Raw genomic sequence first — 104,150 nt, 5'->3', positions numbered from 1 at the left:
GGGAAGTACCTGCTCTAACAGGAGCTGACAAAAGCACATTTCTGAGAGGGGAGTGATAAAACCACATCCCCCAAGGGCAAATGGGCTGATTCCATCACAGAATCCAGGAGTGACTCTCAGATTTGCACCCAGCCTGGAGTTCCTCTGCTCTAATTGCTCTGCTGTTGAACATTCAACCAGAGCTTAAAGCCATTTCCAGAGCCAGCTCTATTTGCATGCCACACATCCCCCTGAAATCTGCACATGGAGCTTTCCAGGCAAAATACTGTGAACCTCAAATTATAAATAGGCAAGAGGGGAAAAAAAAATATGGAAGAGAAGAGGGCTATGCACTCAAGGTACAGCAGCGAGATCCTGGCAGCCCCAAGGCATCCATCCAGTGCTGCTGGGTAAAACTGTAATTTTCAGGGTAATACAAAAGGAAATCTACATTTTTGTTTGTAACTGGTGCCTGGGAAAAGCTTTGCAACATCTGACAATTACAAGAGATAAATTATATCCATTAATTAAACTTTCTCCAGTGTTTCCAGCATTATAAAGGATTAGAAAAAGCAGCCTCTAGGCATTGTATATGTTCTTAATGTATCTATGCTTCTAAACTATCTTTAATTAATGAAAGAACCCAAAATTACTTATTAATAAGGTTCTGTGGGCTTTGTAAACCTCAGACATTTTGCATGAATTAAAGAACAATATAATGAAGTTTTAATGAATACAAAGTCACAGTTAATGTAAAATTTATATATAGCAAGGCAGAAGGGGAAGGAATTTAAAAGTACTTTTAATCATAGGTTATTGGCAGCTTGGATAGCTCCTTTTTAAACTTTTCTAATGGGTGCTTGGTATTTTTATTATCACTCCAGCATGGCCTGACTCGGTACAGTAGGGAAAGTACCAGCACAGAAAGTTTTGGACTTGGATTAAACCCATTAAAATCAGAAAAACTAAGCTAAAAATTATTTCATAACAACCAGTCAAAAGGAAAATAAAGACAGCAAGAGATGAGATAGGTAATATATAATTATTATATATAAAGAATTGATTCATTTTAATTAACTCTTTATCAATGTTGAATGCATTCAACACAATTGTAAGTACAATAATATTTCACCCACAAAATTCAAATAGTGCAGGAGACACCGAATGCCAGAGGGTTGGTACAACTACTGCAACTGTATTTTATGAAAAACAAAACACTTGAGTGCTTCCATTTCACTGTTTCAGTAAGCTCAGTTTTTAATTACAGTATTTTTCCCTTTGTAAACTGGAGGGTTACAGACCTAGAAAAGGGGTCTCTTACTTCCAACATGACATTTAGTAAAAAAAGGTACAAAACCCATCAGCTTTTCATAAAGAAACACCCTGGAATTCCTCAGCCAAGCTTTGAGCCAATAAAGGACTTCAACCAAGGAAGCAAAATGTCTTCTTCAAATGTCATTCTGTTAATCCACAGTAATGTCAGCAAATTCCTTGGAAATAGCCTGGAATACCCCAGGAATGAGGAGGAAGGAATGCTCCCTTCACATTCTGAGCCCCCAGAAGTCTCTCAGCCAACAGCTTAACACAATGAGAAGGCTACAGCACAAACTGAAGCAGCAATTACCCTCCAAGGTACCGTCAGGTATCTCAAGAAATGATTCTGAGTCCAATGGGTTTAGTGCATTATGATTTGGCTTTATAAAAACACCTCAATGCACACTACACTGAGAACACTTGCATGGTTCAGGGGCAAGGGGTTAAAACCACTGTGAACTTCCTTACACAGTTTGACAAGCACAGGGATTGAAAAGTGTGGCTAAAAATCCAGTTAAAAAAAAAAAAGCAAACATTTTATGAAAGAAATATTCTACCTGCAACTATTGGTGCTCCCATTTGATGGGCTGCTGATGTAAATCTAACCAGAAAAGATGCACTCATATATATAAAAATCAAAACAGGCAGGTTCCTCCTTCCAGGCTGGAAAAAACTCCAAAATATATGGCATATTTCACCAATAAAAGGGAGCTAAGCTTTACCCAAGCCTTTCATAATGCACTTCATGAAATATTTTTTTCCTTTTAAAAGAACCACTGGTATTAAATAGAGCTTTTTCTTTACATACAGTATTGGTATATACAAAACAAATACAGAACAGACAGACACACAAAAAAAAAAAAAAACAAACCCAAAAAAGTGACTTTAATAGTCTTGAAGCTCAGGAATATTTTGGTAGAGGTCCAAAGCCTCTGGGTTTGAGAAAGCTCCCCGCTGCTCAACTTCTTTCCCTGCAATTATTTGCTTCACAGCTACTTCCACTTTCTTCCCATTTACTGTATACTGAAAAACAAAACCAGCAAAGATAAAATTACTTTTTTTTTCATGTAGTGGTTTTATGAAAATATTCATGAAACCCCCCACCAATTCCAGAACTCTATCAAAACTTAACAGAATGCCTTCTCTTTTGTTCCACTTGAAGCACTTTCTTCTGAAACATCACTTGAAGAGTAGGTAGAATTCAAAGAGTTTGTGTCAGTTTATTACTCCTACTGGCAATTCTGTGAGAACATGATCAAGCTCCAATATAAAACAACAAAAACCACGGTAAAAACACTAAAAATATTTAGTTTTTATGTTCTGACACATCCAATGTTCAAAGAGTTTTCAATTTTTTAAGGGTGGACTCAAAAAACAAAGCCCAACTGCACTGCAAGAAGAAAACCAGGATTTTCTTATCTGAACTGGACAGTTTTTCTAAAAGGGTGAAGTGAAACTGAGCTTAAATGGTCCTCTACAGTGAAACACTTCCAAACAAACCATAACAAATAAAATAAACTGGAACCAACAGAGGCTTCACCTCCACTGGTGAATCACATGAATTCTATTATTGTGTGACTCAAAGGAAGGACTCTGTAGAATAAAACCCAAATTCTTCTCTCAGGATCAGAGCACTGTAATTTCTGACCCAGAAGGAGGATGTGCTGCAGGGTGAGCAGGGGAAGCCCAGGCCTGGCTTGGGTGATCTCTGGTTTTAGAGGCACCAAGGCTTGCTGAGCTCCTTCCTGGTGCCACTGAGATTTTGGGGGTGGCAGCTCTGAAAAGCTGACACACAAATCCCTCCTCAATGCTCCTGGGAACAGGACCCACCTGCTCAATCTGCTGGGGGAGGAACCCAGGCTGCTCCTGGCTCCAAAGCCACTGAACCTCCTGAGTGAGCTCCAGGCACCCCCACTGATCCCTGGAGATCACTCAGAACAGGTGGAATAATCCTCAGCACACCCTTACAATATTGTCTGGGTACAAAAACATCCAACTTTTCCTTATTAGATCTGCTCAAGTCTTGTGTAACCCTACCCCCCCATCCTGAGCCACCTTCACCTCTCTCCTCAACAATCAGCAAGCTAATTTTCACACATGCCCAGTAACCACAACAGCTCAGTGGCCTGCAAGGGAACTGCCTCCTTTAAAAAAAGTTAAGGCTGTTCCAAGTAAATTAATTTACTTTAATCAGTAAATCCTGGGCCTGATGACGAGAATGTTTATCTGCGCAGGACAGAAGCAGGCAGACTCACACTATGTTTTAAATACTAAATATCCTACTAAAAGCATGTTTTGTGCTGCTAAATCACCTCAGCACAGCTGTACTGTTTCTACCAGAACACAGTGTCAGGATCAGACTGTTTTCAGATGAGGAGTCAAGTACATTTCCAAAAGCAGCAGAAAATAGGCAGCTTCCCTTCCTTTCAAGCAAAACTTTTAAAGAAAGATGAGAGACAGCTTTGATCACTTCACCACTGGCAGATTTACCTGAAAGGTAATTAAAATTCACTCAATTCAGAAAATGTGTGAGCTAATTAATGATCTAGGCAGGCTCTCCTGAGGGCCAGCCCATCCCAAGCACCTCCCTGCTGTACATTCAGGTGATCCACACAGTTCACAAGTTCAACACTCCACACAGCAGCTGAGCTGCAGCCCAGAAAATGGCAACTTCAGGGAATTTTACACTCAAAGACATTTTGAGCCAAGGACTCAAAATCTGCCAACAGCATCCTGAAACAAAATTCACCCAAGAGATCAGGACCAGATTCCTCTGTGGACCACACAGGGCTGCTGAGCCCTACAGCACTCCCACATGGAAACAGTGGCAGGAAAGGGGTACCAGGTTCAAATGATGGCTCTCAAGTCCTTTGTCTGGACACACTCAAGTCTGTGTGCAAATGGAATGGGGAAAACCACCCTGCACCCCCACAATGCTGCCCAGAGACATCAGAGAGGGCTGTAAAACAGATATTCCAACTAAGGAGTTCACACAAGGAGCTCCAGCAGAACAGCTTCAACAGACTGAGCACGAAGAACCTTCAGCTGCACAAATTCCTTCTGAACAAGAACAACAATTTCATTTTAATTACTGTTACAGTTAAGAGAGTGATAGAGCTCCATTTAAGTGGCTAAACAGGTGTAAAAGTGAAATGGTTTACAAGATGATCTTCTGAATTTGCTGAGGGCTCTCAGCTCTCCTAAGAAAGTCACTCGTAACAAGAAAACAAAAATATGCTTATGGATAGCCAGAAAAGATAAAGGGAAATGACCTTCTTAATATTTTCTCTCAAGAGGTTTAAGAACACGCTATTGAGAAAAAGCAACCCATTTAAAAAACAAAAACCACGCTTAGCTGAAGAGGAGATGAAAAGATGTTGCTAGGCAACATAGACAAACTATTTATAAAGCTCGAATACACTTTTGAGATGCTAAAATTTCCACGTGTGTGGGTTTGAAGAGCAGTGACAACTGCTCCTTAATTACTATTCAAGGTGACAAAGAAAACAGCAGGCAGCCTTTTCCCTGACATACCGGGATGCCTTTGGTTTCCAGGATGAGGCTGGGGACGTGCCTGGCGGAGAGCGCCACGCGGATGGCGTCCTGGATGCGCTTCACCAGGCTGCGGCTGAAGGCGTGGCTGGAGGCCATCTTCAGGAACAGGATCACCCTCTCCTCGCCGTCCTTGTTGTACTGGGGGACACACAGGCTGTCAGACACCTCCTCGAAGGCTTCCACTGCAAAAGGAGTCTTTGTTAGAGCCGGGGTCTGGATCTGCGGGGTGCCCCCATGGAGTCAGAGTCATCATTCCTTCCTTCATGTTCTCAGAAGGCTGATTTATTATTTTAAGATATTATATTGTATTAAAGAATACTAAACTAAACAATATAGAAAAGATACTTACAGAAGGCTAAAAAGACAATAATGAAAACTTGCGACTCTTTCCGGAGCCTCGACACAGCTTGACCTTGACTGGCCAATGAGTCAAAACAATTCAAATGAAACCAATGGAGCAATCACCTGTTGGTAAACAATCTCCAACCACATTCCACATGTGAGCACAGCACAGGAGAGGCAAATGAGATAAGAATTTGTTTTCCTTTTTCTCTGAGGTTTCTCAGGAGAAAATCCTGGGGGAAGGGATTTTTCCAGAAAATGTGACAGCCCCAGCTGGGCTTTGCAGAACGTTCTGGACCCTCAAAGGAAAACATCACCTCCCCTGCGTGGGCAAAGGGAAACTGGCACCCTCTGCCTGGGTTAAGCTTCACCTCTGCCTGCTCTGGAGTTTCAGCTCTTATGTGAAAATCCAGGTTCAAGGACCATTGAGGTCCATAACAAAGTTTACTGCTACTTTTGGGGTAGATAAGGTTTTGCACAAAGCCCTTTGCTCTGGCTTTCCCCACTGCAGCACACACAGGAGACAAAGTCCTGCTGACACAAGAACAAGGAGACAGCAGCTCCTTGAGTCTCAGCTTAGCACCTCTGCAGGGACAGTTCCCCCCTGTCACAACACAGTCTTTGGAATACAAAGCACAAGCTCAAGAACTAGCTCTAATTATTGGGAAAGGTACAATAAAAACAGTGTCAAGAGCTTGCCTTGAGGGAAAGAAGAAAAGCCTGACAGGGTAGGGGAAAAAAAGAAAAAAATCTGCTCCATAAAACGTTGGTTTTGTATATCCCAATGAGTCACCTCCCACCCTACAGATACTTCAGGAAAGCAACCAGTTTCAAGTTTACAAAAATCAAATTTTACTGATACTAACATACACTGTACTGTCTTATTTGAAAAGCAGCAAGGTTTTTCTTACTTAATCCTTCTAAACAGCTTTGTAATGCTTACATTTCAGATTTAAGGCAACAATGTCATAGCTGGAAGAGGTGGAAAGTTGATTTCATACCTATGTTATAGATTTCAGAACTTCCAAATCTTACTCCATTTGGATTTAATGTACCATCACTGAAAAACCACAAAGAAAATAAAGAAACATTAAAGTGTAATTACAGCTTGATCAAGAGGAAAAACTGATGCAATTAAGCAAGTCTCTCTAGTGAAAGCAAAACCATATCAGAAACAGAATTTTAAGAGAATTTGAGTCAAAAAGGCATTTTACTCATTAGAATGAATCTGTACAGAGAACAGCAACATTAATTCACTCAACTTTGTTTCAAACATGAAACATTTTGTTGAAATGCAACAGTAAATTCATCATCAGTTGTGATCCTGAATGTCTGTGATCGCTGACACAGGCACAAGTTAATACCTGACCTTCTGGAAGGAAGTTTTGCTGTAAAACAAGGTGGTGGCAAAGCCAAGACCACAAAAGTTCCCCAATCCACCACCTTGAATGTGCTGCACTCTCAATCCAAACTCCTGGCACCATTATGAACCATGGAACACAAAACCAAGTCCAGTAGTCTTGTGTTCATAAACACAAAAGTGAACCTTGAAATGGGCTCCCTTCCCTCAAATCCAGCTGCTCTGATTAATTTAAGGGTTGAAACCCATAACATGAGATTCAATAAAATTAATATAAAGCTAACAAGGGTGGCAGAAGCATGTGCATTTTACTCCAAGGTGAAGAGAGCAAATTGTAACACTTGTTTCCTCCCAGCACTCCCACCAGAACACTGTACCTGCGACCCAGCATGACAATTCCTCCAGTCTTGGGGTTAATTTTGCAGTAATCACCATGGGCCCAGACACCTGGTGGGGAATGGCAAAGGTTAAGCAGGATTTCCTGATCCAGTCACTCAGCTGGCATTAACTGAGTGAAATACACAGAAATACAGCTGATATTCTCCCCCCAGGCAGGGTAACAGCACTGAGCTACACCAACAATCCACACCAGAGTTATGGAAGAACCAGCACACCCAGGGGCAGCTCAGAAATCAGGATCACAGCCCAGGTGTGATCTGATAACTGTCTGCAGGAGTACACAGCCTTCCTGATAAAACCAGCTGCTCTGAATACCTCATTTTGAATTACTGGAAGCATCTTCCACAGAAGTAACAACATTCCCACCTCCATTCATTGTCTTTCTTGATCCATTTTTTATTATGCACAATTCTTTAAGAATTCTGTAAGAAGCTTTCTGGGCTTGTGTAATAGGTATCAACAATTCCCTAGAGAGCTTTTGTGCTTACTGTTCTTTGTCTTAATGCAAAATCAGGTTTGACTTTTCAGTATTATTTAAGATTGATACTGCCACAGCAGCCTGCCAAAACCAGAAGTACAACCCAATTCAAGTTTTTCTGAGGAAAAACACCAACCTCAGTAATTTGCACGTAAGATCATTTTCCAACTTAATTGTTACCCTCTCAAGCCCATTTACAAGGCAAGACAGAAAAGGGGTCCAGACAGAACCTCAGTGATTTCAGTCTTAAAATTGTGACACTGATGGTTCTCTTTTCTATTTACTGCTGTCAGGCTTACATGCAGACTGCAACTTCCACATTTCCTGGGTGATTGTCTCCTGCTGCACATCCTGACTTTTCTTGTGAACCCACTCTGTACTGCTGCTATTTATTAAAAAAAAAGTTTTCACATGCAAATACAGCAGCTGGCGACCCTGCTCTTAAAAAATCCCTGCCCCAGAGGCACCAGGGGTTTTGGCATTGCTGTGCCACAGCAGGAAGAGCCCTGGATGAGCAGAGTCCTCCCTAATTACTAAGAAAAGCCTCTGGTCCACTTTACCCTGTAGAAGGCTAAGGCTGCATGTCTGAGGCAGCATATATTTAATATATATTTAATCCTCATGCTAACGAGGCAGCAGGTCAGCACCCTTCCCTTGGGACTGACTCCTCCAGGCAGGCAGGAGCAGGCTGGCAGAGGTGCAGCAGCACTCACTAATTGCTGATTGCTCCCTGCCCTGTGCAGCCCTTCCAACTCACACCTGTGCCAAGCAGCCTGGGACAGGCAGAGCTGCCCAAGGAGAGCAGCAGCCAAACTGGACTGGAGCTTTGCAGAGATCCTTGCTGCTTTTATTTGGGTCTCTAGTCACAACAAAGCACGAGAAAACAGAGTGAGGTGTTATGAAATGTAATAGCTCACCCTGGAAACTGGGACTCAAAGCTGCCCCTGTGGCTGTCACTGGGCAGCAGCAAATAAACCTGTGCCCTCCCTTGCACCCTCCATGACATACCTGGGAATTTGGAAAAATAAGCTTTTCTGTATTTGCTGCCATTCTCATCGTTCCAGAAGTGTGTGGGCTGGCAGGGAATGGGCTTGGTGCAAACCAGCTCTCCACTTTCACCCCAAACTGGCTTTCCTGTCGATAAAAAAAGAGCTGTTTTCCACCTTTCCTTTCTGTAAATGACATAGTAACAAAGCAAAGAGCAGCTACACTTACTACTTGTTGTTAAAGTTAAGATCACCTCGCTACTGTATTTTCAAAGCCTGCACAGCATTCTGGATCATGGTTACCTTCATCATTCCATGCTTCCACAGCCATTCCAAGATTTCTGCCCTGAATTTCTCCTTTGTAAACAGGAACTGTAACATTGTGACCCATGAAACATGAAATTATATCTGTTCCACCTACAATAAAAGAAATCCGTTTAGAATTTACAATATTTTTTGGGAAAAGCCAACCTGAGAACTACATAGGACACTGGAACTGCCAACCTTTGCCAAAGGCTTCTGATCCACACTAAGAGGATAGAACAAACAGCATTATCTAGCATGTTGTGACTTTTATTAAAAGGCTTTCTTCCTTACTTTATATATCTTGTTATATGTGTATGCCTTTCATGCAGAGCTATCCCTTAAGGCATAACTTTTCTTCTTCCAACAGTCTCTTTAATCTCATTCAAGGAAATTTCCATTTATAGGAGAGAGAAAACAAACAGGGCCTGATTTACTGACTTCAGATATTTACAGAATTACTTAGAAATGTTTTCTTGTTTGTTTTCATTAGTTTAAAGTAACCAGTCAAGCTACATTTACTTAGCTTTTATACCTAATCAGCATGGGAGGAGGGGAGCCAGGCCTTCAAGATGAACAGTTATCTTAAGAAAAATAGATACTGTCAAAGTGCTTACTTAACTGGAATATTTATAGTCTTTCTAGGACTTTGTGGAAGAGAATTAAGACACAAATCAATCATGTTATCTTTTCTCAAAAATAGGCTTCTGCATTTCAGTCTATTAATGTCTGTAGTAGCAAGTTCTAGATTCAGCACTACTCTTACTGAGCCCAGAGTCTGAGATAACTTCAGTAGCAGAATAGTCACATTTTTAAAAATCAAACTGAGTTAAAAAGCTCTTTGAAAAAGTCAGGCCTTGTTACAAAGCAGAATGAGGAGTGCTGTGGTGGACCTTACATGAGCAGAAGTTGCCTCAGCCAGCACTGCTCACAACAAACTGCACAGCATGGGGGCTTGATACTTCTCTAATTATATAATCCACAAAAAAAATCCATCTGCAGTGCCAATTACTTGGCACAAAAGAACTGAAATGGGAACTCTCCAAGAGGTATTTTCTGCTAAAGTCAGCTATATGCAGAACAGTATGTTCTGTAGGTTAATAGACTCTTTGCTTGATCTCACCCTGCCACCCCTAAGGACAGCCAGTCAAAATAAATGATCATACTTAAAATCCAAAACATCCACCAAAACACTTTGGAGTGCCTGAGTTTCATTATGGCACAGTGAATTATGCAGAAAACCTCAGCACTAAAGAGACAGCTCATTCCACTTTAACTATAACCAATCCCAAATGATCCAAAGCTTCCCAAACAAGCAGGAGGGAGCTGCACAGGCAATCAGAGAATTCCTGAGATGCTGAAGCATAAAAGCCTCACCTGAAATGGATCCCAGGAGGACACTGCTTTTTATGTGTTTGTAGACATACTCATAGCTTTGAGATTTGAGAGGTGATCCTGTAGACAGGATAGTGTGGAGTGTCTGGAGATTGTGTGTTTCGCCTTAAAAAGGAGAAAAGCAAAACACAGGTTAAGGCAGAATTCTCCAAGTGTTTGGAACTGTTTCTCACTACAATCCAGAATAATTACATAAAGGGCTGTGACAAGACAGAGAGCCAGAACCAGGAGAGGAAAGGTAGGAGGGAGGACAGAAGGGATTCACCAGATTTTTGAAGCTTACATGGTTTTAAATTCTTCTCTTCTAGCACAGCCAGCCACTTTGCACCCGTTCCAAGGATGGTGATCCTAGAGGGAAACGAAGTTTACATGTTTTGCATATTTAAATATGCTAAGATTCTAAAGACCTGCAATTCCCACTGCAGTGAGCAGAGGCTGTTACACACTCTGTATGTGGATTAGACAAACAATGCAGCCTCTCAGAGCTTTCCAAGTGCAAGGCACCTCCTTTTGAACTATCAAAATCAGTCAGATCAAATGTCATCTCTGCAGCTTTGAAACTTTTAACTCTATCTTTAAATATTAAGCAAAGCTTTCCCATCTCTCAGAGACAGTTACTTACATTTACAGGAATTTGTAACTGCAGAACACTCCAAAGACATCACAAAATGTTATCATGTTTACTTTATTGATGGGCCAGAATTTTCCCAGAGTGCTTTGGTACAGGGAAACTTTGCCATTTCAGGGCACAGACTGACAAAAAATTACTCTGGGACAGCAATCAGTGATCTTCTGGTGATACCAGTTCAGTTTCCAGCGGTGAAAGCCTGAGCTGCCCATGCCTCAATGAACAGGAAACGTGGCCCAGCTGAACAATTCCATCCTGCCCTTGCAAAGGGCATTCAGAGCTCCTCAATACAATGGAATTAAAACCTGGTTTCTGCTGATTCCTTTTACATGACAGGATAAACTCACTCAAGAAAAGGCAGAGCTAGATGAGGATAAGGGACACAGCACAGAGCAGGGCAATACCAACACCAGCAGAGCTTAAATGAGATCCTGCTAGGCTGGGTTTTCCTCCAAAGGCAGGATGGGAGGTAGGACACTGTTCCAGGCAAGGAGAAGGGAATATTTCAACACTGCCAAAAGGGGATGTCTCCCTTTGCCACGCTGGTGGAAGACTCCCCTCAGGCAGGGACAGGCTCCTTGCACCAACACATCAGTGCACAGAGCAATTTACCAGGCACAAGGGAAGGGCACACAGAATGGCTTAGACTGGAAGGGACCTCAGAGATCATCTAGCTCCAACCCCTGCCATGGGCAGGTTCCAGCATGAGACCCCCAGCCCAGTGCTCCTCAGCTCCCCTGTGTGCCAATCCTATGAACTATTTTTACTCTTGTGTAACATCTCACTTTCCTTCCATGCCTCGAACCAGTGCTTATTTTACATTAGAATACAAAATGCTTCTCTATTTTAAGCTCTTTGACACTTCCTCTACAGCACATGTAGAGCCAAATCTCCCTTTATTTCCTTCCAAATGCTACATAACTGCATTTAGTCACCATCCCCCAATTCCCAGATCACTAATGGCTGTCCACTTGAGTCATTCCTGCCACGCAGGATGAGATATCCTGATGATCCCCTGAGAATATGCTCTCTGAAGGAAAGTGTGGTGCATCTTCAGAGAAGAAGGTAATCTTCACATGTTGGAGCCTTTTTTTTTTAACATATTTAACATATGAGTGAGCTGGGAACAGACTGCATGATGAAGTAGCACCCAGATGGCCACCGCTTTTAGCGCCAGATTACAAAAGTGAGACATGCAGACACATTTATCTTCACTTGCTTTTGGCATGTGGAGACAATGCTTAAAAATAAGCTGGGTTGTTTCTCAATTCTCATTTTTTTTGCCCGTTGTTCCACCAGGGTTTCTTTGGGGGTGAAGCATGGCTGAAGTTTGTGGGTTTCTTTTGTACTTTTTATTGGAAGCATTTTGACTTGGCATTAAGCTTCAGTTATAATAGCCAGAGACAAAATGTCAGTCTTTAAATATTACATGTCACAAAAGAGTGAAGTTTAAATTATTAATGATGCAGAGTCAGAAAGTGAATCTTTTGTCATCCACTTTCCACCACAAACAAGTTTAATTATCAATTTAAAATGACACTCGTCTTACTGGTAATAAAATTCAAATTTACATGCAGCTAGCAAAATAGGAAACAAAATAAATTTAAAAAAAAAAATCAAAGTTTAACAAAGTGTACAAAGCTAAATGCAATCACAGGGTTTTAGAAGTGTTTATCTGCTACCTGCCATTTCTCTAAGCTCCAAGAAAGGGTGCTGTGAGCATTTTCAGGCACAAAAAATGGCATAAAACAATTACCAAACAGCTTATCAGTATGAATTAGGCATTATAGGTTAAAAAGCAAAATATGAAAATATAAGCAGCCCTGCTGAGCCTTTCCAGTCAATTTATGTCTTTAAGTCAAAGTTCTATATTAAAATCTTAGGTTGAGCTGCTTGAAAAAAAGAGTTCTTATTTACTAAGTTCTGAGTGTGCTGAGAAATTACTCTTCAGATTGCTCCCAATTACTGCCTTTTGAAAAGGCTGCTCTTGAAAACTATTGAACCAAAAGTCTTTGTTTGCCTGGAATTCTAATACCTGACTCCAATTTGAAACAATCAGCTCTTTGTCTCTCCTCCTCTCTCAGAAAATGTTTCAGTACAAATTTTTAAAAGCAGTTCCACCCAGGGCTGAGCCAAAAGATAAACTGTGTCATGCTGTGCATGAGCTCCTGCCCAAGGGAACAGCACCTCCAGGGAGGCTGCTTGGGGCAGCGTGACAGTGTGACAATGCCACCAGCCTGTATTTAGCCCTAGATACGTACCCTAGTCTGTCAGTCAGGTCCCAGAGCACATTTGGGGAAGGAACTAGAGGAGATCCATCATACAGGACCACTGAAGCTCCTGTAGCAAGTGCAGACACCAGCCAATTCCACATCATCCAGCCAGTCTGCAGGAGAGAGGAAACCTCCATGAGTCGGTCCCTGCCTGCAGCCCCAGCACAGCAGCGCAGTCAGCTCAGAGCTCCAGCAGCTCTATGAGGATGCAGATCTCAGCAGAAGCTGCACCCAAGCATGATCTCTGCCCTGATGCAAGAGGAGCCACCTTCCCCTCCACTCCCCCTGCCTGAATTTCTCCTGCTGTTAAACCCACAGCAGGGATTTTGTCAGCTCATATCATATCGGGCTGAAGCCCTGCTCATCCTCTCACCTGTCCCAGGCTGCCTCAGCTGCATGTTCCTGATGGATGTTGATCTAAGTGAAGCCTCCCCACACCTAATGAGCTGGGGATCCCATGCTCCCTGCACACACAGCCTCACAGCAGGAGCCAGGACAAGGCAGAGACAAGGCAATTACCATGATCCCTCCACGGAGACACTGCGAGCTGACTAGTCATGTTAAAGTTCACAAGGGAACTCATGAGGAAAGACATCAGCCTTCTCCAAGTGCTACAGCCACTGAAGGCTTAGCAATCATTTTTCTTGATCACAGCATTAAAAAGAACCCCCCACCACATAACTGAACTCCACAGAGATGAGGTTTACCCCCTTTGCTTTATCAAGCTTGGAGCTGGGCAGCTTCCTTCCTCACAAACAAAACAGAGACATAAATTCTCATCTTGAGTATGACCTAGCCCTGCAGGAAGGTGGAATCTGATTTGTAGGTGATATTGATGAGCCAGCTTGATCAATAAACCTAAGAGACTAAAAATCAATCCATTTTCCTCAGCAGTTAGGTCAGAAACATTTAACATGGGTTAGACCTTTCATCAGAAAAGTCCCTGCTGCATTTTATCATTCCACCTGATTTTTTTTTAATAAACTTAGATGGGACAATCCCTTGCAGTAAAAAAATTTAACACACAAAGAACTGTACTTGTGGATTTGTATGACAAGTTGTCCCATCTTTACAGGAAAAAGATGTTACAGTGTCTCTAAAAATGCCTTAAGCCCCACTTGCCGTGGTGTAGTACATAATCACGTCACTGCTGCTCATGTTGCCATGAAGAATGTGCTCCTTCAGGTGCTGGATGAGGGTACCCTGCAAAAAGAAAGGAAAATATGAGAATCAATGAAAAAGCAAAACTCTGACAGCACATTAAGACTTAAAAAACACCAACAGTCAATAGCTTGCAGGATGTAGTCCAGGATTAAAGCAAGTATTCCCTTCAACTGCAACTGAAGCAAATCCCAGGGCCTATCTAACAGCAGCAGCAATTGCATTCTCCATTTTCTCACATAACTTTTCAGCCTCTCTCATTAGACCTCAGCAATTCCCACTGCACATCACTTTTAATCCATGGAATAAACAACTCCCTTCCCTTCCAACTCCACACAGCCATCAGTTGCAGAGTGCTCCATGCAGACCCTAATTTTAACAGCAGGCTTTCAGCAGCCAGGCTTTCCAAGAGAAGCCCTTTGACAGTTTCATTTTCAGTGAATTTGGGCAATGGGAGGAGTGAAGGACTGAGAGCTGCCATAAACTGCAGCAGCTGCTGAACATTAGCACCATGTGTCCAAATTATCTTATCTATTAACATCTAGGAGACAAAAGACCTGACAGCACAGATCTCTTGTAAACACTGGAGTGACTAGAAATGTGAAATGTCTCACTGCTCAGAGCATCAATATTAATAATCTCCTGAAATGTATTATTTCCTTTTGTTGGAAATGCTGCTAAACCACCGTCCTGATCATCATTAAAGCACAACTTGCTAGGATAAATAAATTTACAGACTACTTCATTAAGTCACTTCACTGCAGTGACAAATTAATGTAGCCAATGTTAAAATAAAAAATGGTTTTTGCATTTATGCAAGGAGTCATAGTGAAACTATTAAGAGCCTCATAAGCATGAAACAAGATTTACACTGCAAGAAAACAGATTACAGATAAACATTCAAAATGAAAAAGGAGAGTCATAAAACTGGCACATGCTTCAGGAGAAAAAGCAGAAAACATTAAATAAAAATAAAGGAGTAAATCTTATTTTCACTTCACTGCTCAAAGGAGCCAGGTCTGAATTCACCTACTGCTGTTTGAACACCCTCAGCTGTCACAACGCTGCCATCTAGCTACAGCTGCCATCTCCTACAGCTGAAAACCACCCAAAAATCGGGATTTAGAAACACAGGGTCGAACTGAATTGGTAAGGTTGCCAAGAGAATTGCAGGTGTTTACATAATTACTGCATTTATAAAGGAAAGCCCATTGTTCCTGCAGGAGATTCTGAAAGAGCCACACAAAATAGCAAAATTAAAAGTTATATTCAATTCAGATAAATACTGGTTTTCTTTTTCCTTCATTTCATTTTTGCTACTTCAGTTTTGGAACCAAAAGGGGATTTTTGAGAATGGTTTTAGGTATAGGCTATGAACAATCTCCCTGCAAAACCTGGTACCTCTCAGGATGGAAACAAAAGGACTGTGGGAGAAGGCAGAGCTGTTCTAAACTCACAGCCCCAAACGCTCTCCTGAGTTAATTTATAGGATTCATTTATTTACAGGACTTTTACAACCCCGAGCATTTATCACTTCACACCAGATCTGGCAGCTGATAAAACTCCCTGGTCTGCTGCTCCTCCTGGGGACCAGGCCAGGCTGGGGAAGTGCTGAACATCTGGAGTGTGAGCACAGCTGTGCAGAGCCCCAGCAGGACAGGGGAGCAGGGCTGGGCACAGCCACACCCCAGGGCCAGGGCAGCTCCTGGGGCTGGGCTCCAGGCAGCAAAGAGCCCCTGAGGGATCTGCCTGCAGCTGCACCAGGGACCTGCAGCACTGCAGAGGTTTATTAAACACGAGCCTTGCAAGTCCTTGAGATGGACAGATGTGAATTGAAGAGGATTTTAGCTCAAAATTCTCTCCTTAGACAGCTGGGAGCAGGGAAGAACTGCAAAGGGGCCTGAGATGAGTGAGGCAAGGAGAACCACCAATGCTTTTAGGACTAAAGAACAATTACTAATGCTGATCTGCAGCACACCCAACTGGTCAAAACCATACAGCCATTTTTTATATCATCTCCCATGCCCTGGCTTCATTTTCTTTATTTATGTATGTCATTTCACCATGTAGCAAAAAAACAGACCAGAAAATTACTGCAGAATTAGATAAACTGGGTGGTGAATTTAAAGTAAGCTGCCTGTTGGCATCTAAAATCAGTACAGTAACAAACCAGCATTGGAGCATACTATAAATAAGCAATAATTGAAATGTCTTCACCAAAATGTCATCTCTTCTTGCTGTTTTCACTACCAGAAACACATTTGGTTTAAACTAAAGCTGGAAAATAAAACAAAGACAGTAGGCTAATTCTGCTTTTTTAAAAATCAAATCAATGCAAATCATCCTATTAATTCCAGTGGAAACAAGATTAAGCCTAGAACAAACAGACAAACCCAATCAAGTGTGTAAAAGACATCTAAGAATTTATTTGCATGAACTTTGTGTAGGCCCTATTCAAACACTGAGGTCCCTCATTCAACAATTTGCTTTTCAGACAGAGGTGCTAGCAACAGAAAAAAAAAATAAAACCACAACTACAGAGCTACTCAGTGGAAACAGAATCATCACAAACAATAGATCTTACTCATCCATCCACCCAGCAAGGATGAGTAGTCTGGACCTAAACTCTAAGGTAGCTCTGCACATGAGTCAGCTGGAGAGCAGAGTCATGATTCAGGGCAAGCTAACAGGTAACATGGGAAAAGAAAGAACTTTGCAAGAGAAAACTCCTGTTTTCTGATCTACAGCTATTTTTCATCTCCACTGTTTATCACCCATCACTGAACAAAACACCTGTCCTGTTTTTGCTAATCCACCTCTGCAAGTATTTACCCAGTCTAAAGCCAGCACAGCTTCAAAACAGCTGTCAAACTTCAAAACCCACCTCCTTTCTTCTTCCCAAACACTGGATTTGTGTCCCAAAGGGACCATTTGGTACTGCCTGCTATGATCTCCTACTGATTGATAACACAAAGTAGAGTGTTTACAGGCAGCAGGGGATTTGTCTGGGGGCAAATCCTCCAGTCCCTGCCATCAAAGAGAGGCAAGAACACACACACTGGGGGCACAGCATCAAAGGATCCTGCCCTCAGGCCACCCAGCCCTGCAGGATGCTCACCCTGGTTGCAGAGCAAGCAGCAGAAATGGGGGGCTGGCTAAAAGCTGGGCAGTTCCATTTACACACAGTGCTACAAATGCTCTGCACAACACATCCTGCCTGCCTTAAGTGGGGAAAAAACCTGCCTTCTATTAAAGATTATAGCAGAATTAAAGTTTCAACACTGCTGCAGTCACTTCCTCTCTTTTAAGAGCTTTGGAACATCACCAGCAAGTGGAAAGCAAGTGAGCAAGGGTCATTCTGGCACCAACATCAGATATTAGCCACAACAAGACACTGCCTCAAGCAGTTTCCATGCAATGCAAAACCTACACTCAAGGGGATTCCAACTCTCTGCCTTCCTTCCTTAAAGGACTGATGAGGATGACATACTCTAAACTGATAAACATGAAGCAATGTTCAAGGTAAAAAATTATCCAGATAATAAAAACTGCAAGCTCCCTATGGGCCTCAAGCTAACCATGTCCAAAAATCAGTTGCAAACACCCAATTCAAGTTGACTTTTCTTCTTCAAATATCAGTCAGGCCACTTCTACTGGTGCTTTTGTGAATGGCACTTGCTCCCAGGAAACACCTGGAACCTGAAAGGTCTCCACACTGATTTCTAAACCAAAGTATTTACTATCCCTACCAATCCACACTTGCTTTCAAATAGCCACTAACAAATAAAAAGGTTCACTGTCAAGTTACTGAAAAACCATCAGCAATCAATTCTTCCTTAAAATACATCAGAGTGATGCTGTTAAAGGAAAAATGTAAGCCAAGCAGCAAAGCACAGCCAGTGCAGCCCCAGGAGGGAGGACATACCCCTGCTGAGTGAACCATGCATTTTGGTGCCCCTGTGGTGCCTGAGGAATACATGATAAAGAGAGGATGGCTGAAAGGCAGCTGCTCAAACTCCAGCTGGGGAGCCTGGTCTCCTTTCCCAGTGGCAAGGAAGTCTTCTAAAAAGACACTGCATAAGAAGGAGGGGAAAAAAAGGAACATTTCAAAACTTTCTGAAAGCATTACCCCAGCCCACGTGTAAGATCACCTCTGTACCCAGCAGTGCTCCCATTACCTGTTTGGAATCTTAGAAATATCTATGGTTTCTCTTGAGGATACATATGGAATCACCACCACTTTCTTTAGGTCTGGAAGCCCTGGAAGAAGGAAGAAAATTATTTTCTACACTCAGTTACATAAGCAAAGGTCTGTTCTGCCTGATTGAATCATACAGTGTAATGCACCAAGTAACAGAAATAATTCTGATGCTCTGAGTATTGAAACCCCAGAGGACTGAATTGTTACCCAAGATGTAATTTCCTCAGTGCTGCCAGCCTTTTATGTGTAAATCTGCAAGCCTTAGTGCTGTAATACCTCCCCATTTGTCTTCAGCAGCACTTTGAGCTTAAAAACACCATCATCAGCCCCTGCTCCCACTGTTGGCTAATTTCTGATCATCTATTAAAGTCAAGCAAGCAGAAGACTGTCAAAATTACAGAAAAGACCATCCAGCTTTTACCCAAATCTGTTCTGAAAGCCTCAGTGGCCACTGTGACACTATAAAGAAGGAAGGACAGGAACAAGTGGCAGGGCAGGCTCTGAGTGCCCACAGGACCACATAGCAGATGGGATGCAGTAAAATACCTTTTACCACCCTCAGCAGCTTTTCCAAGTGGTTGTGCTCTTTGCCATTGTATATAACAGCTTCAACAGAGAAGATGAGCTTAGGCTGAATTTGGGAAAATCTGTCCAGTACACCCTAGGGATAAAGAGAAAAATGTGTTCAAAAAATGAAATTAACTGCTACAGTAGGAAACTTCAGTGGGAGCTAAATGCAAACTTCAAAACAAGCAAGGAATAAGGACAAGAATTAACAGGAGAGTTGTTAAAAGGCTGCCTGCTTGTGTTTCACTCACACAAGATCTCTGAAGCACAACAGGTTTGTAAAAATCTATTTCATGACCCCCTCCAGACCGACCAATGATAAAACCCCCATGGATCACTTAGGGAAGGGCCAAGCTCCCAAAGCCCTAAACAGCTAAAAAATCACCCTGAAGGTGAGATTAGACTCCTGTAAAGAGGAGAAGGAGCTGTGATGTGAGCAGAATTGGGCACCTGATACCCAAGAAGGAGCACAGGACTCCTGCTGCACCTGCAGGAGGAGCTCCACGTGCCCCCAGCTGCTCTACAAACACCATCCTGGGGAAGATGCACTGATGGGGTGAGGGGCACCCCACATGAACTGGCAGATTTGTTCTGTCCCCACTAACAAAGGAAACTTCACCACTGTTTTTTTAGCAAAATTAATTGATGTTGAACACACACAGACTACCAACAAAAGATACCACAGCTCCTTTGGTACCGCTGCAGCAAAACACATTCAAATGCTAAGTTTTCAGGTGTCTCCTCCAGCTTTCACAGTGTTCAGTAATTTACCACAGCTATCATCCTATTTGAGATTAAAACCCTTCTGGCATTTACTGTTTTCCATGTACACTGCATGCAGCAGCCTACCAGAAATGGATCTTTTTGTATTCAACAGCAAGAAGCAAATCCTTTCAATAAAAGCTCTCAGCACACTGATGTGCAAACCCCTCTAGCTCCATTACTTGAAGCATTAAGAAGTACAAGATTACACAATACTGTAAAATTGTCAGCTAAGTGTTCAAGAACAATCTCCTAAATCATGTTGCAGAAATCAGACTTGAGTCATCTGCTTATTCTTCCAAGCATTCTTTATTTTTCTGTTTTCTATTTGCCCTCTACATTGCAGCCAAAATGAGAAACCAATTATTACCAAATCTGAGGATGAAAGCAAAAACATCACGATCAACTCATCTCTGTTAAACTCCTTTCCAAGCTGGGCTGCTCAGCACTGCAAAAAATCTGCTGCAAAAGGACAGGAGTTCTGTCCTGACAATTCCTCCATGCTACAGGAAAGCACAGGTAAGGGATACGGCTAAATATAAATGTATTAGCTGAGAATGTCACTGAAACAGCTTTCCCTCCTATCAAACATGTATTTCCTTTTCCTTGCTCACATTATAAGAAAATACAGTGACAATGCACTGACATTCAAATTTCTCAATTACTTTAAAACAAAAATCACCAGAATCTGTTCTGGTGACAGAAGAAGTTTTCAAGAAGCCCCTGGTGTGTTACCTAACAAACTCAGACATGGAGATTTATAATTAATACATTACAGTTACTCTCTAAGGGAGTATGAAGGCAGATTTCCTGCTTCTTTGGTAAATTCTCTACCTCCTCCTTTGCTCCCTTTCCCAGGAACAGACCAAGCAGCCACACTCGTGCTGTGTGCAATTGTACATGTGTGCATACCCTCATGCTGAGTGCAGGGCACACACATCCCATTTCCATCATGCCTGATGTTTAACAATTCAGACCAATGAGCACTGAGGGTACTCTAAAGAGAAGAATCAAATCTGAAGAGAAGTGTGAATCAGAAGCAGAGATGGCTGCAGCTCTCAGGGTCCTACCAAGCCTGCTAACACACCCGGTCAGATTCATTAGCACTGGCAGCACCACATCCCACAGGGCAGCCTGCTATGACACAAAGGCAATGCAAACAGATGGAACACCTAATTGCTACACTGCAACTTCAATCCAACCAGATGGCTCAGCAAGGAATTCCTTCCACAAAAAGCTCAGGTGTAGCAGATATGGCTCACTCTATTCTACTTCAGTCCAAAAAATTGTGCAGGGCCCCCAAATGGAGCTGCACTGAGCTCACCAAAGGCTCCTCAGCCAGCTCTGGGAGCAGAGCTTCGTCATGAACTTACAAACCCAACCATTTCTCGTGCCCAGGCCAGCACTTTGCCGTGAATTTATGGGAATGGATAACGGGGAGCAGAGAGATGCAGCAGCAGCTGCCAAGAGTGGCGTGGTGCGTGGGAGGCAGCTCAGTGGTGCTCTGACAGCAGACTTCCTCAAGCCTTGAAGCCTTTGGAGGGATGGCATTCAGAGCCTGCAGTGTGTAGGCAGCTCCGAGGAGTGACATTTCTGAGCTTCACAAAACACATACACACAATTGGACTTCAGATGTTGAAAATGCTACGCTATTCCTCCAAGCACAAAAATCTTGGTGCATATTAACAGGACTAAAGCAGCTTCACAAAAGGAGGAATAGCTTTTGCTCAGGGTGGAAGCCAATGTCTCTGAGGGCCTCTGCTGATCCCCCTCATGATTTTAGGATTTGAATTCATGCCAACACACGCTGCCAAAGGAAAATATATGATATTGATGGCACTGCAGCTCCAAGGCCAAGTTCCATTAAAAAGCTATCACAAAAAACTAAAAGCTGGGCACTGAAAACAACAGCACACCAACACGGACAGAAAATATACCAGTCCTTTGTAATGCAAGTAAAGTGAGCAATCTTCCCCCAGATAAGAGATCGAATCACATTGCACAAAATACTCCATACCATCATTTTCTGAGCAAGCAGAAAATATTTGTAGAACAGATTGATCATTACATGCTGTAATGATTTTTTTAATCATTTTTTTTCCAAATGATACACTCTCAAGTGTAAGAACATGGAATGCTGCTGCCCTCTAGTGCTAATCCAGGAATGATTAATCCAGACATTTCCCAGACACTGGGGTTAAACACTGAAATTAAGGGGTTTATCTAAAAACATTGTTCTCTGCACTGTGCAATTCAAAACAACTACATTTTTCATATGTAAATTTTTAGATAGAAGACAGGTTTAATATCCCCCCCCCCCACCTTAGAAGTTTAGATCCACTGCTGATGTGTGCTAAAAACTTCCCAAACCAAGCAGAATACATCCCCAAAATTTCCAGGGCACATCCATTTGGATGTCATAATTTCACACACAGCATTTATTTCTACACTAAGAAGAGTTAATCAGGTTAGTGATATTAGTATGAAATTCCTCACTGGTGGCAAATAAAGCCTCATGGAACAGACCAACCAGGGTGGTGCTGAGTTCACTCTGACAGGAGGCAAAGGATGGGACTACTTGGGCAAAGAAATTGGAGTGTGGCTGAGCCTGGGGCAGGATCTGGGAAGAAGAGCCAAGCTCAGACTGCACTGCTGCTCGTTTGCACATTTGATATGATAAAAGCTCACCAAGACCACGGGGGGCATGTGAAGATATCCCAACAGTGAGCAGCTAAAGCCACTCAAATCACCCAGCAGAGCAGCAGTGACACTGACAGCAAGCGGGAACAGCTCCGGAGCGCTGGGCTGTGCCAGGAGGTGGCAGCAAGGCTGGAGGGACAGAAGCCATCTGCCACCTGAACTCATCACCCTCTCTGCCTCTGGGACTCAGCAAGGGCTGCTCTGCTCAGGCACTGGGCTACTCACGTTAATGCCAAAGTCTGGGGAGGTGGAACTCCAGATGGCACCAATGCTTGCAGCTGCCAGCATTGCTTCCACTGCGTGGATGCTGTTGGGCAAGTAACCTAGGGCAGAGTGGAATGGTTAGAGATGGAGCAACACTAAAAAAAGATATAATATATACAGTGAACAGGTCCTAAAAATGCAAAATCCTAGACTGAAGCACCCTTTGAAGTTTTCCACACAATCAATGTCGTACCTTGAAGCTAAATCAGTTACACAAGGAATTAGTAATACATTCATTTATAAAAATATCTGTATCTGGGTTTTTATCTCAATATTACTCCAAATTTACAAGTGTTCCTGCTTAATTAATAAGCCTTTCAGGATAAGAGGGCAGCACAGGGAAAAGAGTAACTGGGAGAGAAAATTAGTGGATTGATTAGGGTATACAGAGACTAAGAGTACAGCAGCATGCAGGGCAAAGAACAAGACTGCAGGAACAGCCATCAGAGAAAAAAACAGTATCTGCAATGAAAGATTATAAATAGCTCAAAAGCAGAGATTTAGCTTCACAAAGCTAAATCTTGGCTGGTAGACGCTGCCAGAATCTTAAACACAAACAAGCAAAACCAGTGTCTCAGCTGATAAGGGAGTAACAGAGTGGGACAAGCCCTGGAACATTCCCTCACACATGTGGCTCTTCAGGTTTCTCTCATTAGCTTGCAGCAAGATTTCAAGCTTTAAATTCAATTGATCATGGCATACAGAATAATTTAATGTCAAGAAAGTCAGATTTTAATTTCAGTGAGCTCAAGTTGAGCAACTCTCCAGAAGGGGCTGGGTGCCTGAGTCTGACTCTGCACTGCTCAGAATCCAGCCCACAAACGGAAAAGTGCAAGTGGAATTCCCAAACTACACTGAGATGGATCAAAGACCTGGAGTTTCACATCACCTTTCTTAAGCAACCAAAAAGATGTCCAAGTACTTTTAAAAAAGCATAGGATGGGCCTAATTGCAGTACTCTGACATCTAATTAGAATTCTACATTTGAAAGCAGAAGTTAAATGGCAATAAAAATGCTTTCCAACCTGTTCAACAGCAGGGGTGGGCACTGAGATCTTGGACTGCAGGTGCATCACAAGGATCTACAGACAGCAAACACTCAGCAGTGCAAACTTCTCAAAGAATGATATTTGTGGATGCACATTTCAGGACAGGAACTCAGATCTTAACAGCAATTTCTGCCATTTTAATATTACAGTTAGGAGGGTACCAAGCTGGATTTTTGTGAGGTTTTTCTACATTGCTTGAAGAAAAATCTATCCTTTTTCAATTTTGTAAAAAGTGAAGTTAAGTCCTAAACTGAGATTCTTCCTCACTGAAAAATCAGTGAAATCAGTTTCTTAAACCACCAGTGCCACTGCAGTTACTGAAAGCTGCTGTGGTTTTGGGAGTAGGAACCCTTAAAACAGCATTATGACTTAAGCCCAACAATTTCTGGAAAACACACAAGTGTGAATAAAAGCTTCATGCCATGCTAAGATATAAACTGCTCCCTAGAACTGCCTACAGCTTATAGTGGTTTGTTCAGTGAAGTCCTTAAGCACATAAAATGCAGCAAAAATTGATGCCCATAAAAGCATTATTTATTTTGCTATTTTCCCCTTGGGGTCAAGGTTTATACAAGACACAGTATCCCAAAAATCTCAGTGATTTTTCTTGTAAGACAAATATTCCTCCCTAAATAATTTGAAATATACAAACCGGAACAGACCAAAATGTCATTTGGTGTGACAAAAGCAGTTCTCTAATTGATGCCAAATATTTCCATTGAGCATTTCTTGGATGGTATCATCAGGGGGCCAGAGTGCAAGGAAAACAGAAATCTCTCCCTGTGCTTTGGAGCAGTTATTTTGCCACAAGCTTCAGTTCTGTTCCAAGCAATTCTCCTTCTCACCTCTCCCCACAAAAGCCCTCAAGGCAAGATCACAGGTCTCTGCTGATTATTGTGAGCCAGACAATTAAATCATTGCTTTCATCTGTCAGCCGGCTTTCAGGTGGTGGTTCAGTTTTGGAGGATGCCAGCCAAAAATGCCCAAAGGTACAAACCATGCTCAGGAACTGACTCTGCATTTCTGTGCCTTCACCTGATCCCAGGAGCCTTGCTGCTCTCAGGGCTCTCACATTTGTCCCAACTCCACCACAGATAAAAACATGAGTCTGTTCTGGCTGGAGATGCTCTAAACACAGCAGAGGAAGAACTCATTTTCTCTCAACAGCTAAATGACACCAACTACTTCTCCTGCCAGTCTTTCAGATTAACACTGGATTCTCATTTAGAAGTAAAGTTAATTTTTTCTTCCTTCCACATCTGAGATTCTCCAGCTGATCACAACAACTCCATGCATGGAAAGCTCCCTGCATTTCTCTGTGCCCCTGGAGATACCAGCACACCCCTCAGGGCACTCAGCGGGCTGACACAGCTCCCCAGGGTCTAAAATTGTAGAGAGAGCAATGTTGTAGACAGAGGATGAAAAAGGCAACTTCTTCAGCTGGATTAGCATCAGAGCAGTGACCACTGGGCAAAAGCTCTCTTATTATAGAGGAATAATGGTACTGCTGATTTAAATATTTATCATGTTTGCTCATATATTTAACTAGGGCCTCCATGTTCCTTGATAGAATATTTCAGCTAAGGATCAAAAGTAGGATTTGTCAGCATGGAGAAGGCTACACAAAGGATTTCTCTAGCTCTAAATCTTCCCTTACCCCTTTCTTGAAGGTGGCAAGAAAGGTGGAAACTACCTTCTGTTACCAAAAAGGAGAGGATCTTCCTCCTTTGGGTGAACTAGAAAGCAACTGAGAAAGGGCTCAAAACTCAGGAGCTGGGAACCTGAGCAGGGATATCAGAGTATGATACACAAGGGTCCCAGCAGCACTCCTCCTGACAGAAAAACACATACAGTCTCCAGGAAAACAGAGAAATGAAAGCTTTACCTGACATAAAACCACTGAAATCTCTAAGCAGGACAAGTGGCATTTTAAAAACACTGTCTGGATTTTTTTTAAGAGGCACTTACAGCCTGATCTGCTCAAGACTAAGTGCCTCAGCATTTTCTGTCAGTTGCTATTTGCTTAATCTAGCACACACCAAGATTACACTTACATGTGCTCATTTACACTGCAGCACTTTACCAACAGAATAGGCAAAAACTGTAGTCCAAAAACTGGATATAATTATACTGAAAACTATGGCAAAAGTCTGATTTCTCAGAGTGCTGAGAACACATTCCATGCAAGCACCTAAAGCCTACATGAAGTTTAATAAAGGCTTCCTCTTCGAAAAACAGGCACCCAAACATTCAGTTTTGTGCGTGGAGGGGAAAAAAAAAATCCATCAATTGAACTGGGACCCTGCAGCAAAGGTTTTGTCTGAGCCTTGAAAAAAATACATCAGGAAGAAGGAAAACAGGGAGCAGCAACTAAAATATTTTCTCATTGTCTTCTATTACTGAGCTACACCAGCTCCCAAACTGAACAGAATTCAGAGACAGACTCCTATTTTCCCTTTTCAGCATTTCCTACTCCTGCAGGACTTGCAAGTGGCCACCCTGCCCAACATTACTGTGGCCTGAAACTATTAGCACCCCTCTAATCTCCTTACAAAGCTAGCTTTAAAACCCACGTAAGCAGCAGGGCTAATGCAGTTGCTATAGATAAAATAGCAGCTTTAGACAATGTAATTCATTGATATTTTTTGAGGATGGTTTTGGGTGAAGGCATGGGGAAGATCAGATTGTTTCTAACAGCTGACTTGTAAGAGAGCAAAGCTGGCTACAAGGATAGAGTAGAAGGAAACCAGAGAGGAGAAACATCCTCCCAATAGTGTTTTGTTCTTATTTTAGTCATTGTCATTTGCCAGATGGCCACTGGGAGACCAGGAGCACCTCACATGTGGATCTGGGCAGCTTGCAGTAGGTATTGCATGCCTCTTCCAACTGTTCAAGCATCACTGACAGTACTGCAAGACATCTTCAGGGGAAGAAATAGGTTTCACAACACATCTGCTTCAATTATGTTCACTGTTAAGTGCTCTCAGTGAAGGAAAGGGAAGACTGGAATGAAATCAAGCTGAAAAAAAGTGCTGACACCAGTGCCTGTCCACCCACACTCACCCACCTCCAGCTCCAACATACTATTACTGTCATGATGCAACCATAAATTGTACTGAACAAACCAGGGGGGATGTTAAGTGTAATGAGAAGTTAAAGCAGCCTTGTCTTAGAAGCAGCAAAGCGTGGAGATGAAACTCACAGGAAAACAACAGTAAGAGTCATGTGTAATTCTAACAGCTCAGATTTTAAGAGAAAGTGTCAACAAAGGGTGTCAGAACCTGACAGGCTGACTACATGTTAGGCAGCTGTAATGAAGTTCATAGAGTATCTCCTTTCCATTTAAAACCTGATTTCTCAGAAGCAGCAGAAGCATGCCCTGTGTTACTACTATGAAACAGCAAGAACTGCCTTTCCCTCTGCCATCTGCTCCAAGTTTTGGGACAAATTACATCCCCGTGGATTCTGGCAAGTTCTGGAGAGCCTGATTTTTGATAGCACAAGTGGTGTAGGACTCCAGCTTCCCCACCCAACACCTAATGTCTCTTGCCCAACTCAGTTTGGGAAGCTTCAGCCTCTGACTGAAATGTCACACTTGAGCTCTTCCAGTGACTGCCAATATCCTCTGGCACAGGAAAGAAATTCAGACCCCCCCATAGAAGTATCTAAAGGGACTTTATTAATATTTTTCAATTGAAAAGCATAGTTGATACTTTTTTAAATGAGAGGTAAGCCAGCCACCAAAACAAAAATTCAAAAATCAGCCAGCCTGCAGTGCTAAACACAACAGTCATTAACTAAAAGGAGCTGTTAGTAAAATTATAATAGCATTATTAGCAGCACAGGCTACAGCTACATTTCAAGGCCACGTTTTCTCCAGCAGCAGAGTACATTTTCCCTTCTGCTGAAGAAGTGGTCAGAAATGAACAGATATGACAGCATTAAAGTTGAAAATGGAGATAAAATTCAAGCATCTCCATTCAGACAAACCTCCTCAACTTCACTGTATGGTTCAAACCTAATTAAGGATTTAATTCTAATTCCGTGTTAAAAACCAAGCCACCAGCTGTGATCATGTCATGTTTCCAGTTCCAGAGCATACTCATACCATATGTAAGAAATGAGCTCTACTGAGCAGATTTACATTTCTAGGTCATAGTTTTGGGTTTAAAATTTAGTTTTCAAGACATATGTTCAAGTTTGCAGCATGCAGAAAACAAATCAAGAGTTTCATCACTGTGGGTTTGCATCATGTTAGAATTTACACACACTTCTTCAGGATAATGGCCAAGTGTTGCTGAAAGAACATGGGATTCCAGCAGTACAATGACACAAACACCAGAACTGCCAGGTAGGAGCCAAGGAGCTTCAAGGATATTGCAGTTCTGATTCACACTACACTGACAAGTTAACAGAGCACACAAAAGAGGTGAAGCAGCTCAGCTGGGAGATCAAACCCAGCAATTTAGAAATCAATGTAACTCCTTTTCCAAGGATTGCACACTGGACAAGCTGTTCACAGGACAAAAACCTGTTTATGCAGAAAACACACATGACAGTCTCTTGACAGGAAATATTGGTGCAGAGGATGTGGAGAGCTGCTGAAAGGATCAGAGGGTTCTAACTCATCTCTGCACTGGTGACTTGAGGAGTTATTGCCCAGCAGCTGCTCCCTGTCACCCCTCTGGTGGCAGGACAAGGTCACCAGAGCTGCAGCTCCCAGAGCACTGGGTCACCTGGGGCCACAGGGTCAGGAACTGCCAGTGGCACCAGGACAACCAACCTTGGACCAGCATTTCCCTGACTGGCCTCACATGAATCTGCCAGACCTTGTGACTCAAGGCTCAGCTAGAGGCACAGCTCCCATCTCCCCTGCTTCCATAGAGTGCTTCTGAGGCAGACCTTGGTGAATGAAGCATTTTCCTTCCCCCTCCAGTGCTAGAGAACCCACAGGCTAATCCAGGTTCCTTCCCTCTAGAAATGCATTGCCTACAAATGTAAATACAGCAGCACAAGAGCCTTTTCTTTACAATGTTTATTGAAATTTTCTGTGAAAACTATTTCACAGGCATGTTTCTGTAACTCTCACTACTCATTTGCACATTTCAAAAAGAATTCCACCTCCTGTCCCTTAAAAAAAATTACTCACCCACAACTCTGTCTCCTACTTTTACTCCCATCTTCCTCATGGCTGCAGCATACAAAGCTACAGCTTGTCTCAATTCTTCAAAAGTAACTTTGAGGATTTCTTCTTTGCCTTCCCCTGAGGAAGAAAATTAAAGCAATCAGTCAGAAATCAGGCATTGCAACATGAGTCTAGTACAAACAACCAATCCTAGTAGAAAGCAATTCTAGGAGAAGAGCATCCACTAATATTTATATTTTTGCTTATGAAGTTGCTCTTATGCTGCACCAAAACCTCTTCTTTTTAATGGGAGTCAAGTATTAATCAGTGGTATTTGTTCAGTAGGTATGAGGGCATTTGTAAAGATAAACACATCTGCAGAAACACAAACTACTCATGGAGAAAGGTGTGCTCTCAAGGAGGATTCATGGTAAATAGACTGCACTCACCAAGGCTAATTTGCAACATGGTGGAACCTCATTTTCCCTTTTTGCTCAGTTTTGTCATCTGGTCTAGGAAGCAGCACAAGCTCAAGTTGAGGTTTTATTACAGCAAGTCTGTGACTAGAAAATCATGCAAATCCAGGCCTGACTTTTGATGTGCTTTTGGAACATCTGCCTTTGCCAATGTAGCACAAAGCAAACAAACTAAACTGGACTCAGCTCCCCTCTGAAAGGATCTGCAGGGTGTTTTCCCTATTGTACTGAATGTCAGGTGTTACATAAGCCCTTAATAAATCACTCGTGAAACAAAACAAACAAACCTAAATGTTATGAAAGCAGAAATCCGTCACCTTGAAGTCCCTTCCTGCACCTCCTCAGTGTGACTGCTGTCCTATTTCCACCACCCAGCACTTCCCATGAAGACACACACACACCCCAAGGATGCCACAGGAAAGGTGAGCTGCACACCCTGCTCCTTTCACAACAGCTGCCTTCAGCTCATTGCCTAAAGCAAGGAATGGCATTTTTCACTCTTTTGCCTTCTCAGACCTTCACAGCAGTAAATCTGTTCTTGCACAGAGCAAGGGAGCAGGTCATGATGCAGAGCAGCCCAAGTCCCTGTTCCATGTGGTTCATAAACTGAGCAGGGACTGCCAACAGAGCCTGGGTTCCCACAGAGCAGCAGGAAATGAGACACTGATCTTGCTCCATGATTAAAGCCCCAGGAGAAGGGAATCACAAGAAACACTCACCATGGGAGCCAGGGACAAGTGAAATTGTTTAGCAAAGTTACATTTACACTCCTATGCCCTGTGACAGCCACAGAGCTGCCACAGAACCATCCCCAGTGAACACAAACCTGAGCCAGGCCCCCCAACCACCGCTGACCCAGCAGCAGGGAGTTACCAAGAGCTACTCTGACTTAAGAGGTCTTAAGAAGATTAAACACAGCAGAAGGTCACAAAAGAGATGCAGGTGGAAGTCTGCTCACCACAGAGGAGCCAACTGCTCATTCCAGCATTCCTGCAATGATAACTAGGAAACAGTTTTGCTCCTTTTGCTACCACCACCTGTGATTATGTGACAAAGCAGTTTCTGATACACCTCACGACTTCCTAACGAAAAGATCTACAGGACAATAATCATATGTCAAACCAAGCAATTATGACAAATGTGAAATAATACCTCAAATATTGAGTGATGTTAAACACAGCATGACCTCCACTACCTTCATGCAGCTGAGCACATTCTAATAAAACATCATTTAGCTTGCAAAGGATTTTCCAGAACTATATTCCCAGAGCATGTTTTGCTGGGGTTTTTTGCAGAGCTGATCAGACAGTGCAGTGTCACTGACTTTATCACCCTTTTTTCTCTCCTCATCCAAACCAGTTTACTTCCATGTTTCGATCAGGCCTAGCCCTCTGAGCAGCACAGAAATACAAGGCATTAATATTCCTTACTTGCTGCATACAGTGCAATCTTGTCATTGTCCTTGTGCTTCAGGAGATTCTCTGCATAGTTGAGGCGGCTGCCCTTGAACCACTCGGGGATATCTGAGATGCTTTTGGATGTATCCACCACCTGAAAGAAACACACCATCACTCCTGGGCAGCTCAAACAGAACTGCTTTTTCACAGCACTGTACAAAAGTCAGCCCAGCAGTTCCAAGCTCTGTGCAGACCCTGTTAGGCAAGAATCACTTCTCCCAGCTTACAGATGGCAAACAGATCCTGTAATTAGAGGCCTGGAAAGTTTAATTATTTGTCAACTGTCACATGCAAACACGTCATTACAACAAAATCAGGGAAAGTTCCCTGCTGACAGTTCTACCTTTGGACCAGCCTTTAGCACACAAGTAAAACAAACCATTGTGACTACACCCAGAGCAGGAGATGCACACAGACCTCAGGGACACTGGTGGTTTGCCCCTGGGAACAGCTCAAACAGGGACTGAGCTACAGCACATCTGAACTCTGTGCCAGCCCAGCTCCCTCTTTGGGGGGTGTGAGCATCCACCCTTCCCCACCACGAGTCCCAAGGCACAGAGACCAACAGCAGGAGCTCACACAATGGTAATTCAAAATAATTAATTAAATAGTCAAATGTAACTGAAGAGTTTCAGCTTTCTATTCAAGTTCTCAATTTTTGAGAATTAACAGGATCCAACAACCTAATAAACCTATATTAAGTAACTCACCACTTAGGACTAAGGCATGCAAGGAAGTGAAAAATGCAGTGAAAAATAATAAAAAATACAGTCAGCTGAAACAACTTCCCCCATCCTGAACTCAAATTATTAAACCTCAAAGTATTAAACTACCCCTTCATAAGTCACGAGTAAGACTAACTTTAATAACACTGATAAGTAAAGAGCCCCTAGCATTAGCCCCAGGTCTAAAGTCTTTCCAAAATGTCCCTCTGCTTAGTGATTCAGCTGCTCTGCAGCACATTTCTTTGGAAATCTTTAAATAGAAACTTTATTTTACAGCTGTGTTTTTGAAAGCTTCAGTTTATACCCTCAGGTTCTCTCTTATGGATTGCCCATACATTACAGAAACAGCATTCCTCCAGCCCAAGTGAAAGGCTCTTCTGAAAGCCAAGCAAGCCCCAAAATACAACCCATTCTACAAAACCCAAAGGTTTTGTGCTTTGAGAGCAGTGTATGTATTACTGGAGGCAATCTTAAAAGTTAATTTTAAGTTAAAACTCATGTTGAAGTGCACTACTGCATTATTTTATTTCAAATGTATTTTCTAAAAATGGCAACTCAGATTTCTTTGCTCCTAACAATTGGCAAGAAGTGAGTTATAACACCTATATCAACTCAGACTGCACAAATGATTTTTATACTAACATACTACTGCAGCAATTAGAAGCTGCTCTTAAAACTGACTCATTTCTGACTTCCTCAGCTTGAAGAAAAGTGAGCAGAATGTTTTCAACATTTTCCAGGACAAGATCCAAAATAACTGTTTTTTCTGAAGTGGAAACAATCCTTCACAGAGTTTCTAAGAGCTCCACTAGCACAAGGAGCTGGAGTCACACCCCAGTATTTCCTCCCCAGGTAACACCTGTGACTCCCAGTTAAGCCCAGTCCCTGGCAGTGGTGCTTTGTTAGATGAACAACCTGATCCTTCCCTCAGAGCCCCCTCCACAGCACCAACAGCTGTCAGGGCTCCTCATTCAGACATGTCCTTCATTCAAAAGCAGCTGCCTGTAAGTGACATTCCAGTGCTGCCCTGCCAGCACAGCTCTGCACACTGAATTCCTCTGTTCATGTCACAGGTGACACAGATGTCAACTGCTACAGAGCAACATCAGCACACCTACATCCCACACTTAGAACCTTTACCAGGATTAAACAAAATCCTGGCTGCTTTTATTCTGTGTACACAAGGTTTTATTGTTTTTCTTCCTGTGGAAGCAGAAGCTGTTTCACTGCTTGGGAAGAAAAGAGTCAACTCTGTTTCATTAAAAATTTTATTTACTTCAAAGCATAACGCTTACTTCCAGCAAACAGCCAGGATCAAGCTGTAAGACTTCAGATCAAACTTTTCAGCCCTCTAGCTGCCACAGCCCAGCTCACTCACTCAGTTCCCAGAGTTTGAGCTAAACTTTACATTTTCTGTAGAAGCTAAGTGTTGACAGGGCTCAGACTGCACACATCAAAGCAGGCTAGCTCTTACACTTGCTGCATTCACTCTTCCAAAGGGTGGGTCACTTTAAGTAAGGCACCTGAGCACACAGTCCCATGGCAGGAAGAACCTTATCTATCCTATCAGTACAGAAATCAGTAAAACAGGAAAAGTCAAAAGAAACCTACCAGTCCCCTCTGCAGGACTGCCAGTACTCTGAGGGTTCTGGAACAGATGGACTCCAGGCATTAAGACAAGTCCAGTCCTCCCTACTAAATCCCAGGAAGGTTCCACTGCATCAAACTGTTCTAGTGATTAGCCCAACATCTCCCTCAGATGGAAAAGCACAGGGTGATGCTGATATCCCACACCAGGACTACACAAGGGCTCTACTAGCAAGATCTGCAGAGTCACCTTTCCTCCACAGGAACTCTGTGGCACTGTCTGGTGTTCTGCCCGTGTCTGTGTTCAGCCACCACCATTCCCTCAGAGCTATTTCAAGCCTGCACCTGACTGCAGAGCTTCCACAACCAGTTCTACAAAGCCAGAGTGTAACACCTGTGCTTATCAGGTAAGCTGACTCAGGGAAGGCAAACATGGACTTGACAGAATGCCAGCATTCACAAAACCAGGATGATATTCCACCAGCACAACCCTAAGGCAGAAGGCAGTGCACTGGCAGACTCCCCACGAGCAGCCAGGAATGACAAGGCATGCAAGAGCACAAGGACACCACAGCAGAACTGCTTAGGACAACAAAACTCGAGGGCTTCAGTGTCCTAAATTGTACCAGCAACAGAACAGCCCCATCCACCACACCAGGAAATCCAGAACTAGGCCAATTCCTTGTATCACTTCCCAGAGTTCTAAGAAGAGGTCAAAAGGTTGATTGTAACATCAGTTTATTTCCCCTTGGTGTTGCACTTGCTGTAGATAAGCACCGAACTTACCTCATCGTAGAGGCGAGAGCAGATGATGTTACTGTACTTCCAGAATTCTGCCCAGAAGTCTGAGTAGGACTCCACTGACCACTGGTATAAATCATCATAGTTGGCTGGAAGCAACAGATATGTGTCAGCATTATGAGAGAATCACAGGGATCTACACAAACTACAATTAGAGAAATCCCAGATAAAGGAAATTTGTGGCTAAAACAATTAGGAAGATAAATCTGACACCAGAGTGGATCACTTCTGCTCAAAGCAAGCGACTACAGAACCAAGAGAGTCTGCCTGGACACCTGAACAGATGGCAGCACCTCACCTGACTGCTAGGAGCCATTTGCCACCACAGAGAGAGTGACCTTTTCTAATGACTCCCTGCAATACCTACACACTCCCCTCCCATCAGTGCAACTGAAGATTAAACAAGCCCTGCTTGTTGACACTTCCTATCTATCAACAGGACACTTTCACACAGCAAGAGATAAACAAGGCTTCCTGACAAGGGACGTTTGCTGTAAGGTCCCAGTCTGGGGCCAAAGGCCTCTGATAGCTCAGGGACACAGAGATTAGAGGCACTCTATCCAACTGTGGCATCAACCCCACTGTCACAGGAAGCACTGCTGATTTTCCGTGAATATGAGGTCTGATAGGCTGCAACTTTCACCTTTTCATGCTGAAACAGCATGAATGAAGTCAAACAAGATGTTTACTAGCTAGATAGTAACACCATGCCTGTCATTAAAAACATGCAAATAAGCAGCTGAAGTCTTACCTGACTGTGAGACACATGAAATAACCTGAAGCATGCATAGCAAACCTCACAATTCAAACTGAATGCTGAAAATTAGTGTAAAACAGTTCTAGGTATGAATAACTGAAGCCAATTCTCACTGCAAGCTTGGAAGTGACATTTCCTCATCATGTCCACAATTTCTGAAGCTATGCCAGCAAGCAATTAAATGTTTCTGCCATCAGTGACAGTAAGTTTCCTGCTCTGCCAACTGTTCCCTATTTGATGCTTTTGGCTAAACCACTCAAAGGCATTTTCACCAATTATCTCTTTTTTCAGCCTGTTAACCAGCCAATTGCTGCAAAAGTCATCTTTGCTCCTTCTAGAAAAGGGATTGCAATCTTCCAGCTTTTTAAAAGAAAAACATTCAAAACCATCTCTGCACGGTTCCTCACACTTAGCCACTGCTTAACTGTTTCCCACAGCCCGTCCTTTCCACATCTTATTCCCACATCAATCAATCCTTTCCATCAAAGTGAGATTATCCCCACGGTATTACTGATAGACAAGGCAAAGGTTCTTCTATGTAATGCAGATTTTAGCCACACATTGCCCAAATCCCAGCCTCTACACACCCTTTTTACATGCCAAAGTTAGTCATCACTATCCTCTACTCCACACTTCAGCTGCACAGAGATAAGACTTGACACAAGAATTCAAGTTTCCATCTCCTCCTTCAAAACCCAATTGTACCACCTGCTCCAAATCATTTGATACATGCAAGAAGCTAGAGGTCACTACTAATTTGGTTTCTTACAGCACAAACAGTTTGTTCTGGTTTGTCTATACAGTTTGTTCCAAATAAGCTTCAGCATGCAAGTCCTTCAGGGCACAGGCCTGTTACTCAGCAATGGAACTGATTTTTGTTACTGCATTTTGTTACTGCATTTCCAGGGCCCAGCAGAGCCACTGATCTAAGGGACTATATTGCCCTCAGCTCCCCTCAGAGTCCACATCTTAATGCTGGAGAGCATCCATTCTTTGTTGTGAATAGCACTCATGCCAATGAGCACCAGTGCAAGCCTAATGGAAGCTGACAAAGGTTTCTAAATATACACAGGAATCCACCTTCCAATAGAGAAAGCCACTTCTAAGTGGGATGAAAAAAACTCTGGTTGCTTCAGCCATAAACACAGCAGCCCATCTGAAACTGCATTTGCTGTTGATTGTCCGTGCACGAGTTACATCATTCCACTCAGGAGTTACCTAAAACCCTGGACTAACTTGCTTCCCATCCAGCAGGAGGGTTAAGACACTAGACACCTGGATTCCAACGGGAAAGCACCAGCAATCAAAATAATGACCTGGCTTCCCACACAGTAATGAAGGTAAGGAAATGTTTCCTAGGCATGAACTGCCAGAATCACTATTGACACTGCTACCACTCCAGAACGTGCCTGCTCACACCACTGACACTATACTAGACTGACAAACTTCCAAGCCACTTGCCAAAACTGCTCCTTTCACCCTCCATCAGACACATGATTACAGGAAAGCTACACAAGCAACTTACATAGGCCCCAAATACTTAGTGAGAATTATATAAAACTAACTAGTCAGAACTGGAGGGTTTGACTTCCACATGCATTGAAGTTGACCCAGCCCATGATGTAGCTGAGTCTCCAAAGCCAGCACCACTGACTCCTGAGAGCCCAGAGACATGGAAACCTACAGCCAGCAGTTATGGAAAAAACAACACTGAGTTGGAAACACCTCTGGACATCAAACCCCTGTTCAAAGCAGGCCTCACTTCAGAAGCAACAGGTTGTTTCTAAGTCGAAGAACCACACACCTCTTCACAGCCACATAGGTATTTCTGAACAAGCACAAAGCAGGGATGGCAGTTCAAGAGCCATGGAAAATGCATAGCAACTTCCACCACTGAACAAGCTTAAGCATCACCACTCACCTCCCAGTATACCTGACTATTATAAGATACATACTCTTCATATTGAAATGACCATAACTCCACTCTCACAAGCCTCTGCTGCTGAAGGATCACGCTAAGGCTCACACTCACCTCAGCCACGGCGACAGTGATTCCTCCTTCCCTTTAAAACACTAAGTCACTCCGGTGCCGCTGCTGGCCCGAGACCTGCCCGCAGAGCGGGAGGCTCCGCAGGTAGCGCTGCCCGGGCCGCCATCCAGCCACAGCGGCAGGCGCAGATAAGGCTGTTTGCCTTTCCCATCTGTACATACCTCCACTCCAGCGGATGCTGCCCCGGAGGCCTCTGGCTGCGGCTCAAGCGGAGCATCCCTCCCGCAGCTCCGTGCCCAACTGCCCGGGGGGTGCCCGGGCACCCTCGGGGACCGAGACCGGAGCGGCACACGGATGGGCCTCACGGTGAGGCCATCCCGGGGAGGCAGCGCCTGCCGGCCCCCACAGCCCGAGCACGGCCCCGGGAAGCGCCCGCCTGCCCCCGCCCAGCGCTCACCCAGGCGGAGCCCACAGCTGCTAGCCACGGCGGCGCGGAACCGGTCCATGTGGGTGTTGCGCTTCGTGTCAGGCTCCCACATCACCTGCGACTCCATGATCTCGGGCTCCCGGGACATGGCGGCGGCAGCGGAGCGAGGCGAGCACCGTCCGTCCCGCAGGCACCTTCTCGGCCCGAACAACACCGCTCCCACCGCACCCCGGCGCTGACTGCGGCCCCTCCTCCGTGCGCACGCTTTAAAGGGCGCCGCCGATCGCATCACTCCGTAACCTTCCGCCGCGGAGAAAAGTGCGGGGCGGTGCTCCCCGCCCCGCCCGCCGACGGGGCGGTGGGGACAGCGGGGACGGCGGGACCGCGGGATGGGCATGGAGGGGCGGCGGGGACGGCCCGGGCAGCGCGGGGTCACCCCGGAGGCGCGGGCGGTGCGGGATGAATGGGGAGCGGCCGCCCGGACAGCCGAGAGCCGCCGCGCGGTCCCTGTCACCTCTAAAGGTCACCGGACGGCCCGGGAAGAAGCATCGCTTCACCGCACCGCCGCTCTGATTATTTATTTTTTCCCCAAGGAGGCCTGAAGAAGTACCAACAAGTGTGTTTGAGCCAAAATTGAGGCAAGAAACGCGTTTCTCCGTGGCCTCGCCATCCCGCATGAGCTTGTGTAACGCTCCCAGCCTGCACAGCTTGCGCCTTGGATTAAAACTTAATATTGCTGCTCTGCTTTCTGAATGTGCGCTTTGCGAGTGAGCATCGAGATTGTGCAGCAACCGATTTCAGCCGGGAATTGGTGGTAATAAAGCACTTAATGTGCAATTCACTGCTAGTCCGTGATCTTTAAGGGTCTTTTAGACCCCAAAGGACTCCACGATTCACAGTGTACCCGTGCTGCTTATGTAACTTATTTTCAAGGTCATGGTTTGGCTTCTAATTCATGGAAACCGCAAAAATGAGAATTTGATGGGAAATTATGCGGGTGTACTGCATATTAAAGTAAAATAAGTGTAGTAGATTCTATATTTGCTCTATGTGTCATTTAGAATTTTGTGCTACCGGAATACAACTCCTTTATTAAATCTGAAGGCCATGGAAATGTGATTTAAACAATCCACAATTTTTATTTGCCGTGAGACAGACCTTAAATCTGGTGTATTTTTAAATAACTCTCCCCAGAGGCTAAGGGGCTCAGGGAGGTGGAATGGGAACACGTTATCTGCCCGACTTGCCTGCCTCACCTTGGCAGCGCCCAGAGGTCAGTGGAAGTGTGAAATCCATGGCCGGACACCTGCCAAGCACAGAGATAAGGGAGAAGGCAGGATGGGAGCTGCAGTGTCCAGGTCCCAGAGGGTTCAATGGCCTGGGGATCCGCAGCCCGTGGTGGGGAAACTGCCTGGAGAATCCATCTTCCTACAATCTGGAAGAGATAACTTATATTGGTCACCCGCATGCCGTGTAGCAGTGGATGCACCCACACGGGTTAACTAACGCTCTGTTAGCGTCACAAACACTTCACAACCCAAAAGGGGCTGGAGGGTTTTGTCTCAGACCCGCGGGCAGCCCCTCAGCACCATTCACCCCGGTGATGAATGTTATAACAACGAACAAACAGCCTGCCCTGCTCTGGCGTGAGCTTAGGGCCGGGTGTGGGACAGGTGGAGAATGACACCTGAGCAAACACCTGCTGGATGCCATCTGTGCGTGTGGCACTCCTTGCCGGGACTGGAAACAGAGCTGTAATTTGTCATTTTTACTGAGGGGGTCCCAGCTCAGCAGGGTGGGGTCGCCTACTGACCCCTGTGCTCTGGTGAGGCCGCACACGAGTCCTGGGCCCGGGTCTGGGCCTCTCTGGTCAGGGAGGACATTGAGGGGCTGGAGGGAATCCAGGGAAGGGAACAGAGCCCCAGGAGGGGCTGAGGGAGCTGGGAAGGGCTCAGCCTGGAGAAAAGGAGGCTCAGGGGGGCCCTTGGGGCTCTGCACAACTCCTGCCAGGAGGGGACAGCCAGGGGATTGGGCTCTGCTCCCAGGGAACAAGTGATAGCACAGAGCCTTAAGCTACGCCAGGAGAGAGGTTTAAGTTGGACGTTAAGAATTTCTTCCCACAAAGAATACTTAGATACTGTAGGACTGTACTTCCCAGGCAGGTGGTGGAATCACGGTGCTTAAGGACACGTCTGACACGGCACTGAGGGCTCTGGTTTGGATGACAAGGCGGTGTTGGCTGGCCCCGACGCTCGCAGCAGCGTTTCCCATCCCGCCACGCCGCGACTCCGCGCCCCGCCCGCCCCCGCCGCCGCCGCGCCCCTCAGGGCCGGGCGGGCCCGCGCTGCGGACGGATCCCGCGCGGCGCACGGCGGCCCGCACGCCGCCGCACCTGATTGGCTGCGGCGCGCCTGGCCCCACATCAGCCCAGAGCGCGCTCTCCTCGCGGCTGGCCCGACGGGGGAAGAGCCGACGCCAGCAGAGACCAATCAGCGCAGAGGTCTCTCAAGCCCCTCTCCCTGCCGACCAATGAGCGGCCGGATCAGGGGGAGGTGTGCCCAATCAGAGGAGCGCTCTCATGCCGCTCGGCGGGAGGGGCGGCGGTCCCTCAGGTCCCCTCAGCGCCGAGGCGGTGCCGAAATTGCCCATTTTAGCTTTAAAAAATCGATTCGGCTGGCAAAGACCTGAGCTCATCGATTCCAGCCGATGACTCAACGCTACCCTGTCAGCCACACCACGGCAGTGAGCGCCTCATGTAACCTTTCCTGAAACTCCTCCAGGGCCGGTCATTCCCCCACCCTCCCGAGCAGCCGCTCTAATATCTAAAATACCCTTTCTGCCGAAGTTTTCCTCCTAAAAGCAGCAGCAAAACTGCCGCTCTCTCCCACCCAAAGCAACATGAACTCTTAAAAAGAAAATGAGCAGCTAAATCACCTGAGAAGGGACCCAAAAATCCTCTGGCTGAGCTGAAAAAGGTGTAATTTAGAAAGGACTGACCCGGTTAGAGCTCAGGGAGGAAGGGGAATGATGGATTTGCTGATAAAACTGGGCTTTTGGGAAAGCCTGACAGCACTGTCTCCCTTCTTAGCAGCAGTTTTACCATTGTATCCTTACTTAAGAGGGGGTTATGCATCCATGTTCCCTGCCTTCATTCCAGTTTTCCCTTATCCAAACCAGCTTTTCCCTCTTTCAAAAGTGACTTTGGAAAAATCAGAAGTAAAAGAAGGAAAATTAAACAAAGCTTTAATGAGAAAATGGGCGTTAAGAGGACTGCAGTGACTATTGCAATTAAGTTTGGAGACTAGATTAGGAGGAGGAAAATAGCCTGAATAAGATTAACTGGAATTGCCCATTCCCAAATCTTTTTAAGCCTTGCCTTATGCCTGCTAAGAGTAATAATAGGGTAGAAATGAAATCATGTTTTCTGCCTTAAATTAGATTAGGGGCCATTCTAAAGAATAAAGCTGCTGAAGGCACTACCCCACTGAGGGCTCTGAGGTAACCTGGAGTCACCTGCAAGACTAAATTGATGAAATGCCAAGATCTATGAGATAAAAGTTTTGTAATAATACCTCAGGGCAATCTCTGCAATACGCCAAGGCCTGACCGTGATCCCTTGAACCAACAACTGGATTATGATATCTAAAGATTTTGGAGGGTTTTTTTTATTTTTAAATCCTATATTTAGAGCATCAGCCAGCTGATTAATGAGTCTGGATAAGAATAAGAAATTCCTGCCTCATTTGATGTCCATGATCTCTATATGGTGTCAGGAGTACAAGTAACCAGAATCAAAAATCAAAGGTGTTCGGAGAAAGGGAAAAAGAAATAAAAGGAAAAAGGAAAAGGAAAAAGAAGAAAATAAATATTGACACATTGCAAGAAAAACCTAATGGGGAAAACATTAAGGAAAAAAGGCCTAAAATGACAAATGGTCATAGAGAGACCAGCTATGACAGCTTGAGGCTGTGAGATGAAGCAAAGACAGAAACATAAGGGTCGGGGAGGTTAAGAACTGTAACATCAGCTGGCTTTCTTTGAGGCCATGCCACTTTTTTGAGCATAATGATGATTTTAAAAGAGAGAACCCTGCAATTGCTAAAACTCAGACCCCTAGAAGCCCCCAATTTTTTCTAAACACTGCTCAAATTGTTGTTAAACCCCTATCCCTGAGTAAGACACCTTACAGAGATTTTAGTGCAGGTGAGGAAATAGAGAAGCACACTCATGCTTTCTCCATTTACACAGTGAGACCCTCACCAGAGGACCTTTCCAGAAAGCTCCCAGCTCTCCTCACTGAGAAGCTGAGTGTGGCTGAGATCTGTGTTTCATGCCATGATGCAATGTATTCTTTGAGCAGACGCTGTTTCATTTATTTAAACGAGGAGGGTGAAATACCACGTAATTTCATAAGACCTGGGTATTTGGAGAGATAAACTCACCTGAAATAGGCTCGTTGAGGCAGGCCAGGATATCAATGAAATACCAGGAAAGTTTCCCAAATTGTCCTGACCTCGTGCAAAGGACAGCCACTACCACAGACCTCTGGAACTCCTTGAAGAACAGATGGGAAGACACAACAGAAGGGATTTTTGAAGGGATTCCTCCATGGAAACTCACACAGAGAAATAGGAACATTGCAAAATTTGCACAAACAGGACCCAGTGAACCATAAACAGCACAAGGGAAGGCCATGGCAACTGGAAGCAAAGCAGAGAAATATACCAGGCACAGAAAGCAGCACTCATGACAGCTAGTTATCATCAAGGTTTATTTGTATCATGTAACTTGCAAGAAATGCCCCAGAAGGTGACATTTATTGTGGGCTCAGAGTATAATCACAACATGGAAATTGACAGAAACCTCCTAAGAACCTCCAAAACATCATCAGTTACCAACCTGTTCTGGGAGAGCATGAGGCTTCAGACTGTACTCAGGTATCAACAGACCAGCAAATCTTAAACGAAAGCAAAATTTATAAATATGTCAAGCATCTATATGCTGCTGAAATCGAATCCTAAGTACCTTCCTGGATGTGGGCCCAAGCCTTCCAGGGCCAAATAGAAAACAATGCTGAAATGTCTAGGCCGTTCTGCTAAATGTGAAAATAAGTGCTTTGGCCAGACTAAAACTGGGAAAAAGGCCACGGCAGAGATGTCTATATTCTAAATGTCTACTCAGCTTCCAGTCCTAGGCTGAGCCACACGGTTTAAACACCAAGAGCATGGAGTATAACATCAGGTCCTGCAGTCTCTCCTCATAAGAGATGCTCCAAACCCCAAATCATCCTTGTGGCCTCTGCTGGACCCTGTCCAGCAGCTCCTTATCTCTCCTGCACTCAGCAGCCCCGAGCTGGGCACCATGCCCTGTGGAGGCTGACCTAGAACAGAGGCCAGACAGAGTTACAGAATAAAGCAGGGATTTATTGGAAGGCCTCCATGGATCCACCTTGGGCAGCACAAGAGCCCAGCCAAGGCTGCACCCAAAAATGGTCACAGAAAGGACAGCTGGTCAGGGGGTCTCACAGTTTTGTAAGTTCTGCTCCTTTTGCTTATTGGTGTTAATTGTCCAAGTACAGCTCCAGAGGATGAGGTCCCATGCTGCTTGTTCTTCTCTCTTCAGTCCACATTGTTTGTGCTCTTGGGCCTGAGGTTTGGATCGTTTATCCTTGGTCCCCAGATAGTGATGGAATTGCTTTATCTTAGTAATACAAAGCTGACACCTACACCCTAAAGCAGCACAGAACCTGAAAACTATAAAAGCCAACCCTGCAGCCCCAGGCACAGCACTCCAGGCCCCTGTCTGTGGCGGAGCAGCGGGGTTGGACACTGTGAAAAACGCCAGTCACTTGTTTTTAAATTCTTAAAAGTTTAATAGTAATAAAATGGTTATAAAAATAGTAATACAATTAGAGAAATAATAATTTGGATAATTTGAATTAGGACAATATGAGACAATAGAAATGAAGAGTTAGGAACATCCGGGTACCTTTTTCTGGGCAGCACAAGCCTGAAAAGGGACCCACGTTAACAGAGGATTAACCCTTAAAAACAACAGCCTGTTGCATATTCATACATCTCAGACATGATGCATAAATTCCATTCAAATACAGGATTCTGTCTGTCATCCTCAAGTTCTTCCTCGTAATCCTGACTGCATCTTCAGGGCTGAGCGAGGTGGGAAGAAGTTCGTTTCTCCTGCTAATGGAGCAATAAATTCTCTTTCTCTGAAAGATTTAGGTGTCCTGTGATTCCTATCTCAGTGCGAGTCCTTTCTTTAGGAAAAAAAGTATCCTACATAGCACAGTCTCTATTTTAACACTTTGTTATAACCTAAAACTATATTTAACACACCACTTAAGAGAATTAACACATATAATATTCCCTTTAACATTTGCCAAAAGCCCATCACAAAACTCGCGTTTATCCGCCGCCCCGCCGCGCCGCTCTCCGGGCGCTCCCCCGGGGCCGCTCCCCGTGATTTCCTCCCGCCGCGGGAGCCCCGCCCGTGCGGCCGCATTTGCGGCGCGGGGCCGGCGGGCGGCGCTGCGGCGGCGGCGGGCGCGGCGCGGCGGGGCGGCCATGGCGGCGGCGCGGCGGGTGCAGCTCCGGGGGCCGCTGCTGCTGCTGCTGCTGCTGCTGCTCGGCGCGGCGGGGCCCGGCGCTCGGGCTGCGCGGAGCCGCGGGGCCGACCGCCAGAACAGCCTGCGCCGCGCCGCCAGCGGCCTCTACCAGGGCGTCAGCGGCCTCTTCGGCGAGGACAACGTGCGGGCCCTGCAGAAGGTGAGGTGCTGCTCGCCGCCCCCCCTTCTCCCCTCCGTCTCCTTCGCTTGTTTTCCCTCCCGTTCGCCTCGCTGCTCCGGCGGTGACCGGGCGGCTCTGCGGTCCGCATCGCCCAGCTCGGTGCGGGACCGGCCGTGGCCTCGTCCCGGTGCGAGGCGGCGGAACGGCCGGAGCGCTGCTGAGGGGAGAAAAACGGAGGCCAGGCTTGCAGGAAAGCGGGGGAGATAGCAGCTAAAGGCTCAAATCAACAAGGGGGTGTGAGGTGGGGAGGCGGCTGGTGAGGAGCCCTCGGCCGAAATCCGCTCTGGCTGCAGCAGCAGAGCATCCTGTGCTCGTGGGGCCAGCGGAGCTGGCCGGGAGGCAGGCGTGCGTTCCTCTGTGCCCGCTGTCCTCGGGCTGTAATAGATTCTGTTCGATTGACCTCTCAGTACACCTGAGACACTTGCGTGTGATGCTGGGGACATCTCTCAGCTGCTTGATAAAAGGAATTCTTTGGTTTGCTTTGCCAGTTGTTGGTAATAGTGTTTTCTCTAATCTTCGAAACGATAGTAAAGCCAATGAAGTGCATTTTTAAATCTTGCCAACTTGTACGTTTACATGCCAAAATACCTACAATAAAGATTATTGCAACGCATAAATTCATGATTCACAGAGTTAAAAAAAAAATCAGGTTTACAATTTTTCCCATGGGGACTACAAAATAATCTGCAATTCTTGCTTAATGAATTATAATTCTACTCATGACGAATAAGTCTCAAAGTGTTACTTTAGGAATTGAGGATTTTTTTAATTTTCAATTTTATTTCTCAGTTTTTCTCAAGGTTGACAGAGAGGTTTGTGAATGGGGTGGATGTATTAATGGACACATTCTGGAGAATATGGACTGATTTGTTAGATGTTCTTGGAATTGATGGTAAGTGTGATGCCTGCTCACCCTTGAACTGTCTCAGCCTGTATCAGTGTTTACAAGCAAATGGGCAAACAGTTCCATTTTATCATGCTGCTTAAACATCCATCAGTGGTGTGTCTCTGCTTCACGTGGCTTTGATTTTCCTATTAGTATCTTCAAACAAGAAGACTGAACCCCACCATTCCATTTCTGTATGTTTATCTACAGGATGTGTATAGAATGAATTACCAGGCACGGTTGGTTCCTTGGTGTCATCATTAAATGGATTCACACAGCCAGGAACAGTGCAGGGAAATCAATGAGGACTAGAGAAAGATGCAGTTGAGAGCCTTTAGAATGTCATTTTTACAAAGGAGGATCTGTAGCCCCAGTATGAGTTTTGACCTCAGGCTCTAGACTGCTTTGTCTTTAAAGAGCCTTTAGTACCTTTCCTGGAATGAATTCACTTGAATCCTTGGAGCTGAGCCAGTGATTTGAAGAAGGTTCATCCAGAAATAGGTGAACCAGTTTTACCCTTTACTTTAGAAAGTAGTACTGTGACCCCACTGCTGGAGGGGTTTGATCCTTTGGAGCTGTGCTCGTGTTTTTGCCCCATTGCTGTGGGAGGTTTGATCCTTTGAGGCTGTGTTCGTGTTTTTGCCCCACTGCCGTGGGGGTTTGGCTCTTTGGAGCTGTGTCTGTGTTTTTGCCCCACTGCCATGGGGGTTTGATCCTTTGGAGCTGTGTCTGTGTTTTTGCCCCACTGCCATGGGGGTTTGATCCTTTGGAGCTGTGTCTGTGTTTTTGCCCCACTGCCGTGGGGGTTTGATCCTTTGGAGCTGTGTCTGTGTTTTTGCCCCGTGCACCTTCAGCCCACTCTCATTAACATCCTGTACATTTCCCTTTGTTTTTCAGCCTCCAACCTGACTCATTATTTCAGCCCAGCAGCCATTGCCAACAACCCGACCCGCGCCCTCCTGCTGATCGGTGCCATTTTACTGGCCTACTGGTTTTTATCTCTCTTCCTTGGATTCTTCTTCTATCTCCTGCACATGCTGTTTGGCCGCTTCTTCTGGATCGCCAGGGTGGCCCTGTTCACCCTGTCCTGTGTGTACATCCTGCAGAAGTACGAGGGCGACCCGGAGCACGCCGTGCTGCCCCTCTGCTTCGTCGTGGCCGTCTACTTCATGACGGGGCCAGTTGGGTTTTACTGGAGGAGGAACAGCAACAGCAGCCTGGAGGAGAAGATGGACCACCTGGATAGTCAGATCAGACTGCTGAACATCCGCCTTTCCAGGGTGATTGAGAACCTGGATAGGGGCAGCGAGCAATGAGCCAGCCCCCGCTGACCACTGTACACCAGCTCTGGAAAAATCCTAAGCACTGTCTCATCCGAAGTTACAAAGCAACAAAACATCACATGGTAAAAAGTGTGCAAAGTTATAACTTTTCATCATGTCTAAGACTAATTTATCTAGGTTAAACACTCAGCTGTTAGACTTCTAGGAGAAAGAAAAAACATTTACAAAATTCAGCTGTATATTCAGAGTTTTATCCAGTACTAGAATTTTCTCAGTAGATAAACGCTTACTTTTACAAGCATTTAAAAACATCTTTTGTAAAGTTTTTATAAGAGCAAATTGAGTAGTCTTTCAGATATTGAAATTGAGTTAAACATATGCAAATTTGACACTTTAACAGTTAAAAAGAAAAAAAAAATCTTAAGCTACTAAGCACTTCCGTTGAGAAGTAACTGCTGTGGGTCCATATTTTTTCTTCAGAGTTGTGAATGTTTTTGTGTTTTTGTTGGCTTATTTCATTGCCTTGAAGTTGCCTTTCATAGAGTATCAGATGAGGAATTTTCTGGTATCCAGGCCAAAAAATTCACACCATAGCTTTTAACAGGAGGTGGGGAATGAGGGAGAAGGAAGATCTGAAGTCCTTAAATGCCAGTCCAATGTGAGGAAGCACACGTGTGGCATTTTATCATTGCATTTCATCCCGAGAACTTTAATTTGTTAGTGTCTGGAAGGGAATCTGCTTTAATAAATTGGCACAAAGGAAGATGTAGCGTGACAAATTGTAATTCATATTTGATCAGCACAGTGAAGCATTTTCCAAGCTTAAATGCATAAAGTAAAACATGGTTTTTAATCTCAGGACCCACGTACCTTCTCAGAAAAGGCAGCAGTTAAAACACGTGCAAATGTATTGTTGCTTAAAGCTTTCTCAGGACCAATCAGCGGCAATAAATTATCTTCAGGAAGATCTGGATTTTTTTCTAAAATTACAATAGTTTTATAGGAGCTTTTTGCTTGAAGTCTATGTCCTCATTAGGTTTTGGGAAAAGCGAGCCACCTTTAGGAGGAGGGTGTAGGAAACGGTTCTCTTTCAAAGCAGTGGAGCTTTGGAGCAGTTTTATTTTGCAGGATTTCTGTGTTTCTTACTTGGTAGGGCATCACTGGCTGTGCTGGTTTACTGAAACAAAGGGAACCTCAGGGAAGGAAGCCTGGAATGTGGTTTCACCTGGAAACAGCAGCATCCAAGGACACAGATGTGAGGAGGGAGGGGAAGCACCTGCCCCTAGTGATGAGCACAGTTCTGATACCGCCAGGGGTAGGATGGAGCGCAGCTGGAGCATTCCATATTCCATAGGGTCCAAACGAACAACCGCATCAAAACGCAACAAAAATTGGTCTGGGATGGGGCCTGGCTACAAAGCAGGGGAACCAGGAGGAGAGGAGGAGGTTCCCCAGGTGTGCCTGTCAGTGCCAGCTCCAGTGGGACAGGCTGGGGCAGCTGAGCACAGCTTGTCCTTCCACTGGGAAGCTTCTGGATGTGATGCTTAACTGAATGTAACTGTGGGGCAAGTTTATTTTTCTCTTTATGCTGAAGTTTAATGTTCTTCTTGGAATGTGTGTGTTACTTGCCTAAACCTCTTTGGGTCTGTGTGTGGCATTTCCACAGGGGTTATTTTTAAATCCATGTTAAAGGCCTTTACTCCTGGTGATCACTTCGGTTCAACACGGTTGAAGTTCATATGCACTTGGCACGGTTGGAATGCATTTCAATTTTTTATGTCACCTGTAAATCCCCCTGCACCCCATTTATTAACAAGTACATGGTTTACAGTTGTTAAATAACTGATTATCACAACTTAAAATGGTTCCTGTGATCAGATAGGGACTATGGCAGCAAATAGTCCATTTTGTCAAGCTGAAAATGTAAATGACAGTAAATTCCTTTTTTCAGCTCATTTTCCATAGTGTTACAGAGTCTTCCCTGTAGACTCAGTTCTCCCTATTGTTGTGCACAGAGGACTGGGCTAAAACACCAACCTAGCAATTAGGAATTGACTAGTAAAGCTGTCAGGTCTTGATGTATTTTGCCAAATGTGAGACCTGAGGACCAAAGTTTGCAAACCTTGCTCGTGTCAGCGGCTCCATCGCCTTCTTAGGACAATGTGCATGGGTCAGTTTGCATAGATTGTATTTTGTGTAATCCATATTTAACGTTAAAGTTAAAAATACTGAACATTTATATATTAAGAGTTGTCTATGATAAAGATTTCTTTGAAAGTATTATATAAAAGTTAATTTGGATTATAGTTTCTCCCAGTCTAATAATTTATCTTACTTTTGTAAAATCGGCCCTCCTATATTAATACTCTTTATTTCGATCACCCTGCTGCTTGAAAAACGGTATTTTTATATTTACTTGCATCCCATGTATAGCAAAATGTTATGTGAAAAGCAGTATATATAAAATTGGGTATTTTTAATCAGTATTTTTCCCAACGCTCACTTTTCACGTTAGTCAAATTCAGAAGTAATGATTTTTTTAAAGCACAATCTAATCTTCAATATATATATATACATATATAAATATAAACTTTAAAAATGCTCTGTATTTTTAAACATGCACTGTAGTGAAAGCGCTTTTGGGAACATGAATGTGGTATTGTATTTAATCTCTTTCAACTTTTGTAAATACCTTTTACAAGTATTTTCCATATGGGCCATCTAGTTTATCCATGGAGGTTTTTGCTGTTTTCTAGAAACCCGTGCCAGTGGCTGCACTGCTTTTCTATCCCACGGAGCATCTCAGAGACAGGCAGGGCTCTGTGTCACCTGTGGGCAAACCCTGGCAGGTGACACCTCCAGGGGTGGCACTGGGACAGCCCTCAGCAGGTGACACCTGCCCAGGGCAGGGATGGCACGGGACAGCCCTGGTAGCTTCAGCTTTTTGCCATGACTTCACAGAGCTCTGCCACAGCCGTGCCCACGGTGCCCTGCTGGGAGCTGCTGCTGGGGCGCAGGTGACACAGGGACAGCCCCACCTGGCTGCTCCTGCAGGACAGATCCTGCTCCTGGACCTTCCTGTGGCTGCTGGAGAACCTATCCCTGTGTGAGCAGCTGGCACAGGGGCCAAGGATGGGCTCTGGCTGCCGGGATTGGGAACTCACCTGCCTGCTCTGGACCCAGCCTTTGCAATCCTGCAGGGTTCTTCCTGTTCCTGAAGGTTTTCACCTGCCTGCTCTGGGACCCAACCTTTGCAATCCTGCAGGGTTCTTTCTGCTCTCGAGGGTTTTCACCTGCCTGCTCTGGGTCCCAACCTTTGCAATCCTGCAGGGTTCTTTCTGTTCCTGAAGGTTTTCACCTGCCTGCTCTGGACCCAGCCTTTGCAATCCTGCAGTGCTTTTGCCATTCCTGAAGGTTTTCACCTGCCTGCTCTGGACCCAGCCTTTGCAATCCTGCAGTGCTCTTCCCTCTCAGGTAGGGCGGCTCCTCTGGACGCACACAGCTGTAGATACCCGATGTGTCCTGTGGAATGTGATGCTTTCCCAGTGGTTTTGGGGTGTCAGAGTGCAGTGTACAAACCTGGTGTAGCTCAGTGCTGTGCTTCTAGCGCGTCCTTCACTTTGTGGTTTGCTTCTCAAGGCTCGTTGCATCGTCGGTGTGGAAATAGACCAGTATCAACCTTAGCTCTTCGGTGGTGTAGAAGTGTTTAAGTGTGGTTTGCCTCACATACTGATCTGTATTTGGCAGCTAATGGCGTTAAGTGACCATGAGTTCTCTTTGTCTGGGTTGGAAAATAAAAGGTTTTATTGTATCCGCATGTATTTTAAACTTTTTGGATAATTCCATCGACCTGTGATGACGGCACATGTAAAAACCGATCTTTTCCTTTTATTCAGAAGTTCTATTTGCTGTGGTAGCACTCGTTGTTGGCACTGATGGTAGTGATTTCACATCCTGTTTTGTACATCAGGTGTCATGATTACAGTGTTTAAGTTTGTACAATTGTTTATGTAAAAATTATTTGGTCTGAAGAGATGCCGTGTGTTCACTTCTGATCCTAGACACATACGAGATCCTACTGGTAATACTGTTAAGTAGTTACAAGTGTACCAGACTTATTTTTTACAGAGCTTTACATGCCTTTATTTATTCCTTTATCGGACCATCCAAACCATGTACTCCGTAGTTCAGTATTTGTAGACCAGTTTCACAAATCAACTTAAGGTATTGTGGCAAAGCTTCGAATAAATGTTTACTGAGACTTTGCACTGAGCTGCGAGTGCCTGCTGAGGCTCTGAGGGGTGGGGTGGGATGGGAGGGAATGGGAGGGAAGGGGTGGGGTGGGATGGGATCCATGGGATGGGATGGAATGGGAGAGAAGGGGTGGGATGGGATCCATGGGATGGGGTGGGGTGGGATCCATGGGATGGGATGGGATGGGTAATATGGGATGGACTCGATGGGGTGGGGTGGAATGGGAGGGAAGGGGTGGGATGGGATCTATGGGGTGGATGGGGTGGGGTGGGGTGGGGCGGGGCGGGGTGGGGCGGGGCGGGGCGGTCCAGATCCCGTGGGGCCACCGCGCGCATGCTCCCGTCCGCTCCCTCCCCTTTCCCGCCTTTTCCCCTCCCCTTTCCCGCCCATTCCCTCCCCTTTTCCCGCCCATTCCCTCCCTTTTCCCGCCCATTCCCGCCCCATTCCCGCCTTTCTCGCGAGACCCCGCTGGCCCGGAAGTGGCGGCAGTGCGGGCCGCACGTGTGGCCGTGCCGGGTCGGGCCCTGCCGTACCGTACCGTACCGTACCGTACCGGGCCCTGCCGTGCCGTGCCGTGCCCCTGTCCCCGTCGCCGCCATGGGCCGAGCGCGCCGGCGGCACAACTGGAAGGCGCGGCAGGCGCAGGGCCCCGCGGAGCCGCCGGAGCTGCCGCCGGAGGTGCCGCTGGAGCTGGGAGGTGCGGCCGGGCCGGGCTGTGCTGTGCTCATGGGGTTCATACCCGGGCTGGAAGGGACCGCAGCTGCCGCCCTGCCTCTGCTGTGCTTTTGTGACATTTTTATCGGAAGCGTTGTTGTTGCTGTTAAACCCCCCGGGGACGCGGTGGGCTCTCCGTGCCTGCCTGTGGCTCTCGCCCGACGCTGGTGTCGGGCTCCAGGCTGGGCTCGGTGATCTCAGAGGGCTTTTCCAGCCGAATTCTTTCCCTGGTTCCGTGATCTCGGGTCAGCTCTGTTAGAGCAGCCTCCAGGGAGCTCAGGAGTTGTGCTTGGGTCCCTTCCGAATCACTCAGTGGTCCCATTATTTATTAAAGCAGCTACTAAACATATCTCTTATGTTAAACATTCGCTTTCTCGAACTTTTTTTTTTTTAATGGTGTTACTTTTAAAAAAATTACATTTGTTATTCTATTTTTATTACTCAGAATCTAGTAATGCAGTTTTTTAGTATTAAAATCCACTGGTGCCCGGGTGAAGCAGGATGCTGGGGAGTCACCCCAGGGGACACTGTGTCCTGACCCTGGGGGATTGAGTAAAAAGGCAAAAATTGCACAATATTGTTACATGAATCTTGGAGAATCGCCCTCAGGGCTATAGAAAGCTCAGGGTTATTGAATGCCCACTTTTGAGGTGTTTTGCCCTTGCTAAGGTTGCAGGATTTTCTTTGGCTGGGCATGAGGGTTGTGTTTGTTTGAAGCAGCTAAATCTGGCCTGGTGCTTGATAAGCCTGCTAAGCAGAGTGCTGAAAATAATCCAACCCTTCCTTCAGATGGAGCAACGCTGAAGGGAATTGACCAAAGCAATGCCCTGGTCCTGCCAGCAAAAAAAGCCAAGAAGAAAAAAGTCTCCTGTGCTGTGCAGCAGCAGAAGAAACCCCTGAGCAAGAAACAGAAGAAAAACCTGCAGAAGGTTTTGGAGCAGAAGGAGAAGAAAAAACAGGTATGCTGCTGTTTCTGACAACAGCAGCTGTGTGCCCTTCTCTTAAAATGAGGCTTTGGTGTTGGTGTGTGGGGAGGGTGGGTGATGGTGAGGATGGTGAGGGCTGTGAAATCTCAGGTGTGAGCTCTCAGGGGTGTGCAGGTGATGAGGGTGATGCTACAGCAGCATCAGCCCCCACTTTGCTGGGCATTGGGGCAGAGCTGCAGCACCCAGGGGGGTAAGGCACTCCCTGCCCTCTCAGAGCTGCAGGAGCACATCCCTTATGTGCAGGAACAGATCCCCTGTGCAGGAACACATCCTCTGTGAGCCTGGGTTCTGTTCTGCCCAAGTGCTGTGGAGTCTGTCACTGGCAGGCAGTGCTGGTTTTGCATTTTAAAAGCAGTCTGTGGAATGGGTGCTGTGAGCACCTGCAAACCCCTCTGCACCCCAGCATTCACCTGCCAGTGCTTCTGCAATGTTTGTGGTGTATTTGCAGTGTGGGAAATAAGAGCTTTTCTGTCTTTGTCAAACCTTTCCAGGCAAAGTTCCTGGTCCTGTCAGTGCCTGAGCAGTGGCTCTCACAGAGGAGCTCTGGTTTTGGAGGCAGTTTCACCCTGTGGCTGCCTGACCTCCTGCCATGCCGTGTCCCAGGGCAGGGATTTGAGGCTCCCCTTGCTCCAGGCCTCATCCCAGTGGTTCATTTCAATCTCTTTTCTTTGCTGCTGTTTCTAGGGTGCAGCTGAGCTGCTCACTGCTGTCATGTCAAGTCCCCATTTCTATTTTTGCTCTGGTACAGGGCTGAAATCTGCACCAGGGAGGACTGACCCTGGAGCAGCAGGAAGCTTTTCCAGCTGCACAGCAGGATTTGCCAGAGCACACCTTGGAATGCTCAAGTGCAAATCTTGCAATGAAATCCTTTCCTGCTCACAGCAAGCACTGATTTTTGTTGTTTTCCCCAAACAGAGAGCTGAATTGCTGAGCAAGCTGAACGAGGTCCAGGCTTCTGAGGCAGAAATGAAGCTCCTGTACACAACTTCCAAACTGGGGACTGGGGAGCGCATGTATCAGGCTAAAAGGTAAAGGGATTTTGCAACTGGTCACTGTGTTTGAACAGCAACATCCTGAACTTCCCCTTGGTTTTTTTTCTTCTTCTTGGTGCAAATGGGTTCTTCAGAATGGAAGGAGTTAAATCATTTGCTATTTTTATCTGGTAATGGGATAGTTATTTTCTTGTATGAGAGGATGTTAGTTAAAAGAACTTGGTCTTTCCTATGGGATGAGGAGGGTGACACAATCTGCAGGCTTTTAGCAATTGTGCTAAAGTACAAAATTGGTGAATAAACACTTATTTTCTTGGGCTGGAAGACATCTACTGATGTTGACCATAGCTGCTAGATTTATCAAAAGCTGCATTTGCAGATTAAACTACAAAGATACCTTCAGAAGAAATGGATAAATCCCAGGACAGGAAATGCTTACATACAAATGCATCCATCAAAGCCAAGGCTTTACCTGGCAGAGTTATGAAAACCTCCAGGAGAGGAGATCCTGGTTTTTGGGGAAGTCATGTCTGGTTTGAGGTGCCAGAACACAGTTCACAGGTGGATGTTTTGTTTCCAGGGTGACACAGGAGCCAAGGACTGATGTCCCTGAAAGGATCAGGAGCATCAGTGGTGCCAACAAGAGAAGGCACAGCTCAGGTTCAGAACCAGAGCCTGAGGAAGAGCCCAGCAGCTCTGAGGAGGAGGAGGAAGAGCAGAAAGCAGACACTGAGAAGTCCTCAGCCAGTGCTGGGAATGCTGCTGAAGAGGCAGAGGGAGGAGTGGGGAAGGCAGGGGCTGAGCAGCCTGCAGCTGCTCCCAGAGCCCCCGTGCCCCTGGCAGCTCCCAGCAAGGCTCCCTGCAAGCCTGCAGTGTTCATCCCTGTGGACAGGAGTCCTGAGATTCAGGTGAGGCTCTGTGAACAGCACAGTGCTTCTCAGAGGGGCTGGGGAGGATGGTGTGTTCCAGCAGCTGGGTGCACTCAGCTCTGCTCCAGCAGCAGGAAAACTCAGCTTATTTAGGGTGTTAGCATTTATCTTTAGTTTTACATCCAGAATCTATTCACAGTCCTTTGCTGGAAAGTCTTCTGAAGTCCCTCTGCTGTTTTGTCCCTTATGCTGGGTGGTTTTGTCCCATTTGTTGTAGGTAGGGCATTGTGCAGGAACAGGAAAAGCTTTGCATGGGCGTTAGCAGGTGAGGGAGTTGTGAAATGAGTTTTCCCTTGAAGGGCTGGATTAAGCAACCCAGGGCCTGCAATTCCCTCTGCTTGCTGGGAAGCTGCTCTGATGAGTCTGGTTCTCAGCCATGCTCGTGTGGTATGGACTGGTTTAGAGATTTCTGAGTCACGGGCTTGCAGAATTCCTTTTGTGGGTTTTATGGTTTGAGGAAAGTAACAGTTTTCAATCCTGAGGAAAACAAAAAAGGATGGAGAAACAATGCAACTAAAATACGTGTTTTATGCTGTTTAGGAGGCAAGACTAAAGCTTCCCATCCTTGCTGAAGAACAAGTGGTCATGGAAGCCATTAATGACAATCCCATCGTGATCATATGTGGAGAGACAGGAAGTGGCAAAACCACTCAAGTGCCTCAGTTCCTCTACGAAGCTGGATATGCCAGGTAGGAGTTGGATTGTATGTGCAGCAAATGGAATTGCAGAGACAGCATTTTGGGAAAAACCTGGCTGCAATCCACGCAGCTTCAGATCAGTACAGATACAACAGATGGGAATCCCAAAGCTCCCTGTCTGTGGTTTTATTCCACCTGTAACTTAGACTGAGCCTGTGTGACTGATGCCATTAATCTAGAGCCATCAGTGAGAGACCCTGTTGTCATTTTTGGAGCTGCTCCTCGTGTAATTAAAACAATTCCTCCTTTTCCTCTCCTCACCCCTTTAGTTCTGGCAGCATCATTGGGATCACGGAGCCTCGGCGCGTGGCCGCTGTGTCCATGTCCCAGAGGGTGGCCAAGGAGATGAACCTGTCACACAGGTGAGCCTCAGAAAGCCTTGGGACCTTGCTGGGAGGTGGCACTGAGGTGCTCTGTGGGTGACAAGGACTTTGTGCCTTTGCCTGGGTGTTTCCCCACAGAGTGGTTTCCTATCAAATCCGCTACGAGGGGAACGTGACGGATGAAACGCAGATCAAGTTCATGACAGACGGTGTGCTGCTCAAGGAGATTCAGAAGGTGACTTGCTGTCCTCAGGGTTATAAAAAGGGAATTTTTTTGTATAGCTGGGAAGAGAGGCCAATGTGGGCTTGTTGCCAGTCTTTCAAATCAGAATCCCTTTCAGCACCAGAGATTTATTTCATCTCTACCCTTGATATTCCTGCCCAAGCCCCTAAACATTAGGTTATGTTCCTGGGGAAAATGGGAGCAAGAAGAGGCTTGGGAACCAGGCTGCCTTGTGTAGGGTGAGTGCATGAAACTGAGTGAGAAACAGAGCTGGGGATGGGCTCAGTGCTTGTGTGGCTGTGGGCTGTCCTGACCCAGACATCCTTGCTGGGGCCTCCTGTGCTGAAATCCGTCTCTCCCCTCAGGACTTTCTGCTTTCCAAGTACAAAGTCATCATCATTGATGAAGCCCACGAGAGGAGCATGTACACAGACATCCTGATCGGCCTCTTGTCCCGCATCGTGCCCCTCCGTCACAAGGTGATGTGATCCCTCAGCTTTGGCTTTTCTGTGTTTCACATTCTGGGCTGCTTCAGTGGGTGGGGCTGGGCTCACATCAGGGGATGCTGAGCTCTGTGCACAGAGCAGGGAGACAAAACAATTCCTGCTCCAGCTGGGACCAAGGACAAATGACCCAAATCTCAGCCCCGGAGCACAAACCCCGTGGGCTGGAGAGAGGAAAACAAGGATGGGGCTGAAGCTGGGATGGGACAATGAACTGCAAGGTGCAAATGGAGCAGAATTTATCAAAGAGAAAGACCCTGTGACCAGTGGGGCATTTTGGGACCATTTTGGTTCATCTTGGGTTCAGTTTGGGACCATTTTGGTTCACCTTGGGTTCATTTTGGGACCATTTTGGTTCCTCTTGGGTGCAGCCCTGGCTGGGTTCTGGTGCTGCCCCAGGTGGGTCCATGGAGGAGATCCTTTGGATAAATCTCTGCTTTATTCTTCAGCTCTGCCCAGCCTCTGCTCCAGGGCAGCCTGCACAGGGCATCAGGAGGGGCAGGGCTCCTGCTCTGGACATGGATGTGCCAGGGAGGGGATGTTCCACATGAAGAGGCTCTGTGGTGGGGAATTCCAAGGAAATCTGACAGAAATAACACTCAGTTAACACATTTCTCTTTCTGTATGGTTGAAGAGGCACAGAGCCTGCACCCAGGGGGAAATGGCACAGCTCAGTACCAAGAGGTGACTGAGACTCAGAGTGCAGATAATTGAATTGCAGCAGCCTGGGGGAAAGCAGGGTGTTTATTGCTGCACTGGCCAGCAGCAGTGCTGGGGAGGAGCTGTTTGGGCAGGGGGTGACAGATCTGTGTCCCTGCAGAAGGGGCTGCCCCTGAAGCTGATCATCATGTCTGCGACTCTGCGTGTGGAGGATTTCACTGCCAACACCAGGCTGTTCTCTGTTACACCTCCTGTCATCCAGGTACTGTCCCCTCCCTGGCAGCTGAAACACAGCCAGGAGCACTCTAATCTTCCCAGCTGGTGCTGAAATATTTCAGATAACCGATTTAAAAACAGTCATTTTTGTTTAGGCTATTGTTTCTTTTGGGACTTGGTGTTTTTCTTTCCACCTTTTATCAGAAAACTGCCCTGGCAGAATCTGATTACCTTGAGAAACTCTTAAGGTGTGGTTCAGGGGAACTAGAAAGCCTCAATCTGAGTTGATGTGAAAAGGGGGGAAAGATTTGGTTTCTAGCATGGTTTTATGGTGGAGCAGACACCAGTAATTTCTGTGGATTTGGTGTTTTGTAGGGCACCAAACCCTAGAGGTGAACAGAAATACAAGGTGAGCTTTTCTGGCTGTAATGATTGTGCAAACAAACTCTTTATTTGTACAAATACCTTTATTTGGTGTTTGCTCTCCAGGTGGATGCAAGGCAGTTCCCTGTAACTGTTCATTTTAACAAGAAAACCCCCCTGGATGATTACAGTGGGGAGTGCTTCAGGAAGGTCTGTAAAATCCACCGGATGCTGCCTGCAGGTAAGAGACCTTCACTGCTGAGAGCCCCTCACATTGCTCATACTGAACATGTCCAGAGCTTGTTGTTGTTGTGTTTTTTCATTTTTTTTTTTCTCTTGCAGGTGGCATTTTGGTGTTTTTAACAGGCCAGGCAGAAGTTCACTCTCTGTGCAGAAGATTAAGGAAAGCATTCCCATACCAAAAAAACAACACTGCAGGTGATGCTGTAGAAACTGTTCAATTATCCCACTGAGAAGTGAGCTTGCTTTGCATCTAAAAATATGAACTTTTATTTTAAAACCACCCAAGACAAGGTTTGGGGTGTTAAATTTTGTGCTGGTTTGAGTTTGGGAAAAGATCCTTTCCAGTTCCCCTTTGCCTTTAGTTTGCTTCTTCCACGCCGTGCATCCAGAAGGGTGGGAGTGGGACCAGACTCCTCTACCTTTCCCAAGAGGAAGGCATGCTCAGCTGACAGCTGTGCCACTGCTGCTTTTCAGGGGGAGAGGCTGACAAAGAAGACTCAGTGGAAGAAATCAGGAAATTCAGGAACTCGAGGAAGCGGAGGAGAGTGCTGGTAATGTGTGAGACAGGGGGAGCAGGCAGCACTGCTGTGTGGCTCTGCCTCTCACCAGCCCTTCCACACCTGCCTGAGGCCCACAGGTGTGCCCTCAGTGCTGCAGAGTGCTGAAACTCTGGATGTCGTGGGCAGGAGATTAGTTTAGATTGAGTACTGACCACTAAAAGGTGAATGGAAGGAGCTCCAGACTTGCTGGCACTAGGGCTGCCCCTCATCTCACCATCTGTTGTCCAAAATTTGGATTGGGTTTGACAGATGAAATTCTAAGACTAGCCCATCTTGACAGAAACTTCTGAACATTTGTTAGACCTATCTGGATTATGAGGCCAGTTCTCTTCTTTCTAAGAGTGTTAAAATAAATGACAATATATAGAGGTGGAATGGAATTTGGCATTGTATGCTTTTGCAATGCCTCCAATTTAAAAACCATCTGATTTGCAAATACTTTATTTTGCACCTGAGAAGGCCTAAGAAATGTGAGTCTGTGGCTCAGCTTTGCTTCCAAAGCAATGAGAGTGCTGCTTGTGTCCCCCTCTTAATGTGCTGTTTTCATCTTTCTCTTTCTCAGTCACTGCCCAAAATTGATCTGAACAATTACTCCGTGTTACCACCGGATGAAGGAGATGAGGACAGAGACATTGACAGTGATGATGATGCTGCAGGCTCTGATCTGGACCTGGACTTAGGGGATGGAGACTCAGAAGAAGGTTTGGCACATGTGAAAGAAGGAATCCCTGTCTCCTGTCACCTGTGACAGGAGTGACTTGAGCTGTTTGTCCTGTGCTGAGCTGTGGCACCAGGCAAAGCTGCTCAGGTGTTCCAGTCCCAGTTACTGGTACCAGTTTGTACCAGTTGCTTTCCTGGTTTTAGAGAAGTGGTGTTTGTGCAGATGTTGCTGGGACTAAGCCTGGATGCTGGACTGAGCAGTGTTGGTTTGTTTCCCCACAGATGAGAAATCTGACTCATCCCTGCCCCTGTATGTGCTCCCACTCTATTCCTTGCTGGCACCAGAGAAGCAGGCAAAGGTAAAGGATTTATTGTCACAGTGAGCAGGAGATCCCACAGATAACAGTGATTGCTGTCTGAAGTCACAAGGGATAAAATTCCCATCTTGGACTATTCTGTCAGCTTGAATGGCCCAGTGGGCAGGGATGGGCTCGGGGCAGGCCTTGGGGTGTCCCTGATGTGCCACTTCAGCAGGGGGGGAGAGGTGATCAGCCCTGCAGGGTCCCTGAATCCATCCTGGCCCTGGGCACGTGGCAGCTTGAACAGATTGCCGTGTTCCCTGCCGTCTCTGGAGGCAGCAGCAGTGTCTGAACACAGCCCAGGGCTGCTGTGTGCCCCACCTGCAGCCCCTGGGGTCATTTCTGAGCCTTAACCCAGCTGGACAAAGAGCTCCAGAGCTGGGGACAGGGGGTTAGATCTCGGCTCTGCCTCCTGCATTCCCCTTGCAGTGCCAGGTGTGCTGCCATCCCTCTGCAGCCCATCCAAGACCACTCCCTGTCCCTTTCCCTGTCCCTTTCCCTGTCCCTTTCCTGTGGTGGTGTTTGTGGGTCCCCAGGACAAGGGAAGAGATGAGAATCTTGACTCCATGTTTCAGAAGGCTGATTTATTATTTTATGATATATGTTTATATTAAAAGAAAATTATATACTAAAACTATACTAAAGAAAAGAGAAAGGAGACCTCAGAAGGCTGGAAAAGGAAATGAATAATAAAATCTTGTGATTGCTCAGAGTCCTGACACAGCTGCACCTGTGATTTGTCATTAATTAAAAGCAACCCCATGAGACTGATCACAGATCCACCTGTTGCATTCCACAGCAGTTGAGAATCATTGTTTACACTTTGTTTCTGAGGCCTCTCAGCTTCTCAGGAGGAAAAATCCTAAGGAAAGGGTTTTTCATAAAATATGTTTGTGACACTTTCCTTGCCCCCTTTCCTGTCCCTCCCCTCCCATGCCCTCCTCTCTCCCCAGGTGTTCCGCCCTCCTCCTCCTGGCACCAGGCTGTGCGTGGTGGCCACCAACGTGGCTGAGACGTCCCTGACCATCCCTGGCATCAAGTACGTGGTGGACAGTGGCCGGGAGAAGCGGCGCTGCTACGACAGGATCACGGGGGTCTCGTCCTTCAGGGTCTCCTGGGTGTCCCAGGCCTCGGCTGACCAGCGCGCCGGCCGCGCCGGCCGCACCGAGCCCGGCCACTGCTACAGGTCAGCCCCACAGCACAGCACAGCGCCCTGCCTGCCAAAGCCAGGAGGTGCTGAGCAGGGAGCCTCCCCTGAAATGGGAAATGTAATCCCCTAACCCCCCATCCTTTCCAAATTGCTGTAAATTTTAAGTTAAGGGGCTCTCACGTGGTGGTGTTCGCAGGACGAGGGAGGAGAGGAGAATCTTCACTCCGTGTTTCAGAAGGCTGATTTATAGTTTCATTAATATTAAAATTGTATATTAGAACTATGAGGGAAGAGAGGAGAATCTTGACTCTGTGTTTCAGAAGGCTGATTTATTGTTTCATTAATATTAAAATTGTATATTAGAACTATACTAAAAGAGTAGAAGGAAAGGTTTCATCACAAGGCTTGCAAGGAAAAGAAAGGAATGGTAATAAAATCTTGTGAGTGACCAGAGAGTCTGAGACAGCTGGGCTGGGATTGGCCATTAATTAAAAACAACCACATGGGGCCAATCCCAGATCCACCTGTTGCATTCCACAGCAGCAGGTAATCATTGCTTACATTTAATTTCTGAGGCTTCTCAGGAGAAAAGATCCTAACAAAAGGATTTTTCATAAAATGTGTCTGTGACACTCTCAGGCAAAAAATATGGGAGCAGGGAATAACAGTTCTTTACAAGGGAAGAAAAGGAAAAGATAAACAATGCAGTAAACTAAAACAACACTGGCAGAGTCAGAACACAGCCTGACACCCTGGGGGTCAGGGTGTTGGTAGCAGTCCAGCTGCAGATGTGGCTGCAGTCCTCCTGTATTTCTCTTGCTGAAAACTCTGATTTTCATGGTCAGGTTAGATTTCACTATGGCCAGGTGGATTTAACTCTGAGCCAAGTTAACTTGTGAATAAGGCAAAAGCCCCAACCTGTAAATAATGATCTGATGATGTAAATACCATCCACAGCTACCTTTTTCTCTTTTTATTCCCTTGCTAATTTTTCCTGCATATCCTTGGAGTTAAAATTTCTTTTGACTATCTAATAACACTTCTGGTCCACTAGGTTATACTCTTCAGCAGTTTTCATGGACTTTGAGAAATTTTCTGCTCCAGAAATAACAAAGCGACCAGTAGAAGACCTGATTCTGCAAATGAAGGCATTAAATATAGAAAAGGTGAGTTGGAAAGGGCTTTGTACCACAGCACCCATTAAAGGGGTTGCCCTTAGGAGCCAGAAACAAACAGAAATGTATTTTATTGTCATTGCTTGAGGCTGTGCCTTGTGGCAGAAGGGCAGATGCTGGGAGTCCATTTTGGTTCTGCACATTGCAGAAGCTGCTCTGAATTCCACTAGGCCTGAACAGACTTGTTTGTTCAAGCTGTAAATGCTTTCTTATTTTCTTAGAGGTTAAAAAAAAAGCCCTGTCTAAGCAGGGTCTGTGTTTTGGAGATCCTGGAGCACTTTCAGAAGCTCAACATTTAAATCCAGACCTCCCAGCAGCCTGCCCTGGGCGGTGCCTGCAGTCTGTGGCAGCTGAGGGTGATTCTGCTGTTCCTGTTTCCTCCTGTTTTTGTTCCAAGCATTTCCTGCCATTATGTGTCCTTTCCTTTCACTCCTGGCAAACATCCTGAGGGGTTTTTTTGGTCCCACATAAGCAGAGGGGAGGATTTCACTCCCGTGCAGAGCTCCTTGCTGCGTTCACGGTTTCCCAGTGGGTGCTGTGTCAGTGTGGACTGAGGGGCTTTGCTCTTGTTTCCCTAGGTCATCAACTTCCCATTCCCAACCCCTCCTCCCACGGAAGCTCTGGCAGCAGCTGAGGAGCTGCTGATAGCCCTGGGTGCCCTCAAGGAGCCCCCCATGACAGGAAGGTAATGCACTGCTGCCCTGCACCCTGGGCTCTGCTGCCCTCCCACCTCACACCCAGGGATGTCCTTTGGCTCACAAACTGCCCCCAGCTCAGTCTCTGCTTCCCTCTGGTTGTTCCCTGGCCCTGCTGTGTCTGGGCAGGGAGACACTGTGCTGGAGCCCCAGCAGGGCTGGTGGGTGCTTGGGAGGAAGAGGAACCTTTCCCCCTGACCTTGGGGACCAGCCTGAGGAAACACCTCAGATGAATGGGGCTGCCAGAACGGGGAGCACAAACTTGTTCTAGTTCAGAGTCACCTCATGACACGAGCTCTCTGTCCCCTGGCCCAGGCTGAAGCAGCAGCTGGCAGCAAAGCTGAGCTGCCCCATCAGTGCCCTGGGCAGAGTGATGGCCACTTTCCCCGTGGCACCCCGCTACGCCAAGATGCTGGCCCTGAGCAGGCAGCACCAGTGCCTGCCCTACACCATCACCATCGTGTCTGCCATGACTGTCAGGGAGCTCTTTGAGGAGCTGGACAGGTGAGTGGCTGAGCCTGCCTGTGCCCCCTCACCCTGTGCCCTCTGCCTGCAGGCACAGCTCTCATGGGTGCTGCTCTGTGCTCCTTGCAGGCCTGCAGGCAGTGAGGAGGAGGCAGCCCAGCTGAAGGGGAGGAGAGCCAGGTTTGCACAGATGAAGAAGGTCTGGGCTGGGCAGGGGCCCATGCAGAAGTTGGGGGACCTCATGGTGATGTTAGGTACAGACCTGATTCCCTGTGCCATTCCCTTCTTGTGTGATGTTGGGTACAGAGATTCCCTGTGCCATTCCCTCTGTGTGATGTTAAGTACAGAGATTCCTTGTGCTGTGATGTTGGGTACAGATTCCCTGTGCCATTCCCCTTGTTCTGTTCTCCTGCTGTCACCTTGAGCCCTCAGCCAGAGCCTCCCCTGTGTGTTTTGAGTGATTGGCCAATCACTCAAAACAACTTCCACCTGTGTCCAATTAACAAATCACTTCAGGTAAACAATCTCCATAACACATTCCACATGTGCAATTTTACCTCCTGTGCTGTGCCCACACGTGGAATGTGTTTGGAGACTGTTTACCAACAGGTGAGTGTTCCATTGGTTTCATGTGAATTGTTTTGACTCATTGGCCAATCAAGGTCAAGCTGTGTCGAGGCTCTGGAGAGTCACAAGTTTTCATTAGTATCTTTTTGGCCTTCTGTAAGTATCCTTTCTGTATTCTTTAGTATAACATATATAACACATAAGGATAACATAACACATAACCATAACATAACACGACTATAACATAACATTTCTTTAAAATCTATTATCTTAAAATAATAACTCAGCCTTCTGAGAACACGGATTCAGATTCATCACTCCTCCCTTCATCGGGACACCCCCAAACACAATGGGAACCCTGAAATGGCACCTTGCCTGGGACAGTGCTGTGTCCTGGGAGCCCTGACCCCTGTGTCCCTCCAGGAGCAGTGGGGGCCTGTGAATACTCGGGGTGCACCCAGGAGTTCTGTGAGCAGAACGGGCTGAGGCACAAAGCCATGCTGGAGATCCGGCGCCTGCGAGGGCAGCTCACCACTGCAGGTGAGGGGCTGGGGGGAAATGCTGTGCTGGCTCTCTCCTGGGGGCTGGCACAGCCACACAGAGCTGATCCTTGTCCTGCTGCCCCTCCTCTCACCTGGCTTTGCCCGCAGTGAACTCGGTCTGCAGGGATGCTGGGCTCTACGTTGACCCGAAGATGAAGCCCCCCACGGAAGCTCAGGTCACCTACCTGAGGCAGATCGTGCTGGCAGGGCTGGGGGATCACCTGGCCAGGAGGGTTCAGGCAGAGGAGCTGCTGGATGACAAGTGGAAGAATGCCTACAAGGTGAGCAGCTGGTCTGGGCTCAGTTCCTCCTCCCTGCGGGGCAGAGGTGCTCCTGTGCCAGCCCACGTGTCTGGCTGGCTGCAGCACTGGGGATGCCTGTGCTGGCTTCCTGCAGTTCTCTCTGTGGAACTGAAGTTTGCAGCGTTGCCATCTCCTGGTGTTCACGTAGGAAATGTTGTAAAAGGGCTGAGAAGCACCATGAGTTCGTCTTGTGGAGTGCTTGGTGTCCCCAGGGAAGGTGAAGCAGAAGATGATGGGGTTATTAAAAACCACCACCACTTCAGGAACACTTACAAATGTACACCTGAGAGAGACTCAAGTGAGGTGCAGTGAGGAAATTGGATTGTCAGTAACTGCTCTTACTCTGCTTCAATCTTTGTGCCTCCTTTCAGACTGCACTCCTGGAGGACCCAGTGTTCATCCACCCCAGCTCAGTCCTCTTCAAGGAGCTGCCAGAGTTTGTGGTGTACCAGGAGATTGTTGAGACCACAAAGCTGTACATGAAAGGTGAGTGCTGTGGGTGAGCAACTCACAAATGCCTTGGCACAGTGTTTCCCCTTCTGCTGTGCTTACTCCTGGGACTTGGATCCTTAAGGCTTCCTAGGTCTGGATCAGGAGAATTGGCCTTTTTTTTTAAATTATTTATCTGGCAGAATTGGCTGGGGCAAATCTCAGCTGCTGAAATATCTGCTTTGCCCCAGCCCTGCCAACCACAGCTGCCTGCTGCTGATCCCTGAACAGATTTTTTACAACATAAAAAGTCTGAAAAAAAATGAGGCACAAGTGAATCTGCAGAGATGAGACCCTGACCGTGCCCTGTACCCCTGGGGCTGCCACTGAGCTGTGGCCCTTGGCAGCCAGCCTGCATGCAGGTGTGTTTTCCCTCCTCAGGTGTGTCTGCAGTGGAGCCCGAGTGGATCCCTGCCCTGCTGCCACCCTACTGCCACTTTGGGAAGCCTCTGGAGAGCCCCCCTCCCTCCTACTGCCCTGGCACGGGCCGGGTTCGCTGCCACAGACCCAGCGTCTTCTGTAAGTGCCCCCAGGAGCTGCTCCGAGCTCCTGCCTCCCCCAGGAAGGTCCAGAGAGGGGCTTTGAGCACCTCCAGGGGGTTGCAGCATTCAAACACTGGATTTCCCACCGAGATGGGCACCTCCATGGGGTTTATAGCATTTAAATATTGGAGTTCCCACCGAGATGGGCACATCCATAGGGGTTGTAGCATTCAAATATTGGATGTTCCACAGAGATGGGCACATCCACGGGGTTTGTAGCATTCAAATATTGGATTTCCCACCGAGATGGGCACCTCCACGGGGTTTGTAGCATTCAAATCCTGGATTTCCCACCAAGATGGGCACATCCGGGGGGTTTGTAGCACTTAAATATTGGATTTTCCACCGAGATTGGCATCTCCACAGGGTTTATACCATTCAAATATTGGATTTCCCACCGAGAGGGGCACCTCCACGGGGTTTGCAGCGTTTAAATACTGGATTTCCCACCGAGATGGGCACATCCATGGGGTTTATAGCATTTAAATATTGTATTTCCCCCCGAGATGGGTGCTGCGAGGGCTGGGTGGGGCTGGCCGTGCCCTCCCCACCTCTCCTGGCCCCTGTGCTGTCCCCCCTGCCTGGCAAGGTGCCCTCCTGGGGGAGCAGGGAGGGGACCTGGGCTGTTTGGTTTTGTTTGCAGACCGGGTGGGCTGGCAGCTCCCTGCTGTGGAAGTTGATTTTCCCGCGGGGATCGAGCGCTACAAACACTTTGCCAGGTTCCTGCTGGAAGGAAAGGTGAGTGTGCTCCCGCTGCACCATTTCCCTCAGGTTATCAGGAAGTTTTTAGCCCAGTTTTTTTGGAGGAGATGAACCTTGTGGCTTCATTTTTTGTGCCTCCCCGTTCCTCATCGCTTGCTGGTGGATGGAAGAGTTTGTTGTGGTTGATGAGGTGGGGAAGGGATCTTTAAAACACAGAAAAAGACACGAAAAATCAGTATTTCAGTGAAAGACTCCCCCAAATTTAAGTGCTGTTTTTGCAAAGTAAAAAAAGCTTATAGCCCATGTCTTTGTCCACCCTGAGACAGAAGAATTGTCCAAGAAGTCAGTCAGGACAAGATGATGGACACAGGGATAGGAGGGCATGATGATGGAGAATGTGACATGGAAATCTGTAGTAGCACAAGTTCATTACAGGTTGTTATCACACCACAATTAATTTACCTTATTAATTGTGTAATTGTTGTAACAAATCTTTCAGGTCATTAAAAAGCTGAGTTCTTACAGCCAGTGCCTGCTGTCCAGTCCCCTCATAATGCTGAAGACATGGTCCAAGTAAGTAAGTGGTTGAAAACAAACCTCAGCTCCTTTTCTCCACCAAGCACTCTTCACTTCCTTTCTAAATGTAAAAAAAATTCAGTGCTGAGAAGGGTGGTGGAGATTGTGATCTTGGGAAAATGATATTTTTCACCAGGAAGAGCTGTGTCCCAAGGGAGCTGGGGTGGTGAGGGCAGGGCAGGACACACAGCCTGCTGGGCTCTGCTGGGCTAATGAACGTTGTTTTATTGCTCCATGTCTCTGATTCAGACTTCAGCCCAGGACTGAAGCCCTCCTGCAGGCTCTAGTTAAAGAAAACTGTGATAATCGTGATGCTTTGGTGGCTGCATGGAAGAAAAATCCTAAATGTAAGTGTTCTGCTTGCCTAATTATCAGTCATGTCTGTGGGGTGCCTCGAGCACTATTGATTTATAATTTAAAAAAAATGGACTATTTAATTTGTTTATCTCCAAAAATTTCCTATTTTCTTACCAGAAGCAGTAGTGCCCTTGTGGAAAAATGACAGAAGGCACTTCAGAAACCAACATTTATTTGTATTCTAAATTTTTTTTTCCTGTAGTTGCAGCCACAGTTGAAATGTACAGACTCTGGTAGTTCTGTCCATGGATATATTGAATTTTTTTTCCCTGGTAAAATGGATTTTCTTCAATGTGGGGTGCCAGATGATAAGAATTCCTTCCCAGAAGCAGCAGCAGCAAGGTGCTGCAGTGCTGGCTCACAGATTGCTGTGGAGCTGCCCCTGTGCCTCCCCAGCAGTGCCTGCTGGTCCTGGCTCCCAGTGGGGCTGATCCCACCAGAGATTTTTCCAGCCAAACTCTGAACCTGCTCCTCTCCCCCTGCAGATCTGCTTGCAGCCTATTGCCAGTGGGTGCCCGAGGCCCTGCACCAGGAGCTCGCCCTGAAGTGGCCACCAGTGACCCTGTGACCCTTGGTGTTGATGGACTCCTTTGCTCCGAGGTGTTCTGAGAGCTTTCCAAGGCTTTCCTTGGAAATCTGACACACATGGACTCAGCAACTGTAGGAATGTCTTTTGTGTTCTGCTTTCCCAGAAGTCCTGCCAGCTGTTTGGCTGTTATTTCATAATATTAATGTTTGGATAATTTTATCCATTGTATTTTACAGATATTTTTTTTAACCTGAAGTTTCTCTTTGGACTATATTAGTCATATGAACTGTAATAAATATGTCAAGCTCTTGATCTGGATGGGAGAAATGTGTCAGACAGAACCTGGGCAGCAGCTCAGGACAGGAAGCACAAAAACGAGGAAATTTGTGGGTTGGGATGGGAATGGTTTAATTGGTGAAAGGAAGAAGCTTGAGTTCACCTTTCCCTCCACCTGATCCTTTTGAGCTTGGTAAACCCAGTGCTCTCACTGTGCTGATGGCTGCTGCTTGTGACACTGCTGCAGGAGAAAGTCTGGACAGGGACCCTCCTGTCCCTGTGTCCTGAAGGGAACTGGTGCAGCCCACCTGCCTGGATGTGTATCCATAATTCCCACATACATACTAAAAAGATGCTTCAGGGGCAAGGCCAAGACCCAAGCAAGCATCAAAAACATCCAAAGCTGAAAAAACAGCAACTTTCGATCTGCAGTCAGAAGGAAAGCAGCCCTTTGCTGTGTTTCCAGTCAAACACGGGGTTTTTGGGTTTTTTCAGCACCACTGGGTTTGGGATGTCCCCAAGCAAGACGGTGCTGGGGGCTCTTGGCAGGGCCCCTTTCTTCAGCAGGAATTGCAGCACAATTCTGCACACTCTGCTGCGGGGAGGGAAGAAAAGCAACGGGCAGTTACCGAGCTCTCTCGAAAATGGGGCGGGAAAAAGCAAAAACCACCGGCCTGCAGTGCTGGGGCAAAAAGTGGAGATGCCGGGGATTGAACCCGGGGCCTCATACATGCAAAGCATGCGCTCTACCACTGAGCTACATCCCCTCGATGGGTTCCTTGTTGCTCGCAGTTTATACAATCATAGTCCGAGCCGCAGGCCGGGCCCGGCGGTGACACCGCGCTGACAGCGCTGTCACCTCGCATCGCCCGAGCCCCGCGCTGCGCCCCGACTGCGGGAACGGAGCGGGACAGCGGCCGCTCCGCCTGGGGCGAGACTGTACCCTCATGGAGCGAGGCAAAAGGATGCTTACTGTACCCGTCCTCGTTAGTATAGTGGTGAGTATCCCCGCCTGTCACGCGGGAGACCGGGGTTCGATTCCCCGACGGGGAGGTACAATTACTTTTGGCCCCCGATGCCATTTTTTGTGGGTGGTCCTGCACGGGGTTTGTCTGTGACGCTGCCGTGGAACCCCCGCCGGAGAGGCGGGACAAAGCCGGCAGAGCCGCGTTTTGTGCCAGGGAAGGCGAGCGGAGTGTCCCGGAGTGCGTGTGGAACAACCCCGCCGCTGCCGGTACCTGGGGGCTCCCCGGGATCCTCGGAGTGGAAATGCCCGCGGGAAGGTGCGAATCGCCGGACGGCCCGGAACCGGGCGGCGGAACCCGCGCGGGAGGGCGGGCACCGGCTGGGCAGCGGCGCCGTGGGGCGCGGGGCGGGGTCGTATCCACGGCCAGCGAGGGCGCTCTCGCCCGCCGAAATAGCTCAGTTGGGAGAGCGTTAGACTGAAGATCTAAAGGTCCCTGGTTCGATCCCGGGTTTCGGCAGAAGCTTTTTAGGTTTTTCTTGTTTTTTTTTTTTTTTTCTCCTTACTGTCAAGACGGTTCCTTTTGCTGCCGAGCGGAGGGAGCAGAGGCTGCTGTCCCTGCGTCGGGTGGCTCAGCCGGTGCCATCGCAGGCACTCCCGCGCGCGGGACTTTTGTGTTGGGAGCCGCTTCCCGACGAGCGGCGGCGATGGAGCAGGTCCTGCGGCCACGGCTCGGGCATGACCTGACTTGCAAGGAACCATTCTCCATACCGTCCTCGTTAGTATAGTGGTGAGTATCCCCGCCTGTCACGCGGGAGACCGGGGTTCGATTCCCCGACGGGGAGGTTGGCAATGTTTTTTTTCCTTTAGTTGTTTTTTTCTTTCCGGACGGATTTATCTGATTTCCAATGTAGCAAAACCATTCAATTTTCTGCGTGCGAACCAGCACGTCCCTGTCTTTTTGAGGGCTGCCTGAGGGTCGCACCAGGCTCTGTACACAGCAGCGTCCGCAGCACCGCCGGGCGGAGGGGCTCGGTGCGGTCCCGTCCGCCCGTCCCCGCACCGGGGCCGGCTCACCGCGGACCTGACCGGTGGGCAGGGGCAGCAGCTCGGGCCGGGGGATGTAGCTCAGCGGTAGAGCGCATGCTTTGCATGTATGAGGTCCCGGGTTCAATCCCCGGCATCTCCACGTGGATGCTCCTTTTTCCCGCTTTTTGGTGATGTTTTATCCAGTCAAAGTCACCGCGTCCCGCTAAGCAGCAGCACACTGACAGACGACAGAGGGTGCGGCCGAAATGGGCCCACAGTGGCATGAAGTGTTGGTTTTTTGTGGTTTTTTTCCATTTGGTTCTCCACAGGCCTGTGCAAAGACACACGGCTGTTGGTGAATTATGAGACGCAGGAGGCACAAAAAGAAGGACAAAGCAGCAAACCCCGAAATGCAGGGGGACAGTCGCCACTCATGCCAGGCTGACACTGCCACACCCCAGAGCCTGGCAGAGGTGCAGCCCTGCAGCCACACAGAGCACAGGGGCTCTGCTCCACATTCCCGGAGCCAGAGGGGAAGGACAGAAGCCAGGAAACCACAGCTGGCTGCACTCCTGAACACTCAGGAGCTTCTCCTGGCTCTGCAAGGCCCGCTTGGGAAGAGCTCGCAAGGAAACAACCGCCCTGCTTCCATCTCCTCGGGCTCATGGAGAAACTCCGTGGGGCTGGGAAGGCTGGGAACTACGGCACAGCTGAGAGGTTTGGTCCAGAGAGAGCAAAGCCCACGCAGAGCCTGCAGGACACAGCTTTGATCCACACAGCTCAGTGCCAGCTGCTCCCTCTCGCCGCCTGGTTACCAGCAGCAGGAGCTGCCCGCTGACAAATGCAAAGTGACATTTCCTGCCGCGGTGGCTGGAAAGCTCCTTGTGCTGTTTATTTACTCATCTTACTTCCAGTTGTTATTTGGAGCCAGCGCTGGTAAGTGTGAAGATCCCTGTTGTAAATCGCTCCCTGGCAGCTGTTCTTATGGAATGTGCCCTGGATGTGAATGTAAGAGACAGTTTGCCGTAACAGGCATGCAGTAATGGACTTTTTGTCACAAAAGGCTTTCCCATGTGCCTTTTTGATGATTTTCTAACCTCCTAAGTGCTCACCTTCTAACTAAAAGAACAAGCTTAACATTATTAAGCTTACCATTATTATTCCCTTTCTGCTGAGGAAAGACCTAAACCTGCAAGGATTCTCCAGTTTTTGATGTTTATATACTCCCAAAGCACAGCATCAGCCACTGAGCACTGAGAAGTTACCAAAAGACTTCTGTGGGGTTTTTTTCCCATCTAAATGACCAGAGTGTTTGAGATTATTATCACTACAGCTGTGGTGAGTGTTAAAACAAACACAAAGCAGCAGAGGGCAAAGAACTCCTCAGAGCATTCCCCTCCATGTGTCAGGCAGACACAGGCACTTCTCCTCAAACCACAAAGCTTTTGCTCCTTTCCTGCTGGTGAGCAGCCTTGGGTGTTATCAGCGTCCCTTCCATTTTCCTTGGGAGCTGCCAAATGAAGGATTTTGTGGGCGAATCAAAGCAAATGGCACTGCCTGAATCTTGCAGACAAAGCTCCATGCTGTTCCCAGCTGTTGCCTGGAGTCGCTGTGCAGTTTGGGTTCTCTCACACAGAAATAACACTCGAGGCGTCTCTCGGGATAAAGCCACGAACTCCTTCCCTCAGGAACCCCCTCACGGTGTGGCCGCAAGCAGAGCCGACCCTCACCTTGCCCTAGCGGTGGAAGCCAAGGAGGTGTTTCTCAAGCAGGGGCGCAATTGCAGTGTTTAAACCCCTGAACACAATGAAACATTTTATGTTTTCTACTTTAACGCGCGGCTCTGTGTCCCATTGGGGGTCACTGAGACGGCCCAGCCGCGGCCCCGCTCCGGCGGCTCCAGGCCGGGTTTTCCCGCCGCTCGCCGTCCCGCGCGCGGCGGCCTCAGCGCACTCGCGCGAGGCGCCGATCCCTCCGCGCCGCCCGGCCGCGCTGCCCCCTCACCCACGCAGGGAAGCGGAGGCGCGCGGCGCGAGGAAAATAGTGCGCGGCGGAGTGATCCGAAGGCGGGGGCGGGGCGCCGGGGGCCATATAAGCACCTAGCGGAGGGATGCGTGGCGCAGTTGGCGCTGGGTGAGGTTTGTGGTGGCGGCTTGGCCGAGCGGCGCCGCGGTGAGAGCTCGGCGAGGGAGGGCCTAGATACGGGCTGGGCGTCCGGGCGGAAGGGAGGGGTGTGTGCGCTGAGGAGCTGCGGCTGGGGGCGATGGCGGACAGTGATGGCGGGGGGAGGGCTGGGACGTTGCTTTCCCCTTTAACGGCAGCACCGCGAGGCGGTGGCGGGCCCACTGGCAAAATGGCGGCCGCGCAGGCGCAGCGGTGCTTCAAGATGGTGGCGGGCGCGCGCCTCGGGCGGCAAGGGGAAGCGGGTAGAGACCCCGCCCCTCTATGGATGTAGGCGGGGCTTGCTTTGTGACGTCACGGACGGGGTGCAGCTTCGGGTACGGGGGGCAGTCGCTAAAGCACGGTGGGTTTTCCCTCTTCCAGGGAAAAATGCAGATCTTCGTCAAGACCCTGACTGGCAAGACCATCACCCTTGAGGTCGAGCCCAGTGACACCATTGAGAATGTCAAGGCCAAGATCCAGGACAAGGAAGGCATTCCTCCTGACCAGCAGAGGCTGATCTTTGCTGGCAAACAGCTGGAAGATGGCCGCACCCTCTCTGACTACAACATCCAGAAAGAATCCACTCTGCACTTGGTGCTGCGCCTGCGGGGTGGCATGCAGATCTTTGTCAAGACCCTGACTGGCAAGACCATCACCCTTGAGGTCGAGCCCAGTGACACCATTGAGAATGTCAAAGCCAAGATCCAGGACAAGGAAGGCATCCCTCCTGACCAGCAGAGGCTGATCTTCGCAGGCAAGCAGCTGGAAGATGGCCGCACCCTCTCTGACTACAACATCCAGAAGGAGTCTACCCTGCATCTCGTGCTGCGCCTCAGGGGTGGCATGCAGATCTTTGTCAAGACCCTGACTGGCAAGACCATCACTCTGGAAGTGGAGCCCAGTGACACCATTGAGAATGTCAAAGCCAAGATCCAAGACAAGGAAGGCATCCCTCCTGACCAGCAGAGGCTGATCTTTGCTGGCAAGCAGCTGGAAGATGGCCGCACCCTCTCTGACTACAACATCCAGAAGGAGTCAACTCTGCACCTTGTCCTGCGCCTGCGGGGTGGTAACTGAACCAGCAGGTTGTTGCTTCAAATAAAAGGTTCCCTGCACTTGTTCATTCCAATAAAGCTGTTGCATCTGTAAAAGTTTGTGTCCCATGTTACACGAACAGTCATTCATGACATTGCCCAACTCCAGGTCTCTAATAAACAATAATTAATAGCTTTCCACAGACAAAGGAGTTGCAAAACTGCCTTATGCAAGGCTTCCACATTCCTGGTGATTGTAGCTAATCCCTCAGCCGTGCTTTTCCTGGGGTTGTATAAGTGTTCTGATACCTGGCTGCAGCTCAGTGCCCGCCTGCAGATGTTGTGCAGCTGTGGTGTTGTGTAAGCAGGGATGTGCAACGGGGAACTGTGGATGCTCCCCAGTCAAAAGGCTTTGAGATAGCTCTGGGTTGCCCAGCAACTGCCCTTATTTTGGGATTAGTGGAGAAACAGCAGAAGGGGAATTCTGCAGCTCTGTCCTGGGCTGGGGTAACAGGATTTCACTGCTGGTCTTGCAGCCCCTGGGGTGGGAAGTGTAGATCTCATCAGTTAGGGGTGGACTTGTTTTTTTGTCAAGCTCAATGGCGTTAGGCAAGCAGTAATTTCAGATGTACTTACTGGAAATCTGAATGTGCTTCATTCCAGCTGTGCTCCAAATGGAAATGCTACTGAGCTGAGCTGTCACAGAGCAGTTCCTGTATGCTGCAGAAGCCCTGCAAAAGGGAAGTCGCCTCTGAAGTATTTGTGGTGGGGATTGGAGGAGGGGCTGTGAGGAGTTAACCATGGCTGTGCTGGGTGTGTGGAGGGGAAAAGGGAGAATGACAGAAATGCGCTTTCCAGGAGTGGTGACATGGACTCACCTGTGGAAGGGGATATGGTGGGAGCTGTAGGGGCTCTGCCGGTGACTGGTTCAGGGCACCAGAAGAGATCTTGCCCTGCGTGGGTGGGATAGCAGGGTGTGACTCCAGTAACACCAGTTCCTTTCACTAGTGTGGCCTGTACTGGGCAAGTTCAGAGCACCAAGGTCTGTGCTGTGCTGGAGGAAGCATTTGAATGCTAAAGAGCTAAATCCTGTGTGGGTGGGAGCTGGTGCTGTGCCATCCTGGACATCCTGTCCTCCCCCGCAGGAGTGCCCCAGGCTCTGCCCACACTGCCCTGGCTCCCGGTTCGTGAGCTGAGCCCCAACAATTGCACTGAACAGCTGGCCATCGTGTGGGCTTTCTGTCCCCTGGGACAGCAGAATTCCCCAACTGAGCATCTCTCCAGCACAGCTCCTTAAACACAGGGGTCTGCTCAGCGCAGGGCTGCTGTCTCTGGAATGCAGGGAGCACAACTGCACGTGGTTCTGGTTTGAAGGCAGCCTGACTGCCATCAGGGAGAGCTGCAGGAGGACACAGGGTGTTTGATTAATGTCAGAAGCCTCCACAAATTACTACATAGCCATGCTTTAAGAAATCCTTTTATTTTCCATGTCTCGGTAAAAACCCTTTACAATGTCCTATTTAAAAACCATGATGCTGTAATGGCCTGGAGGAAGCTGCAGCCAGGCAGAGCAGGAAGCCCGGAGGAAAAACCCGTGCTGTGGCCTCGTGAGCTGGGTCAGCCTCTGCTGACCACACAGGAACAGTGTGAAGTTGTGCCAGGAGGGTTAGAATGGGTGTTAGGGAAAGGTTCTCCCACAGCGGGTGGGCTGCACAGACATCCTGGGGCTGGCCACAGCACCGAGCCTGCCACAGTCCAAGATGAGTTTGGAGAACACTCTCAGGCACATGGTGGGATTCTGGAGCTGGTCTGTGCAGGTTCTTGACTCCATCCTCGTGGGTCCCTTCCTGTCCAGGACATTCTGCAGTTCTGTGACCTCTGCAGGCTTTGAGGAACCTCAAGGCTCAGTGTGGCAGTGCCGATGCTTCAGAGGCAGCACCCATGAGCAGAGACCACAGCTGGGGTGGGATCAGCCACACAACAGCAGAATCTGATGAGAACAGCAAAGCTTTTTGTCAGCTTTAAGGTTGTTTTGTTCTAAGCAGGGCAGAACATGCTGTTCCCAGAGATCTTCTCACGGTTGTGTTGTTCTGCAGCGCCTCAGGGAATCTCCTGGGTTTTACTGGGGAGAGTGGGGATTTGAAGAAAAATTCCTTTCATGGCACTTCTTTGTAAAAAAAAAAAGTCTTAAAAAAGTAAAAGTAAATACAGCCCCTACTTTGTGCTGTTCTGAAGGCATTGCTGCCGGGAGAGGGGGCCCATCCCACAGCAGAGACTGGCCAGGATTGAACAGAGACATTGGTTAATTGATCTGGTAATTAAAGAGGCAACTATCAGGGTAGAAGATTTAGAAAGGAAAAAAAAAAACCAATTAAGTGTAAAGATACAAATGCAAATGTTCCACCGAGGTGGGGGCCATGGCAAGAGGCAGGTGCTGCTGTGCTGGGCCCTGCCTGGTGGCAGCCATGAGATTGTCCCCTCTCTTCGTGCAGGACAGTGTGTGGCAGCTGGAAACGCTCCAGCTGCCAGATGTGTTTGCTCAGCTGGGACAATGGGATGTTGCACATGATTGATTTAAAACAGGCTGTCACAAAACAGACTCTTTATTTTCTGCTGCCTTCTAGATGCTTCTGAGGATGAGCCTCAGCGAGGCTCTTATTCAGGGCCATGTTCAGATGCACAAGATGGACAAAAGAGCCAGTTTTTTTGGAAAAGCAGAGTTGGGTTAAATGGAAAAACAGAGGCAGGTTAATGGGTGATGGATGGTTACTCCTCAGGCAAGACATACAATAAATACATATGCCCATGAATACAAACACATTTGTGTATTTTTTCGTCTAGAGAAAGAACAAGAAGGAATAGCTTCAAACTGAAAAAATTGGTTTAGATTAGCTATTAGGAAAAAAAAATCTCTACTGGGGCGATGGTGAAGCACAGGGACTTATTTCCCAGAGGAGCTGCCCCTGAATCCCTGGCAGTACCCAAGGCCAGGTTGGACAGGGCTTGGACCACCTGGGACAGTGGAAGGTGTCCCTGCCCATGGCAGCAGGTGGCACGAGATGATCTTTAAAGTCAATTGCATGACTGACCAATATTCTACCTATATGTATGTATGTATGTATGTATGTACCTATCTATTTCCTCTCTCTGTTTTCTCTATTTCACCGTTTTGCCCGTTTTTCCCGGCGCTCACACGTGTTTACATCGACGCCACGCTCGCTTTCCCTTTCCCGTCGCGCCTCCCGCGGGAGGGCGTGGCCGTGGGCGTGGCCTTTCGCCGCCAGCCCCGCCTCCCCGTCGCGGCCCCGCCCCCTCGGCCGGGCCGGGCCGGGCCGGGCAGCGGGGCCATCCATAAAGCGGCGGCGGCGGCGGCGGCCCCGCTCCCGGTGCCGCTGCGCTCCCGGCTCCGCCCCGCCATGGCCGTGGCGCAGCGCAGGCTGTCCGTGGGGCTGGGGCTGGCCGGGCTGGCCTGCGCGCTCCTGGGGGGCTGCCTGCTGCTCCTGGGGCCGCTCTTCGTCAGGCAGCAGGTCATCAAGGTCAGGGGGGCGCGGCGGGGCCGGGCTCGGTGCGGAGCGAGGGGGGGTGCGCTGCGGGGCTCGGTGCGCTGCGGGGCTCGGTGCGGTACGCTGCGGGCTGGGGTTGGTGCGCCTTTGGCTTGTGCATGCGGTCCGGAGAACCGAGGTGCTGGAGATGGCAGCGTCGCTGCTGCAGCTCCGAGCAGCCTCAGGCTCTTACTCTGGGCAAATGCGGGTTTGGGGTGTTGCGCCCTTGGTGACAGGAAATGTGCCCCGAGTGAGCAGGTTAAGCACCCCTGGGTAACGAGGGCTCTTTGCATCTCTGGGATTAGCTGGGGATGCAGTGCTTGGCAGAGCATCACTCTCAGCACCGCCGCTTCCTCCCTTCCCTCTGCCTCTACCTGCAGCACCAGTTATTCCTTTCATAAGTAGATGAGCACACTGCCGGGCTACACGTGCGATGCTTCCCCAGCTGGAAGCAGGATGATGTGCAGGAGCTCTCCTGAGGAGCCTTGTGCATGGAGCAGCCTCCAAGTTATCCTCTCTCCTTCAGAAAGAAGTCCTTCAGACTGAAAGCCTGGAGAATTGCTCCTCTGAAGACCTCATTTATCCACAGGAGAGGTCCTGAGGCTGAAGAGGGTTTGTCCCCAAGATGTGGGGCTGTGGATGGGGTTGTTGCTCTGTTCAGTAACTCTGCACAGTTTTTTGAACCAGCACTCCTGTCCCTGCTGCTGGGACGCCTGCCATAACGCAGAGCTCATCCCCACATTTAGCCAAACCTTTTTCTCCCCGTCCAGGGCAGATGTGCTCCCTTCCTTGGCCTTTTTCCAAGCTTCCACCTACCCAGGTCAGCCCCTGAAAATTTGCTTCTGATGAAAGAGATGAACAAACACCTCATAGCCAATGGCTGGCGCCGCGTGTGGCGCAAAGTCTCTGCCGAAAATGACCTACTTAAACTCGCCCCTCGGAAGTGCTGCTGGCTGGGCAGAGCCACTCAGTCCTGTGGATTAAACAGTAGAAAGTCTTTGTTCAGTTTCAGGACATCAGGAACTGGTACCTGCAAATAAAAGGCTGAATGGCCCCTGCAGGACAGAAATGACATTTTTTGTGCAAAAACCTCTCTGCCCTCTTTTTAGCTAATTCTGATTTTTTCAACCTAATTAGCTAAGTCCTAGTAATTTGCAATGAGAACAGAAGATGAAGAAAAGATCAACCCTTGTTTCTTCTCCCTTCACCTCAAGCCCTTGGTCTCCCCATCTTCAACATGACACAAAATTACCCTGAGCTCATTTTTTTTCCATTTCGCATTAAGCCTAATAACTGATGACGGGTGATGAGAAACATTCAGGTCCTTGCTGAAACTCCTGGGCTGGTCTTCAGAGCAGTGTGGGTAAGAGGAGCTAGAAGGGCTAGGGTTGGGCAGGTAAAGGCTGGTTTGCCCATCCTGGCTTCCTGAGCTCTGTCAGGATGGTGTATCCTGATGGAAAAGCACTTACTTATGGACAGGTGGTTGTTAGAAGGATATCTCTGAGTGATGTCTGCGGGGAAAGCAGGGAGCTTGGAGCCTGCCCCATCTGCACTGGGTTGGCCCTGCATAACCTGGGGAATATTGCTTTTCTGGAAGCATCTGGAATGCCACAGACCTGCACGCAGTGAGGATGCATCAGCTCATCCCTCTGCTCCCCTTGGGAGCTCGGGTGCTGTCCTGGGTGCAGGAGCAGCACGGTCCTGGCTGAGGCAGGAGGGTGCTGAGAGGATGTGGAGGGTGAGGTCTGACTGACACCCGGCTTAACTGCTCCTCCCAGCCTGCAGGGGAAACCTCATCTCAGTTCTACTGAGCAGGGTGCCTCCCTCCCTCCTGGGGAAGCAGGATTTGGATGCTGCTGTGGAGCTGCTGCTCTCCTGGCCCCATCTGGAGCTGATGGGCAGTAACCAGTTCCTTTCAGTTCCTTGGGAACAAAGATCAGCCTGGTCAGGAGGGGTCAAACAACTCCATGACCTTTTGCAAGCCATTTAGTTGACAAATACTCTGGTTTTATTTCAGACATATGACTGTGTTTGTTTCGACCTAAAAATAGCTTAATTTTAAGGCTTCCTGGTTGTGGGGATCTTAGCAGCACCTGAGGAGTACCTTGAGCTGGTGAGCCCAGGTGGGGAGGGAGCTGGGAAAGGCAGCAGGGAGCTGGGATGTAGCTCCATCTGACTGGGTACTTCTTATAAAAATAAATGTATATGCAACAAGTGGTCAAGGGAGTGCAAGACAGAACAAGCAATTAAAGGAAAAATGTTCTTGATCATAATCTGTTTGACGCTTGGGAATCAGGCTTGTAAAGCAGAATAATCAAAAATCTGTCCTGTTGCTGCTTCTCTGCCATGAAATCCTTGAGGCTGGCAATATGAGAGCAGCATGTGGTGGTGGGAAGGGTTTGCTAGGCTGGATGGGTTACACGGCATCGTGGAGATGTGTTCCCAGGGACGGGGCTTGGATGAGGGACTTGCAGAGCCCTGCTGCTCACAGGTAGCTCAGGCTTGCTCAAGAGAGAGGAGGTGTTATGGGGAAACCTCTGGCACCTCAGCTCCCTGTGTCAGCAAATGTGTGCCCAGTCAGATGGAGCTGCTCCAGCACAAAGCCCACATCCCTCCTCCTGTTCATGGATCAGCCCCGCTTCCATAAGCTGCCTGGGTTACCTAAGCGGGGGCAAGGAGCTGTGCTTCCAGGAGAAAAGATTATGTTGGAACACATCCAAAGTGGTGTTCAAGAAGGAACAAGTTCTTGCCCTCCTGCAGCACCCTGGAGGCAGGGAGGGGGTGGAGGCAGATGTGCCCATGTACCGGCCCTGAGCTGAGGAGGGCTTAAGTTGTCTCTGAGCTCCTGCAGGCATTTCCCAGCACGCAGGACAGTGATATGGGAACTGATTGTGCCTTGCCTTTGACCTGCCTCATCATCAGCTGTGAGTCAATGCGGGCTGGCAGTGAGAGGAGGCAGGGGTGTCCTGTGCTCTGCTGCTGGGGCACAGCTGCATTGCCATCCCATCTTCTTTTTGGGAATCTGGTGGGCTCTCCCTGCTGGTACCCAAGCAGTTGTGAGGATAGCTGTACCACTTCTTCTTGCTTGCTCTCAGCTGTGTGGGGCTGCCAAGCCCACAAGCAAAGGCCTTTGGGACAGACAAGTAAAACGTGCAGAGTAGTGAATAATTCAGAGCCAAGTCTGCAGCACATCAAAACACTCGGAAACCCTCTGGGTAGGATTAGGAAAGTTAAGCCTGAATAAATAAGCCAGCAGACATCCTGGCTTCTAAACATAAACCTGATGCTTCTGCACACATAGGATTTCTCACTGTATGCCTAGCTGGGTTTCAGTCTGCCAAAAACACCTGGATCCCCTGGAGAGCATCTGTACCTGCCACCTTCAGCCGTGCCTTACGCTGAGCTGAGGGTGGCAGAGCCCAAATGTTGTGTTCTCTTTTATTTCTTTTTGCCTTACAGAATGTCAGGATCGACCCCAGCAGCATCTCCTTCCAGATGTGGAAAGACATCCCTGTTCCTTTCTACTTGTCAGTGCATTTCTTCGAAGTGCTGAACCCCAAGCAGGTCCTGCGGGGAGAGAAGCCAGTGCTGAGGCAGCGTGGGCCCTACGTGTACAGGTCAGGTGCCACCTGTGCCCCAGCTTGGCATGAGCCTGACCATGTGCTGCCTGCCAGGCTGCTGGCTGGCTCCTCTGGCAGGAGGACATGGCATCAGCAGGCTCAGGGAGAGCCCAGGGGCACTGGATTTTAAAGGGACCCAGAAGTGCTCTGGTTTTTAAACAACACAGATGTGCTCTAGTTGCTCTGATCTTGCTAAAGACACAGGCAGGACCTCTGGTCACTGAGACAGGGAGGTTGGTGGGTGCTCCACTGAGTTGTGGAGCTCAGTCTTTTTCTGGGGCTTGTTGGGCAGGCAGACCTGGGCTGATACAGTCCAAACATGGGTGTAAGGGCTGGTGGTGGGTGACCCTGTCTTCAGAGTGCTCTTCTTTTATCTTCACTGTGCATTTAAGAGGTGGAGTCACCTCAATATCAAACTTTATGGGTCCTTATGTAACATGGTACCCAGAACGTGCCCAGCACGATGCTCTGGCCATGAGAACCAGTGTGGAGCATTACCAGTGGGTCAGACCCACACACAGCAGGGCTAGGCCTGTTTGCCATGGCTGAGGATGCTGGTTGAAGCCCCCAGGTGCTTCTCAGCATCTGAAAGTGATTGATGTTGAGTTGAGCGTGTGAACTTTCCCATTGGCAGTGATCTTCAATATATTAGTACCTGCACTAATGGGGTGAGGTTGAACAGCAGCCTAAGCAAGCTCATGTGGGAAGATTACTGGTTAATCCAAAGCTGTTTGAGCAGTGTGAGGGGACATCTGCAGTATGTATGTGCCCTTGTTTGCCCTGGCCTGGCCAAGTCCCCCCCTGTGGGTTCTGTATGTTGCCATCACATCGCTCTCTTGGCTTGGGGAAAAGCTTCGCTCACTGTAAATAAGAATAAACAAAGGGGCAAAGCTTATTAGTGTCCTTGTGTTCCTGCTGAGCAAGATTAGTGCCCTTCCCTAACGTGGGCTGTAAAACAGAGGCTCCACAGTGGAGGACTTTGTTTTTGCTGGTGAGCTGAGCTTCAGTTCCTGCAGGAGCAGTAGCAGGGTTGTGATGCTGGGGACAGAGCCCTGCAGCCCCCATGAGGCTGGGGCTGCCCCTGTGGCGTGGGCTGAAGTCCAGCAGCACTGGGCTGATGCCTAGAGAGGCTCCCTGGAACAGGGTCTGGGCAGAGTTAAATGAATAAAGCAGGGATTTATTAAAAGGCCTTCAAAGGAGGCTCCTTGGGCAGTACCAGAGCCCAGCCAGGGCTCCACCCAAGATGGATGGCATGTCAGGAGTTTTCACACCTTTATAAGTTTGGGTCCATTTCCATGTTGGGTTCAGGGTCCAATTCCAGCTCAGGGCTCTGCAGTCCCACCCTCCCAGGCTGCTCTCCTCCATTCCCTGTTGGTACTTTTGGGGCTGGAGCTGCAGCACTGTTCTTGGTTCTGGGGCTGGAAAAGGATTGTTCTGTGGGACTGAGCTGTGATGAGAACATGCTAACACATTATAAAGTTCAGAGCTACATACTAACACAGTACAGAATCTGGAAAACAGGAAAGCTGAAAGGCATCAGGCAGTGTGCAGGATGTGGATGGCCTGAAGCCCTGAGGAGCAGGACCACGGTCCTGCCCTGAGCCCAGGAGCCATCCCATTTGCTTGGGAGCACATCCCTGGTGGAGCATGGGGCACCTTGGCTGGTCCTCTCCCGTGTGCAGCTTCTTCTGGTGTGTGGGTTGCTGTGTCTCTGCATGTCTGGGCACCTCTCTGGTGTGCCTGGGCTTCACAGTGGCTGTGGGTGAAGCAACAGAGGAGATTCACTGTTTTGTTAAATTTCTTGGGTAATGAGTTGGGAAAGAACACTTTATCTGCAAGAATCCAACCTGTCAGGGATGCCTGGCTCTTGGGCTGCCCTCTCCTCCTGCCAGACCCTAACCCTGCTTGGGGTGGGGGGTTTATATCTGTTCCCACACTGCAGACCCTAACCCTGCTTGGGGTGGGGGGTTTATATCTGTTTTATATCTGTTCCCCCACTGCCTCCCCAGCTGCCCCATGGCTCCTCACTGGGCTTTGGTCTCCCCCAGCAGCAAGCCCAGGCCTGTGCAGCCCATTCTGGCTCGAGGGGCTCTGCCTGGGGATGGTTCCCATCATCTGCCATCTCTTTGCAGGGAGTACAGGGTTAAAACAAATATCACATTCCATGACAACGACACTGTTTCCTTCCTGGAGTACCGACACCTTTTCTTCCAGCCAGACCTGTCCAATGGCACGGAGGACGAGTACATTGTTGTGCCAAACATCATGCTGATGGTAAGTGCTTCTTGCCTGGATGGCTTCCACCTTCTGAGCTTGCAGGGAGGGTGGTGATACCCAGCACTGAATTACTGAATCACTTTCTTGTGGGCCTTGAGGCTGATCAAGCAATGAGGTGGTTAAGCTTGTATAATGCAATTTTCTGCTTTGTGGGTGTTAATTGTTCTGTTAGGCTGCTGCTGTTCCAAAACCAGAGTGTGCAGAGCAGCTGGTCTTGAGTCTGCAGCCTCATCTGAGCATCCTGTGGGGAAATCAAGCCTGTGAGCCCTCAACTGCTTCCTTCCCCAACTGGGAATAAATGAAGAACCTCAGTCTGCCCAGAGGATTCCTCTGGGGCTGTAGATGGGAGCAGCAGAACGATTTTGGTTAACACCAAAAATGCTTCATCTTTGCTAAAGATGAGCCTCTCATCCCAGACATTTTTCTTTCTCAGGGAGCAGCTGTGATGGTGGAAAAACTGCCAGATTTTGTGAAGTTCTTGCTGAGTGGAGCCCTGGCCAGCCTGAAGCAGGAGGCGTTCATGAACCGCACAGTGGGGGAGCTCATGTGGGGCTATGAAGACCCCCTGATAGATGCAATAAATCTGATTATTCCTGGCATGCTCCCTTTCAAGGGGAAGTTTGGATTATTCATGGATGTGAGTAAAGTGTTGGTAGGGAATGCTGAAATCCCAGCAATATTGATCTTGGGGATAGCTCAGACACCGAGCTGAGTAGAGGCTGAGGAGCTGCTGGGGCACCCCGAGTCGGGGATGTGCAGGAGATTAAACAATCATTCCTTCTCTCTGCAGTTCAACAACTCCAACTCGGGGCTGTTCACAGTTAACAGAGGCATGAAGAACATCAGCCAGGTCCACATGGTGGATTCATGGAATGGGCTCAAGAAGGTGAGTGTCCGGCAGCCAGCCTTGAATAATTGATTAAAGCAGGGTTAGCTGAAAGCTCTGGTGTGAAGAAAAGTTTCTACAGGACTTCAAGTGCTGTAATTTCCATTCTGCTAAATTGCCATGTGGCAAGGGGGTTTTCAGGAAGCAATAAATTCATCTCCTCACGGGTTTTTCACTTGCACTCCCTTGCAGTGCTGTTGGGGCTGGTTGCCTCTAATGGTTGAAGTCTCAGGCTCCTGTGGCCTGTGTTGAAGGTGTTAAATGCTCCTGTTAAAGGATGCGTTACTCTTCCCTTGTGGAATTCTGCTCCTAACTAAAATCAGCTGAATGTAGAGCTCAGCCTCTGGGGGCAGGGGGATCTTGTCCATTAATTTGGCTCACAGAATCAGGGAGGATGGACAATATGCTTAAGATGGGGGAAGAACTTTGGTGCTGCTGTGGAAGCAGTGTGGGGTGGTGGACATTCCATGCAGGGGTGGGAGCTGACTCCAGCCAGCTCATCTTTGAGTTCTTCTCTCTCCACTTGTCCCACAGGTGGACTACTGGAGGAGCAGCCAGTGCAACATGATCAACGGGACAGCAGGGGAGATGTGGCCACCCTTCATGTCCCCAACCTCTCTGCAGTTCTACAGCCCTGATGCCTGCAGGTGAGGCCACAGCTGCCAGCCTGTCCCCGTGCAGGTGGCAGGACACGCTGCACCCATCCTGCACAGGGCTCAGGAATTGTTCCTGTAGTTAAAGTTCAGCTGCAGTTTGGGTCTGCATTATCTCTGAGCTTTGCAAACAGAGCAGTTGTCTCATTGTCAGCATCTTGTGGTGTCCATAAATACCTCCCAGATCACTGGAGATGTCCAGCTTGCCCAGGTTTAATCAGTACAAAAGAACCAGATGTGGTTATCTGATGTAGATAAGATGTGGGCAGCTAAAAGGAGAAGTAAGGGTTGTCAGAGGGAAATGCAGCTGTGACTGCAGAACTCTTTCAGCTGACCAAACCCTTGGAGAAATTATGTCTGGGAGGAAATTTGCACCACCATTTCCAGGCTCTGTCTTCTTTTCTTTTTTTCTTTTTTGTTTATTTTTTTTCCCTTTTGCTTGTGTAAGACACCCTGACCTTAGCTGATCACCCAGGGCTTAAAGTACCCCACAGAGCCAGGCTGTGTGCGTGTGCCTGAGGCTGGAAGGAGGGGAAGCAGGCACAAAACCCCTGTCCCTGGCTTGGGGAAGATAATGCTAACTCCAGCTTTGTAGATAGTGCTGCAAAACAAGCAAGTGTTCGTGTTGAACAGAGAACAATGAGCAGTGAACAAACAGAGAGCTGAGCTGAGCAATAGCACAGGGATTCCTGCACAAGGGACATCAGCAAACACCAGAGTGACCTGGAGCCAGGAATTTACAGGGAAGTTTACCTCTAACTGAAGGTTAAACACATACCTGCTCCTGTCAAACTCCAGGAACCTCTGGAACAGGGCATGCTTCCAGTGAAGTGGAGGAAGCAAAGCTTGGTTTCTTGTTGGCACAGGAGTTTCCTGTCACACAGAACTGTGGGGAAGTGGCTCAGCTTCTCAGACAGTGCTGTGTCTTCTCCCCAGACCTCTCTCTCAGCTCTGTTCACACAGTCACACTCGTCAGTTGGTGGGCTCAGAGCATTCCTGCCTCTGCAGGGCATCTCTGTGACATGAAGTGCAGCTGATGCAGAGAGGCACCACCAAGGTTTTGTCCTGCTGATGGGCTGCAGCGAGCTCTGCCTCCTCACTGGGAGGTGAGCAGAGCCAAGAGGCCCACGTGTAACTGCTGAACATGCCCTGAATCCCCCATCCTTGTTCCCAGCATCAGAAGGGACCATTCCTCTGTGGGAATGAGCATCCCCTTGGCCTGCCCAGGCTGACCTGGCAGCCCACTGTGACCCATGCAGTGATTCTCTGATCCCTGCAAGTCTCACTCAGGTGTGAAGGGAGCAAACTTTTGTCCTGGATACTTGCATCAAACCTGGCCAGCAATATTGCAGCACAGTCTAGTAGGATGGAAAAAATCTTGCTGTGTCACGTAGGGAAATTTTCCACTCCCCTGGAAGTTTACTGCTGGAGTTGGCCAGCGAAAGAGATTTATGCAGTGTCCCTGCCCTGTAACGGAGCACCTCAGAGCCAGGGCTTGCATAAAGTGGGTATTATCTCTTGGAGAGCAGCCCTGGGGATTACTACATGCCTTTAAACAAATCTCACCTGCATGTAGCAAACAGACTTACAAGCCTGTGGTTTCTCTGCCTGACTAGTCCTGACCAACCCTTTAGATGTGCTTAAAACATGGAAAGCAAAAGGTTTAAATACTCATTCCCCGAAGCACTGCTGAGAGTTTATCTTCATCTCAAAGTCTAAGTTACGTTGCAACTGCATCTTATCCAGCCAAGATAAGAACCCACTTCTGGGAGCCTGTTGGCTAATCCTGATCCCTCTCTGCTGAACCCCTTGCAGATCCATGACTCTGGTGTACGAGCAGTCTGGGCAGTTCCAGGGTGTGCCCACCTTTCGCTTCGTGGCGCCCAAAACCCTCTTTGCCAACGGCACGGACTATCCCCCCAACGAGGGCTTCTGCCCCTGCATGCAGTCTGGCATCCAGAACGTCAGCACCTGCAGGTTCAGTAAGTCCTTTTCACCCCCTTTGCTCTCCTTAGTGGACCAATATTAAATTTGAGATGCAGCAGAAGCTTGATTGTCTGGAAAAACAGCTCTAGTGCCTGCTGGGATGCTGAGAAGTACTGGTGGGCTCTTTGCACTCCCCCTGGCCTCTCAGCAGTGAGGGAAAGCCCTTATGCCTGATCTGCAGTGCCTGGCCTTTGTGGGAATGCCCAGGGGTGCAGTGGGAGCATTACATGCCCTGGGCTGCTGGGGGTAGCAAGGGAGAGGCAGCCCACACAGCTCCCAAACCAAGGGTTAACTTTGGACACGGGCTGTGTGTCTGACTGGGTGTCCCTGGGCACAGGGGGTTACCATGGCATGGTGGTGGGACAGAGCGGGTGGTCCTGAGCCCTCCCAGATCAGTGGAACAACCTGCAGGGAGGGAGGGGAGGAGATTGCTGGCTGGGAGGAGAAAATATAAAAGCTTGTTCAGAACAAGTACTGCAAGGGCTTAAAGACCTCAAAAAAAGCTTTTAAGTGGGTGTGGAGCAGCTTAAGGTGTCTTTAATCTCACCCAGATGCGCCGATGTTCATTTCCCACCCTCACTTCTACAACGCCGACCCGTCCCTGGTGAATGCCGTGGAAGGCCTGCACCCCAGCAAGGAGCAGCACGGGCTTTTCCTGGATGTGCACCCCGTGAGTGAGCCCACCAGGGTGCCCCCCTCACCCCAGGGAGCAGCCCAGCCCGGGGGGGACCCTGCCACCAGCCGAGTGCTGGCACCGCTCTGCTCTCGTGGTGCTGATCCGAGCAGGTTCCATAGTGCAAAGACTGGCGAGGGCGTGCAGATAAAAATGTCAAAGCCATAAACTAATTGAATAATTAGCCTGGCTTCTAGAGAATTGCAGAACTAATTATAAACATAATTGTTTCGATAAGCACAGTGAAACTCTTTCCACTGACTCAGGCCTATAACACCAGGAGGTGTATCTGGCAGTAGCCCAGCTCTGCCCCAAATCTGCCAGAGCACATTGCCGTGAGAACTGGCTGGCAAAGCCTGAAGACCAACCACGCTGTGCCTCAAGCTGGCACCTCCATTTCTGGGCTGGCTTCTTCCACTCTCTCAGCCTGCCCATCTGGAACTGACTGCTTTTGCACTGGGCTGCTGCTGTTACACCCCTCCTGTACCCACAGTGGTCACCACTCCAGAGGTATCCCTGTCCCAGCTGCTGATGGCAAAGGGACTTTGAGATTTTCCACCCGCAGCCTGTGTTGTGTGAGGTCAGTTTTTCTAAATGCTCAGTGATATTTGCTCGAGCAAAAAAAACCTGTTTCCCTCTTGAGGTAAGGTAAACCGTGTGTGTTATCTAGACATTGGGTTCTTACTGCTTTTCTTATCGCAGTTATGGAAATCTAATTAAGTTTATTACAGTATCAAACATTTCCTGATAACAGTACAGTTAACTACATCTTTATCTAGCTGCAGGCTGCTGACTACAAACAGGGACAGTCCAACAAAAATTCTCTGCTCGTAAAAATGTGTTGCAAAACTGCAGAGTCATGAGAAACCAATGTCTTCATGGGTGTCAACATGACCAGCTTTGAAGTGTGATGTTTTTCATGGGCTTGGAATGTTGGACGGGGTCTGTTGGTCCCAAGAAGTCACTGATGAGCTGGTTGCTCTCTTCCCCTGCAGATGACAGGCATCCCCATGAACTGCTCCATCAAGCTCCAGCTGAACCTGTACATAAAGCGCGTGTCTGGTATCATGTAAGTGGTCACCTCCCAGAAATGTCCTTCTGCCTTCCCTGAGCAGGGAGCTCTGCTGGTGCTGAGCTTGCTGCAGAGTTTACTCTCTCCAAGCTCTGCCATGAGCAGTTGTTCCATTGCTGGAGCCAGCTGGCTCCTGTTGAAACATCAGCCATTCCAGTGACCACAGTTCCATCCTTTGGCAGTGCAGAGAGTGGCTGCCTGTTTGCCCAGCTCAGGCAGTGTCCCTGTCCCTCACAGACAGCTGAGAGAGGAGGCACTGTTCCTCCTGCTGGGGCAGGAGCTGTCCACCTCCACTGTGCTGCCTCTCTGGAGTTACCTGCACTGTGAGAGGCAAAACCCACTCTGCCTGTGGGGTAGAGAGTGAAACCTGTGTCCACAAGACACTTCCAGCTCTGTGAAAGCAAACAGGAGGTCTCTGTAACCAAACTGTGTGGTGCCAAATGTTAAATACCAGCAAGGGTGGGAGTGTGTTCTTGCTGCTTGGGCTGAGGGGCAAACCCCTGCAGGCAGCCCCCATGGTGCCCCCCAGGTGACTGAGACAGGGACTTGAGCATTCTGCTTCACTGAGTTTCATCTCCCTGGATCCCAGCTTTGGGATGCCACTTCCTACTGTCCTCAGGCAGCTAAACCCCCAGGGAAGGATAATCTCTGCTCCTGCATGGAAAGCACCTGGTTCCCCAAGGTGGGAGCAGCAGGGATTGCCACCTCCTTATGGTTTCCTGGCCACTGTCAGTCTGTCAGAATTGTGCTGCTAATTGTGACCTGATCAACCATAAACCTGAGCTTGTGTTTCTTTTTTAATTCTCTTCCCCCCCAGTCAAACGGGGCAGATTAAGCCAGTGGTCCTGCCGCTGCTGTGGTTTGCAGAGGTGAGCTGCCCTCCTCAGCCTGATTCTGCAGAGCCTCTCCTGCTTCCCCATCGCCCAGTGCTGGGGAAACTCCACCTTGCATAAAGCTTTAAGCCAGCCAGACTAATTAAGCACCAACAGAAGGCTTTTCAACACTTGGCTATGCCATTAATCCCTCTGAGCTGAACAAACCCTGCACTATACTTGGTAAATCTCTGGCTCTGCCCTAGATGTGGGGTTAAGTGGGGCCCTGGACAGAGCTGCAGCATCCCTGTCCTCCTGTGGGCCTGGGAGTGCAGCCTCCAGCTGTGGGTGCACATCCAGCTGCCTCCTGCTATTCACTAAAAGCTTTTAGCCTGACTGAATCTTGCACAAATTCCCTAATTTATGCTGGGAGGTGGTGGGAAAGGAATCATTCAGCTGGTCTGGCCGGGAGGGAGAGGCCACTGACAGGTTGCTTTTTTGAGCAGAGTGGATCCATTGAAGGCTCAGTGCTGAAGCAGTTTTACACCAACCTGGTGCTGCTCCCGGCGGTGATGGAGTACCTGCAGTACATCCTCCTTGGCCTCAGTGTCCCATTCCTTGTCTCAGCAGCTCTCCTCATGGCAAGGAGGAAGGTAAGACCCTGCAGGTGCCTGCTGGGAAGTGCTGTCAGTCAAATCAGACTCAATCAGAGGATGTAGTTTGGGCTGACAATCTAACCTGTCTGAGGAAACACTGGCTGGTGCCACCAACAATCTCCTGCTGGTGCCAGGTGCTGGCAGATAGCAGCAGGACTGCCTCAGCCAGCCAGAAACTGGGCTGCACATAGGTGACACGAAGCATTCCTGGCGTTTTTGTTGCACAGCAGTGATGGAAGTGGCTTCCTGGAGGAGGAGGCATTTCTCAGCTCACCCAGCTAATGAAGGAACAGTCCTAGTTTATCAACCCAGCCTCCCTAGAAGGCAGCAGCAGGTCTGTGCTGCATCCCTGCAGGGTGCCAGGTTTTTCCAGTCAGAACAGAGCCTTCTCCAGAGGATGGAGCTATCTGAACACAGCCCTTAGTGACATGCAGGTGCTGTGTTCTTGCAGAGGGGACACAGCCACTGTTTCTCAGCCCAGCACAGATTCTGTGTTTCCTTGAAACGCCCTTGCTGTGCAAACTGCTCCAAAGAGCTCTGGAAGTGAAACCCTCAGAGCCTGTGTGGATCTGGGCTTGCTGAGAAGTGAAGACCTTTGAAGCCTGCTGGAGGCTGGGCTGTGGGGCAGGCACTGGGGTGAGGCTGAGCTGTCAGGACTGACTATGAAACAGCCAAAGCACTCAGTGCAGGTCTGTGGCTCTGGCTCCACGGTGATCTGTCTGGTGACACTGAGCTCTCTGCCAGCTTTAGCTCTGCAAGTAGGGATCTAACTTAGCCCTGTATCAAAGGGAGCTGATTTAGCTTTGCACTGCAGCCAGGTGGCTTAGGCTGGCTCCAAAGGTGAAGAGGCAGCTCTTGGGGTGGGAGCAGCCTGTTTGGGAGCCTGTGTGAGGGGCTGCCTCTGCTCAGCTGCTCCCTGCCCCTCCTGGAACACGGATGCAAACCCACCTTAAACAGTGCCAGGGTTCTCGGAGTGCCACCTAATTGGATTTTAATCAAGTCTACAATTACTTAAGTGACTTAAACACATGATCCCAAATCCCCTTGTTCCTCCACGCACTTCCCTGCAGGGTGGGAGGGATGCTGGTGCCCCGAGCTCACCACCAAGCCCTTCCTGTGCTGCCAGGGTGGTCCTGGGGTGAGCTGCTCCCCTTCAGCACACGGGAGTGGTGGCTGGCTGGCAGACAGGCTGCACTCTGCTGCCTGTGCCCAGGGGCTCTGAAAAAGGGCTGGGCAGCTCTTTCCAACCCCTTATGCAGCCCTGAGCTGGCATTTCCTCACCCTGCTTTGTGCAGGTCTTAATTCGTGGTATCAAAGAGGTTTAACCATGCTGGAAAGGGTCGGGGAGAAAAGCTGGATTTTTACTCATTGAAGCCAGCTGAATATCTGCTTGTGAGATATCCCAAACCCAGGCATAAGCCAGCTGTATTTCTGTGCTCAGCCAAAAGAGTCATGAAGTGTTAGAACTAAAAATCAACAGCAGGAAGTGCCTGGCGACCTGGAAAGTGACTAAAAAGCCTCAGTGGCTTTAGAAATCTCTAAGAAAGCTGCACAACAACACATGAAAACGTCTCCACCTAATGAGGAGATAAGAGGTTGTAAACTGGAAGCCAGCGATTTGCAGCCAAGGTGTGTTCCTCAATTGATTGAAGTGTTGCTGATCTAGCTGTGATTGCTTAATCGTGCACAGTTCTGCCTCCCGAAGCCACAGGCGATGTCAGAGGGGACACTGAGCAGGGACATTGTCCCCACACCTTCACGTGTCTGCCAGCGTGAAGGGCTCCCTGCACCCAGCTCCTCCCTCGGGTGTCTCGTCTCCCTCTGGCTTCTGGAGGGAGCAGTGTGCTCTGAGGCCAGTGCAGATGAGGTGCTGTGAAACACTGAAATCTTCGTCTAGTTTATGGTGGAGCCAGTTTGAAATGCATCTGTTGGACTCACAGCTCTAAAAATGCATCGTCTGTACGGGTGTAAAATACCCCCGGAGGTTGTAGCTCTCTGCCATTGTGGCATGATGTGTGCTGACATTTTCAAAAGGCAAACAGACCATTTTAAAACTGGCTTGACACTGAACAAAATCCTAAATAGGACTTAGCTTAATCTAAATTCCGAAATCTTCATTAATAACTAGATTCTAGTTAAACGGTGATTCCTCAAATCTCCTCCGAAAATTGGAACCCTCATGAAAGTTGAGTGCACCATAAACCAGACTGATTGTCTTCTAGGAGAAGTGCTCTTTATTTTGGAGTAGCAATAAAAAGAGCTCAGACAGTAATAAGGCAAACCAGGCCACCTGTGCCACAAAGCTGCCTCCAGTTAAGGGGACGGTGTTGAAGGAAGCCAGACTGTAGGTGGGTACCCAGTCAAGGTAACGCGCTTTTCTCTCCTCCTGATGTGATTAAACTCCACTTCAAACCAATCAAATGAAACCTCTGCTGTCCACATGTGCCAGCCATGCCCTCCTGGCCAGCTTTGATGGAGCAGTGTTGTCTCATGGCTTTATTTGGGCCAGTTTAGATGTCTTAATGCTGGCATTTAACCAGGTTGCAAGCAATGCTCGTGTTGTTTCTCCTGGTGTACCTGACCTGCAGCCCGAGCAATGTCAGCAGGGATCAGGGGGAGAGTAGGATTGGTGTGAGGAAACACTTTCCTTGCCTGTTTGCCTCTCTCTCTGAGTGTTTGAGTTCCAGAGGTAAGTTTTTTTGAATGGGGTAACAGAGGTCAGTCCACTGGTGGGTGTCACCCCTCCCCTCAGCAGGGAGGCTTCCAGGAGGGAATTTCTGATGTATCAAATATCTGGGTTTGTATTACAGGAACACAAAGTCACTGAGTCGTTGAGGTTGAAGGGGCCTCTGGAGGTCATCTACCCCAATCCCTCTGCTCAGGCAGAGTCACCTAGCTCAGCACCATGTCCAGATGTCTCTTAATGTCTTCAGGAGTGGAGATTCCCCAGGGCAGCCTCTTCCCGTTTTTTACAGTTTTCACAGGAAAAAAAAAAAAAAGAAGAAAAAAAAGTATTTCTTAACGTGCAGATGGAATCCCCTTGAGGTGTTTAAGTGTCCCTTTGCTCTTGTCCTGCCCCTGGACACCACCACGAAGAAGAGCCTGGCTCTGTCCTTACACCCTGCCTTCAGAACCTTGTTTCCAGTGCTAAGATCCCCCTGAGCCTTCTCTTCTGGAGGCTGCACAGGCCCAGCTCTCTCAGCCTCTGCTCACATGAGAGACTCCAGTCTCAAAATCCCTTCAGTGCTCCTTTGCTGGACTCTTCCCAGCAGCTCCATCTCTCTCTTGTGCTGGGCAGCCCAGAGCTGAGCACAGTGCTCCGTGTGCCGCCTCTCCAGTGATGAGCAGAGGGCAAGGATCACTCCAGGAGCTGCTGGCAGCACTCCCAGTGCAGCCCAGGAATCAGCTGGCTGTCCCCAAGACCCTCAGGTCCTTTCTGCCAGACTGCTGCAGAGCTGGTGACCTTTAGGGTGTGCTGGTGTGTGGGGCTGTTCATCCCGAGTGAAGGACATTGTACATCCTCTTGTTGCACTTCATGAGGTCCTTCCAGGCCCTTCCTCAGCCTGCTGAGCTCCCTCTGGTGTACCAGCCGCTCCCCCAGGTTTTGCAGATCATTAATAAAGATGTTAAACAGGCCTGGACCCAGAAGTGACCCCTGGTGTACACTGGTGCTTACTGGCCTCCCACTGCTCAGCCAGTTCTCAGTCTGCTCAAACAATCCCCACTCCCTCAGCTTCCCTGGGAGGTTTTCATGGGAGATGGTGCCCAAAGCCTGGAGTGCAGCTGGACAATGCCCCTCTTCTCCCCTGGTCTGCCAGGCCACTCATTTCATCACAGGTGATCAAGCACAGGTGGCCCTTGCTGAAGCCCAGGAACTCCTCTTGATGATTTCATTGTCCTTCATGTGCTGGGAGTGGTTCCTAGAATTATCTGCTGCATCACTTTCTGGAGCATGAAGGGAGGCTGACTGGTCTGTAGCTCTGAGATCTTCCTTGGTCCTTTTCAAGATCTGTTTTCCTTCAGTCTTTGAGCCAGGGCTGGTCAAAGACGACAGGGAGTGGCCTTGCTGTGACACGAGCCCACTCGTCCCATCTTGGTCCATGGATTTGTGCATGTCTAGGTTCCTTCATGTTCTCTGACCTCATCCTCTTCCACCAAGGGTGCAAATTCCTTGCTCTGGACTTTCCCCTGGTTTCTGGGGTCCCCTGCCTCATTCAGCCCCAGGCCCTTGTGGTTCCCTCCTCTTTCCTTTGTCACCTGGGTACTCAGAGAAGCCTTTCTTGTCTCTGACATCCTTGGCTGGATTCAGTTCCAGTTGGGTTTTGGCTTTCCTCTCTTCATCCCTGCATGCTGGGAGAGTTTCCCTGTGTTCCTGCCAGGTTACCTGTCCCCGCTCCCACCTTCCACGTGTCTCCTTCCTGCATTTCTGTTTGGAGCTCCTGGTCCATCCATGTTGCCCTGCTGGCATTTTTTTCCTGCCTCGGGATGCTTGTTAGGGTGGAGTATTCTTCAACTTGGAGGAGGTGACTCTTGAACATTAACCATCCTTTTTGCCCTGACTGCATCCCCTCACCTGGGCTCTCTAGACACTTTCAGACTCATTAAGGTTGAAAATTCCTCCAAGATCCTCAAATCCAAGCTTCAGCCAAATGCCACCATGCCCAGAGAGTCTCCAGGTGTTCCTGGTGGTATCACTGGTGCCCACCCTAGAGCAGGAATGGGCAGCACTCAAAGGGTTACACGAGCCTCACAGTCCCTGCACGACACCCCAGTCCACATCCCCAGCCAGCAAGAGGCTCTGGGTGAGGCCAGCTTGGTGTCCCTGTCCCCTGCAGCAGGAGTGACCCACTGCTGTCACCTGCTGCTCCCTCCTGAGCTTCCTGCATTAATTAGGGTCAGGACCCATGTGATTTAGGGTCAGGGCCCACCTGATTTAGGGTCAGGGCCCACGTGGTCCACTGGAAGGCGTCGCTGGCTGGGCTTTGAGGGTGGTGCACCTGTTCTGCAGGTGTGTTTGGGGAGGAGGAGCCGTCTTGGTGCCAGAAGGCAGCACCTTCCACGCTGCCCCAGAGGCTGCACCTCCCTTATCCTGGGAAGGAGTCTGCCTGCGTGTGCCTCAGCTCCTGCCTGGGGCTCTCCAGGCGCTTGTGTCCCTCAGCAGACTGTCCCTGTCCCTGTCCCTTCCATCTCGGTGACTGTCCCACAGCTCCTCAGGCTGGGTGCTCGGGTGGTGTTACAGGTGGGCAGGAATGGAAATGATCTCATTTGGGTACGGCGAGAGCTGCAGGAAGGAGGCACAAAAACGTTCCATTGAACAAGTGGGTCCGTGCCCTGGGTGGGGACGTGGTGGCACCGCTGGGGTGGCCAGGCTGTGACCTCTGTCCCTCCCCTGCAGAGAGAAGCTGCCCAGAAGAGCCCCCGAGCCCCCGCCAGGCCGAGCAGAGCCAGCCCCTCCTCCGAGACCACCCCGCTGCTGCAGGACAGCGACAGCCCCGGGCAGCACGGAGCTGAGTGAGCCAGGACAGCCCCGGGCAGCACGGAGCTGAGTGAGCCAGGACAGCCCCGGGCAGCACGGAGCTGAGTGAGCCAGGACAGCCCCGGGCAGCACGGAGCTGAGTGAGCCAGCCTGGGACAGCTTCTGGTGGGACAGCTCCCCACTGGGACATGGATCCCACTGGGACACACTTCCCACTGGGACAGCTCCTGCTGGGACACAGCCACGCTGCAGGTGACACTGCGTGGGATCCCCAGAGCTCTCTGGAAGGTGAAGTCCTGGACAGCTCAGCAGAGATCCTGCACAGCACAGCACAGCAAAGCCGTGGGATGGTCCTGCTGCTCAGCATTCCTGCTCATCCAGAAACCTCCACACAATGCCCAAGAACCCTTTTGTCCCCAAGGGCCAGCCTGAAGCACTGCCCTTCTCTCCGGTGGAATGAAGATGGTTGCTGACTGATCTGAGAAGTTATTTGCAATTTTAAACTGCCTATTGCTAGGGATAAAAGGCACTTTAATGGCAGCCTTTAAAATAAATGAGGTTTGTATGGTAGCACTGATGGGATTTAGTGATCTTTTTAAAAGCCACTGTTCATCTCACCAAATGGGGCACCTGTCCTGGAGCCACTCACAGTTTTATTGCCCCTTGATGTGACTGGACTACGCTGTAAATCATTTCTGGGTGCTGTCACTTCAGTGATGTCTCTTCCCACTACCTGGAGCCTGCCTTGGGTTGCTGCAGCCTCTGCATGTGCTGGAGAGCAGTGGTGACTTTGAGAGCCCCAGTTCTGTGCCATGACCTTGTGCTCCATGGCCATTCCAGCTCTCAGCCCTGGTACTTCATCTCTCCTGGCTCTGGGTGGCTGGGTGAGATGAGCCTTGGCAGGAGCTCAGGGGTACATCTGAGCTGTCACTCAGCTCCTGGCACTTGTCCCTGCTGCCTGCTCAGCCATCTGGGATCAGCTCCTCTGGCCGTGGCCACGGGCACTGGGAGGCACTGGGAGCACTGGGAGACACTGGTCACCCTGGCTGGCCACGGGGAGGGGGAGGCTTGGCCCTGTCCTTGGCGTGGTAATGAAGGTATTTGTGCTTTTGAGAAGCAGGAATATGTGCAATCATGGAAGTAACAATGGCCTTAAGTAGGGTTTGATTAAAGTATTGCAGATTTCTGAAATGGTGTGTTGGGTGACCTGGGGCTGGATCTTACCTGGGGGTGGGTGGTCTTGGGCCACACTTTGGTAGGAAGGAACCCCAAAGCCCAGGAGTATTTTTGGAAAATGACTAGCCTGTAGTTGTCTGCCACACCTGCCCTTGCCCACTTCCAGCCAGGAGCTTGGGAAAACCAAAGGGGCCAGTGCTGGAGCATCTGCCAAGGATGAGACAGAGCTGGGGACTCTCTGCTCTGGCTTGGAGCAGAGGACTTGGAGCACTGTGTGTGACATGGATGCCCATGGGGTCTGGAAACCTTTGTCCCTGTGACTTTCTAGTGGGGTAAGCAATACTTTTCTCTTACACCTCCATTCCTCTCAGTGGGCAGGAAGAGCACAGGACCCAAACCCAATTCTGGGCCCATTCCTTGGGCCATGTCCCAGCCCTGCAGAGGGCCTGGGCTGTCTGACCATAGCAGTGGAGTGATGGAGCCCGGCACACAGCAGGGAAAGGTGGCACTTTGGTCCATGCCCAAAGTGTGTCTTGCAGGTGTGACAGCACTGGCCAGGTCCCCTCTCGTGGCCACTGCTCTGGGTTATCTCCACGGCTCAAATCCCCACTGAGACTGATCCTTAAACTGCAGCTGTGAACTCGCTCTGGCCTTGAATCCGGATGTATCCACGGGCAAAGAGCAGCTCGCACTGCAGCCGGGAGTGGGGGAGCAGGGGGTACAGCAGCAATAACCACGCCTGGGCTCCCTGTGCGAGGCTCTGACGGCATTACGGTGCTAATTGCAGCCGGACACGAATAAAGCAGGGGAACAGCGCTCTGAGCAGCAGCCTTGGCGGGTGTTTTTGGGGGTTTTGCAGAAGAAGGCGATGCGGGAGCGGTGCGGGCGCTCCTTGCTCTGAGCGCGCTGCGGCCGCGGCTCGGGGGTCGCTGCAGCGCTGCCGGGAGCCGCCGGAGGGCGCTGTGGGGCCGCGGACGCTGCGGGGCGAGGGGGGACGGGGGATGGGGGAGACAGGGGGGGACAGAGGGGGACCCGGACACGGGGGGGACAGGGGGTCTGACCCTGGGGGACAGGGGAACCCAGAGCCTGATCCTGGGGGCCAGAGGGACCCGGGAACAGCGGGGTCAGGGGCTCTGATCCTGGGGCACAGAGCGCCCCGGGCACGGTCAGAGATGCTCAGCACTGATCCCCTGTCCCAAACCCCACCGTGTGTCTGTCCATGGGCACGCAGCACTCAGGTTGTTCTCCCCCTGTACTTCAGACACCTCGTTGGCTGCTTGTGAATTTTCCAACTCGTTTTAAAATGCTTCTCACACGCCGAGTCCATCCCTGGCCCTGAGTCACTGTCCCTTGCGATTCCCTCCGTACAGGGCGTTCAGGGCTGCCCCTGGTGCAGCTCCCTCCCTCCCTCCCCTGTGCCAGGCCAGCTTGGAGTCACTCACCCTCTCCCGAGGATTTTAATTGGCCCCCACAGGCTCAGTTATCATCACAACAATCCCGATTTACTGTGGGAGCCGCCTTTCACCCGGCCTGGCACAGCCATGGGAAATGAACGAGTCATCTCCATCCTCGAGGCACTCCATCACCGAGGCGGAGCTGTCAGGGCTCGCTGTCACTTCCCCCGTGTGACAGAGGCTCCACTGCCTCCTCTGGAAGAGAGGACAGAGGTACCACAACCCCCTCCATCCACACTGGGGGCAGGGTGCTTTTACAAATACAGCCCAGAGGATTTCCCATTCCCTGCATCCATCTCTACCCCACCTTTCCTGCAGCCCCCCAGCCTGGCCATCCTCTGGGATGCAGGGATGAGGGCACAGGGCAGAGCCTCCTGCAGCAGGAGCAGTCTGAGTTATCCCCTTCACCTGTGCCAGGTGTTCATGATTGCCTGGGCTGGTTAAACCATCACTGCCAGGTGTTCATGATTGCCTGGGTTGGTTAAACCATGACTGCCAGGTGTTCCTCGTTACCTGGGCTGGTTAAACCATCACTGCCAGGTGTTCATGATTGCCTGGGCTGTTAAACCATCACTGCCAGGTGTTCCTTGTTAGCTGAGCTGGGGTAAAACCCTGCTGGGCACAGAGGGCTCGGTTTTGGGCTCAGTCAGTCCCTGCTCTGCTGTGTGTTTGCTCTGCTGCTCCTCATGGTCTGTCCCTGAGCTGTGGCTCCTCCAGTGCTGCAGGATGGTGAGTGGGGCTGCACTGGGGGGGTTGTGGGCAGATGTGTCTCTTGGGGCTGAGCTCAGGCTCTTCTTGCTTACAAACCCCCAAGAAACAACCGAGCAGAGCAATGTGGGGTGCTGTGGTGGTGTTTGATGGGGAAGTGTTTTCCTTTCCTGGATGCTGTGGGGTACCCAGCTTTGTGAAACTGCAGGACCCAAAACCCAGGCAAGAGAGGCCTGGAGGAGTTGAAGTGACTTGTGGTACCTGGTTTCTCCTGTGTTTGGCCACAATGAACCTCTCTGTGTGGAAGAGAATTGCTGGAGGGAGGACAAGCAGCTCCTGTGGTTTTGGAGGAGAGCCTGTGCCGTGCCTGGGCACTGCAGGGTTTGCTGTGCTGGCTGGGTTTAACCCTTGGGCAGGGCTCTGTGCTGCAGGATTCAGCCCAAACCCATCACCTCCTGTGTGCAGCAGCCTGGGCCCTGCCCTGAGGGGCTCTGTGCTGCTTTTTAAAGCTCCTTCTCAGCGTGGCACAGAGCTGGAGGTGCTGCAGTGCTGGCAGTGCCCTCTCTGCTGCCTTGGCTGTCACCCAGGAGGTGACAGGAATCCCTGTCCCTCCCCTGCCAGCACAGCACTGGGTGACCCCAGCATCACCCTGGGGGTGAGCCCTGCCCTGGGAATGTGTGGAGTCCTGTGCTGGGTGTGTTTTTGTGGCAGGGAGCAAGCAGAGGCTCTCAGGGACGTGCTGGGTGCTAAACTTTATGGTGCTGTGACTAAATGTCCTTCCACCTCCTGCTCTTGAGGACGCAGGAGCTTCATTTTATTGCCTTGCCAGTCACCAGAGTCAGGGCTGGACTGTTTCTGGCAATCAGCCTGTGTCTGTGCACGAATTCCTCCACCCAGGGCTGCCAGAAATTCTCCTGCCCTTCAAAAAGGGCAGCAAAACCCCCTGGACTGGTTGCTTTGGGCTGTTGTTTTTACTGAGGTGTCCCAGTGCCCTGGCAGTGAGAGCCAGGGGCTCAGCCCATCCCTTTGGGGATGCTGTGGAGCTTCCCAAGTCCCACCCTAGTGCCACCTCCTCGTGGCTGTTTGTGCCCCAAACCTCGGCTCTGCTGGGGCAAACCAGAGTGCAGCCCCTGTTTCCCTTCCCCACTGGGGGGAAATGCCCCCATTGCAGCAGGGGGATCCCCCTGACCCCAGCCCGGGGGCTCAGGGTGCAGCCAGCTCAGAGCTGTGCTCCCCGTGCCTGGGGGCTCCCTGGGAGCACCAGAAACAATTCCTAAAAAGGAGCAGTCAGATGGAAAATTGATACCAAATGGTGCTCTCAGTCCCTTGAGGAGCAAGGTTTGATCCCTCAGCCTGTGGTTCCTGGGGGTGGGGACAGAGGCACACAATGCTATTTCAGAGGAATTTCTTTTTATAAAGTTCATTATTTTCCTCCTTTTTGTAAGTTCCTGATTTTTCCCAGATATTAACTGGCTTCACATTTGGTGCTGATGGTGCTGTGGGTATGTGTGATGTCTGCAGGATGAGGAGGCTCTGAGAGCTGTGCCCAGGGGGCTCTGAAAGCTGTGCCCAGAGCCCTTCTCCAGCTGCTTTATGGTTCTGCAGGGCCAGGGACCATCCCCAGCAGCTGATAGCAGATCAGGGGCTTTGCCCCACAGGGTTCTCCTCAGGAGGAGACAATCTTCCTGCCTGGTTCCCAGCCTGGTGATCCCTCCATCCCCCTGTTTGCCCCTGGGGGTGCCCAGCTGCATTTCTGGCCTGGCTGGCACTGTTTGTAGCCCTGCTAAAATCCCCGTCTCCCTCTGTTCTGGCTCCCAGACCTGTTCCTGTAGGAAATTCCCTCCTGAGCAAGCAGTGCCACAGACAGAGGCTTCCCCTGGTGCCCAGGAGCTGGGGATGGTGTGTCACAGAGTGTGTCACAGAGTGCCACCCTGCCAGAGCTGAGCACAGGGCACTGCCAGCCTGGGGCCATCAGGGCAGAGAGCTGAGCTGTGCAGCTGAGCTTCCAGGAAAGGAAATTCCAGCAACTGCAGATCCATCCCCAAAGACAGCATTTCAAGGAATCGCCCTCTCCCCCTCCTGCAGACTTCCTCTGCTTTTCCAAGCAAGGCTCTGGCGGGGGGCCAGGGCTGCAGTAACCCGAGCAGGGCAGAGCCATGGGAACATCCGGGGCTGGAATTGGTGTTTCCCAGGTTCTCAGCCCGTGGCTCTCATCCGCATTAATGTCCCCAGCTCCAGCACTGAGCCTCTCTCCCAGCTGTCTCCCTTGAGAGCACTTTGCTTCCAGAGCTCTGGATGCCACGAGGAGCAGGAAAAGCACCTTCAGTGGTGACAGAAATAATTAATGATTGGGGATTTTGGAGCTCTGCTTTAGCAAGGAGCGGTTGCTGCTGTTGGTGACTCGGTTCCTGCTGATGGTCCCTGCTGATGCTCCAGGTCCTGATGTGTGAGCATCCTGGAGGATGCAGGGGGATGCCCTGTGGGTGAGCAAACAGACCAGGGGCAGTGCCTGCCTGCCTGCAGAGAGCTGCCAGACAGCTCCCGGCGCTGCTTCCCCCTCTCCTGATGCTCTGTGCTCACAAGGTTAATTTCCATGCCCTGATGGGAATAGGGAATGCTTTGGGGGCTCTGGAGGAGGTGACCCCTGTCCCTGGCAGCCAGGGCTGAGGGCAGGGATCACATTCCCCCTCCCCAGCTGAGCAGCACCCCTGCAGACATACCTTGTGGATTTTCTTCAGCTCATAAATACTCCCCTGCCCTCCTCAGTGCCCCTAGCAAATAAATTATCTGAAGCTACATTTCCCCGTTTCAAAGCCTTGTGAAAGAAACCAGAGGGTTTAGCAGCCCTGGCGTGGCTCACATACCACGCACCCGTTTGCATTTGATCTCCTTCATCCTGTGTGAAGCAATCCTGGAGAGCCCGGTGGTGCCTGTAAATCACAGGGCTGTGTCTCAGGCTGTAAATGAGCAGGGGGAGAGCGTGTCCCACCCCTCCAGGTGATCCAAAACCTCCCCCTGCTCCCAGCAAATCATCCACGCTCCTTGGGGAGCGTGCCTGGAGCAGGATGCTCTCCTCTGGGGCAGCTGGAAGCTGAGGTCTGGGTCTTCACTCCTGTCATCTCCCATGCAGGAGCTGCAGGCTCAGGAGGGGAAGGGAGATCCTGATTCATGGAAAAGTCTCAGTTTCTTTGGAGGAAGGGCTGGGAGGGACAGCTACAAACACAACTGCAAAACTGAAGCAGGAATTCCGCAGCCATGGAAAAAGCCAGGTGGATGGCAAAGCTGTAATCTTGCAAGGGGAGGGAAGCAGAGCTTGTGCAGAGCGTGTGTGGCTCTCTGAGCATGATGTTTTTGATGTTTTCTCCTGGAGATGTGTCCTGTGTCTGAGAGACACATGCCTTGTCCTGGAGAACAGTGGGTGATAATTTCCCTGGAGCTGTGATGCTGAATGGGTACAAGATGAGAGAGATGATTTGGGGCAGTTTGGGGCTGGGTTTGGTGTTTCCAGGTGCTTTGGTCTGAGAGCTCCCAGCTCACCCCCCTTGTGCCCCCAGAACCTCCCTGAGCCCCCCTGAACTGGGGCTGCCCTCTGGCCTCCTCTGCCCCTCCAGCCCTGGAATTTCCTGGGACAGAGCCCAGCTGTGCCTCTGCCCAGCCCTGCAGGGCACCAGGGCTGCGAGCCACCGTGTGATTCCACCAGCCCCTCCTGCAGCCAGCCTGGGCTCTCTCCCTTGCAATAAATCAAAGATTATTCCCCTTTTCCCATCACCTCCCTCAAAGGTCGCTATTGCTCAGCTGTGGCCTGACTTTAATTACAAATTAAGAGCAGCTGAGTGGGCGCTGGGTGCTGTTAATTGGGTTTCAGGGGAAAGCTGAAACTGCTCTGCTTGGCTCCTTGTGTGCAGCAGCTCAGCCCTGTGCCAGCTCCCAAATTCAGCCCTCTGGCTGTCCCAAAAACTCCAAGGCTGCGTGGAGTATTTTTCCCCCCCTGCTCATTGAAGCCTCGGGGGCTCAGAGCTCCCCTGCCTGTCCTGGGATGGATTTTCAGCTGCTGAGGACAAATTCCAGGGGAGGATGCTGCAATAAAGCAGCTGGGCCGGCTCTGGAGGTCAGAGCGAGGAGAGGATGCGCAGAGGAAAACTCACTGTCTGCTCCAGAGCCCGGGCAGGCGAGGCGAGGAGCGCGCAGGGATCTCATTTACCTGCTAATTAATGCAAATGGAGAAACAAATCAGCGCGCGCTCCCCTTCCAGCTGCGGGCGGGCACAGCTGGGCTGGCACCGGGCTCCGTGTCCCTGTCACCCGCGGTGTCCCCTCCTGCCAGCCCGGTCCGTCCCTCCTGCCCGTCATTAGGGCACCGCTAATTGCCGCTAATTGCCGCGCCCGGGGGCTCCGGGCTGCAGTGAGGATGTTGGGGGGAGCCCCATCCTCTGGGGCCGCTCGGATGAGCGTGGCACGGGGGGTCTTGGTCAATTTTGGAGGGTCTTGGTCGATTTTGGAGGATTTTGGTCGATTTTGGAGAATTTTGGTCAATTTTGGAGGATTTTGGCGGCCCAGCCCTCCCGGCACCTCCCCGCCCCGCAGGTGCGGCGGCAGCCGGAGCTGGGGAGAAACCTCACCCCAAAAAAGGGGGTTTGGGTGGGGTTTGTGTGCTCTGTTGGTTTTGGGGTGGGGTTTTTTGGGGTGGTTTGTTTTGGGGGTTCCCCCCCTCCCCAGTTTTTTTGTTTGTTTTGTTTTTTGGAGTTTTTTATTTGTTTGGGGGGGTTGTTGAGTTTTTTGTTTGTTTGGGGGGGTTTTTTTGTTGTTTTGGGGAGGTTTGGGGGTTTTTTGGGGGGGTTGTTTTGTGGTTTTTTAGGGTTTTTTTTATTTGGGGTGGTTTGTTTGGTTTTGGGTTTTTTGGGGTGTATTTTTGTTTGTTTTTTGTTTGTTTTTGTTTTTTTGGGGGGGGTTTGTTTTGGGCTTTTTTAGTTTTGTTTTTTGTTTGGGGTATCTTTGGGGTTTTTTTGCTTTTTGGGGGTTTCTGTTTGGGGGGGTTGTTTATTTTGGTTTTTTGGTGGCTTTTTTGTTATTTTGGTTTTTGGGGGGCTTTTTGTTTATTTATTTTTGTTTATTTATTTTATTTATTTAGTTTGTTTATTTGTTTGTTTATTTAGTTGTTTGTTTTATTTAGTTGTTTTGTTTATTTTATTTATTTTGTTTATTTTTATTTATTTTGTTTATTTTATTTATTTTATTTATTTTTATTTATTTTATTTTTATTTATTTTATTTTTATTTATTTTATTTTTATTTATTTTATTTTTATTTATTTTATTTATATTTATTTTATTTATATTTATTTTATTTATTTTTATTTATTTTATTTATTTTATTTTTATTTATTTATTTTATTTATTTTATTTAATGATTTATTTTATTTATTTTGTTTATTTATCTTGTTTGTTTATTTTCGTTTTTGTTTGTTTATTTGTTTGTTTGGGCTGTTTTGGGGTGTTTTTGTTTTTGTTGTTGGTTTTTTGTCTGTGTTTTTTGTTTGGGGTTTTTTTGGGGGAGTTTTTTTTGTTTTTTGGGGGGTTGTTTTTTGGGTTTATTTTTGGGTTTTTGTTTTGGGCGGGGTTTTTTTGTTTGTTTGTTTGATTGGGGTTTTTTGGTGGTTTTTTTTTTTTTTTTTTTTTTTTGTATTTTTATTTCCTTGCAGCGCAGCTCTGCAGGGCCCTGGGGCAGGAGCAGGGATGCTCGCTGCGCTTCAGGGATTCAGGGCAGCGCTTTGCTTCCCCTCCTCCTCGTTCATTCACCACGCTGAGAAAGGGTTTTTTTTTTGCAAAACAAATCCTCAAACAATTAATGCCAGTCAGAGTCAGTGACAGCCCAGCCCCCGGGCAGGGCTGAGCTCTGCAGGGCTCTGGGGGGAAATAACCCCAAAATAGCTCAGGTGAGCACAGAGCTCACCTCGTCAGCCTCCTGCCAGCAGTGAGCAACCGGCAGAACGCCCGAAGCATAAGGTTTGTGATCCCTTCCAAAAACTGCATCTGAATGTGAAGTGACGTGCAGCAAATGCCAAATCCCTTTTGAATCTTGCTTAAAATCTCGGTTTAAAATATGCAGGCGACCTTTCTGTCTTTCTGAGGAGCTCTTTGCTTCTGGAAATTAGAAAAGGGAAAGGGAAGGAATCAGACCTGCAATCTCTGGATAAAAGCAGATTTTCCTAGCAGAGGTGGGGCAGGGTCCCCTTTGCAGAACTGCTGTGACAAACCTCTCCCGGAGATCCTGGCAGGAGAAACTACAGAAACCCAGCCTGAGGGATTGGTGGGCTCCTGCTCCCTCTGATATCCCTCACATTATAATTAAGAGATAATGTCAGCGGAATAAAACATTGTCTCAGGATAATGGGCTGCTGCTGCTGCCGCAGGAGCGTCAAGGTGAAGCCAGATCGTTTATCAGGAATGAGGAGAGCCTGGGAGGTTTGTTTTCACAGCCAGAGGCATCAATCCTGCAACAACAATATTCCAGAGCTGCTGCTCCTCCTGTGCCTGGTGATGGATGCCAGGGCATGGTGGTGCCTGAGAGCTGGGGGGCTGAGCAGCTCCCTGGCTTTGTGCATTTATTGAAATAGTGCTGAGTATAAACACTCACACCCTTGCACAGGTGTGGGGAGTGGATCCAGGTCCTTCAGCAGGGGCAGCCTCAGCCCCATCCCTGGCACCCAGAAAGGGCTGGGGAAAAGGAAAACCATTCCTGAGTGACAAAAGGGCTGGGAAAGCCATTCCTGTGTGACCCTGCACCCAAAAAGGAATGGGGAAAGGAAAACCATTTCTGGGTGACCCAGCACCCAAAAAGGAATGGGGAAAGGAAAACCATTTCTGGGTGACCCAGCACCCAAAAAGGAAT

General features: G+C 48.8%; 5 protein-coding genes across 6 annotated transcripts; 4 read left to right on the top strand and 1 right to left on the bottom strand.

Annotated features, from left to right (window-relative positions):
• Positions 1 to 1,011: 1,011 nt before the first annotated feature.
• On the bottom strand, positions 1,012 to 38,199 carry AACS (acetoacetyl-CoA synthetase). Its single transcript, XM_084217130.1, has 18 exons — positions 37,092 to 38,199; positions 33,873 to 33,976; positions 30,748 to 30,868; positions 28,866 to 28,979; positions 22,629 to 22,726; positions 18,921 to 19,035; positions 18,352 to 18,433; positions 18,099 to 18,246; positions 14,135 to 14,215; positions 13,001 to 13,125; positions 10,395 to 10,459; positions 10,094 to 10,216; positions 8,717 to 8,830; positions 8,436 to 8,561; positions 6,928 to 6,997; positions 6,192 to 6,250; positions 4,828 to 5,030; positions 1,012 to 2,316 (listed from the first exon to the last, which is right to left on the bottom strand). Exons 1-18 carry the CDS (start codon positions 37,456 to 37,458, stop codon positions 2,179 to 2,181), a joined length of 2,253 nt encoding a protein of 750 aa, XP_084073256.1. The 5' UTR covers positions 37,459 to 38,199; the 3' UTR covers positions 1,012 to 2,178.
• A 5,431-nt stretch (positions 38,200 to 43,630) lies between these two features.
• Positions 43,631 to 50,299, top strand: BRI3BP (BRI3 binding protein). Its single transcript, XM_084217211.1, has 3 exons — positions 43,631 to 43,843; positions 44,654 to 44,756; positions 45,648 to 50,299. The coding sequence occupies exons 1-3, from the start codon at positions 43,643 to 43,645 to the stop codon at positions 46,064 to 46,066; spliced, it is 723 nt and encodes a 240-aa protein (XP_084073337.1). The 5' UTR covers positions 43,631 to 43,642; the 3' UTR covers positions 46,067 to 50,299.
• Positions 50,300 to 50,781: 482 nt separating this feature from the next.
• On the top strand, positions 50,782 to 67,109 carry DHX37 (DEAH-box helicase 37). The gene is made up of 27 exons (XM_084217308.1): positions 50,782 to 50,984; positions 51,791 to 51,960; positions 52,903 to 53,015; positions 53,560 to 53,887; positions 54,449 to 54,597; positions 54,876 to 54,968; positions 55,068 to 55,164; positions 55,518 to 55,631; positions 56,476 to 56,577; positions 57,021 to 57,135; positions 57,237 to 57,332; positions 57,612 to 57,688; positions 58,260 to 58,398; positions 58,640 to 58,716; positions 59,670 to 59,902; positions 60,921 to 61,032; positions 61,620 to 61,726; positions 62,052 to 62,240; positions 62,331 to 62,455; positions 63,192 to 63,308; positions 63,419 to 63,591; positions 63,984 to 64,098; positions 64,483 to 64,620; positions 65,287 to 65,381; positions 65,845 to 65,918; positions 66,171 to 66,268; positions 66,764 to 67,109. The coding sequence occupies exons 1-27, from the start codon at positions 50,885 to 50,887 to the stop codon at positions 66,844 to 66,846; spliced, it is 3,429 nt and encodes a 1,142-aa protein (XP_084073434.1). The 5' UTR covers positions 50,782 to 50,884; the 3' UTR covers positions 66,847 to 67,109.
• A 3,957-nt stretch (positions 67,110 to 71,066) lies between these two features.
• Positions 71,067 to 72,416, top strand: UBB (ubiquitin B). 2 transcript variants are annotated; one of them, XM_084216928.1, is made up of 2 exons: positions 71,067 to 71,209; positions 71,621 to 72,416. In XM_084216928.1, exon 2 carries the CDS (start codon positions 71,627 to 71,629, stop codon positions 72,314 to 72,316), a length of 690 nt encoding a protein of 229 aa, XP_084073054.1. In that variant the 5' UTR covers positions 71,067 to 71,209; positions 71,621 to 71,626; the 3' UTR covers positions 72,317 to 72,416. The 2 variants fall into 2 exon arrangements, with proteins under 2 accessions (XP_084073054.1, XP_084073053.1); XM_084216927.1 differs by having other exon boundaries at positions 71,091 to 71,248; positions 71,621 to 72,415.
• Positions 72,417 to 73,087: 671 nt separating this feature from the next.
• SCARB1 (scavenger receptor class B member 1) lies at positions 73,088 to 95,068 on the top strand. The gene is made up of 12 exons (XM_084217584.1): positions 73,088 to 75,809; positions 79,275 to 79,432; positions 81,568 to 81,709; positions 82,146 to 82,349; positions 82,503 to 82,598; positions 83,133 to 83,245; positions 85,067 to 85,233; positions 85,789 to 85,907; positions 86,906 to 86,979; positions 87,800 to 87,851; positions 88,301 to 88,447; positions 93,846 to 95,068. Exons 1-12 carry the CDS (start codon positions 75,333 to 75,335, stop codon positions 93,963 to 93,965), a joined length of 1,869 nt encoding a protein of 622 aa, XP_084073710.1. The 5' UTR covers positions 73,088 to 75,332; the 3' UTR covers positions 93,966 to 95,068.
• Positions 95,069 to 104,150: the final 9,082 nt, after the last annotated feature.

Source organism: Fringilla coelebs, assembly GCF_963513975.1.
Source record: "Fringilla coelebs genome assembly, chromosome: 17".
NCBI classification, from domain to species: domain Eukaryota; kingdom Metazoa; phylum Chordata; class Aves; order Passeriformes; family Fringillidae; genus Fringilla; species Fringilla coelebs.
This window is presented reverse-complemented; position numbering and strand designations above follow the sequence as displayed.

Excerpts from the sequence above, each read along its gene's own strand:
- AACS (XM_084217130.1), bottom strand. The coding sequence starts at position 37,458 with ATGCCCATCCCGCGGTCCCGCCGTCCCCGCTGTCCCCACCGCCCCGTC. Across the intron at positions 19,036-22,628 it reads CCCCAGACTTTGGCATTAAC|GGTGTACTGGACAGATTTTC; the intron begins GTGAGTAGCCCA and ends CTTTATCCCTAG. Across the intron at positions 10,460-13,000 it reads GACCTGACTGACAGACTAGG|GATCACCATCCTTGGAACGG; the intron begins GTACGTATCTAG and ends GTTTCCCTCTAG.
- BRI3BP (XM_084217211.1), top strand. The coding sequence starts at position 43,643 with ATGGCGGCGGCGCGGCGGGTGCAGCTCCGGGGGCCGCTGCTGCTGCTG. Across the intron at positions 43,844-44,653 it reads ACGTGCGGGCCCTGCAGAAG|TTTTTCTCAAGGTTGACAGA; the intron begins GTGAGGTGCTGC and ends TTTATTTCTCAG. Across the intron at positions 44,757-45,647 it reads AGATGTTCTTGGAATTGATG|CCTCCAACCTGACTCATTAT; the intron begins GTAAGTGTGATG and ends TTTGTTTTTCAG.
- DHX37 (XM_084217308.1), top strand. The coding sequence starts at position 50,885 with ATGGGCCGAGCGCGCCGGCGGCACAACTGGAAGGCGCGGCAGGCGCAG. Across the intron at positions 55,632-56,475 it reads TCGTGCCCCTCCGTCACAAG|AAGGGGCTGCCCCTGAAGCT; the intron begins GTGATGTGATCC and ends GTGTCCCTGCAG. Across the intron at positions 63,309-63,418 it reads AGGGCAGCTCACCACTGCAG|TGAACTCGGTCTGCAGGGAT; the intron begins GTGAGGGGCTGG and ends CTTTGCCCGCAG.
- UBB (XM_084216928.1), top strand. The coding sequence starts at position 71,627 with ATGCAGATCTTCGTCAAGACCCTGACTGGCAAGACCATCACCCTTGAG.
- SCARB1 (XM_084217584.1), top strand. The coding sequence starts at position 75,333 with ATGATCTTTAAAGTCAATTGCATGACTGACCAATATTCTACCTATATG. Across the intron at positions 81,710-82,145 it reads TGCCAAACATCATGCTGATG|GGAGCAGCTGTGATGGTGGA; the intron begins GTAAGTGCTTCT and ends TTTCTTTCTCAG. Across the intron at positions 82,350-82,502 it reads AGTTTGGATTATTCATGGAT|TTCAACAACTCCAACTCGGG; the intron begins GTGAGTAAAGTG and ends TTCTCTCTGCAG.